The sequence below is a fragment of the Pogona vitticeps genome, chromosome 4, assembly GCF_051106095.1.
Source record: "Pogona vitticeps strain Pit_001003342236 chromosome 4, PviZW2.1, whole genome shotgun sequence".
Taxonomy (NCBI): Eukaryota; Metazoa; Chordata; class Lepidosauria; order Squamata; family Agamidae; genus Pogona; species Pogona vitticeps.
The window spans coordinates 155,717,303-155,820,476 of NC_135786.1; the positions used below are offsets into that span (position 1 = coordinate 155,717,303).

The following is a 103,174-nucleotide window of genomic DNA, read 5'->3' on the forward strand; positions in this document are numbered from 1 at the left end:
TGGAATTTTCTGTAGGCCTAAGGATGGATAGTGACCATCTGCCCCTTAATACCACCCTCGTACTTTCACAGTCTGCCCATTTGAGTGCAAAACTTCATCTTCAAGATAAATTTCTAAACTTCAAACAAAAGAGAATACAATGGACTGAGGAAACCCACAATAAGCTAGAAGGCCTCTTTGGCTCTGCTGAGGGGGAGTCCCTAAAAATTCAATCATAGGAGCCACAAACCACTGCCATAAATAACTATTCAATCCTAATCAATGCGATGAATACGGCCCTAACCTCCAAACAACTGATTCCGCAAACCTCATTAAAGATAAGCGGCCCCAAGTGGTTTGACAGGGAATGTTATGTAGTTAAAAAACAACTGAGAGAGGTATATAACAACTATAGAAAGGAAAACCTAAATACCTGCAGAATATTATGATATAAAAAAGAAATATAAACAATTAATAGCATTTAAAAAGAGACAAGCAATTCAAAAGGGGTGGAATGCATTAATAGAATGCACTTTAAATTAAAAAAAAAAATCCAAACTCTTCTGGGCTCTTGTCACTGATGCCTTGAACTCATCCTCGAACCACCTCAGTTGTAACATCTCAGCGGACATCTGGGAACGGCACTTCTCTACTCTATTCAGGGATATTAAAGAGTACTCAATAGATTTCTTTCCAACCATAAATTTAAATGACACTCCTCCATAGAGGCCGGTCACAGTGACTGAAACAAAAACCCTGATTAGAAGTATGAAATCAGGCAAGGCCCCCGGGGACAGATGCCATTCTCCCTGAAATGCTAAAGGCTAACATGGATTGGTGGGCACCTTTGTTGGCAAACCTGTTTGCCCATATCAATAACTCAGGTAAATTTCCCATTGCTTGGTCCAAAGCCATAATAATACCTATCTTTAAGGAAGGAGAAAGAGGAGACCCAATCAACTACAGACCAATCAGTCCACACTCTGTGTTGGATAAATTGTGCTCCAATCATTTAAATCAAAGACTACTTACTTGGATAGAGGAAGAAAATATCTTGGGGAAGGAACAGGCAGGATTTAGAAAGGGTAGATCAGCAATTGATCACTGTATGATTTTGAGCCATCTTGTGGAGAAATATATGTCCTCTCATGGTAATGGGCTCTATACTGCATTCATAGACTTAAAATCAGCTTTTGATTCTGTCCCAAGAGATATTCTATGGTCAAAATTATACAAATCCTCTATAGATAAGAGACCCCTATATCTTATTAAGTGCCTTTATCAGGGCACCACACTTTGTGTTAGATGTGGTACAGAAAGAAACCTGACACAACCTACTGTATTCAGGCTAATAAAGGGGTTCGACAGGGCTGTATAATAACCACCACATTATTTAACCTGCATTTAAATGATCTGCTTGGGTGGTGTCTTGGAACAGACTTCCGACACGGTTCTTCTGTCACTGTCAAAAATAGGCGTTAAATGGCTGATCCGTACATTTATGACCTACTGTAAGAACAACCAATTGGTTATAAATTTTGTTAAAACCAAAATTATGGTTTTTGCTCAGTCCGTAACACCAAGAGATTGGACAATTAGTGTTTCTTGCATTGAGCAAGTAAAACAGCTAAAATATTTAAGTATTTTCGCAAAGGCTTTCACGGCTGGGATCTAATGGTTGTTCTGGGTTTTTCGGGCTCTTTGGCCGTGTTCTGAAGGTTGTTCTTCCTGACGTTTCGCCTGTCTCTGTGGCCGGCATCTTCTGAAGAACAACCTTCAGAACACGGCCAAAGAGCCCGAAAAACCCAGAACAACTATTTAGGTATTATATTCCACCATAAACTTTCCAGGGCTGTCCATAGACGGTCCATAATCCAAGCAGCCCAGAACATGCAGAAAGCTATCTTGCATTTTTTCTTTGCTAAAGTGTGTGTGTGGGGGGGAATTTATACCAGCTGCTATCCAAGTCTTTAAGCTCAAGATTCTGCCCCAACTGTTATATGGTATACCAACTTGGATTCTAGGATTTCACACACAAATATAGAGAATGTTCTTTCAATTTTTCTAAGATCCATTTTGGGAATGCCAAGATGTGTCCCTGAAGCTGCCTTATGATTAGAGACTGGTCTAACATCACTAGAATATAGGTTCTTAGCTCTTTGCTTTTAGATATTGGAACAAGGTAATACATGCTGAGCCCTCCATGGGGTATCTCAACCTTATACAGAAAGATGCCCATAATAGCTCATGGCTTAAAGCTTTTCCAGCCAAACTGCATTAGGACTCTCTACGGACTTTCTTTATGCCCAGGAAACCAAGGCAGCCAACTCTATCCTAGAAAAACGGATTAGGGACATTGACTTTCAATATTCTATTCCAAAGGCTCATAAAACATGCTGCATCTTGCACCTTGGCCTAAACTATAATTTCTCCCAAAGTGCTAGGTATTTGGAGAATCTGATTATCCCAAAAATACAGGCACGTCTTATCAAGAACCTGATTTAACTGTCTCCAATCCGCAATTTTAGATGGGCGATATTCTGGCACCCCTTATGAAAAAAGATTGTGCCCTTGTAAGGATAGAGAAATTGAAACTTTGAAGCACGTCCTTTTTGAGTGTAATTTTTACAGAAATGAGCGTATAAAACTCATAATGAATGTCTTCCCATGTAGGACTCTGATTTGGCATACAAAATATTTATGAAGTGACACAAACAAAATAACCACCGAATCAGTGGCCAGATTCCTTCTCTCTGCCCAAAGAATACGAAAGACAGTCTTGATCTCTACCTAACCCCGTCATAAAAAAATGTATGGGTAATCTATTTTATAAATTTATACTGTTTTAGCTGTCTTGAAATGTTTTAATTGCTTCCATCTATTTTAAATATTACATATATTTTTCATATTGGGTCGGAGACTGCAAATAAAGATTGATTAGTTGATTGAATTACAGATGCTTTACACCAACAATATTTCACCAAAGGTTCCTGAGTGGACTTAACAGTCATGGAACAAAAGGGGGCCAGTCTTCTTAAATAGGAGTCTGAAAATCAGAATAAACATAGTTTTCATAAATGGAAAGAATAACTTGAGTCATCTCCATACATCATCTTGCATATAATTCCTCCTAATTATAACTGTAGCAATCCTGCATCATCTGGCAAGGCAGCAAAACAGGATCACCCAGACAAAGTAGAGGGTTTAGGATCTCCTAGAGTCACAAGTCTCCTAAGGTATACTTCACCCAAACTACTTAGAAGTAGACACACTAAAATTAGTCCAAAAGCCAAAAGAATTTCACTCAGCAAGATCTGCATCAATGCCAACATATAGCTTTCCTATATAAAACATTAGAAGTAGCTAAAGTCTCACGTTTTCCAACAAGTGAGAAATACTGTTGCTTAAATGTATCTGCAATGAATATTTGCTCTGTCATCTTTTGACATACTAGTAATAATGTTGGGCACAAGGTGTCTACAAATCCTGCATCAGTTTACTATAAATGATAACTGTATTAATGACTTTAAAGACAGGTTACTTACCTGTACCCATGGTTCTTCAAGTGGACCTCTGTGAATTCACACAACAGGGTTAACAGCGCCTGCGCTGGTCCTCCCAGAATCTTCTAGAACTTTTGGAAAAAGTAAAAAAGTTTAAGATTTCCCCTATAGCGCATGCTCCGCCCAACTCAGCCCTCAGTTCCATTTATCCGCCACCATAGCCTGAGTTTAGAGTAATACTTAGTCAGTGACGGACAGTGGGGAGCCTGGGCGGGATGTCTGAATTCACAGAGGTCCACTTGAAGAACCATGGTTACAGGTAAGTAATCCGTCTTTCTTCATCGTGGCCTCTGTGAATGCACACAAAAAGGGTGACTAGCAAGCTCACTTACCGGTAGGAGGGCCGTCACTGTAGAATGGATGTCAGCACTGCTCTTCCAAAGGTGGTCTCTTTCTTGGCCCTGAGGTCCAACCTGTAGTGTGTTATAAAGGTTGAACCAGGTGGCTGCTCTACAGATGTCTGGTATATCGACACCGCGCAGCAGGGCTGTATAAGTTGCAACAGCTCTGGTAGAGTGAGCCTTGAGGCCTTCACGAAGAGCTTTACCCTGTATTTCATAGGCAAGGGAGATAGCTGAAATCAGCCATCTGGAAAGAGTAAATGAGGAGGCCAGGGAGCCTTTGTGCTGTCCATAAAAACACAAGAATAACTTGGATCTGGAAACAGGGTAGATAATACAAGAGATTGATTGATGTGAAACTCGGAAACAACCTTGGGCAAAAAGGAAACATCCGGATACAACATATTGTGTGCATTCACAGAGGCCACGATGAAGAAAGATATATACATCCTTCTTTGAAAAAACTGGGTTTCTTGCTTCAGTTGTGGTGATACTCATATTCTCACAAAAATGATTAATGTATCACTGAATATACCAGTGATCTGGAGACCAACAAAATGCAATATTGGCCTTATGCAGGTAATGCACTCCTGTACTGGAGCTAAACCTAGATGCAAAGCTCTCCCCTCCCCCACACACAACATCTCCTCAATAAATTTTCATTTGAAGGGGATCTTTAAGAGGATTTGCTGGACATGGTCCTCACAACTGCGAACCTTGGTGAGGGCTTTCTGTCATGAACAGGTTTCTAAATACATCCACTCAGGTATAATTACAACTCCTTTATGAACTTTGTGCTTTGGTGTGTCTCTATAGAAGATCATGCGTGACATCCCCATTACACATTTAGTAGTTGCTGGCAGGTTCAGTGCTTTCATGGAGAGATGGTATCATCACATTTCTTTCCCATTAAAGCAGGGGAGAGATCTTGAGATGGTAGTCACTTGCTCCATTACTGTGCCCACTTGCTCCATTACTGTGCCCACTTTCCTGAAATTACATGGGCCACATAACTTCAGATGGTGTCATTTTGAGCATGAAAAAAGGCACAGAGAAAGGGTTAGGCCCCCAACTCAACTGCAGAGGAAGGGATCAAATCCTGCTCCCCATGATTATTATAAAAGGAGAGTATAAAGATTACATAATTAACTTCTCATTTTGCATGATCTCAGAGAACAGTGTAAGAGCCCACAAGAAGCCACCTACGTTGCATAGGCTGCAGCCTATTTAGGTAGCCTACTTTGTAGCCACTTCCCTATATTTAACAGGCCATCTCCTGGTATTAGAGCTTGCAAGAAAAAAAGAAGTTTCAACCTTCCTGTCTTCCAGTAATATCTACAGCAGGGGTTGTCAGGATACTGTAATTTTTATAGGTCTGAACCTGGATAAATGTGTTATTAATGAGCTGCCATTGCGACCAGATTTGTGTATGCTGAGTCACTGTGACTGCTGAGGAGATGATGCAATGTCTGAAGATGAGATGACATTCAGGTGCAGAAGATGATGTAATGTGTCTTCTGATTGGACTGAAGAAGCATTGTATATGTATATAAGTGAACAGTGTGTTCATAGATTTCTCTTCTCTCTCTATCACTTGCTGCTATCCTCTATGCCAGTTTGTTTAATGATTTCCTGCCATGCTGAAATGATGCCAGCCTGTATATACTTGTAAATATTGTAAATACACCTGTCTTGCTAAAGAAGAAGAACATGTAAGTGTCTTCAATTAACTCTGCATATTTTCCTGTCGCCAAATCCTGACAGGGGTCCCCAACCTCCGGTCTGCGGCCTGGTACTGGGCCGTGGCCTTGGCAGGATTGGGCCAAGGAGAGAGATCTCCCGTCCCCCCCGCCTGCATGCCCCCCACACACGGACACCCCACATGCACGCACACACACTCCACCCACACATGCCCCCCGTCTGCACGGACCCATGCCCCCCCGCCTGCACACTAAGCCAGTCCGCGATACAAAAAAGGTTAGGGACCACTGATCTACAGTGATTTTTTAACTTGGGGCAATTTGCTTCTAAAAGCTATGCGGTTTGCAGTTATGCAAGAGAGTTGTAGCCATTATATTGTAAGCCACCTTAGGTCTTGCAAAAGAGAAAATCAAGATATAAATTAAACAAACATTATCACAAGTCCTAATAGAAATATATTTACTCAGCATGACCAGAGAACAATCATTTGAGCCAGTTTTGAAGAAAGATGCAGTGAAAGTAAAACATAAATTTCATTTATTTAATGAAATTACAAAATATTACAAATTATAATTCTGGCACAACACTTTGTGAAGCAACAAGCAGAAGCAAGTTATGGGTTTTAACCATATTCATGTTAACAGTAAAAGTGCATAACTTTTTTCACAGTACAGTATACAATTGCAGGCTAATTACCCATTTACTTCCTTTTCTTCAGTTATTATTAAACCCATCTGGCCTGGATATGAGCATTAGAACGTTTAGCATTTATTAAAGAAGCAAAGGCTGGCAATATGACAAGACAATTCTATTCAACTGTACAGAAACACAGGGCATAATCCATTCACAGATGAACACAGCAAAGCCCTGATGATTTCAATAGGAGGGTTAAACATGTCTTTAAACAGATGCACAATAATTTATTCTTCTTGAGCTGTTCAGTTATTTGGCATCTAAAATACCTAGAATCCAAGGTTTCAATGGAATGTTAAGCAGCCTGAAAGATTTTCTACTACTGCACCAACTCTAATGGTGGGGATTCAATACAGCAAGTTCTCCTTTAAAAAAAAAGATTACACACAGAAGCAACAGAAACCTCTTCTGGTGTCATGTTTCACTGCCAGAGAGTATCAAACCACTTTCAACTAGCTGCTAACTGGAATTGGAAAGAAACTTAGAGGGTCAAGGTTAAGGTACTTCAATAAACCTCACCAAAGATCATCATTACATTATTATATATTTCTTCTAACTAGTTTTCTCATACACACCCCAATGCCAGATGACTCAGTTATTTCTGTTTAGAGTCCGCGTTTCCAGGCCCAGCATTTAGAAGCAACACCTGTACTCCTGTGCAACAGGCAAAAAATAAACCTTAAACATCAGGAATTAGAAACTGATTACAATCTGGAAGACTAGTCCCAGATTTGAACTACAGCTGGCTAAATCTGGCTCCACAAAGAATCCCCTCTTCCCAACTTTTTTCTCTCAATCCACTGCATTTTGGCAGCGGAGAGCCTGTCACTCTTAGAAACCATTTCCTCCACCTAACAAGCTGGCTTGTTGAGACTCTTGCCAGACAGTCATGTTAGGCACTTGGATAATGATGATGGATAGCAATAACTGTTTGTAAACAACCAGATGAACACTGAAATTCCATAAAATCTGTAACCAGTGGGAACCGGCCCACTCACAATCATTTAATTCCCTAACGCTACTGAGACGCTTTTCGTAAGCCCAAATTCTATGTTGTAACAAGACTGACGTGCTAGGGTTACAATTTCAGAACAGTATCAACAGTCTGGCACCACCAGAGGAGGAATGTAAGCACTTTCCTATGTTATATTTAATTATTTGAAGCACCTTATTTGCTTACTTCCATTTCTGCTTGGTAGAGAGCCTCCTGTCTTTCAACTCCACTGGCAGTCATAAACATGAACTCAACTTACAGAGAAAAAAAACAAGTATTCTAGCAATTTCATTCATATTGGTTTATCTGCAAATATAAAGGTGTACTTGGTCAATCGGGGGGGGGGGACATTTTCTAGTATCACAGCAAAGGATTCATTTTGCTGAAGATATACAACTATTAAAAGGATATTTCATTGTCTCCACCCGAAGAAATGTGGATCATACAGAAAAATAATGTCACTGATTTTTCAAATTTAACATTGTTCTTAATACAACACAGGGAAGACTTTGTAAAGCTTTCTGTGCACTCCTGTGTTTTAGGAATAGGAAAGATTAGCTAAAATATTGTGTCTGTCTAAATCCTGAAGTCCTGGTAAGAGAAAAATCAACATTAGTCTCCAAGGGAACTATTGTACGGGCAAATTCAAATATTCATTTTCGAACCTGATACAGTCCTCTCATGCAAGCAACCCTATCATATTGCAAGGAGAGGGTTGTTTAAAGGGAATTCTAGAATCAAAGCCACATACTGCACTCCAGTATACAACCACAAAAACAAAACAAAACAAGACTTTGGCCCAGTTCACGTATTATTCCAGAGGTAAAATACTTCATTTCTGGTTAGTTTTTTGGTTGTAACTAGATTTGTTGCAACCTTCAGAACTACCTCACACATTGTCAACACTGCAGAGCCATGTTCACATGATTCAGATCCCTCACAGGAAAAATAATGCCAGATTTATGTATGGACTGGGCTGTCAGTATTAGTTCTGAGCAGCACAGTTGTGTAGGAGAACTACATCACAGAATGCATGTTTGAACCAGCCCCTAAATTACATCACTAAATCAAACTTTTAACCACCATTAGTATTGGTCCAGAATTAGCAGCAAATAGGACTCTCTGAAGTTCTGCTCTTCCAACAAACTAATTTCTAAGGTAACACTCTGCTTATTACTTCAAATCACAGAAGAGAATAAAAACACTGCAGTCTTCTTCATTGACCCTTTTGCATAGGCTCTTTTTCTGGAGTTGCTCATTTGTTTCCTTCTTTCACCACCGAAGATCAGCACCTCTTTCCCCATATATAATATATTTAAATGAGGCATATAGGCCACAGGTACAGTTCCATTTAGCAGCAAAATGTCCAACTTGATAAAATAATTGAATTCAGGCTCATTCCACTTTAGTCCTTTTTTCCAGATTTCTCTTTTTGTACCATGCAACGGAGAACTATGCTGTTAAAACTTGTTAGAAAGTACAGGCCAATGAAGCGAAAAAGACCCATGCAAATAATCTGAAAGGCAAGAGAGAGAGAGAAAGTTGTCTTATTCAATGTACTTTAGCTAGCAATTATATAACAATATTTTCTTCCCTATGAAATTTTAGAGATTTGATTGGCCCCAAAGAGCCAGCAGGCAGCCTATTCACATATTGATGAAAAAGGACCATTTAATCAGCATTGGCTTAATTCACTGCAAAACACATTCCAATGGGCAGGAAAATATGTAGTTGCAGCACTGGCCAAAGTTGGTAACAGATCCTCCTTCCACATAAAAGTTTCCCTTTTGCCACATTTCATACAGTTGGAAGAGAATGTTTAATTCAAGCTAAATGTTAACAGTTGGTATTGCTGATATTTTAACTGATAACATTTTCAAGTCTCGTGCCATTTTTGAACAAAGTTTTGGAGCAGGTGGTGACTTCCCAGTTTCAGGGTTCTTGCATGAAATGGATTACAGTATTTGGATCCCTTTCAACCTGGTTTCAAGTCTGGTTATAGGATGAACACTTTTGGTTGCATGATAGATGGTCTACACTAGGAACTGGACAGGGCAATTGATTTTGATCCCTTGCTTAATACAGGGATTCAAATCAAACAACACCTGACAGATGGTTGTCTAATTTTTTCTTGAATGCCTCCAGCGTTGCAACTCACCACCTCCTGAGGTAACTGGTTCCACTGCCATACTACTCTAATAATTAGGAAGTTTTTCCTGATATTCAGCCGAAATCTGGCTTCTTGTAACTTGAACCCAATGTTACATGTCCTGCACTCTGGGATGTTCGTGAACAGATTCTGCCCCTCCTATGTATGAAAATCTTTCAATTATCTGAAGAATGCGATTGTATCTCTCCCTCAGTCTTTTGTTCGCTAGGCTAAACATGGCCAGTTATTGCAGTCTTTCTTCATAGAGCTTGGTTTCCAGCCCCCGATCATCCTTTTTACCCTCCTCTGAACTTGCTCCAGTTTGTCAGCATCCTTCCTGAAGTGTGGTGCCCAGAACTGGACACAGTACTCAAGATAAGGCCTTACCAGTGGGGAACTAGTACTACATGCGATTTGAAGTCTATACTTATAGGCAGCATATAATAACCTTCCCACTACAGTTTCACTGGCTACTGGTCAGGGGTGAGGGAGGGCTCCTCTAAGTTTTACTGTCCTCATGGCTGTGTTTGTAGGCAATGTGAGAGAGCACATTTTTGGGGCTCCTCCACACTGTGGGGTGCTTTCCCTCAGGAGACCAGGCTGGCAGCCTCCCTCTTGTCTTTCTGTCATTAGGTAAGGATGTTTCTTTTTAAACAGGCTTTTAGCAATTACATTGTGTGTCAAATGTAAACTCACCCCAAGATAGCAGTTACAAACTTTTAAGTGTGTCCTTAAAGATTGTTTTAGTGTTTGTATCATCAATTTTAATACTATCCTACGTTTAATCACGTTTAATTGTATAATTATTGCTCCTTTTAGCTTTATTTGTATTTTAATTACTCTGAGCCACCATGAGACCCTTTATGGGAAGCAGCTGGAACAGAAATAGACTGATAAATAATAAATACAGCATATGTCAATCTCCATAAATGAAATCTGTCATTATGACTCTACTATAGCCACTTATTGTACTACAAGCCACTGAGAAAGAAAGACTTTTGGATTTTACAGACCCAATAAGCCTGAATATTCAACACTAGAAAAGAAGAACAGATCAGTGAAGTAGTCAAGTGTGATTTTGTTTCTTACTCCTGCAAAGGCGTCAGCAATAGAAAAGGCTGGTGACATTCCACTGGTCAGAATTGCCAACAGGTGACCATCTACACCGATAGCACTGGAGAATTTTCCTTGCTGGGTGGAATGAAAAAAATTTAAGTAGGTTACCAAATAATTCCATCAACAGGATCAGTTTCAAAAAGATGCAGTGTAAGACTTCACTGCAGGCCACTACATCTATCAAAAACACTGCAAGCACAGAGGCTGAGCAATCTTAGATGGCTGAAGTACATTTACCCAATATTTTAGTCGATATAGTCAGTTCTATTATTCTAGAAGATATTAAAATACAGTCATGCCCTGCTTAACTATTACCCCGCATTACGATGAATCCGCTTCACAACGATGTTTTTGCGATCGCAATTGCAAAACGATAGACTAAATGGTTTTTTTTTCCGCTTTGCAAAGATCGGTTCCCTGCTTCGGGAACCAATTCTTCGCCTTACGATGATCAAAACAGCTGATTGTCAGGTTTTCAAAATGGCTGCCGGGTGCTCAAAATGGCTCCCCTGCTGTGCTCAGGGAAGAATTCCTCGCTATACAGGCACCAAAAATGGCTGCCGTATGGAGGATCTTTGCTGGACAGTGAGTTTTTAGCCCATTGGAATGCATTAACCGGGTTTTAATGTGTTTCAATGGGTTTTTTAATTTCGCTTTACGACGTTTTCGCTCTAGAGATTTTGCTGGAACAAATTAACGTCGTTAAGCGAGCCACCACTGTACTTCAAATGGTTTAAAATATTTAAAACTATTTAAACTATTTTCTCCTTGGATGTAATGAAACACTGAGAGTTCCCAGGTTAAGCATGTAAAGTTAAAAAGAAATAGTATACCCTGTTGTTTTGGGGTTTGTTTTGTAAAGCCATAAGCTTTGCTCACGCATAATCCAATATGGAGTTCAGGAATGATCCTGGACTTTCTATAAACTCTTAGCCAGCAACACAGTTAGGAACAGCTTTCATCATCTTTGGCTACTTTGTCAACCTCTTGTCACCTTCCCAAACTACTGGATTGCAATGTTACCTATAAGGAACTGCCTTCTTTCTTCAGGAAAATTGGATATGTTCTCCCTTACCCTCTTTTTAGACAAGTTGTTAATCCTCTTTAATTCCAGTAAATATTTTATTTGATTTTTTTCTGTTTTAACAACTTCTACCACCACCGCCTTTACATTCAGTTACAGTGTGTATTTAATCCTTTGGAGAAGGGAATGGAAAGTAACAAGGTAGAGAAATGTCCTTTTCAAATGCCCTTTTAGCAAATTGTTCCTGACAATCTTATTCTCTTCCCTTGCCACAATTTCAACAGCTGTTCTGGGGCCAAGTCAGAGTCACAGGCCCTATGGAATGCCTCTTCTTTGTGACCTCCCACAGAGAGTACTGTAGCAATTATAGGTCCTTCTGCAGCCTCGGGAACATGTTTATAGAGTCACATCTCTCCATCTGAGAGCAGACCTCCTCCCCAAACTTTGGAGAGTGGGGGGCCTGCAAAAAAATCATAATCCTTTGGATGCTCTCCATAGATGAAAGAATTGCAACTTAATCTGATTTTATAGTTTGATTTTTTTTTTTAAAAAAAAAATTCATTCCACTTAGGAAAAAAGCAAGATTTTTTTAAAATAGCCTAATGGATAGCAGAGGTATTTTTATTTTTACACTAATTTGAAATAAAATGTGCTGTACACATAAATAAGCCCTTTCCCCCCGATCCATTCTTTTGCCCCTAAAGAATTGCATATGTTCTTATTTATTCACTCTCTTCAGCCCAAGATTGACTCCTAAATGCACAATTTCCCAAATCTTTTAGTAAGTTTGTCATTTCTGTATTCTAGATTATAACATGCCCTCTACATTTCTGCTTATCATGCACTCCATGTGCTAAAAAGTGGGCATAGCATGCTAATTTGTACAAGTTACTATCCTCTATCTTTACTAATACAGTCTTTTACTAATGGGGAAATATGCATTGACAAAAGCAGATGGTATATAAAAATGAACTATAGCTGAAAGAAAAAGCAAACAAGAATAGTAAATAAAAATAATTAAAATCATTTCAAAGGGCTAGAACAAATGATGTCCAAAGCACTATAAAAAGCTAGCAAACAATTTGGGTACGATACGAGTAATTGAAAGCTGAAATTAATTCCAGAACTCTTGGTTCTGTGCTGTTCACTGTTCTAGATTTCTACAGTTGTTGCAGGCAGGGGCCTGTTTTTGCTGATACAAGTTACCACACATACTGATTCCAGTGTATACATTCAAAGCAAGGTTCTCTAGTAAAACAAAAAAGTAAGTTCTAGTATTTAGCGAGAAAAGGATGCATGTAATATATTTAATAATAATTTAACTAGTTTGGTAAGCCATTCATGCTCAATTTCCAATAAGAAAGACTTTTAATAGAAAGTTTTACTCACAGTGGCATCTTTAACAATAATTCTGGCAACATGGTCAGGCTGGCAGATTGATGATGCTTCTGAAATCATCTTAGTCTCTAAAAGCTTGTGTACAGACAAATAAGAACATGGAGATCAAGAAAAAAGTATGTTATTGTGCAGAACACCAAGCTTCAACTGCAGTTTGATGAACACTCAAAGAAACCAAAAGTGTATGACCATTGTTTAACTGAAATTTTTGCATAACAAAATATGTGTTCCAACAGTACACCAGAGTTGTTTTAAATGCTTAATAGGAATGATCTGGTGCTTATATTAAAACTATCACAGATTACTACAGTTTTAAAAGTTTTTACAATATCAATAAACGTGAAACTAAAATTAGTAAAAGCACTTTATAATTCCTCTTAATCACAGCCAGAATGATAATAAGTGCTTTAGAGGCACTTTTTTCCTGAGATTTAACTTGTACATCTCTGACCAACTGATTTTTCATTTTTCAAGCTATTTGGTTGTGCCTGTGCAGAATCTGAGCACATTTAATTACTGTGCTTCCCTGGGAATCCCTTATGTTCTAGGGCCCTCTGAATGGGGGAATCTTTAATGTCTAAAAATAACTGGGGCTGGGTGAGATCATAAGCTTCTACCTACCCACCTACCTATCTAATCTATCTATCATACCACACCACCCATCTGACTGCAAGACCACTCTCGGCAGTTTGCAACACAGTAAAACACTGACACTTAAAAAAACCCATAATAGTTATATAAAACTCTAAATCAGAATTACAATATACAATCACAAATAGTCAAATCAACATCTGCATAAACAACATCACTTTTAATTAGTGATGAAAGGCCACTGACTTGTGTGATGTAACTAGCTGCAACTGGATTTTGCCTCATATTTTGTTATATTTACTTTTTATAATTCTAAATAAATGTACTGCTTGTTTGCTTTAATTATCAGACTCTGCCTTGTTCTATCCCATGCTTTAACCCAGTTATAAACAAGGGAAAAATAAATATAAGGAGAGGTTACTTACCTGTAACTCTGGTTCTTCAAGTGGTCATCTGTGAATTCACACTAATGGGTTAAGTCTGCGCATGCGCAGAGGCCTCAGAATATTCTGGAGCAGAAAACTTGCTAGGACCGCCCCCGCCCGCAACCCATGTGATCCTAGCAGTTACCTCAGTTCCCCAATGACGCTGCTGCTCCAAGAGAGAGACAGACATGACAGACAGAGGGGATGATGGGCGGGAAGTGTGAATTTACAGATGACCACTGGAAGAACCAGAGTTACAGGTAAGTAACCTCTCTTCTTTATGGTCTCTGTGAATGCACACTAATGGGTGGCTGACAAGTTTATCTTTAAAGGTGGAGGGACGTCATGGCAAAGCTGAAGAGAGAACCGCATGTCCAAAACATGCACCCGCCTTGGCACACATGTCCAAACGATAATGGGATGCAAAGGTAGATTGAGTTGACCAGGTGGCAGCCCTACAGATATCCTGGACTGGAACATCTCTGAGAAAGGCCGTAGACATTGCCAGCCATCTGGTAGAATGCGCCTTGACAGGGCCTGGAAGAGGCTTTTTAGCTAATTGGTAGGTAAGACGAATAGTCTGCACGATCCATCTAGATATGGTCTGTGGAGAAACCTGCTGTCCTCTGTGAGGTGAATGAGGCGAGACAAACAAACGCTTGGACCTCCTAAAGGAAGCAGTCCTTTTAACATAGAAAGCTAGGGCACGTCGCACACCCAAAAGGTGAAGTGATCTCTCAATACTAATGGAAGGCTTAGTAAAAAGGTGGGCAGAATGATTGGCTGCCAAACATGAAAATCAGTCGATATCTTAGGAAGGAAGGAGATGTCTGCATATAGGGTAACCTTATCCGGGTGGAATTGTAGGAAGGGAGGATCAACACGGAGAGCTGCCAGCTCTGATGCCCTACAGGCAGAGGTGATTGCCACCAGGAACAGAACTTTAAATGACAACAAGTGCTCTGTGGCAGTAGCCAGTGGTTCAAATGATGGGAGAGACAAACGCCTTAGGACCATATGCAGCGACCACCGAGGTGTAGGAGACTGTCTTGGAGGATTAAGGTGGGCTACCCCACGGAGGAATCTTTTCAATGTAGGGTGCAAAACAATAAAGTAGCCTCAGAATCTTTGGGTTGGTGCGCCACAACTGCTGACAAGTAGACCTTCAGCATGGACAATGACAGGTGATGATCAAACAGGTAGGATAGAAAAAGTAATGCAGCTCTCAGGGTAGTCGGTGCCATCAGAAGATCATGCACTTTCGCAAATTTTTGAAAAGCCAGCCATTTATAAGTGTAGAGATGATTAGTAGACAAGAGAGAGAATATAGTGTCTATTGAGGTAAGATTCTCCAAGCCATCAGATGTAAGGATTGAAGGTCAGGATGGAAGATCCTCCCTCAATGTTGAGTGAGGAGGTTAGTGAGACACGGTAGCTGCATTGATTGGAATGACCTGGTGGTCAACATTGTGAACCATGGTTGCCTCGGCCAGTACAGGGCAATTAGGATCGCATTGGCGCTATCCTGTTTCATTTTCACAATGGTTTGTAAGATGAGTGGTATTGGAGGAAAGAGATAGATGAGGTGCGTACTCCAGGATACCATGGTCTTCGGCCTATTCCTGCTCTTGAAAAGTATCAGAAGCATTTCCTGTTTGACTCCGTTGCGAACGCGTCTATCACAGGTTGACCCCATCATCTGCAGATGCTGAGAAACACGTCGTGATCGAGAAACCACTCGTGCATCTGGAAAGTCTGTTTGATCAGATAATCTGCCCAGGCATTGTCCTGAGTGGAAATGTGTACAGCCGATGGAAAGATGTGGTGATCAAGGCACCAATCCCAAAACTGAACAGCCAGGAGTAATGGGGAGGAGAATACATACCCCCTTGTTTGTAGACATAATACAGTGCAGTAGTATTATCCGTGGTAACCTGGACCACCATGCCAGAAGTGACTGGTACGAAAGCATGGAATGCTTTCAAAATGGCCAACAATTCCAGGTTCTTGATGTGGAGAAGCCTTTCTATTGGTGACCATGTTGCATGCACCTGAAGGTCCCGACAGTGCGCACCCCAACCTACAGGACTGGCATTGGTTGTTACCCACGTCATCAACAAAAGTGGTGCAAAGGGGCACCCCATGAATAAATTGGCAGGAATGATCCACCACTGAAGCTGGTCAGTAACCTGTAGGCACAAGTTGGGTGCGTTGACAAGGGGATTGAACAAAGACAGGTACCATGCTTGTAGCAAGCACATCTTCAACCTCACATGCTGGATCACCGAGGTGGTGGTGGCCATGAGTCCGAGTAGTCATTGCACTTGATAAGCAGTCACATATGCCTGCGGATGAAAGCACTCGACAAGAGACCGTATTTTGAATGCATGCTCCCAAAAGAGGAAGGCTCTGGTGTGACGAGATTTGAGCACGGCGCCTATGTAATCTACCCTTTGCGAAGGTGTGAGCACTGAATTCTTGAAGCTGACCTTGAGGCCTAGATCTCTTAGCAGAAACAGAGTGATATTGACGTCTCTTATTGCTTGGTCTTTGGAATGAGCCACTATAGCTAATCGTTTATATATGGGAACACTGAGATCTGGCGAGTATGAAGATATGCTGCCACCAGGGCCATGCACTTTGTGAATACTCTTGGTGCTGTTGATAGTCCAAATGGTTAGGCGTTGAACTTGAAGGTGGCCCATCTGAGAGAGGAACAGAATTTTGCGGTGGTCGCATCTGATAGAGATGTGGAAGTATGCATTGGTCAGGTTGATGACTGATAACCAATCCCTATGTTGCAGCAATGGAAGGATGTGTTCCAAAGTCACCATATAAAAATGGCACTGAACGATGAAATAGATGAGGTCCCAAAGATCTAGAATGGGATGTAGAGAATTGTCTCTTTTCAGAACTAGGAAGTACCTGGAGAAGAATCCGGGGTCGGACGGATCTGGAGTGATGGGTGATATGGATGATTTTGATAGTAGAGTTTGAATTTCTTATTTGAGAGCAGTGGAGGAGTAAGTGAGAATGATTTGAGGAGGTGGGATAGATAGGAATTCTATTGCGTATCCATTTGTGATGATGAAGAGCACCCATGAATCTGTAGTTATATGTGTCCATGTAGGGAAAAAGGCTGCAAAATGGGTGAAAGGGGTGGTGGGTAGGTGGGAGGACAAGGGAATCAGAAAGTCAAAGACTCTGTTTGCTTTTCTTCTTAGGTCGCCTGTAGGATTGGCAGGGACGCTGACGCTGTCTATGTTGTCTGGATTGATATAAGGAAGACTGCTGTGGTACGTATCTTTGCTTCTCTGAAAATGGCTTGTATTGCTGGAAAGGGTACTGTCGTTGTCACTAGTATTTTCGGGGTTTATAATAGGGTTGGATATTGTAAGAGCATGCCATCTTTCTCATCTTTTGCAGGTTCTCAAGGATGTCATCCGTCTTGGTATCAAACAAGCCAGAACTGTCAAAAGGTAAGGCTTCAATTATCATTTAGGAATCTTCCGATATATTGGCGGACCAAAGCCAGGCGTGCCTTCGCATAGCTATAGCTGGCACTAGATGTTTTGAAGCAGCCTCAGTAATGTGCCGCACTGTAATTCTTTTTTGCTGGGCAAGAGCCATGGCCTCCTAATGGAAGGAAAGGCCCTGCGGTTTGAGCTCTGTGGGGGCTGCCTGGAGGGATGGAAGGCTTATCACAAAGATGTTTGTGATAAGCCCCCATAGCTGCCATGTAATTTGCAGCTAAGAAGGTGAAGGAAGCCAAAGAGTAGATTCTTTGTCCAATTATGTCTAATTTTCTGCCTTCCTTATTACTTGGAGTGGCAGTGGATCGATTGCACGGCGTCAATGACAACTGAGTTTGGTGGTGGATGTTTTGAGAGAAACTCGATATCGGTCCAATGAGTTTTGTAGAGATTCTCTACTCTACGTGAAATTTGCAGTACTGAAGAGGTTTTGGCCCCAAATTGTTTTATCAGCTTCAGTAATGAAGGTATGAAACCCATACGCAGTGGAGGTGTTTGATCTTCATCAATATCATGATAGACCTTGTCCAATTCTGATTGTGTGGGTTGTTGGATGTCAAGGTCCAGTGCCTTTGCTATTCGCTGGACCATGTTAGAGTATGAGGCAAAATCCTCAGCAGGTGATGGAGGATTTGCGTCACCAATAGCTGAATCCAGAGTTGCCAGGTTAGGAGGGGACTCCTGGAAGGAAGAAGAATTCGATGAGTCAGAGTCTGATGACTGTAAACAGGAAGTGTCAGAAGTGTCAGGGGAGTGTTCAACTCTTTGACGTTTAGCTAGTCAGTCATCTTTCAATGATATTAACGCTATGGAACTTCCTGATGGTCTTTTTTGATGTTTGGTACCATGCCCAGTACTGAGGGACAGCGTACCGCATAAGACCGGTCCTGAGAAGAAGTGGTGGGTCGGTTCCTAGGAGAAACCAGGACAGACGTGGTTCGATTTCTAGACATGGTTGGTACCGAATGCTTGCTGGTCTTCTGCTTCTTCAGTACTGGTAGCACTGACACAGAGCTATCATGTCTCTTACAATGTCCTGTACGGGTCGCTGGTACTGGAGTAGGAAAATTGTCTTCGTCTGATGATTTGGTATCGGATTGGTACCGGGATGAAGAAGACATGGATGAATCTGAAGGGTAGCAATATCCATAGTGCATCCAAGGGTTGTAATACTGTTCCATACCATGATGCCAGTACTGATGGTGATGGTGGTATGGCATGGTCGGTACTCCACAAAATGGAGGAGGCTCAAGAATCTTGACATGCTTGGGCTGATGTTTTCGAACCTTCAGCCCTGAATGTCACGGAGACTGATATATGACAGTATCGGAATGACCAGTATGGTGTGTCTTGGCCTTACTCTTCTTCACTGTAATTGGGTCAAGGATGGAAGGAGACCCAGAGCCACACACTGACCCAGAGCCAGCCAGCAATCTGGGGCTTGATTCAGCCGAACACTTCACTACCTATACCTCAGCCGAGGTATCCGCCTAGGATGGTGATCCAGTGAGCAGTGGGGAAGGAGGGTGTTTTGATACAGGTGGGATAGCGTCCATATCGGTGTCAAAATCAACTGTGGTGTGTTGTTGATCCGAAGACTGGTGTAACATAGGATGAGTTTCTTGCAGAGATTTTTTTTTGGATTTCTTAGACTTTGTACTAGTTGGTTTAGACTTAGGTTTAGACGAAGGTGTAGAATGAGTAGTGGAACCAGAGGACTTGGATTTAGAGACTTTAGATTTTGGAGATTGACTCGGAGATGCCAAGGCAGAAGTGGCTGGCAGTTGAGGGGTTTGTGGAGTGTCCATTTTGACTGGCGGACGAAAAGATTGATCCCAAAGGAAGGCATGCAGTCTTTGTTGCCTCAATTTAATCGCTTGTTTTGTGAAACTTTTACAATGAGGGCAGCCGGAAGGCTGATGAGCTTCACTAAGACAAAATAAACAAGCTTTGTGGCTGTCTGAAGTACAGTCAACCCTCGACAAACGGCCCTAGTTACAAACATTTTGATTTACAAACCGCTCTGATAGAAAAATATTTACTTGACTTGCAAACTTAGATTCGAGTTATGAACCAAAAAACAAAACAAAACACGCGGGAGGTGGGGAAAGCAAGAAATTTGTTAACCGTTGGCCAGTGAAGAGGGTGCCTGTCTGCCTTCTCGCTCTTCCCAACATTTTGAGAGTGGATTTGGAGACAGTCTTCAGACTGCCTGGTACTGCCTGGTACAGTGCTGTATGGACTGTATTTTTATTTTTTGGCTTTTTACAATTTTTTGATTTTAAAAGGTGTTCTTTGCTGCCCCTTTTCCCCTCAAAAGGTGCTTGTATTGGCTTGTCTTGATTAAAAAGGTGCTTTTCAAGGTGATCTGTTGTCTGAAAGGTGCTTGGTTTTTCCCAGAAGGTGCTTGTCTTGGCTGAAAAGGTGTTTTTCAAGGTGTTCTGTTGAAAAGATGTCTGTTCCCTCCTTCCCTCCCTCTGCCCCTAGTGGTAGGAACGGATTAACCAGCTTTGCATTAGTTCCTATGGGAACTAATGATTCAAGTTACAAACCGCCCCTCGACCTAAGAACCAAAAACAGCCGGAACCGATTAATTGGTTTTCAATGCATTGCTATGGGAAATGCTGACTTGACTTAAGAACTTTTCAGCTTACAAACTTCCTTCCAGAACGGATTAAGTTTGTAAGTCGAAGGTTGACTGTAGGGATCTTGTTAGTGCAAGAAATACACTTTTTGAAGGCCTCCTGGGGCCATAAAAGGTGGGAAAACGAAACAGGGAAGGGAGAAAAAAAGGGGGGCGAACGATTGGACTAATAATGATCCTCTTTTTAATAATAATAATAATAATAATAATAATAATAATAATAATAATAATAATAATAATAATAATAATAATAATAATAATAAAATAATAACAACAACAACAACAACAACAGTAATAACAGTAATAACAGTAACAACAACAACAACAACAACAACAACAACAACAACAACAACAACAACAACAACAATAAGGGATAATCAATAAGCAATACAAACTATTTGATGAAATAACTGATGATAGTGATCTTTCTATTTAGGATGAACCAATTATTCCGAGACAGAGAGCTCCTGAGAAGATACCTCAGCAGCGGAAAAAAAGGAACTGAGGTAACCGCTAGGATGGGTGGACCATGTGGGTTGCAGGCGGGGGCGGTCCTAGCAAGTTTTCTGCTCCAGAATATTTTGAGTCCTCTGTGCATGTGCAGACTTAACCCATTAGTGTGCATTCACAGAGACCACAAAGAAGAAGCTCATATTTTATTATGGTAGCAGAATTAGAATAAGAGACATTCAGAAAAAGGGACTGAACATTATCTACAGCTCTCAAGTCCTCACAGAAATGAGTTCTCAAAAAACTGACGATATGATCCATCACTGCAGATCTTCACATAAAAAAATGGGTGGAGATGGAATAAAAAGCAATTTCAGGCATTAGGGAGGGAGAAAAGGCTAACAGATTTCCACCCATTTAAATGCATATACAGTGGTGCCTCGCATAACGAGCGCACTGTTTAACGCCGAATCCGCATAGTGATCTATTTTTTGGGATAGCTAATGCGATCGCATTGCGATGTTTTAATAGCCTAAACATCGCATTGCGATGATCGGTGTTTTGCTTACCGATCTTCGCATTGCGATGTTTGCGGAACAGCTGATTGGCGGTTCCAAAATGGCCGCTGGTTGCCCAAAATGGCCACCGCAACCATTTTCACGCGATTTCCTCGCTTACCGAGGCAGCGAAAATGGCGGCGCTATGGAGGATCTTCGCATAGCAGTGAGATTTCGCCCCCATATGGGGTTCCCCCCCCCCGCATTGCAATGTTTCCGGATAGCGACGATTAATCCGGAACGGATTAACATCACTATGCGGGACACCACTGTAATGAACACAGGCTTTGAATGTTCATTGTAAGTGGAATGAACTTTTAGAAATTGTATCTTATTCTACACTTTTGAAACTTTAACTACTCTAACCATATGTGCAGCAAGGAGAGTGGACAAATATGCAACTGAGCAGAACATGATTACTCTGCCACTAATTCCAACACTTTAAATAGAGGCAAATTCAAAAACCTGCAGTTAACTGATTGACGAGGAAGCAAAATCAGCTATCCTTTGAACAGGATATTTACTGTTCAAAATAAGAAGCCAGCACTTCTAGTTCAACCACCACTCACTGTTCTATCAAGTAACCCATTTAAAAGCATAGCAATATACAAACAAAAGTTGTGCACTGGATTGAACACTGGGTTTCAATATAGGAGACTCACATATAGATTCCTAATCAGCCATGAAATTCTGAAAAACCATTAATTTTCACTGGAACTTATTCTACATGTGTCTATGAAGATACAGTACATCATTTCCAATTTGTCCTGAATCCATGAAAGAAATAAAGAGAAGAAATAAGTAATTTGGAGGAAAGAAACCTGTTCTCTGCACAGAACAGCTGATACAGAGAAAATAAAACACAAATTACCTTATGCCGAGTCTCCTCTTGAAAACCAGGTGTATCTGTATCTGGAGGATAGGCAACTGTTATGAAGATATTATAGGGCTTCACCTGTTTCAATGAGAAAATATTTAGTTCAAAGTGCAATATAGGGGGCTTTTCCATGTCTGATAGTCATACAGAAAACCGTTTAAAAAGGCATCTTAATGAGCTGCTAAAACAGATGTTTAGAGTTAACAATGACTGAAATCCTAGTGGTTCTAACAGGGTAGCCATTTTAGTCTGTTTCAGCATGTATAGCGTGTTTCCCTGAAATTAAGACAGGGTCTTATATTAATTTTTGCTCCAAAAAAGGCATTAGGGCTTATTTTCAGGGGATGTTTTATTTTTTTCATGTACAACAATCTACATTTTTTTAAATACAGTCATGTCACCTTCATCTGATTGCTGCACAATGGTCGAGGGCAGGCTTTCATTTAATTGGGGCTTATTTTTGGGGTAGGGCTTATATTACGAGTGTCTCGAAAAATCATACTACGGCTTATTTTCAGGTTAGGTCTTATTTTCAGGGAAACAGGGCATGGTCTGCAAGCCAACGGAGATGGCTGCATAGAAGATCAGCTCCGCTCAAAGCCCTGAGAAAATAAACAATTAAGCGTGAATGTTTATAAACTGAGAGTTAAAACATTCTAAGCTGCCTAGATATGGGGAAGACAAAAAAGAAGACATCAAAGGGAGTCCCTGTTGAAGGCGCAGTCTCCTCAGATGAAGACGGAAAGCCATCCAGCTCATCGGGTTCCGAGAGCGAATGCGAGGAAACTGGTAAGGCGAAGGGACGAGGGCGAGAAAAACCTAATAAAGATAAGGATGAGATGAGGCAGCTAATGAAACAATTAAGGAAAGACATACAAAGCGATATGAAGGGAGTAACTGCACCTCTAGAACAAACTTTAATGGAGGTCAAGGCAAATATCAGCAAAGTACAAGAAACAGCAGATGCGGCATTTGAACTGGCACAGAATTTACAAACAAAAAATGAACTATTGGAAAGGCAAGTGCAGCAATTAACAGACAAACTTACAGAGCAGGAGAATTGCGGGAGACGTTATAACATCCGTCTGAGACACTTTAAGGAAGCTGAGACAGGAGAGGAGGACTTAAAAGAAATTATCTTAAATTGGATTCAAGGACTTTGCCCAGACCTCGAGATCACTCCAAAGGATTTGGATATAGCTCATCGGGTCGGGAGAAGATCAAAGAACTGGAGAAGGGACATACTGGTGAGATTTGTATCGTTTACAATAAAGACAGATGTTTTCCGTGCTCTAAACAAATTGCAGGAGTTAACATACGAAGGGGAAAAAGTTCAACTTTTTCAAGACCTTGCTGGAGAGACAATATATAAACGTTAACAATGGAGGAGTTACACACAAGCTCTTTGGGAGAGGAAAATAATCTACAAATGGCTTTATCCGTTTGGACTATCAGTTATGATGGGAAATAAACGAAGAACAGCGACAAATATAGAGGAATTGCAACATCTTTTTCAAGATTTGAATGTTCCCTTTCCAGGAGAACAGACTAAAGATGAACAGAGAAATCAAGCAGATTACACAGAAAAAATGCAGCTGCGGTAGAAGAGAAAGGCGAAATAAGTCATACAGCTGCATGCCCAAGGTCATTAAATAGGAGCTTATCTGTTGAGGAAGATAAATAAGTTACTCCCAGAACTTAGTAAAAGAGCTGGAAGGATTTTTATATATATAGACTTCTAGCTATCAAAACTCATTTAAAAATATAAAACAAGCTAGTGTAATGTATCATTATAGTTCACGCTTATATGATGGTAAAATATTATAAAATGCTATTTAAGATAAATATGTATGATAGAAGGTACTTTAGAATTTTTAGATAAGAAGCATATAAATTTAAGAATGTTTAGAATATATGTTTAGAACACTTTAATGTATTGACAAGTAAGAGATACAACAGTTACAAACATAGATAAATTGTAATATGTTATAATAATATATGTATAGCTTAAAAGGGCCAGAGCGGGCATGGGGAAAGATCTGATCTTTTACAGGGAATGTTAAATTTTCTGGCTCCCTATAGTTCCACAGGGCACAGCTCAAACAAGAGCTGGGGACTTGTTCTCACTGACCATTGCTGGAACAGGGTGAGGGTGGGGGAGGTGGAAAAGGGTGGGAGGGAATTAGGCACAGTAAAATGGGTGACACTGAAAAGAAAATCAGAACGAATTAGACAATCTGGCTTAGTAAAACACGAATATAGACTGTATACCACAACATATAAAAAATTTATTAGACAACTATTGATAAAAATATATATTTGTAAAGAAAGCATATAGAATGTACCTCTATAATGATAGATAATCTTCAGATTTTATCTTATAATGTGAATGGACTTGGTTCACCAGTGAAAAGATATAGAGTCATTAAGACTATTCAAAAATTAGGAGTAGATGTGTTGTTGTTACAGGAGACTCATCAAAATAAGAACAAGAAAGGGATAATTAAGCACCCAATGATAGGTGAAGAATATATAGCAAATGGAATGAATAAGGCTAGAGAGGTGGCAATAATCTTTATGAAGAACTCAAAATTTGAAGTGACTGATTATATGGGAGATCCTGAAGGCAGATATGTTATAGTAAAAGGAAAATTGGAAGACAAATTATTAACTATTGGTTCTTATTATGCCCCCAATATAGGTCAAGCAAATTTTATGCAGAGCTTTTTAAGAAGGGTGAAAGAATTTGCCTGGGGAAAAATTATCCTAGGCGGAGACACAAATTGTATTTTAAACAAAATCGATACAACATCAAAAAATAGAAAGGTATCAAATGATGGTAATAAAATTAAGAAGCTATTACAGAGATCAGGTTTAATTGATGGCTGGAGGTATTTAAACCCTAAAGTGAGAGAATATACATATTTTTCTAAAAGATATTGTACTTATTCAAGAATTGATCACTTTCTTATATCAAAGACTTTGGCCCCAAATCTAGACAAAATACAGTTTGCCCCTGAAATAGCCTCTGATCATGCACCATTAAAACTTTCTTGGGTTAGTGAAGTAAGGAGTAAATCTAGAATTTGGAGATTGAGCCCTAATGTGTGTTTAAATATAGAAATCATTGGAAAAATAAAGAAAGAAATTAAAAAAATTTATGAAATAAATGATACTGCAGAAATAAAATCAGCATTGCTATGGGATGCCCTAAAAGCCTACCTAAGAGGAATTTTTATTATGGAAACCTCTAGAATAAAGAAAGAATGAAATAAGCTCCAAGAACAATTAGAAAGTAAAATAAAAAAATTAACAGAACAACATAAACAATTAGGAACCAAGAATATACTTAATGAATTAACAAAAACTAGAGCAGAGTTAGAAGCATTGGATACTGCAAAGGTTCATATAGCTATGAACTACTTAAAGAGAGAATATTATGAACATGGAAATAAAAACACTAAACTGCTATCACATGCAGTTAAAAAGAGGGCAGCAAAAAGAACAATTGTTTCGTTAAAAACGAAGGAAGGAATAATGGTAAATTCGCACCAACAAATACTCTCTACATTCATGGAATATTATAAAGATTTATATAAATCAGAAGTAACACCGGACATAAATACTAAAAAATTTATACAAACATTACCAATAAACCAAATTTTAGAGGAACATAAAGACTATTTAAATAGCCCAATAACAAAAACGGAGATAAATTCAGTTATCAAAAAACTTAAGAAACGAAAAGCACCAGGCTGTGATGGATTCACAGCTGATTTCTATAAAGTATGGGAAGAAGATGTCATAGAACATCTTCTAAAGCTATTTAACTCAATTTTGGGAGGTGACAAAATACCAGAGTCATGGCATATGGCCAGAATAATAACTATATTGAAACCAGAAAAAGACCCAATGTTTCCTTTATCTTACAGACCTATAACACTGCAAAATCAAGATCAAAAATTTTTTTCAACAATATTGGCACAAAGATTAAGTAGTTTTGTAACTAAATATGTTCATACAGACCAATATGGGTTTATGCCAAGAAGACAATTGTGTGATGCTATCCGGAGAGTATTGAATATTATATACACAGCCAATAAAGAAAAAAAGAAGATGGCAGTACTCTCACTGGATGCTCTTAAGGCCTTTGACCGGGTGGAATGGAAATTCATGTTTGATTTGTTGGAAAAAATGAATATGGGTAAAAACTTTATTAAAGTTTTAAAGGAATTATATATAGGAGCAGGTGCTACGGTACTTATTAACAGATTGGAATCTGAAAAATTTACATTAATTAGGGGAACCAGACAAGGCAATCCCTTGTCTCCAATCCTATTTGCATTAATAATAGAACCTCTTGCGACAAAAATAAGAGAAAGTGAAAACATTAGAGGACTGTCCACAAAAAATAGACAACACAAAATAAACTTATATGCAGATGATATGCTTCTTTTTTTGGAGGACCCATTAAAAAGAATAGAACATTTAAAAGAAATATTAGAGGAGTATAGTCAATATACAGGTTTAAAAGTTAATTTCCAAAAATCTAAATTATTATGTTTAAATATCCCTATTAGGGAACAAAATGAAATTAGAGATGCATCTCATTTAGAGTTAAGTTATTCAAGTTTTAAATATTTAGGAATATGGGTAACAAAAAATCTTAATCAATTAATCTACAGAAATTATAAAAATCTATTTAAATTTGCAAAAGAAAAAATGACAAAATGGGTCAGTTTGAACTTATCAATGCTGGGGAGAATTGCTCTGATTAAATCTTATATATTACCAAAATTTCAATTTCTATTCCAAAATATCCAATTACAGCCAGATACAAAAAAAGTAAAACTATGGCAAGGAAAGCTAGAAAATTTTATTGCAGGAAAGGGAAAGAAGATAAGATTTATAAATAGCGTCAAATATAGTCAGGGTCAAAAGGGGGGATTAGGAATACCACAGCTCCTAAAATACTATGAAGCTTTGCAAATAAACCAAATTATTAAATTTATACAAATTGACAAGACTTGTAAAAATTCAGACTGGGTTAAAATGGAAAGTGAAATGAAAATGGACATAGTAAACAAATATATTTATACTACAAAAACAATTGGAAAAGGAGAACAAATACAGAACCCATTAATTTCTGAAACATTAAGGATATGGAGAAAACATAGTAAAACATTGGCCCCCCCAGTATCCCCTTTATGTCCCCTCATGGATTAGAAAAATATGCACAATTTAAGGAATGGAAGCAAATTGGAATATATAGAATTAATGACTCGTTCAAGTCAGGGGAACCATTCACTATCAGACAAATAGAGGAGGAAACAAAGCAAATAAAAAGCAATTGGCTACAAATAAAACAAATAAGAAGTTTCGCTACTCACTTACAACAAAAAACTGACCTTCTAAGAACATTAACCGAATTCGAACAATATTGTATACAAAAAGATAAAAAGAAAAAGAAAAGATTAACCTCACTAATATATAAAAGTATTATTGAAAAAGAATATGGAAAAGGTGGAGGATCTAAAACAGTGTGGGAAACAAATTTAAATATTAATATACCTGAAGAAACTTGGACAGGAATCTGGAAAAAATATCCATATAAATCTATTTCAGCAAGTGCAAAAGAAACGGTTCTAAAGGTAGTGCACTGATGGCATCTATGCCCTACAAAACTACACAGAATTAATAAAGATATATCTGATAAATGTTGGAGGAACTGCGGACAAAAGGGAACTCTGGAACATATGTGGATCTCTTGCCCCAAAATAGAAACTTTTTGGCTGGAGGTAATTAAATGGATAGAAACACTGACTAATCAAAAAATAGAGATTAATGAAACATTATTGTTATTTTCATTATTCACGGGGGGAAATGAGAAACTACAATATAAAGAATTAATTGCAAATCTCATAGGCACCGCAAGATCTGAAATAGCTAAAAATTGGAAAAAAGCCCAAGATCTCTCACTGCAAGCATTCACAAGTAAAATATGGCATACATTGTTGATGGAAAAAATGACGGATAAAGTTAAGAGTACATAGAGGCGAAATAAGCCATAGCAAATTCACGGAAAACTGGAAGCCATTATTAAAATATGCCGATAAAATGGAGACATGTGGTTTGAAAAGAGACTTAGATTGTTGGTCAATTTTTTAAAAAAGGTGATGGGTAAAGGTATATATATGTGATTTGGAGAAAAGTGGGGAATAGTTTTGTATTTAATATTTGTAAAATGTTCGATTGTCTTTTCATTCTTTAGAAATAAATAAATATCTCTTTTTTTAAAAAAGGTCTTATTTTCAGGGAAACAGGGTAGGTAGACTGAAAGTTCACACCAGTATAAACTGGTTAGTATTTAAGGTGCTACAACTATTTTTTAAATTTATTCTATAAACCTTATTGGTGTTCATGTAAGGTTTGTTTAATTTCCAGTGGCTAGTTGTGCCTAACTGACAATGTTATGAGGTGTATCTGGGAATCAATTAAGGGCAAGAGCAGACACACAACTGATGTGCACCCAGCACTTTATCATTTAGCCACAACCATCCATGGCAAGTCATACAAATCTTGCACAAACACCAATAGGATTCACAGATGTTTCCACCAACTGGGATAAGAATACATATGGCATATGCATAGTCTTTTTGTGCCATAAGAGTAATTCCTTGTGGAATACAGTACTTCTTATCGCAATAAGTAGAACAGCTTGGTTCCTGAATGACAACAGAGCAGAATGTTGCTTACACCTTCTTGTTTGCCTTTATGCAACATGCCACATTGTTAAATCACACAGGTAACCACTATTTTATTAACCTATAACCTATATTAACACAGCAGAAACAACTCATGTCATAAATTCAACAATGATGTCTTGACTTCATTTACAGAATGGCAATGTCTATGGTCATATCATTAAAAGCAGAAGTAACCTTTAAAAGGTACCAATGTCATATTGATAGATTGAGATTAAAAATTGCCATTAAACACATGGAGTAGAGAAGCTACAATTAAATAGGCGAGTGCTGGGAAACAAGCTGTTAGGTTTGATAAAGTTGGCATGGGTGAAGGGTGGAGTGGGATCAGAGGATGGTTTGCGGGAATTAAGTAAGAATTTCTAACTCCCAAGATGGATGGTTTCAGTGGTCAGCAACAGCTGAAGTGTTTTTCTTTCTCAATTAGGTCTGGTCATCAGAATTCCCAATAATCAACCAGTTGTACATGAATAATCATAAATGCTTCCAGTCCCATTATATGCCTCATATAGTGCAGTAGGTGCTTAACTACCCATTTTTTTTCACGTGTCTCAGCTATTATTTTGTACAATTAGATCCCAAGGCTTAAAAAAAAAGAAATAAAAATCCTATAAGCCTGAAGCAAGCCTATGTCTGAAACTCATATTTCATCCATGGAATTAGCAGGATCTCAATATATGCTATAAGAAGATACTCAAATAAGTTCTTTCAGGATAAGTAATTCACTAATTTCTAATTAGCTATTATAAACTGAAGAAGTTACACGACAGAAATATCACAGAATGAAGACCATTCTATGAAAACATGATACATGCAGATAAGAAGTAGGTAAACATACCTCCATTTGCAAAGCTTCTGCTAACCCTCGAAGAGCAAACTTGGTTGCAGAATAAGCTGTATAACCAAACAATCCAACTTGCCCAGCCTGGGATGACACAAAGACAATCCTTCCCAATCGGCGTTCCTTCATGGTAGTAATTACTGCCCGAGTTGGGTAAACACTGCCCAGGTAGTTGACAGCCATCAATTGCTGTTGGTAAACATACAAGTCAGTGTCAAATTTTGTATGTGTTTATAAATGTCTCAATAACTCATATATATATTTATACAGGTGTGGTATTAAGCTACAACTTCACATTAAAAGCTCAGGGGATATTAAGTGACATCACAATATAGCACAACATCTCCTATAAAAATGGGAACTTGCCTAATGTTACAAATGTTTACATATTGCAAAAAGCTGGGCAGTGCCCATCAGCATGCTACAGTACACCCACTTAAGTAGCTTTTTGGGTGGTGTGGTCTTTTGTGTTATGCTCATGAGGGTTCGTCTTTTGTCTCCATTTTTTTTCTCAAATAAATCAGGAGATTTACGTAATTTTGAAACAGGGGAAAGGTTTACTGGTATATTCAACAGAAAACCGGTATCTATGAAATTGTCCCATAACTTCTTGCCTGCCACCAATGGGTCCAACATGGGTTTCCAAGCTTCATTCAGGAATGGGTTAGTCTCAGTGGTGTTCCACGGACCTGGCCAATCTACCGATGCATCTGGCTTCAGCGTCTCTCTTTCCAGTAGGGGAATGGCCTCGTCATCTCTGGGTTCAGTCCACCCGACATCTCCTGCCGGTGTGAAGGTCACCCAGGGTCCTCCCGTTAGTCAACCCTCCAGATCTCAGTCATCTTCCATGTCAAACATTCTCTCCGTTCTCTTTCTACCCTTTCCTTCTCTTCTCTCAATCTCCTCCGCCACTCTCGGGCCTCGGCTTCACCCCAATAGGAGGGTCTTGGGGGAATTTTCCTAACATAATTTTATAACAGTAGGTAACTGTAGGAGACACAAGATGTACCACCTCTGAAGTAGGTTTTATATATACTGTACTGGAAATAAATGTCTCACTTCTCTCATTCTAGTGCAATTTGTCAGATGAAGTTGGACAAATATTTCCAGACATTTTTAGACAAACAAATTTAGGACTACGCACCTCAAATCTACCTGCGTCAAGGTCTTCAAATTTTGCATTTACTGACGTTCCAGCACAGTTTACAAGCATGTCAACTGGACCCAACTTCTCTTGAGCCTTGAAAAAAAAGGGCCATTAATTAAATGTAGTGAAGAACTGGGGTCTAAAATATATCAGTATTTTCAGCAGAATGTTTCTGGAGTAAGACCATAACATACAAAACAAGGAAGTGTATACATTTCCTTACTTGTTTTAGGACTTTCTCTACATATGTACAGTCTTTGGAGACATCAACAGAAACAGTGTGCACAACCTATGTCAGAAGGGGAAAAAGATAAGATGTTACCATCGCATTAATTTTTGGATTAGTGACTATCACTTAAGCTGTTGCAGATAAAATGACTGCAGGAAAGACTGGGGCACCGTGGCTCTACTGTGTCTGTTGCAACCTCTTTCTGCCCTTAGTTTTACTTGAGAGAAGAATACAGAGTTATTATTTTATATCTTAAACTCTGGGTGGATTTGACCTAAATGTAAAAAAATGTGTTTTTTTAACTATTTAAATTTAAGAAATCATTGATTTTTATCCACCTTGCTTAGAATCTTGGAAGACTTCTTTACTTTAGTATCACTATGTATATAGCAAGAAAGTATAGGAAAGGGTCAGGGGAAGCAAAACGCCTCAGGCAAGCTTACAAGTAGCACTTGGGTCACAACTAGCTCTCAGCTGCCACTTGCAAGTCTAGAGCTTCTGGCAGGCCAGAATCTAGCTTTCCATCTACCAGATTAGGCCTATTGCCTGAAGATATCTATCGATACTCTATGTACCTACTAACGGATGACTGTGGAACTAAGTATCTTCTCTATCCAAGTGGGAAGAGGGATGGAAACCTCAATTATGCGTTTTTTTGCTATTATTTTTCTCAGCCTATCAAACTGGAATTAATGTGAACAGAGTCACATCCCAACTCCACTGTTTTTACACCAGTTAGACAATGGCATATTTTTGTTCTCTTTTGCTCTAATTTGCTTCAGTGCAGGATCTACTCATATGGCCTACAGTACCATGCTGATGTGCACTCATCTATGCACTTTACAGGTATGTGTCATTTGATGATGTTTTCTTATGGGTGTGTTTCTGCTGGTTGGTCTACTTACTTCACACTTGACTGCTGCTCCTATTTAGTTTTCTTGAGATGTCAGCAATTCCATTGTGTTAAAGTGAAAACCTTTTTTAAAAATTAGAGTATGAACTTTGAGAATGGTCAGCAGGTAAAAACAAGCAGGGAAGAGAGGCTACAGCTTTAGCTACTCTGACCTTTTTAAATATATATAATTATTTTTCCATCATAGAACAATAATGAAAACTAAAAAAAACTTTAAAAATAGAAAGCTTTGAAATGAAAACCTTATGGTTTGAGAATGGGAAAAGCATTTAATGTTATCAATTTTGCATCATAGCACAAAAGTGGGTAAATGCATTTGAAAGCATTGAAAATGTGAAGGTCTGAGAATGGTGGGTAGGTAAAACAAAGAGGAAAGTATTGGCATCCAGAGGAAGATATTTGTTGTTGTATGTACTGAATTGCACTAAGTTCTTCTAGTATCACCTTTCCACTCACATTCAGAATTGCTTGGTAAGTTCTTACTCTCAACACTGATTACCATCTCCTTTTGCCTATTTTCTCCAGCCTCTCCATGTCCACTTTAGGTAAAGGTAAAGGTTCCCCTTGACATTTAGTTCAGTCTTGTCCGACTCTAGGACATGGTGCTCATCCCGTCTCCAAGCCGTAGAGCCAGCGTTTGTCCGTAAACAGTTTCCGTAATCACGTGACCAGCACGACTAGACATGGAACGCCGTTACCTTCCCACCGTGGCAGTACCTATTTATCTACTCATATTTGCATGCTTTTGAAAGACATATGTCATTTGTTACAAAAAGAAACAAAACTGGTAGAGTAATCTTACCTGTTTATCATTAACAGAGAACTTTTCAATTTCTTGCTTGGCCTTCATCAGCCGGTTCTAGAATTGAGCAAGCACAATTTGAGACTTTCTGCTAAATGATCTGAAATAATTTTAAAAATTAAACTTAATCAAATATTACCTAACATCCAGGTGCTTTATAACTCAAGGTACAACCATCCCATTAAGTTATCAATTTTGTTGTTGTTTAGTCGTTTAGTCATGTCCGACTCTTCATGACCCCATGGACCAGAGCACGCCAGGCCCTCCTGTCTTCCACTGCCTCCCGGAGTTGGGTCAAATTCATATTGGTAGCCTCCATGACACCGTCCAACCATCTCATCCTCTGTTGTCCCCTTCTCCTCTTGCCTTCACACTTTCCTAACATCAGGGTCTTTTCCAGGGAGTTTTCTCTTCTCATGAGATGGCCAAAGTATTGCAGCCTCAGCTTCAGGATCTGTCCTTCCAGTGAGCACTCAGGCTTGATTTCCTTTAGAATGGATAGGTTTGTTTCCCTTGCAGTCCAGGGGACTCTCTGGTTATCAATATAACAGCATAAAATAGCTGTTCTGGAACCAAACCAAAGGCCTATGCAGCCCAGAATTCAATTCCCACAATGGCCAACGTGATGCCTAAGGGAAGCCTAGACACAACACCTGACTAAAAAAAGCTCCCTCCCACTTGTGTTCCTCAGCAATCGGTACTGCAAGACAATAGGTTGTCTGATGCTGGAGGTAATACATAGTCATCATGACTTGTAGACATTGAACACTTTATCCCACCAAGTCTATACATATAAAATAAATTGGCTTCAAACGCCTTATAAACCACATGTTTATTCATAGTGTGAATGATTGTGTTCAGTGTGGCTGACTTTTAAGTAAGTCTAAATAGGACTGCAGCCTTCTTTCTAAGTCTACCACTTTTTGAGATCACCAACAGATGATACCGCAATATAATCAGAGGTCTTGTGCACAAAAAAGATCAAGGTCCCTAAAAGTAGATATGCAGGAAGTAGGCAAATAAGACCATTAAACAGAACATATGTGTTGCAGTCAACTGTTTACAGCACCTGTCCCCTATCGCCTAGTGTTAATTGGAAATCTGTCCATTTCTACTCAAGGGAATGGTTCCATAAACAAATGTAACACCACACATACAGCCTTGCAAACAAAATGCTCAAAATTCCTTCTGGTGGGCATTTCTATTCTATAGAAAAATGATGCTTTATTTTACATTTCTACTAATATTTGTTTCTTGTTTTCTTTTACCGATTTAGATACAGTTGTAAGTTTTTTCAAATTTGATTGGATAGAAAAGATGGAATATTAATTCTCAAATAAAATATATCAGCAATTCCCAAATACAAAATCTCAATCCAAATTTCAGTTATTAAAATATCTCCATTTACTTACCCACAAGAATCAATGGCTGAAATCCTATAGCTTAACATAGTAAGTCACACTACAGTAGATCCACTGAATTATTGGGGATTTGGCAAGTCAACTCCTCTATAAATTCCATTGATTCAAATGGCCCTACTAAAGTTGCAACTAGAATAGGCCCATTTAAATCAATGGAACTTACAGAGGAGTTGATTAATCAAATCCCACAGATTCAGTGGGCTTATTCTACTGCAATTTATTACATTAAGCAACAGTATTTCTATGTGTAGTTTGAGTGGAGGGTTTAGATGAACATTGTTTCCAACTTTGGGTCCCGAGATGTTCTTGGTCTATAACTCAGCAATCCTGACCAGGACAGCTAGTGGTGAAGGCTTGTGGGAGTTTTAGTCCAAAAATGTCTGTGGACCCAAAGCTGGAAACCACTGGTTTAGAAGATGATTTGCCTATAAGGGAATTGCTACCTGTCCTAACTTTAAGCTGATGGCAAAGCTGAAATACCAGTCTTGTCCTGAAGCTTTAGCTCATTTCCCCTCATGGGTTGACAATCTGTATTTTGCACTATTATAAAGAATTCACAGTGCAGATTGAAGATGGCCTTGAATGTATGAAAACATTAAAACAGGTATGCAAGTGTGTCACACTAAAAAAGGAAAGTGTGGGTCACAAAGAGTCGGACACGACTTAACTAAACAAACAAAGCACATATAGAGACACTCGAACAAAAAACAGTACATGCATTTTCCTATAGGGAATCTGACCAAATTTCCATTTCAGGCACTGTGTTATATTAAAAAAACACTGATTGATTGAGTGAGTGATAGATATACCACCCATCTGGCTACCAAGGCCACTAGAACAGTTTACATACAACGAAAAATAAGAACAATAACCAACAAAGAGATTTTTATCAACAATTCTACATATGAATTGTCCCTGCATTTGCTCGCTCCATCCCCAGCCAGCTGGCCCACTCACATGCTATCACATACCACTGGGTTCTTCCTTCTCCAGCAGCCGCCCAGTCCAGGCAGCATCTCAGGCTACCCTGCCCCACCTCCTCTGGCAGCCAACCACTCCAAGGCAGGACGGGGCTTCCCCCTGCATAGCTGTTCAATGGTCAGCTGCCGGAGGAGGTGGGGCAGAGCAGCTGGAGCTCCTGCTCAGACTGGACAACTGCTGGAGGAGGAAGACTACGGCAGCGTGTGATAAGTGAATTGGCCAGCTGGCCATGGTACCTGTGGTGCCACACAAGACACTTCATATTAAGTTGGATGACTTAAGTTGTACCCATCTCTACCAACAATATTAAATTAAAATAAAATTGACATCAAAATAACGTAAAAGAAAAAACAGGTACTAAACATTATGAATTAGAAACATTATAAACTTAGAAATACAGTACAAAAGTCGTAACATCAAGATGGCAGAATCACTAACTTAGAGGAGTTGGTAATTACTCTGCATTCTGTTGTTGGAATATTCTGGAAGGTGTGTCTGAATAACCAAGTTTTCAACAATCTCTTAAAGGTAACCAGTGAAGCAGGAAGTGACTATTGGGCAGGAGTTGATTCCAAATGTGTGGTGCAACTGCCAAGAAGGCTCAATTTCTGGTTGTCTCCTTCAGGCCTCTCTTGGGGTCAGTATTCTCAACCGCCCTGCCTAGGATGTATGAGTAGGGAGGGCAGAACCCATTGGAAGGAGGCATTCTGCCAGCTAGCAAGGGAATTTGATGAGTCAACCAGATACCTAGAAGTGGTGGTGTTAATTTCTACCTTGGCACAATAGGTAATATCATTGGTAAGCAAGGAAATGAATGTTTTTGCTCTCAGTGGGTGAAACATCTCTTAAAGCAAAGAAAAATATTTATAGACGCAAAGACACTGCCAAAATATGAACTTCTTTATTCTGGGGAAAAAAGAGGTGCATATCCAATGGACTGAAACTAAAGAATTTCACTACCTAAGCAGTATCGCCTTAGCTATAATTATTATTCTGCATTTCTCATTAACAATTTAATGGCTTCATAGTTGAGAAACATGCTAGAAATTTACCTCATTTCTTGCAATTATTGTTATAAAAGCGCCTTGTTTGAAGCATTCAATAGCGATGCTTTTTCCAATGCCACTGGAGCCACCCGTCACCTTTTAAGAAAAGAAAACAGCACATGAGCATATAAATCTACAAAGCAAACTATACTGTCATTTATAAACCTATTAATGGAATGGTAAAACACAGAATTAGCTACCAAAATCTAAACCTGCCAACAGTAATATAACTGTTATGCAGATACTGACATGAAGATACTGCCACAATCACATAAATGGCTGCAAGTTGTCTCCATGGTCCACATAATTTATCGTGAGCACCATAACAAAGCAAGAATCTCACAGATGGGGAAAAGGAAAAATGGCATTTTGCAGACTTTAACTATCCTCTTGGCTCTAGTATATTATGGCAAAATTATTGTGCAAAAAAATTTGAGTGCTACTGCAGTCACCTTTATGCAAAGGCAGCACAACATCAAACAGGATTAAATTCTGCTTACTCAACACACCTGTGTTACTATGGGCACAGCTAAGATGGATATAAAATGTATGTCCTTGTTATCCAACTCTCTCTATATATTTAAGCATCTCAAGAAGTTGCTACAGGACGAATTTTCATTTCTAAAATCCCACATTCTTCTCCCAATAAGAATTCCAATGAAATACTGTATCAACAGCAACACCAATTGTCAAGTAGACCAATTAGAAAAAGTAGAGTATTCTTGTGGACAACACACTCAAGCTCTTCTCCTGGGAAAGAAACCATGCTTTTTATTAGCTTCCAACTCTCAGAATACAGTAGCCATGATCTTAATTTCAAAGGTAGTGCATGTAAGCTTTACTTATCTTTACACATTGGTTTGATGAAACTCACACATGGATCATGCTGTACAACAGGGGTGGGCAATTAATTTCTATGGGGGGACCACCTGAAAATCTGAACTGTGTTTGGGGACCGAACCAACTTTACTTAAAAATAAAATGAAACAGTGCGGTTATGATTGTTTTTATTTTAAACTTGTTAATCTTCACAAATACTAAAGAGGTTTCTTGCAGTATGCTAAAGATAAGCAACCCTGAGTGCTCACTGGAAGGACAGATCCTGAAGCTGAGGCCCCGATACTTTGGCCATCTCATGAGAAGAGAAGACTCCTTGGAAAAGACCTTGATGTCAGGAAAGTGTGAAGGCAAGAGGAGAAGGGGATGACAGAGGATGAGATGGTTAGACAGCGTTTGCGAAGCAACCAACATGAATTTGACACAACTCCGGGAGGCAGTGGAAGATAGGAGGGCCTGGCGTGCTCTGGTCCATGGGGTCACGAAGAGTCAGACACGACTAAACGAATGAAAGATAAGCAACTGATCAACTTTAGACAAAAAGCTATAAATGGTTTTGATGTTCAAAACTGTCCGTGGGCTGTACAGGAGCATCTCACAGGCCTGTATATGGCCCTCAGGCTGCACTTTGCCCAGGTCTGCTGTACAAAGACGCTTCATCCACATTGTTACTTTGATATGAGCTTAGTCTGAAAATAGCAAGCATGCTAATTCGACTGATACACGTAATTTTTAAAGAGAAACGTGTCAAGAACTAAAGATTATTTTTTAAAATTCAATTTAATTTGAATTTTTCATTTTTTAAGTTAAATGTAAATTTCATTTAAGTTCATTTATCTACAGTTTCACTTATATTGGAAGTACTTAAAATTAATATTTTAGAGAAATTTGAATGCAACACACAAATAACTCTACTTTTGTGTAACTGAACCAGTGGCGCTATGAGCTTCTTTGAGCACAAAATGATAACACACACATTGGCTAAAATCCTATTGCACAAAGTGCCACAGTTAAGAAATCTCCATAGGTATTACCTGTTGCACACCAAGTCACACAACTTTGTAAACAGGTACTGTCCAGAGATTTCTTAACATGGCAATTTTCCTCTATTTATGCCACTTACAAAACTGCATGACATGAGTTCAGTCACTGATTTAAAAACTCTTTTTCCAAGGCCGAAAAGGGGTAGGCCGGACAACAGTATTTTACTTTCTGTCAAGCTTATAAAAGTGACAGAAAAGGCTGTGTTCTCTCTATTATAACATATTAGGATATAAAACCAAATAGGCTGCATAGAAATGTCCGCTTTGTTAAAAGAATACTTATGTCCATTGGTATGAGCAACCATTGCTGGAGGAAAGTTGCTTAGGCTCATACAGATGGCTTAGATTTTCCATCCCACTACAGACACCGTCTGAAGAGTTATTAAACATGACATACTGGTTTTAAATCCCCTCCACTTTGGAAGCTATTTGCTATAATTTGAATGTGTACATATGTATGATGGTGCTTCTTTCAAAGAAGGAAGCCTAAAGCTATTCTTATGGAGACAATGCTATCATTCTTTGTATCCTAGATTTAGTCTTCAAGCAAGTCATTTTCTTGATTTTTTTTCCACGCACATAGGAGAGTAAAGTAGTTAATGAATTCTGCAATTGCTGCCTCATCTCAAAGCAAATATATTACTTTAATGGAAGATGTGTAGGCTTATATAATGAAAGGTTTCAAAGCATATTCCTTTCTCATAATTTTAAAAGCTCTTTAGCTGAAAGCCCAGTGAACTTTAATTATTCTAGCAACCAGTTTGCAAGCATTCTTGTTTTGGAGATATGATAAACATGATTAAAGAAGTATATATGTTACAATGGCAGAAACCTGATTATCAACAACTATTTTTAAAGCTACGTAGGTATTACTCAAGAGCACTGTAAACAGTAAGACAGACTATACCGAGATAGCATTTAAACTTTTTAAATATAGATATTAAACAGCATTTAAACAACGCTGTTTAATATCTTTATGAGGCCGCTGGGTGGGTCACTACTAATGTCACTACCCTGTTTCCCCAAAAATAAGATCCAGTATGATTTTTCAGGATGCTCGTAATATAAGCCCTATCCCAAAAATAAGCCCTAGTTAAGTGAAACCCTGCCCTCCACCACTGTGCAGCAACCAGAAGATGACATGACTGTATTTGAATAAATGTAGATTGTTGTACATGAAAAAAAAAATCAAACATCCCCTGAAAATAAGCCCCAATGCCTTTTTTGGAGCAAAAATTAATATACTGTAAGACCTGTCTTATTTTCAGGGAACCATGGTAGTCTGCAAAACGAAGGGACACCGCTGTTTGTTTTGATTAAAAATGAGTGTAAAACCAGCCACCAGATTTTTTTGTAAACTTTTAAAATTCTTATATGCATATTTCAATCTGACCCTAAAAGTACAGCATCCCAAACTTATACATGATCACATGTAACATTGGAAGAATTAATGGAAGCTTGGAAGACACCTGAAACAATTTCCTGACATGTGAAACATATGAAGCAAAGACCTTACTATTCAGTCTCAGCAAAAATTGAAACACTTTAAAAAGAACTCACACAATCCTAAAATGGCAACATTTAAGGCCTGAGGAATGGCTCATTTTATATCACTGCCCCCTCACAACTTATGCAAGCCATCCTGCCTCTAAGAAGACTGTTAATGGATGCAACTTTTTAATTCTTACAGTTTGTTGCACTGAAACACTCTATAACAGGGGTCCCCAACCCTGGTCCGTGGCCCAGTGCCAGTCCATGGGCTTGCCGTAACTGGGTCGTGGAGACTGATCTCTGCACCCACGCACGCGCAATAAGCATGTTGCGCTCACACAACATGTCAAGTTCATGCACACACACTGGGAACACAGGGGAGCCCCGAACCCCCGCACACAGAGCCCACACACCCCAACCAGTCCGCGGTCCCAAAAAGGTTGGGGATCATTGCTTTATAAGATATGGCATACAAATATTTGAAAGAAATAATACTCTGTATTGGTTGTTGTGGGTTTTTCAGGCTCTTTGGCTGTGTTCTGAAGGTTGATCTTCCTCAACAGAGCATGGACAGAGTTCCTACTCCAGGCCTCTGAAGATGCCAGCCACAGAGACTGGTGAAACATCAGGAAGCACAACCTTCAGAACATGGCCAAAGAACCCGAAAAACCCACAACAACCAACAGATCCCAGCCGTGAAAGCCTTCAAGAATATTCTGTATTATTTAAATTGTATTTATAGCACAGTATATCCTAATGGAGGGGATGCAGTAATATGCGAACATTTGTCCAAAAGTTGTAGGAATACAAAGTGATGTAGCAATTCTAGCATAGTATTTGACAAATATAGTAAAATATTAAAGGACACAATGTACAACACAAGCCCCAAATAACAGAACTATCTGCATACCAAAAGTCTCTCCTCAAGTGTGGACATTAGCTGGCCTTAGGAATGCCCACCAACATCTTCAATGTGCAATCAACCACCTTTTCAATACCAGATTTCACTATTCCCATGTGAATTCAGTAGTTCCACACACATTTTATCTTCTGTTGATAAAATAAAAGACATAAAAACAATAGCAGTCAAAGACAGAACATGCTCAAAGCCTTTCAAGAGTTACAAAATGTTAACATCAGTTGTGTCATGTAACACATACAGAAAAAGAGATTTGTAACATGGAGGGACTTGGTCATGACTAACTTGTAGTGTCCTTGACTCAAATGGCACATATACATACATAGGCATCCTTCAGTCTTGAGAGACTTTTGTAACGTGCTCTGTATGGAGGACTTGGAACGTCTAGTGTTTCGACGCTGTATGCAAAGCTGGAGCGTCCTCTCCAGGGCATGAAGCCTGGGTAAAATAATATGGAGGATAGGCTGTTACCCAAGCAGCAAATCCCCCTTCTCCATGTCACTGAAACAGTCCAATGGAGAGGCAATAGCCAATACAACTGGTTCCAGTGACGTCGCAGAAATTGACAGAGTGACACGAACTGCCTCTGGGACTCCGGCTCCGGATTTTGCCTCGAGGTTGACTCCTGAACCCTTTCCCATCAGTGGATATAGTCACAATGCAGTTGAGGTTTGAAATCCAAGTTTTCCTTCTCCTAGATGGACTGCCTCCCAAGGCTGATGAGTCCCACCTACTGGGCCTTCTCCCTCACGGCATGGACGATGGTGGTGCCTCAGTGGGGATTTGAAGATGGAATTTTCCTTCTCCTAGATGGGCTGCCTCCCAAGGCTGACGAGCCCCACCTACCCGGCCTGCTCTCTCACGGCATGGACGACGATGGCGGTGCCTCAGTGGGGAGTTGAAGGCAGAGTTTTTTACTTCTGCCGAGCAGGAGGAGGGAGAGGCGGGACATCTCCGGATCGCCACCGGGTGCGGGAAGCTGGTCCACTCCCCACCCATCCCTGGAGTGGGTCTACTCATGAGTAAGGGCCATAGAAGGAGCGTGTCTACTTATTAGTAAGGGCCCCCTCTGCCATTGCTGGCATCGCCGCTGCGGCTGTTCTATGGGTGCCAGTGCTTTGGAAGCCCTGGAAGTCTCCGCAGAGGCAGCTGGAGCCCTGGCCAGGTGGCGGCAGCCAGGCCCTGCAGCAGTGGTTGGAGTCCGGGAGGCCTCCTGACAGCAGCGGTCGTGGTAGTGGAGGTAAGGTGCTGCTTTTTCCTTTTAAAAAAGTTGTTCTGGATGGGTTTTGGAGAGTAGCTTTGGGTTGGAGGGGGTTACGTTTCTGTGCTTTGTTTTGTTTTTTGGTGGGTTTTTTGCAGTCCTAGCATAGGACTTGCTCCAATGTTTATTTTTGGATTTGTTTGGTTTTTGTTTTTGTTTTTTTGCAGTCCCAGTGTGGGACTTGCCCTGTTTATTTTCTTTCTTTTTTGGGGTTATTTTTTTCTTCAGCCAGAACAGATTAAATGGTTTTCAATGCATTCCTATGGGAAATGGTGCTTTGACTTACGAGCGTTTTGACTTACGGCCACCGTTCCAATACGGATTAAGTTCGCAAGTCAAGTCTTATGACTTTAACTTCTTCATACAAACATTATGCGCCAGCTATTTTCCTTCTTTCTTTTTCTTACATTTGCTTTTTGGGGGGCATTTTATTTTTTCTATTTTGCTGTCTTCCTTTATCGTTGCATATGCAAATTTCGCTAACCTATTGTATAGGAAGGTCATTTGTTGTTGTTGTTTAGTCTTTCAGTCATGTCCAACTCTTCATGACCCCATGGACCAGAGCACACCAGGCCCTCCTGTCTTCCACTGCCTCCCGGAGTTGGGTCAAATTCATGTTGGTCGCTTCGATGACGCTGTCCAACCATCTCATACTCTGTAGTCCCCTTCTCCTCTTGTCTTCACACTTTCCTAACATCAGCGTCTTTTCCAGGCAGTCTTCTCTTCTCATGAGATGGCCAAAGTATTGGGGCCTCAGCTTCAGGATCTGTCCTTCCAGTGAGCACTCAAGTTTGAGTGCTCAAAGGAAGGTCTACAGACTTTCAAAAGAGATGAGAGGGAAGCTTCAATGGCAGAAAAATGCACTATGTGTAGCGCTTTTCCACTCTGAATTAAAAAATAGACGAATAAATTACACACAGATTGGAAGGAACAAAAGAAAGAAAACTGCACTGCAAAAGTCTGGAGGAACATAAACTCCAGACAAGACAATTACAGACAAGAACAGAATACAGGTGGAATCAGGACAGACTCATGGGCAGATCAAAGTTTACTCGAGTCTATTTAAGGTGATTTAAAGAGCAGTGTGTGGTCACCTGCACTGAATCAATCTTGGTTCAATTGAGGCTGCCCCATGAGGTTGGGAACAATGTTAGAAAGAGTACATGAGATGAACTGATACAATAGTACACCGAGACAACTGTCAGATTTTTAGGCAATGTACTGTAGCGGCACCCTGAATTAGGTATGTGGTTGTGGAACCAGAGGTTGGCAGTTTGATTCCCCATTGTGGCCTTGGCCAAGCTACACAGTTCTAGGATGCCCTCAGAAGAAGGAAATGGTAAACCATTTTTGAGTACTCTCTACCTAGAAAAGCCTGGGTCACCCTAATGAAGAACTGTCCTGATAGTACACAATTATTATTAAGTATCCTTATCACTTCATCATTATCCATGACCTTTGTCTTTAAATATAGCTATTCTAGCATCTATATTTTCAGTATAAAGAAATGTGCTTATAGGAATGTATGTGCAAATGTCACAGAAGTATGATGCATTAAGTTTTAATTGCAAGAGAACAATGACAAATAGAATAGTTTTTTGATGATTCATATTTGCTTCATTCTAAACAATATAAAGAATTAGTCAGAAATCCAGACAAAGATGACAGCATTTCTTATGGATTACCGGTAGATATTCTTGTAACACTCACCAATTGGTTCTATCATATTTCCAGTGGCATGCATAAAACCCTATTTCTTCTATTAAATGCTACTAATTCAACTGTGCATTAATACAGTTAAGTTCAAATATTCAGAACACCAGTTTTTCAGTAAGACCAACTCTTAATGATAACCTCACCTTTATAATTTTCAACGCAGGACTACAAATCAAAGGATACCTGCCAGGTCGTTGCCTAAATTTTTCTTGAATGCCTCCAGTGTTGAACCACTCACCACCTCTCAAGTTAATTGGTTCCATTGCCATATTGCTCTAACAATTATTCAACTGAAATCTGGCTTCCTGTAACTTGAGCCCTGATTATGCACACAAATTTTCTGCAGGACCAACATTCTTTATCTTTGAACAACTTTACTTTTTTCAAAAAAATAAGGAAGAACAAGAACAAGCTCTTGTGACAATTTGTGACTCTGCATCTCTATAGAAACCTTAGAAAAGACTTTCCTAACCCAGATGTGTTGAGCTATAATTCCCATCCTGCGCAGTCAAATGCATATGAAGGCCACCTTGCTGAGAAACGGTATTGTGGAATTTGAGTTGCTGTCACAAACGTTCCTCTCTCCCACAAAAGCCCACCACTCATAAGTGCAAGAAAATGTGTAGATTTATCTAAGGCTGCAAAGAGAAAAATCCTTGCCCACACAGAGGAGAAATTCTAGTTTGTTTCCATCACACCTCTTTGTGCTAATAACTGTGTTGGGTGTTGCCAGTATTATGTCCATGTAGGATGATCCAGTGATTTCAGGGACAATTTTATTCCACCACAATTTGTTTCAGTGGAAGAATGTTTATTAAATATGACAAAGAAAACAATAATTAAAGAACTGAAGAGGAGGCCATGAACTGAGTTGTGATGCCTTTCAAGACAAAGATGTGTTATTTCCATATAAATGCTATATGCATTCCAAGCCCTTTTTAATGTCTTGTCTAAATATTATTTAATAAATTGAAGTATTATTTGCTCTTACTCAATTGCCTTAAAAATAAATAACAATCTACATTATATTACTTAACTCCTAATCTATATTTATAACTCATCTGCAAGTATTTTGCATATTCAGTTACTAGTCTAACAAAATAATACTGACACTGACTGTCTCAGTTTTCTTCCTCTGCTGTGCTTTATTAGGAGTCAGAGAACAGAAAGGTCCATCCCAGTATTCTCAGTTACTACTTACCCTGTTTCCCTGAAAATAAGACCTAACCTGAAAATAAGCCCTAGTATGATTTTTCAGGATGCTCGTAATATAAGCCCTACCCAAAAAATAAGCCCTAATTAAGTGAAAGCCCACCCTCCACCACTGTACAGCAACCAGACGATGACATGACTTTATTTGAATAAATGTAGATTGTTGTGCATGTAAAAAAAAAAATCAAACATCCCCTGAAAATAAGCCCTACTGCTTTTTTTGGAGCAAAAATTAATATAAGACCTGTCTTATTTTCGGGGAAACGTGGTATTACTCTCAGCAGTTATCAGTTGAGTCTATTTCCCTTAAACTGTCCATACATTGAGCATTGGCCTACAACAGTACTCATCAATCCCCAACAGCATGGGTACTGTTAGAGAGGATGGGGGTTATAGTCTAAAAACATCCAGGAAAGAACCAATGTGTTTACTACAGTCCTAGTCTCTCAACAGTGAGACAATGCATTTAGAGAGCTACAATTAAATACACATATTATTCTAAACATGCTGAAGGAATGCACAGGCTAAGGAGCATGACCTCCACCCACTCTCAAGACCAAGAGATAAACAAACAAGGCACTGTATGCAAGGCTCCAAGCAATGGCAATTAAAACATAAAACCCTCATAGATTCTTGAATGCACACCATGTGCTTTTAAAATTATAGGTGACAAATAAGCACACTGCCACTACGTGTTACGTATGAGAATGAATGAATGAGGCAAAAGGAAGGCAGATGTTTGAATCTGACATCTCGGCTGTCTTCTCCCTCGCAGAAACCCTATCATCCCTTCAAAGTGGAAGATGCTGCCCCAGAGCACTTCTGTTGCTTTAGGCTAAACATAGTCCACCTCTCTCACGCCCTTTATAATTCCTCGTCAAGCAAAACAAGCCAGAAGCCATTTCTGAAGGGAATTTACACTCTCAGCAACGCTACCTTTGCCAGCGCAGTTAGAGACAGAGAAAATAAATGGATAGAAAACAGGGGCTCTGAGGAAGGAGAAGCCTGACATTTCCCAGCCAGTTTACACCCATCAACCAACCAACCAACCAACCGACAAGCCCAACGGTAGATTCTCACCACGACGTGAGCGCCGGACAACGACAGCGGTTTGGGGCCGGTCAGCGGCGCCACCAGGCAGAGGAGCAGCAGGAAGGCCACCAGGAGGGCCACCCCCGTGGCCACCACCAGCAGAACGACCCCCGTCATCTCTGTCAATGGGAGCCGAAAGAAAGCCCGGGGGAAGAAGTGGAGCGCCCGCTCCTTCCCTCAGCTTCGGCTGGACTAACCGCACGGACTGCCCACGTCAATCAGTCAGGCCAAAAAAAAGAGAGGTAAAATAGCTCCAGGGCCCGAGGAAGCGAAAGAAGGACGGCGGAGGCGGGGAAACAACCGGCTCTGTTCTGCCATTGGTGAGCCAGGGCGAAAGCGCTATCGGATTGGCTGCGTTTCTTTGGAGGGAGAAAAATAGGAACGGGCAGAAATGACGTCTTCGCGTGGCGATTGGTCCGGGTTTTTTTTTTTTTTTTGAGGCTTGATACCGGGAGGGGGGAAGGGGGCAAGGAGGGCCATTCTAACGCTTGGGCTGCGTGGTTTAAGAGAGGGGCGGAAGGGGGCGCGCGTTGTGGCTGTGGTTGGCTTAGTTTCCCGCCAGTTTCGCTGGAGGGAGTGATGGTGAAGCGAAAATGGCTAGTTTTCCGGAGGATGTGCAAGTCATGTCCTGTATTTGCCTTAAAAAAAATAAAAATAAAAATGAAGGCTTTTTTTTACGGGATTGAATGGATTTTTGCCCCTTTAAGGATGGTCGCCTAAGGTAGTAGTCCAGGCAACAAAACCCTACGAGTTGAACTCGGGGCCAAATGAAATGCCAACGCTTCGGGGCTTGGCTTGGGGTAGAAGACTATGCTTTGTCACCAATATCCTCTGCAAGAACAGCAGTGATGTTTATCAGGCAAAATCAAAAGAAAGAAACAAAAAATTTCCTCGGAGGAATGTTTATAACAGAACCCTAATTTAGTGGATGTAGATTAAAAGACCCCTGCTTTTTGGGAGGAAAGCAATGACAAACCTAGACAGCATCTTAAAAAGCAGAGTCATCACCTTTTCAACAAAGATCTGCATGGTCAAAGCTATGGTTTTTCCAGTAGTAATGTATGGAAGTGAGAGCTGGACCATAAAGAAGGCTCACCACTGAAGAATTGATGCTTCTGAATTGTGGTGCTGGACGAGACTCTTGAGAGCCCCTGGACTGCAAGAAGAACAACCCTTTCCATTCTGTGAAGGAAATCAACCCTGAGTACTCACTGGAAGGACAGATCCTGAAGCTGAGGCTCCTATACTTTAGCCATCTCATGAGAAGACTCCCCGGAAAAGACCCTGATGTTAGGAAAGTGTGAAATCAAGAGAAGGGGACAGCAGAGGATGAGATGGTTGGACAATGTCATCAAAGCTACCAACATGAATTTGACCCAACTCCGAGAGGCAGTGGAAGACAGAAGGGCCTGGTGTGCTCTGGTCCATGGAGTCACGAAGTCAGACACGACTAAACAACAAGAAGATGAACTTAAGACTCCTATAGCCAATGAATACTGTACTATTTGCAAAACTGGTATTTCATCCAACATTTCATTCTGTCTGTCTGATGAAGTGTATGTGTCCACAAAAGCTCATATTAAAATATAATAGTTCTTCAGATGCCACATATTTTCGTCTTTTTTGAAAATATATCGTGTTTTCTTTTGGTTGTTTTTTTGGTGTGGATTTTGCCTGATATGCTTGCACGGACTAATATGGCTACGTCTTCCAAAAATGATGCTGTGAGTTTGTTAGTGGGATTAACTTTACAGGTGTAGTTGTCATTCTGAGGGGGATGACACTTGCTAAAATTCATACAAGTTGGTTCTGGAAGAGAAGGTTGCATTATTATAATTGACTGTTCAATTTTTGAAAGATAAAGACAATGTTTTTTATTAATGTTGTAATATTTCTGTGTCTTGAAATAAATTTGTGGACATACTGGACAACAATGTGTGTGGTGCAGTGTGGTATGACATGTCGTGACTCCATGCCTAGAAGGTCCTTTACCATGAGACAGAATTCTGCTTTGTAGGGGTAAGGGCCTCACTTTACCCCAGCACAATAGTTTTTACCTTACTGTCTCTACGTAGGATATAAAGCTGACAGGACTGTGTAGAGACATAATACTATTTTCTCCCTTGTTTACAAGAGAATGGCAGAATCTAGCAAAATATTATCCCTCAACCTTTTCTACTAATGGTGCTGCTGCCATTGTATCAGTCCTGCTGCTTCTCATCATCCTCCCCCACAAAAGTCACCTTCTTCAGGTGAGTGGACTGGTTTGCATTATAAGTAGGCTCAGAAATGAGGTGAAGTGACTGACATGACTGTGGTACAGTGGTACAGCTCCCTTTTGCAAAGCAGAAGTGACAAGGAGTGGGATTCTGAGTGCTATCAACGATATATCATAAATCTCAAAAAACTCTTCAGGAAATATGCAACTCAAGTAAACTGAGTTTTGTTTAACATATAATAATAGTGCAATTAAAGATATTGCAGAAGATATTGCAGAAAGATCAGACAACTGGGCGTCAAAATCAAGGAGAGGTGTTCCTAACAAACAGGTGGCGCCCACCATGTTCTACAGATACTGTAGCGATTTATTGTGTGTAATGTGGTTTCGTTGTTGAAGTTAGGATGTGAATTACTTTAATATACACAAAATGCTGTATCACTATTCTGCTGTATACCCAAGTATTTTATGTTGTTGTTTAGTCGTAAAGTCGTGTCTGACTCTTCGTGACCCCATGGAACAGAGCACGCCAGGCCCTCCTGTCTTCCACTGCCTCCCGGAGTTTGGTCAAATTCATGTTGGTAGCTTCAATGACACTGTCCAACCATCTGTCGTCCTCTTCTCCTTTTGCCCTCAAACTTTCCCAGCATCAGGGTCTTTTCCAAGGAGTCTTCTCTTCTCATGAGATGGCCAAAGTATAGGAGCCTCAGCTTCAGAATCTGTCCTTCCAGTGAGCACTCAGGGTTGATTTCCTTCAGAATAGATAGGTTTGTTCTCTTTGCAGTCCAGGGGACTCTCAAGAGTCTCCTCCAGCACCACAATTCAAAAGCATCAATTCTCTGGTGGCCAGCCTTTTTTATGGTCCAGCTCTCACTTCCATAGATCACTACTGGAAAAACCATAACTTTGACTATGCAGATCTTTGTCGGCAAGGTGATGTCTCTGCTTTTTAAGATGCTGTCAAGGTTTGTCATCGTTCTCCTCCCAAGAAGCAGGCGTCTTTTAATTTGCAAAACTGGTATTTCATCCAACATTTCATTCTGTCTGATGAAGTGGATGTGTCCACAAAAGCTCATATTAAAATACTGTATAATAGTTCTTCAGGTGCCATATATTTTTGTCTTTTAAAAAAATATATTGTGTTTTCTTTTGGGTGGGTTTTTTTTTTTTTTTTTGGATTTTACCTGATATGCTTGCACAGACTAACATGACTACCTCTTCCAAAAATGATGCTGTGAGTTTGTTAGTGGGATTAACTTTACAGGTGTTGTCATTCTGAGGGGGATGACGCCTGCAAAAATTCATACAAGTTGGTTCTGGAAGTGAAGGTTGCATTATTATAATTGACTGTTCAATTTCTGAAACATAAAGACAGGTGAGTGGACTGGTTTGCGTTATAAGTAGGCTCAGAAATGAGGTGAAGTGACTGACATGACTGTGGTACAGTGGTACAGCACCCCTTTGCAAATGAGAAGTGACAAGGAATGGGATCTGAGTGCCATCAAAAACCCTTAGTTCCTCTACCTCCTCAGTCATGGTCTGTTACCATGAGCCTTGACCACAATAACTTAGTTTCATGATTAGAGGTATTTAAGAACTTCAGTTTATTATATTACTAGCAAATGTTCCTGGCTTTAGCCAGGTGAAAATCCATCACTTCCACCCTCCATCTTCCCCCATCCAATTATTTATTTAACAATACTCTCTGTTGATATCTCCTCCTTGGTACTCATTCAGCCCATTGCAGGGTTAGAACACCAATGCTAGGACTCACCAATTCTCTGCCACTTCAATGGGTCTGCTGTAGTTGTCATTTACTATTGGCTTCCAATTGCACCCTCACCACAGATTCATTTCACTGAATGAAAAAATATGTTCTGTATAGTTAACGGTTATAGTTATAGAATAAAGAGAATGAACTATTCCAAAACATAATACTTTGGTTTGAGAGATATTTTGAGATAAGAGGACTATAGTTTTCCAGAATCCCCCAGATAATTTATTTGAACTATAAATTCCAGAATTCCACATGTATCATGAGCAGTCAAGATGCAATCTGATAAATTATTTAAGTAAATTATTGCTCTAGATTAAGTAAATCAGTGCTATCCATGTAACTGACCATTTTCTTTTGGTAAGAGAAGAATTGCAACAATCCCCGGGCCTGCTGGAGAAGTCTAGCTATGAGCAATACATCTCTGTAAGCTGTCACTAGTGTCTATATCAAATTCATATTCCTTCGTCCTACTGTTTTGGAGATTTTTTGAGGTAAAAGGACAACTCCCAAAATCAATGCAGGACATTTATCTGGATTCCAGCTTCCAAAATTCACCAGGCAGCATGACCAGTAAAGATTTGATCTATCCACTTAGTTAGGAAATCATATCTGTGCAGAAGTTCATGTTGTTTCCTGTGACTGTTTTTGGTTTGCTAAATTGGTTACAAATCCCAAAATCTTCCAACCTGCATGACCAGTTGAGATATAACCTAGCAATTTGTTTAAATTGGCATTTGTGTTACCTGTGCCAAATCTTGGTTTCGGTGCAGCAAGTTTTGGCTTTCCAGTAGAAAGGAGGCAATCTAGGATTTATCCTGCTTCTGTATGATACTTTGAGTTTTAAAACATCCATATTGTTTGTTATATGCCTTGTTCTCATGTGAAAGCACATATTCATACAGAGACAAGTGTGCATAATTATGGCTTTGGAAGATCCTTAAAACAGCCAAAACTAATTTTGAGAGAAAATTCTTAAGCAAAATTAATGTTTTAACGATATATCATAAATCTCCAAAAACTCTTTAGAAAATATGCAACTCAAGTAAACTGAGTTTTATTTAACATATAATAATAGTGCAATTAAAGTTGATTTATTGCTTTCAGCCGCTGGTTCAGAAGATATTGCAGAGAGATCAGACAACTGGGCGTCAAAATCAAGGAGAGGTGTTCCTAACAAACAGGTGGCACCCACCATGTTCTACAGGTACTGTAGCGATTTATTGTGTGTAATGTGGTTTTGTTGTAATTGTTGAAGTTAGGATGTGAATTCCTTTAATATACACAAAATACTGTATCACTATTCTGCTGTATACCTAAGTATTTTGTTGTTTAGTCGTAAAGTCGTGTCCGACTCTTCGTGACCCCATGGAACAGAGCACGCCAGGCCTTCCTGTCTTCCATTGCCTCCCAGAGTTGGGTCAAATTCATGTTGGTCGCTTCGATGACACTGTCCAACCATATCATCCTCTGTCATCCCCTTCTCCTCTTGCCCTCACACTTTCCCAACATCAGGGTCTTTTCCAGGGAGTCTTCTCTTCTCATGAGATGGCCAAAGTATAGGAGCCTCAGCTTCAGAATCTGTCCTTCCAGTGAGCACTCAGGGTTGATTTCCTTCAAAACAGATAGCTTTGTTCTCTTTGTAATCCGGGGGACTCTCAAGAGTCTCCTCCAGCACCGTAATTCAAAAGCATCAATTCTCTGGCGGTCAGCCTTCTTTATGGTCCAGCTCTCAGTTCCATACATCACTACTGGAAAAACCATAGCTTTGACTATGCAGACCTTTGTCAGCAAGGTGATGTCTCAGCTTTTTAAGATGCTGTCTAGGTTTCTCATTGCTTTCCTCCCCAGAAGTAGGCGTCTTTTAATTCTGTGGCTGCTGTCACCATCTGCAGTGATCATGGAGCCCAAAAAGGTAAAACCTGTCACTGCCTCCATATCTTCCCCTTCTATTTGCCAGGAGGTGATGGGACCAGGGGCCATGATCTTAATTTTTTTGATGTTGAGCTTCAGACCATTTTTGGCTTTCTCCTCTTTCATCCTCATTAAGAGGTCCTTTAATTCCTCCTCACTTTCTGCCATCAGACTGGTATCATCTGCATATCTGAGGTTGTTGATATTTCTTCTGGCAATCTTATTCTTGGCTTGGGATTCCTCCAGTCCAGCCTTTCGCATGATGTATTCTGCCTATAAGTTGAATAAGCAGGGAGACACTATACAGCCTTGTCATATTCCTTTTCCAATTTTGAACCAATCAGTTGTCCCATATCCAATTCTAACTGTTGCTTCCGGTCCCGCATATAGATTTCTGAGGACGCAGATAAGGTGGTCAGGCACTCCCATTTCTTTAAGAACTTGCCATAGTTTGCTGTGGTCCACACAGTCAAAGACTTTTGCGTAGTCAATGAAGCAGAAGTAGATGTTTTTCTGGAGCTCTCTGGCTTTCTCCATGATCTAGCACGTTAGCAATTTGGTTTCTAGTTCCTCTGCCCCTTCGAAATCCAGCTTGTACTTCTGGGACTTCTCGGTCCACATACTGCTGAAGTCTACCTTATACGACTTGAAGCATAACCTCACTAGCGTGTGAAATGAGTGCAATTGTGCGGCAGTTGGAGCATTCTTTGGCACTGCCCTTCTTTGAGATTGAGATGTAGATTGATCTTTTCCAGTCCTCTGGCCACTGCTGAGTTTTCCAAACTTGCTGGCATATTGAGTGTAGCACCTTAACAGAATCATCTTTTAAGATCGTAAATAGTTTGACTGGAATTCCATCACCTCCACTGGCCTTGTTGTTAGCCATGCTTTTTAAGGCCCACTTGACTTTGCTCTCCAGGATGTCTAGCTCAAAGTCAGCAACCACACTATCTGGGTTGTCCGGGACATCCAGATCTTTCTGGTATAATTCCTCTGGTATGTATTCTTGCCAGGTCTTCTTGATATCTTCTGCTTCTGTAAGGTCCCTACCATTTTGTCCTTTATCATGTCCATCTTTGCACAAAATTTTCCTTTAATATCTCCAATTTTCTTGAACAGATCTCTGGTTTTTCCCTTTCTATTCTTTTCCTCTATATCTTTGCACTGTTCAATTAAGAAGGCCCTCTTGTCTCTCCTTGCTATTCTTTGGAAGTCAGCATTCAATTTTCTGTAACTTTCCCCATCTCCCTTGCATTTTGCTTCCCTTCTCTTCTCTGCTCTTTGTAAGGCCTCGTTGGACAGCCACTTTGCTTTCTTGCATTTCCTTTTCTTTGGGATGGTTTTTGTTGCTGCCTCCTGTACAATGTTACAAACCTCCATCCATAGTTCTTCAGGCACTCCATCCACTAAATCTGGTTCCTTAAATCTGTTCTTCACTTCCACTGTGTATTCATAAGAGATTTGGTTTAGATTATACCTGACTAACCCAGTGGTTTTTCCTACTTTCTTCAGTTTTAGCTTGAATTTTGCTATAAGAAGCTGATGATCAGAGTCACAATCAGCTCCAGGTCTTGTTTTTTGCTGACTGTATCAAGCTTCTCCATCTTTGCCTGCAGAGAATATAATAAATTTGATTTTGGTATTGCCCATCTGGTGATGTCCATGCGTAGAATTGCCTCTTGTGTTGTTGGAAAAGAGTGTTTGTGATGACCAGCTTGTTCACTTGACAAAACTCTATTAACCTTTGCCCTGCTTTATTTTGAACTCCAAGGCCAAACTTTCCTGTTGTTCCTTTTATCTCTTGACTCCCTACTTTAGCATTCCAATCCCCTATAATGAGAAGAACATCTTTTTTTGGTGTCAGTTCTAGAAAGTCTTGTAAGTCTTCATAGAATTGGTCAATTTCAGCCTCTTCAGCATCGGTGATTGGTGCATAAACTTGGATTACTGTGCTGTTGAAAGGTCTGCCTTGGATTCATATTGAAATCATTCTCTCATTTTTGAGATTGTATCCCAGTACAGCTTTTCCCACTCTTTTGTTGACTATGAGGGCTACTCCATTTCTTCTACAGGCTTCTTTCCCACAATAGTAGATATGGTAATCGTCTGAATTGAATTCGTTCATTCCCATTCATTTTAGTTCACTGACACCCAGGATGTCAATGTTTATTCTTGCCATTTCCTGTTTGACCACATCCAGCTTACCAATATTCATAGATCTTACATTCCAGGATCCTGTGCAGTATTTTTCTTTGCAGCATCGGACTTTCCTTTCACTTCTACGCATATCCGCAGATGAGCGTCCTTTCAGCTTTGGCCCAACCACTTCATTAGCTCTGGAGCTACTTGTACTTGTCCTCCGCTCTTCCTCAATAGCATGTTGGACGCCTTCCAACCTGAGGGGCTCATCTTCCAGCATCATATCTTTTAGCCTTTTGTTTCTGTCCATGGAGTTTTCTTGGCAAAGATACTGGAGTGGCTTGCCAGTTCCTTCTCCAGGTGGATCACGTTTAGTCAGAACTCTCTAGTATGACCTGCCCATCTTGGGTGTCCCAGCATGGCATAGCCCGTAGCTTCTCTGAATTACTCAAGCCCCTTTGCCACAACAAGGCAGCAAATAATTTTATAAATACTGTCAAAAAGTGTGTGTGTCTGTGTTTGTTAAGATCCCAGAAACGTGTAATTTAACATGGACATTAGAGAGGTTGCAACTTAAGTAACAGACTTGTTACGTTTCCACTGTTCTTGTGGACTATGGGATGATGTGAACTGTAGAGTTCTCACCAAAATAGTCAGATATTTGGAACAGCATTCCCCCCAAACATTATATTTTGCACAGATGTTAGTGCAAAAATGTTAATATCAAAGTCAAATTCTCTTTTAAGTAACTGGGTGGGTTATAGCTCAATCGGATATTTGCCTGGGGCATTCCGGGAGCTACAGACATCATTAGCTGCCTAGAGTGGTCTTTTAGACCAGATGGGCGGGGTATAAATAAATAAATAAATAAATAAATAAATAAATAAATAAATAAATAAATAAATAAATAAATAAATAAAATAAAAATTAGGCACAACATTTCCTCCTGTTTATTTCACAACAGAACAATCCAGATAGGGTGTAAGTTGACTGGATATGCTACTTCTGAAATTGGCCCCCTCTTGCTTTGATAGTTTCCTAAAGCAGTAAAAGATTCAAAAATAAAATTTTACATAAATACTTCTCAGGTCCCAAGACAACTAACTGGCTGTCTTCTGTCTCAGCAGGCTATAATAATTGGGGAATTCTAAGAATTGTACCCCTCAGCAATCAGATGTATGAAATACTTTGGCTTCTGCAGGTTGTGGATGTATCAATGAAAGCATTTAATCAACTATGGTGATGTCCATCCATGCATGAATTAGTCGTATTATGCCTCCATGACTTACTCCCAGTTAATTAAGTATAGGACTACAGCCTATAAGACTTTAAGATTGTAATCCTTCCATATAAAACATCTCCAATAAAAGAAAGGTAGGGGAGTGCTTTATGCAAACCAAATTTGTTGCCATGAAAATTATTCTTTATCCTTTTTTCAGTACGGTATTTTGTTCAGATAATTGACGTAAACATCTATTTAATATCAACATCATTCTTTCATATATTCCTCCACAACATAAATATAAATGAATTAGATTCTGGAGATTGCAGCAATTAATGAAACACTTTTTTCATAGTAACTTGCATATGGGAGGGTTGCATAAATCACATTAATTTGTCCTCTCATCTGCAATTTAACTTTAAAACAATTCTTATGGAAGTACAATTTAATTAAAAGCACAATACATGCTTCTTTTATCTCTTGTTTTAAAGCAATGTTCCCAACCTGGGGGGTCACAGGTTCCCTTATATCAGCAATCCCTCGAGCCACACGGTGCTGTTGATGAACGCCAGGTAGTACAAAATAAGACTGCCCTCATCCATGATGTAATTCTGGATGAGGGTGCTGACCTGGCGTGCATTACTGAGACCTGGGAGGAGAGGAGAGTAGTGTCCCCCTCTCCCAGCTGTGTCCGCCTGGGTACTTGGTCCAGCACCAATGTCACTCAGAGGGTCGGGGAGGGGGAGTGGCTATAGGAGTTCTATCTCCTTGACCAGGCTTCCTATCCCTTTAAGAGGAGGTCTTGAGGGCCTGTATTGTGTGTTGGGCTTACGAGACAGATTGGGGATTCTGTTGGTGTACTGCCCACCCTGCTGTGTACCAACAGTTTCCCTGCCTGAGCTGACAGAGGTAGTCTTGGACCTGGTGTTGAGGACTGCCAGGCTGTTGGTGCTGGGGACCTCAATATCCATGCCAAGGATATTGGCATGCTCAGGACCTCATGGCTGCCATGACAACCATGGGGCTGTCTCAATGTGTCATCGGCCCGACGCATGAGAAGGGCCATACCTTGGACCTGGTTTTCTCAACGGGACTGGAAGATGGTGGTTTGGATGTGGAGGGGCTGGTTGTGACCCCATTGTCATGGTCAGACCACTTCCTGGTCAAGTTTAGTCTATTAGCTTCTTCTCCCCTCTGCAAGGGTGGGGGATCTATTAAGATGATCCACCCTCAGAGACTAATGGATCTAGATGGATTCCTCAATGCTCTGGGGGATTATCCGTCTGATATGGTCGGCGCTCTTGTCGAAGCTCAGGTCACCGTTTGGAATAGGGAGATGACCCTGGCGGTTGATATGATTGCGCCTAAGCGCCCTCTCCCTGCACGCAGAGCCCAGACAGCTCCCTGGTATACTTCTGAACTGCGGGCGATGAAGCGAGAGGGGAGACGGCTGGAGCGCAGGTGGAGAAAATCCTGCTGGGAATCCGATCGAACACGACTTAGAGCCCATTATCAGGCCTATTTCGTGGCAATACGGCTGGCGAAACGGCAACATTTCTCCAGCCGCATTGCTTCCTCAGAATGTCGTCCAGCAGAGCTGTTTCGGATGGTCCGGGATCTTCTTCAACCGGGAAATCCAGTGGAGGTCCCGGACTGCTCATCAGCTCGCTGTGATGAGTTTGCCATCCATTTTGAGGGAAAAATCGCTCAGATTTGCAGTGGGTTGGATTCCACAGTTACTGCAGAATCAGAGGATGTGTCCAGTGTGCCGTGCTTAGGTCAAGTATTAATGGATGAGTTTCAATTGTTGACACCTGAGGATGTGGACAGGGTGCTTGGATCTGTCTGTTCTACCACCACTCCGCTCAACCCTTGCCCATCCTGGCTAATTGGAAGATCAGCCAGGGGGGTTCGCACCTGGGTCCAGGAGGCCTTGAACGCCTCTTTGAGAGAGGCAGTGGTCCCTACCACCTTTAAAGAGGCGGTAATTCGACCACTCCTTTAAAAGCCTAACCTAGACCCAAGGCTGGTGGTTAACTACCGACCAGCAGCAAACCTCCCTTATATGGCAAAGTGTTGGAGCGGATTGTGGCTGGGCAACTCCAGGCGCTGCTGGATGAAACAGATTTTGGGATGCATTTCAGTCGGGTTTCAGGCCAGGTTTTGGCACGGAGACTGCCTTGGTCGCCCTGTACGATGACCTTTGCTGGGAGAGAGACAGGGGGAGTGTGACCCTGCTGATACTCCTGGACCTCTCCATGGCTTTCGACACCATCAACCCTGGTGTCCTTCTGGATAGGCTGGCTGGGTTGGGAGTTGGGGGCACCGCTTTACGGTGGTTCCACTCCTTCCTGGCTGACCCGTGTCCAGGGGGTGGTGCTGGGGGACAGTTGCTCTGCCCCATGGCGTTTATGTCATGGGGTTCCTCAGGGCTCGATACTGTCCCCCATGCTGTTTAACATCTACATGAAACCGCTGGGAGAGTTCATCAGGAGGTTTGGGCTGAAGAGTCAGCAATATGCTGATGACACTCAGCTCTACCTCTCGTTTTCCACCAATCCAGGTGAGGCAGTTTCTGTGCTGAACTCATGTCTAGACCTGATAATGGACTGGATGGTGGACAGGCTGGAGGGCCATTTCCCTGCCCTGAATGGGGTTACACTCCCCCTAAGGGACAGGGTCCACAGCTTGGGGGTGCTCCTGGACCCCAGTCTAACACTGGAAGCCCAGGTGGATTCGGTGGCCAGAGGCGCCTTTCTTCAGCTGTGGAAATTATACCAGCTATGGCCCTACCTGGACAAGCGGAGTCTCATGACAGTTACACACGCACTGGTAACATCCCGCATAGATTACTGCAATGCGCTGTATGTGGGGCTGCCTTTCAAGATGGTCTGGCGACTGCAACTGGTCCAGAATCGAGCTGCGCGGCTGGTGAGTGGTGCAGCTGCTAGAGAACATACTCAGCCGATTCTGTTCAAGCTCCATTGTCTACCAGTTGCTGCCCGGGCCCAATTCAAAGTGCTTGTTTTGACATATAAAGCCCTAAACAGCTTGGGCCCTGGATACCTGAAGGACCGCCTCCTTCCATATGAACCTACCCGGCAGTTAAGATCTAGCTAGGGGGCCCTTTTGAAAGAGCCGTCCCTTAAGGAGGTAAGAGGGATGGCTTGTAGACAAAGGGCCTTTTCGGCAGCTGCCCCCAGACTATGGAATGCCCTCCCGACTGAAATTCGTCTGGCGCCGACGCTGATGACATTTTGGCGCCAGGTCAAAACCTTCGTTTTCCAGAAGGCTTTTTAATTGAAATAATATTAGCTGTGGGTCTGATGGCAATTTTAATATATATTTTAATTGTATTTGTGGGCGGCATATAAATTAAATAAATAAAATAAATATATGTTGTAGCATTCGTTAAATAATTTCTTCCTTGACCTTTCAAAGCTAGCATTAATCTGTACGTGTGTACTACAAACAGGCCCTCTGGGGAAGAAAGAAGTCTCTACTTTCTGAGAAGTTATGGCTTTACCCCTATTAAAAATGCCTTTGTATGTAAACATGGGGGCGGGGGCGCAGGTTGTTTGGCTATTATATAAGGGGGTTGCCATTCCAAAAAGATTGGGAACCACTGTCTTAAAGAGAAGTTATGGTTGTATGACAGCAAAATACGAGGCAACTCCAGTAGGTTCATAATGGAAATGTACCTTCCTGGCTATTGGCCAGTCCTTTTATACACAACTGAAAAAATAACTGAAAGGGGGCAAGAATGTGCCTAAGAGGAAGAACTGTACATGCAGACAGAAGAAAGCAGGTTGATAATAAAGTAGATGTCTGTAAAACAACCAAAAAATGAAATAGAATTGAAGGAGAAATTTAAATTCTGAATGGTTGGGGCATTTAGAAAAACACTGTAATGTGATAATATTGGCAATAGTGATACCCAGTGTGATGTAGTGGATAGAGTGATGGACTAAGGAGGCCTGGGTTCAAATCCCCACTCAGTCATGGAAACTCACTAGGTAAATGGAATTGGTAAAAACCCTCCTTGAGTATCTCCCTTCCTTTGAAAGCCCTATTATATAAAAGAGGCAGTATACTCATTTCTAATGGTGATAGAATCCCAAAATAGTGATTTCAAACACTTACAGCAAATGCTGGCTATGGAATCTAGGAGGAATAATTTTGCAAGAAGTGTGAGATATAAATACGTATTGGAAAAGTCTTCCAACAAAGCTGAAGAACACGCTGTGACTAAATATTACACATTGTGTTCCCTTCCTGGTATGAAGTGTGACTTAACAGATAGCTTATTTGAAGTGCGACTTCTCAGACTACTTTTAAAAAACTAACTTGGCTAAAAAATTTCTCTATATGTAAATAAAGTAAACCTATGTATTTTTCAAAGTGCCAATAAAAATCCAGTTCCTTGATACTGTATTTTATAGAATTTCACACTTTCAGAACATTTTAACCTGCTACTGTAAACCAAGACCATCATCAAGGTTGAACAGTTTGCAACCCCAAATAACTTCTCATTGATCTCGAAGGACATAAGACCTACTACTGGCTTCCTCTTAGCTAAGGTCATCTTCACTGCTTCATTTGTTTCTGCTAGGGCTTATTTTTGGAGAAAAACCTTCTTAATTCAGAAGACATATCACAGAGGTCATGGGGCCACAACAGCTGCAAGAAAAAGATTAAAAGCAGTGAATAGCTAGAATGCTTCGCCATCATTTCAACATTATCAGCTCTTATTTTCAGAATATTTTGAGTGCTGGCAATTAGCTTTAATAAGTTTGAATGGTACAAACACAGGCTGTGTCAAGAGAACTCCAATAGGAAATAAACATTAAGATGTAATAAGTAACAGGTGTCCACACATACATCTAAACTAGTGTACTTACATTGCATCTTATGGTTCACTTTAATTGTAATGTGTTTCAGGAGCCAAGCTTGTTTGAAGTGAAAAGTAGGGCAAAATTTTAATAAAGAGAGACCACGACGAAGAATGCTTTAATATTAAAGCTAGCTTTTTAGTCATAATATCGTATCCTTCACTATCAAATTCAACTAACACTATCTTGCATTATACAAGACAGGAAGGTTTGAGATACAGCACTTTACTTGGGTACTACCAGGATGAATGTTGCTAAAAGTGGTGAACACTGTGGAGCCATCACAAATTGTTTTTCAATAAAATGGAATTGGAACCCAAGATTTATATTTTTTTTATTTTGGATTTTATGTCATTACAGAACAACTTTGATTGGTGACCTACAGTTGCCATGATATAAGTGCTAAATGTTTAAGAGTACACATACTAAAACAGTTAACATAAAAGAATATGTTGCAATCAATATGTTGCAATCAATCCATTGCTGTTTTCAATGGTGTATATTTCTGAAAGCAGATATAAAGCAATAGGAACCAGATGAAAAATGTAAGAAATTAGGTGGCAAATATGCTGTGTATGCATAACACATAAATCAGACACAACAGAGTTCATTCTTAATGCTCTTTGAAAATGTCTGTGGCACAAATGAAAATGAAGCACTTTAAAAAAAGCAGTAAAGTGCAGTCCCAAGAATGTATTCTGGAAAAAAACCCTTTCACCTTCTCCTAAAAGATCCTTTAAATTGTCATTTTCAGCAGAATATTCTTCATGTGTAAAAATTACAGGAAACAAATGATGATAATGTATACTTGATGTCTCAAGAGAAAAAAATCTAGAAACATAAGCGAGTATTGCAACAGTTTTACTTCATTCAAAGACAAAGTTTCAATCAGTCTTGTAATTCTGTGAAGTACTATATAAAATATACACATAAAAAGAAAACCAAAGCCTGTGAGCAGGTGACTACACTACTACATTTGGAAATTTGCAACACAGAAAAGCATTTGCACTGTACAGTTCTTTAACAGTGAAGCAATGCATTACACTAGTATTTCAGCAATGACTTGTCTATAAACTGGGACAAACGTACAAGGCACAAATTCAGTGCTCTCAGTAGCCACATCATGCTCAGCCACTATTTAGTGTGATAAAAACAAGCTGCTATGAGTCTTTGGCTTGTATACTCCTGCCACCTCCCCACCTGCAGAGCCAAAAGGAGTCTTTCATTAACGACACTAACTTGTCAGCCAAACCCTAAGTTCTGGATAATATTCATTATGGTTTGTTTATATTTAAAGCAGTTTTATAACTGACGGCTTGAAGCTGACTTATTTCTGCAAACTATTTCACATCAACCATAACATATTTGTATGGTATGATGAGTTGTGATTAATGTAAACAGGAAGCAAGAATTTCCGACCTATTCCATGTAGCATCAGGACAGGAGAAATGCACAAGTATGAAGTTTGCAATACTATTCCGCTCCCGTCCCCCTGCCCACACTAAACTAAGGCTTAGTATGATGTCCAAAACCTGTCCACTGCAGTATTGTTACACTCAGGCACTTCTCTAAGATGTGTAATTCTTAGTAAAGGCCTTTAGGGGAAAAACACTTTCCAAACCATTGACATATTTAGTTATTTTATTACTCAGGTAGATAGTGAATAAGATCAACTTCTCTTGGCACCTCTGAGATATTCATTAGGCTGAATGATACTTAGTCTCAAATTTCCTCTGAAAATAAGGTAAAGTGCAATATTACCTTCCCTTCCCTTAACAAATGGCTTGCTAAAATTCTTTGCTGGCTTACCCATGGATTCTCAACAGAATATATTCCCTGCCTCATACTCCTAAGGGAGTAAAGATGAATGAAGACCAGAGAGAAACATTGTCCACAATATTTACATTCTATATCTAGTCTCTGGTAGATTGCACAGTGACAGGTACCTACTAGTGAGTTATTAAAACAATGCTTGTTGCTTTTAAGGCAATGTCTAAATATTATATAAGAGAAAACAAACTAATTTAACATTGTACTCAGCGTACAGCCTGTATCTAACTACAATCCTTTCCTCTCACTTCCTTCTCCTAATTTAGGTGGGGTTTAATAGCACTGCATAATTCTAGATGAATTTGAGGCAAATTGACTGATACTGGAAATATCTGACAAGCAACCCAAGCTTCTGCCTCGCTTTGCTTTTTCAGCTTTTCTCTTCTAGGCCTACAGGAATTCATAAATATTTGTAAATTAGGACTAATGTGTGTTACCTAAAATCTAGACTCAAAACCCTGCAATTATACCTGAAAGATGGCTGCATATTTTCCTTCTTTGCCATAGGATCCTGGTATCATGCTTTCAGAAGACATTTACTAGGTTTTTTTGGAAAGTGATATACAAAAGCTGAAAGGTCCTTGCAAATGACTGTTCAGTTCATATGGGAATACAGGAAGGAACAATTCATTTATTGGCAATAAAGAGGCAGGAAATTTAAAGAACCAAAGCTGAAGGTCACAAATGTCTTTTAATTAGCCTTCCTGTCCAAAGTCTTCTGTAAATTTCTTTAGTTTTTCCAGATCTTGTTCATTCACGGTGGGTTTTGTGCTGGTTAATGACCTCAGCATATCAGCCTGTCACATGAGAGAGAGAGAAAGGTTAAGAGTTACATACTTCTCTGTATTATGTATTACTAATAGTTTGACCAAGACAGGTTCTGATCCACAATGTTACATTTGATTTATATAAAAGGAAAAATATTAGGGAGAAGGCACTAAGGTATGGAAAAACCAATAACCTAAACATTCCTGTGCCTGTTTTGTCCATTGTTCAGATAGTTGCTTCAGATAATGATTTCACTGAATAAGAACTTTTTTTGTTAAAGAGTGGAAACTGTATAATGAACAAGAGGTAGAGAGAAAGTAAAACAGTTCTCATAATGGAGGAATATTAGAAGTGATGTCTTTTAAGAGATCCGTATTGGAAGTACTTTTTAACTTGTTCACAAATGACTTGAATTTAAGAGTGACTAATAAAGTGGCCAAATTTTAAATGAGACCAAATCAATAGTCACCATGATGAAATCCTACATACCCAGATTGGAGCAAACAGACATACACTCCACACTTGGAAAGACAAATACTCACCCTCTGTCACTCAGATATTAGATAATTTTACTACTTAATCTATACATAAACATATTAACATATGAATGTCAACTTCAGATTATCTCTCCCCCCCCCAACATTCAGTCGTCTCAGAGCTTAGAAGTAATGCATATGTCACAAACAACCTGCAGCATTAAGGAATTGCAGCAACACCACTATAAAAACAGGCTATAATGTTTGGTGCTATTCAGCTTTTAAAAAATGGTGAATAAATGCAGACATGATAGTGGTGTATATCAAATTAGGTATGTTGTGCATAAAGGACACAGGACAGTCTTTGCTTATTCTCTTACAATATTAGAATCCAGGTTCATCCATGGAAAATATAATGGGAGATTAAGGGCAGACAAATAGAAGTCCATCTTCCCACAGTACACATTTAAATTATGAGATACCATAAGATGTCATGATAGTTGCCAACCTCAATAGTTTTTAAAAGGGGCCAAACAGTTCTTTGGTCTGATCCAGTATGTCTACCTGTGCTGTTGGGCAATTAAAATAATGACACAAGGGACCATGAAATTTAAGATGCCGTCATGCCTACTTTGAATTACAGATATATAATGTGAAATGCACTCTTACACAAGTCTTTAGGCAATTACTATCTAACAACCTCATTCTAATCCTATGCATGTTTACTCAGATGCCTGTCTCACTCTATTAAATATGGCCTCAAACAGTTTTACCAGATTGTACTGTAAGCAAGGCTCAAAGTAATAGACACACAAAGCAATGAGCTTTGAGCCTTTGCAATAATTTGGATCCTTTCTGGGCCTTAGCAAGTGATGCAGAAACAAACAGTATTACAGTATAGATAACCTTGCGTACTGGCAGTGGGTTAATACACATCTCTGTGCTCATGTACCAAGAATCTCAGTACATCAAGATAATGGGTTGGATCCAGACTACGTCAATCACACTAAACTCCTACTGAAAGAGTGGGACAAGTTAAATCATAAATGACTGTACTCCCTTAAAAAACCAATGGCACTGTGTGGTTAGCATAGTCTGAATCCTAGCTACAAAACTAGAACATAGGACCGAGGGTCTGTAACAGCAGGAGCTAAATCACAAATGCATGTTACAGTTAGAACTGTAATGAAATTGTAAATCAGTCAAAAACTAACAGATCTGATATCAGGCCACACACAAAACCAGGGATGAACAACTAAGACATTGCTACAGTTAGTACAAGTAGTGAAGGCTTCTGGGAGTTAGTACAAGAACATTTGGGGACCTAAAATTGGGAAACACTATTTTCTATGTCAGTGTTTCCCAATTTTAAGTCCCCAAATGTTCTTGTATTAACTCCCAGAAGCCTTCACTACTAGCTGTGCTGGACAGGATTTCTGGGAGTTGGAGTCTAAGAACAACAGGGGAGCTAAGGTTGGGAACCACTACTCTAGGGCTAATGAAAGCTTTTAACAAAAAAGAACTGCAAGACCATACATGCCAATCCCTGGTGTGTCTTTTCCCCTCCCCCCAATGCCTTTTAAAAGTATGTGAGATTCAGGTGTGTATTGACTTCAAATAACTATTATATGCAATTATCAAATGAATGGGAGGTATTTATGAAAAGATGAGCTCACCCCACCTCAAAAACAAACTGCTGGGAGGCTAGGAGGCTTAACCCCTGCCCTGACAACCTACATATTATGTATCTGTAAGCCCTGTTATTAAACCAATGATGTATGGGAATATGACTTCTGAAAATGAATATAATTCTCATTCAACCACTCCCCTTTTTGATACAAATGTATGATTATTGGCCATGACAGACAACAAGGTACGGAAGTCTTAACACTCAGGCAAAACCAAAAGAAAAAGAGAAAAAATTAAAAGAATATAAGCAAGAACTTTTCATCCACTGTAGAAGTTTTAAAACTTCCATGATTTAATGCTTGCAATAAGGTAAAGGTTTCCCTTGACATTTAGTCCAGTTGTGTCCAACTCTAGGGGACGGTGCTCATCTCCATTTCCAAGCCATAAAACCAGTGTTTGTAGACAGTCTCTGTAGTCACGTGGCCAGCGCGACTAGACATGGAACGCCGTTACCTTCCCACCGTGGTGGTAGCTATTTATCTACTCACATTTTTACATGCTTTCGAACTGCTAGGTTGGCAGGAGGTGGGACAAACGACGGGAGCTCACTCCGTTGCATGGATTCGATCTTACGACTGCTGGTCTTCTGACCTTGCAGCACAGAGGCTTCTGCAGTTTAACCCGCAGCGCCACCACATCTCTACCATTGCTTGCAATAGATTAGTACAAATGAACAAGGCATGGAGATATAGAAAACTAGTCTCTTCACTGAAGAATGCTTTTTCATAACTTTTCTACAATAATCAGTTGGAATATCCAGAGAACCCAGATGGACAAGAAGTGCAAGGAGACAGAAGGAGGAAGTTACACCATCCTTTATGTCTACAATTCACTGAGAAACATTCAAATCGAAAGCAGTTTTTGTCCTAACTACAAGAGCCTAAATGCAGGCAAAGAAACAGGGAAAAAAGTAAGGAAAACAATCAGGTAAGCATAGGCTGGATAGATATAGGTATATAATTTATGTAAATCCTATTTCAGGCTATCAATTGAAGGTCAACACATTTTGGTAAGATTTTTGTTTACATTTCAGATTAAAAGCACTTCAGGTATCTGAAGAGCCACCAAAGCACTCAGAAGTTAAGTACAGTGGTGCCTCGCTAGACAGTTACCCCGCATGACAGTTTTTTCGCTAGACATTGACTTTTTACGATCGCTATAGCGATTCTCAAAACAGTGATTCCTATGGGGGAATTTCGCTGGACAATGTTTGGTCCCTGCTTCGCAAACTGATTTTCGCTAGACAACGATTTTGACAGCTCCCTCTGCGTTCACAAAATGGGTGTTTTCAGGACCTAAGCTTCGCAAGACAGCTATTTAAACAGCTGATCGGTGGTTCGCAAAGCGGCTTTCCTATGGCTGATCTTCACTAGACAATGACGATTCTTCCCCACTGGAATGCATTAAACAGGTTTCAATGCATTCCAATAGGGAAATGCTTTTCGCTAGATAATGATTTCGCTAAACAGCGATTTCAGTGGAACGGATTATCATTGTCTAGCGAGGCACCACTGCATCATTAGATTCAGCTGAATTTACTCCCAAATTAAGTATGCACATTATTGAAACAATGTTTTAGAAAGGTTTAGTCTTTAAGGTGTCATGGTATTCTTGGAGCCATAAGCAAGAGCCTCCTTGAGAAGATAGTAGGAATACAGTGGTGCCTCGCTTAACAATTGCCTCGTTTAACGATGTATTCGATTAGCGATGAGGTTTTCGGAGCGATTTTGCACTCCGTTTAGCGATGTTTCCTATGGGGAAATTTCGCATGGCGATGTTCGGGACCTCTTCTCGCTTAGCGATCACAGTTTAGGTCCCCCTGTTTCGCTTAGCAATGTTCCATTTTCGCTATTTTCAAAGTGTCTTAAAATGTTCAAAAACTGTTTTAAATGCTTGGGATCGTTAGTGCACCTTGTAAAACCTTTGCAGAATTAATTTGGCTTTGTTCTGACTCTTTGTTAAATTTTTGGTGAATTCCCCCCCCCTTTGGAATGCATTGAACTGTAGGTTTGACAGCTGTCAGACCTACAGCTGTCAAACCTATTCAATGCATTCCAATGGGGGAAAAATTCACCAAAAATTAAGGAGGAGTAAGAACAAAGCCAAATTAATTCTGCAAAGGTTTTACAAGGTGCACTGATTCCAAGCATTTAAAACAGGTTTCAAACATTTTAAGACACTTTAAAAATAGCGAAAACGGATCTGTCAAAACCATTGAAATGCATTGAATAGGCTTTAATGCATTCCAATGGGGGAAACATTGTTTCGCTTAGCGATGTTTCCTATGGCGATTTTCGCTTAAGGACGGTAATCCGTTCCCATTGGAAAAGATTATCCAGTTTTCAATGTATTCCTATGGGAAATGGTGTTTCGCTTAGCGATGTTTTCCCATAGCGATGTTTTTTTGGGAACCAATTAGCATTGTTAAGCGAGGCACCACTGTACTGGTATTTCACCAGCAATTAGGCAAGTCTCCCACATTCTAAATAGACTCTCATATTTCTTCACAATGTCAGATTACAGTCAGGTTCAACAGGGTCTTTTTTCCACACTGATTCTGAGAAGTCCGTTCTACTGGCTTTGGTTTCAATAGTTAGTAGGAACAGTGAGAATTTCACTCAACCGTTTATGCATGTCAGTAACTAGATGATGAACTGTTTATCTATGTCCAAAAGTAAATCAGATATTGAGAGGGCAGAGGCAAATCTTCTGGAAAGATTTCAGAAAACTGCTTCTCTGAGTCAAAAGAGTCTTTTCTAAATTCTGTTGAGCCGCTTTCTCTGATAAGTGCTGGTGTGTGTCAATGGGTTAATGAATAATAAGTAGCCGGCTGTGGAATGAGGGCCCTGCAGTCAAAATCTCCACTGTGTCTTCTGGGAGAGGATCCAGATAAGGTTACCCCAAGTGTGTGGGGTAAGGGGCTTCAATGTACTGCAACTTGTGTGTTATTTAGCAGGCTGCATAGTTCCAGAATGTCTCCAAAAGCCGGAACTGGTAAATCATTTGTGAATATTTGGAAAACTCTTAATTTCTCCTTGGATGGAGCCTGCAGGAGGAGGTTGTTGAGAACAGAATAGACACCCCCCAAGCAGAGCTAAGCTACAACATAAATCATGCAATTCAAGCGTATCTCATGGGGCTGAAAATACTGAGGTCCAAAGGTCTGAAATAATGGCATCCTAAGTTGTAGTCTTCCCATGATTAGGATATTTGGAAGGATCATCAATATGTAATGAGCAACAACGTGAATATTTCCAGTCTGTCATTTCACCAATTACTTCAGATATGCAGGGGTTATCTTATGCTGGCTAGACAGCTCAGTGAGTTGGGTACCTGGCTATGGAGCTAGAGGCCAAAAGTTTGGTTCTACATTGTGCCTCCAGGGACAAGAACCAGCTGATGTAACCTAAGGCAAACTGCACAGTCCCCAGGCCACTGCCAGATGAAGGAAATGGTAAGATTATATTTACTGAAAGTAAGCCGCCTTCTCTGATAAGTGCTGGACTGCTTTATCCAAGAAATTCATCTGAATCAACTGCATCTACTGTGTACAAGCTCAGACACCAACATGAAGCTCTCTTCCACACCCTGATATACCTGGCCCTCTTCTCTTTTAAGGACTCAGAAGCCACTTTCTGAACCATTGGCACCGTGTGGCAACAGAAAAGGGAAAGGAAGAAAGCACTGGTGATAAAAAGAGAACTTCTGCCAGGATATAATAGGAAAAGAGAAAAAACAAGATAGAAAGGTATTTTTTTTAAATAGTAGTAAAAGATGAAAGGAGTATGAGAATGCTCACAGAGAAGGCTCAGCTCTGGGCAAAGGCAGGAATGCACTGGGTTAGTCAAAGGTCAAGAATAGATTAGGGATCCTTCAGTCTCGAGAGCCTATGGTAACGTGCTCTGAATAGAGGACTTGGAACAGCGTCTAGTGTGGCTGAGAAGGCCAATTCGAGAGTGACAATCCCTTCCACACTGAAGACAAATACAATCTGTCCCCTGTCCAGCTCCCTGATTATGCTGGTTTCGGGACTGCCTCTTTGCCTGGGCCTGCTAGACTAGGGTCTCTTCAAAATGGGAGAGGCCATGATGCACCACCTGCCTCCAGGCTGAATGCTCAGATTTCAAGGTTTCCCATCTGTTTAGGTCCATTCCTAAGACCTTCAGATCCCACTTGCAGATATCCTTGTATCGAAGCTGTGGTCTCCCTCTGGGGCGATGTCCCTGCACTAAGTCTCCATACAGGAGATCTTTTGGAATCCGACCAAAATTCCAGCTCGTTCTAGGACTAGTCTATTTGGAACTTTGTCCTGCCATGTGATACCAAAAATGCGCTGGAGACAGCACACATGGAATGTGTTCAGCTGCTATGCACAAAGGATCCAGGACTCACTGCAGTACAGGAGTGTACTCAGGACACAGGCTCTATAGACCTGGATCTTGGTATATGCCCTCAGCTTCTTATTAAGCCATACTCTCTTTGTGAGTCTAGAGAACATGGTAGCTGCTTTGCCAATGTTTACCTTGACATCTAGGGAGAGTGTCAGAGATTGTTGAGCCAAGGTATACAAAGTCATGAACAACCTCCAATTCTTTGTGGAGATAGTAATAGAGAGAAGTGAGTCCACGCCCTGGCCCATGACTTATGTTTTCTTCAGGCTGATTGTTAATCCAAAATCTTGGGAGGCCTTGCTAAAACAATTCAAGGAGGTCTTGAATTGGAGGTCTTCAGCAGAATGGGCAACAGCTGCATCATCAGCGAAGAGGAAGTACCACATGCATTTCAGCTGGACTTGGGTTTTCACTCTCAATCTAGAGAGATTAAAGAGTTTTCCATCTGATCTAGTCCGGAGATAGACACCTTCTGTTGTAGTTCCAAAGGCGTGCTTCAGCATGACAGCAAAACAGATCTCAAACAGTGTCGGCACGAGGACACAGCCCTGTTTCACTCTGCTTCAGATGTCAAAGGGATCTGATGCTGAGCCATCAAAAACTAAAGTGCCCTTCGTTTCCTCATGAAAGGACCTGATGATGTTAAGGAGTCGAGGTGGACACCCATTCTTGGGGAGTATTTTAAAAAGGCTGTCCCTGCTAATCAAATCCAAGGCCTCTGTGAGATCTATGAAGGCCACAAAGAGTGGCTGTTGTTGCTCCCTGCATTTTTCCTGCAACTGTCTGAGGGAGAATAATTTCTGCTAAAGTTGGTTCGCTGTCCAACTCTTCCAAGACAGGCAGGCACTCAATGTTATTTAATGCCTCTTCGGTTACTGCACTCTCTCTGGAATATAGCTCAGAGTAGTGTTGCACCCAGCTTTCCATCTGCTGTGCTCGGTCCTGGATGATCACGCCTGTAGCAAACTTCAAAGGAGCAGATTTCTTCTATATTGGACCTAAAGCCTGCTTAATACCGTCATACATTCCCTTGATGTTACCTGTGTCCGCTGCTATCTGTATCTGAGAACAGAGCTGAAGCCAATAATCATTAGAACATCTCCTGGCAGCCTGTTGGACTTTGATATTAGCAACTCGAAAAGCCTGCAAGTTGTACTCACTACAACAGGCTTTGTATGCTGCTAGAGCTCTCCTCTTTTCCTTGATGGCTGGCATCAACTTCTCTGAATGGGCTTTGAACCAGTCTGCCATCTTTTTGGTCTTCTTGCCAAATGTCGACAAGGAGGTGTTATAAACAGCGTTCTTGAAATGTTCCCATCGTTCAGGTGCATTTGCATCAGCTGGGCCTGGAAGGGTTTCCTCAAACGCTTAGGCAAATTCCTCCACTTTTCTTTGATCACGAGTCTTGCTTATGTCAATATGTGGTCTTACTTCCTTTTTCGTGTGATACAATGTCTTTAGTTGCAGTTTTACTCTACTACACACCAGGGAGTGATCAATATCAGAATCAGCACCCTGATAACTATGTGTGATCGTAATACTAGAAAGGCTAGAGCGTCTAGTGAGGATCAAATCAAGCTGATGCCAATGCTTCAATCTTGGCTGTCTCCAGGAAACTCTGTGTTGAAGCTTCATATTAAAGAACGTGTTGCTGACACAAAGGCCATAGTAACAGCAAAACTCCAGCAAGTGTTGGTCATTTTTGCTCATCTTCCCAATGCCAAAATGGCCTAGACAAGTGGGCCAAGAATAATAGACCAGAATAATAGTCATGCAACCCCTACCTTCTTGAACAGTAACCTTTTCAGTAACTTCTTTGCACAACCCAGCTGAACAATAACATTACTGTAAACTATAAAAAAGCTAAACCCTTCTGTTCGTGTGTGAAACTCCTATCTCAAAGGATATAGGAATAAAGGGGTATGTGTAACTGACATTTTTACTAACAAATTGCTTGTAGGGTAATACGTTCAAATGCTGTGCAGCCAATTCTACAGATACTTACTGTATTTGCAATTAATGACTTCAGTAAGGCTGACTTCTAAATGAAAAGCTTAGAGAGTTGGAGTCTTGGAGAACCAAACAACTGTAAACTGAAAGGGACTTTGATCTCATGCCATTTTCTATGCCAATTTACATAGCAAATTAGTTTGAGAGTGCTTTCAGAATAGTTAATTTTATAGGATGGAATGTGTTTAAAGTATGAGGGGACTGGGCACATCCAGCCTTCAGGTATGCTTAAGGTGGATTTTCATTTCTTAGTTACAAGTTTAATTTTAATTCAAGTGGTATACTTTAATATTGATGTGGAAGGGGCTTAATTAAAGCACAAAATACAAATATAAACATGATTGAAAGGAGCAGTACCTAAGTTGATTCTGGATTCTACCTTTTCAACCAATGAGATGTACCCAAGATGAAAGTCGTATCTAACTAAAGTACATGTAATAACATTCTCTGCTTTTACGATAATATAAATTATCTACCAATCAGCAGTTCAAAACTAATGCAAGTAGTCTCATTTTCATTTCCAGTAAATATACTGAAATTTGCTGTTTTGCAAAACTATATCTGATCTTTCAAAATTTTAATTTCAAAGTGAACAGCAAATATTTAATTTAATATTTAATTTAGTATTGACATTATTAAAACAGTATTTTAATTAATATTTAATCATTATATATAAATTATAGATAACTTAAACGAACTGAGAAAAAGTGTTAATAACATACAAGTATTTTATGAAAGGCAACGAGGCAATAAAACAGTAACATGGGGCAATGGGAGACTGCATGTCTTGCATACAGAAAGTCTCAGCTTCAATCCCTGCCGTCCCAAGGGTCAGACTGGAGTCGTACTGTCTGAAGTTCTGGATAGCAACTCCCGGTCAAAACAAATAACACTGACTCCTATATTGTTTCAGATCCTTCTGACAGCATTAATGTGCCTTGCAACACTCTCTCCGTGGGGCTGCCCTTGAAGGTGGTTTGGAAACTGCAACAGGTGCAGAACGCTGCTACCATGTTAGTCTCTGGAACATCTCTTCATGAACATATAACCCCTACCCTGGCTTGTCTGCTTTGGCCACCTGTTTGCTTCCGGGCCAAGTTCAAAGTGCTTATATGAACTAGACTGAAGTAAAGAGAATCATAACAAAACAAACACAAACCATGCAAACAACAGGCTCCAGTAGCTTATCTCCTGGCACATCCATCCATGTCATTTCAATGGCGTTAGGATCTCCTGGAGAACATGGGGTGAAGAGCTCTACTAAAACATTTGGGTCAGATAGTGATGGTCCATTCACCTTTCAAAGAAAAGAAATGTCTACATTAAAGGTATGAAAACATTCAGCAGAATTATAGAAATACTTGTTGGATGAATACAAGTATTAGTTTAGGCATTTAGATGTCACTGCTTTTGTTCTGTTTTTTTCCCAAGCTGCTTCTGTAATTTGGCTTTAATAATCCAGTTTCTAAAATTATTCTCTTTTAATTTGTCTTTTTTCTTTAAAATAAATATAAAATAATCTCCATAATATCTATATTTATGTAGTGTGGGTTGGATGGCCTCCACGGAAAGGGAATGGTAAAATACTTCTGAGTATTCTCTGCCTGCAAAACCCTGAAAAAGGGTCACCATAAGTCAGATTTCCTTGACGGCACACTATCATTATCATTATTATTATTATGATTGCTGATACTAAATCCACCCATGGCTCCTCCTCCCACTACTGGTTTATCTAAGGTAATACCAGTTTCACCATGCAGGGCTGGTTTTAGCTCTGTTGTTAAGTTCCTCAAAATTGCTGACTCCAGTGTTGCTGCCAGGCCAGTTCAGGTGGTAAGCACATCTGGAGAGCAGTAACAAGGTAACTTCAATATCTTTCTCAAACCAGATTCAGCTTTTAGCAGCTCAGGTAGATAATACTGGAGAAGAAACTATGACTGGAGATTCTGGCCTTTCTCAGACCTTTCTCCCCAGGATCTTGATAACTCATTTTAAAAAGCTAAAGTATTTTGTCAAGTAATTAAAAAGCAGCCTCTTGCTAACGTGGTAACTTCCATATAACAGGCCCTGAGTAACAATGACAAGTACAAAAACTGCTGGTTGTCTGGAATCCTACCCATGAAGGATTTCTGGCAGAATCTCTTCAATAGCCATAAACATGAACCATCCTTGGATTATGCAATTTCCCCTTCAAACATGCTGCAAACAGCAGATAAAATGTCAACAGTGCAGCCTTTAAAAATAAGTAAACATGCTCCTAAGCAACAGAAAAATATATCCCACTAGCAATTCCCAATTAAAGCTTGTGGACAGACATGGTTATTCCTTTGTTCCATGAACCTGAAGGGAAGTCCATTCACAGTGACACACTTCTCGATTTCAATTATAGACTGAATTCAAAGAAACTCAACAAATGCTCTGAAGAATAGCCATAAGAAATCCAGACTCTCACTTCTCCTTCCTTGCCACGGTGAGAGGAGCCAGAGTCTGATAAGTGAAATCATCCTACAGCCTCCTTTGAATCTGAAATTAAGGAAAGTAGAGAGAATGATCCCTGCTAACACCACCTCCCCCCCCCCACTGAAGCTAAAGCCCATATTTGCCAGAGAAAGTTTTTAGCTATCTTCTCCTGCTTAAAATTGGAGAAAAAAATGTTGCAGAGGGGTGTAGGCTTCTCTGTTCCTGTAAGTTGCAAGCTCTTACAGGAGAGACAATAAAGTACAGAAAAACAGCAGCCTTGTGCATCTCAGCCTGTCTCTCAGTTCAGACCTTGTACCTGCTTACAGTATTTCTGCATCTGACAGATTGCTCTTTAAGCACAGAGGCCATTTTTAATCTTTCCCCAACTTTGGCTCTGAGCTACTGGAAGGCAGTGGCATCTCTTCTGTTCCAGCCTACATTCAAGCCTGGAGCTATGACAGGGGAGTAAGAAATTACCCCCACATCTTGTGGCTGCATTATAAAACTGCTGAATGAGGTTAAGAAGAAGATTCTACCCTCATGGGAGCACACTTCTGGTGATAAGTTTCTCAGTAACCCCTGGTGAGTATATTGAAACAGAAACAATGAGAGAAAGAGATACTCACTTTTTTAAAATGTGTGGCAGATTGGACTTTCCTAACTGGCTGCATTAAGGCATCTCGTACAATTATACTGATATCAGCACCTGAGTAGCCATCAGTTCGCTTTCCAAGTTCTCGATAATCTGATTCATTCAAGGTGTTTTTAGTAGTCCCAAGGTGAAGCTTAAACATTGCAGCTCTCGCATGATCTTCAGGTAAGGGAATGTAAATTCGCTTCTCAAACCTTGGTGGAAAAAACACGTTTCATTTTACCCTCCAACAAAATTGGAGTACACATTCTTAAATGGTTACAACATTTGACACACTAGCATAAATGCAACATTTTAGTGAGACTGCTTAGTTTATCTACTAACAGAAGTAAAACATGTTATCAACAGCCACAGCAAAACAGCAATAAAATAATTGCTTATCTAATTAAATTTAAAAAATGGATTGCTTTGAATTTAATATTCCTGGCTTTATGACCTGAAAATTGGGAATGAACATTCCTCTTAGACATGCTGGCTATGATGTTTAGATGGTCTTTAAACCAGTTTTTCTTTTCTACTTTTAACAGGGAAATATAGCTTAATTCTTGCTATCTGACCAGGAGAGAAGGGAGAAGCAAGTGAGTCCAATGTTTGTTCTCAATTTCATAAGCCATGATTTATTAAACTAGAATTGTTACATTAAAAGTGGTCTGTTGTGTGAAAGTCTAAGAAGTGATTCTTAGTTACTGTTGGGATTTGGGAATAAAAATGATGCAAGAGAGTAGTCATGGATTTTATTTATTTATTTATTTAATTTCTATGACGCCCACTCTACCCAGAGGTCTCTGGGCAGCTCACAACAATCTTGCAATTATTTTTACTATCAAGGCTGGCAAACGTTTTATTAACAAAACACAGCATTTAGTAGCCCAATTTGCAGAATTATGTAGTTGCAGCATGTAGCTTAAGTCATTACAGATTAACGGAAATATTTTATGCCTGAAGACTGCAGAAAGCTATCTACTTATTCCTGTTAATATATATGAGCACCAGGATCCAATAGAACAGCTGAGAGGCGGGTGTAGGGGCTGTTCTATCGGATCCTGGTGCTGTTTCCTCCTAAGGGGTGTGTGTGAGCAGAGCGCCGAACAGCTGAGAGGCGGCAACCAGCTGAGAGGCGGGCAGAGGGGGGCATTTTATTAATATTAAACCCTGAGAGGGTTGTCACCTCTCAGCTGTTTGGCGCTGTGCTCACACACACCCCTTAGGAGGAAACAGCACCAGGATCCAATAGAACAGCCGGACTCAAACATCCAGGGAGAAGCCCCATGCGCGCCAAAGAGGCAGATGAATGCGGCACAGGTGGGCGGCATTCCGGGCCATTCATACAGATACTCCTTGTTCTCCAGGGCAACCTGGTAAGTGACTTTTTCGCCCATAGGAACGCATTAATTAAATTTCAATGCATTACTATGGGAAACCGTGCCTCGCAAGATGAAATTTTTTGCAAGATGACATGTCTTGCGAGTCACTGAAAAACTCGCAAAACACTTTCGTCTTGCGAGTTTTTCATTGCATGAGGCATTAATCTTGTGAGGCATCACTGTACTGAATTTATATGTTGTTATACATTACCTTCGTCTGATGGCAGAATCGAGAACCCAAGGTATGTTTGTAGCTCCCAGAACCAAAATGCCTTCATTGTCTGTTCCAACTCCTAATTAGAAAGAGGTAAATCTAGTAAGTAACCATTAAACAATACACAACATGGAGAAGGTAAAATTTTGAGTGCAGTATTTTCTTGTATCTCCACAGATTATCATAGGTAGGAGTGAACATGCCAGCTACTATATAGGTATAGGTTCCCCTTGACATTTAGTCCAGTCATGTCCAACTCTAGGGCGTGATGCTCATCCCTGTTTTCAAGCTATAGAGCCAGTGTTTATCCGAAGATAGTCTCCGTGGTCACATGGCCAGCATGACTAGACACGGAACGCCATTACCTTCCCACCGAGGTGGTACCTATTTATCTACTTGCATTTTTACATGCTTTTGAACTGCTAGGTTGCCAGGAGATGGAACAAGCGATGGGAGCTCATTCTGTCATGTGCATTCAATCTTACAATTGCTGGTCTTCTGACCTTGCAGCACAGAGGCTTCTGCGGTTTAACCCGCAGTGCCACCATGTCCCAATCAACTACAGTGGTGCCTCGCAAGACAATTGTAATTCGTTCTGCGAGAATCGCTGTCTTGTGAAAAAATCGTCTTGTGAGGTTCCCTATGGGAACCTCGCAAGACAAATAAAATTGATTCATCTTGTGAGGCATCGGTCTCGGAAAAAAAGTCTTGCAAAGCATGGTCATAGAAGAAACTATCTTGCGAAGCACCATAGCGATTACAAAAACCAATCGTCTTGTGGGTTTTTCATCCTGTGAGGCAATCGTCTTGCAAGGCACCACTGTATTATATACTGTTATATAAACAGAATGTTTTATTATTTAACTAATATCTGGAATCCAATATTCTCACCCTGCATTTGGACCAAAAACTCTGTTTTAATCCGTCGAGCTGCTTCACTTTCATTTTCACTTCTGGAACCACACAAAGAATCTATTTCATCTATAAAGATAATCGAAGGCTTATTTTCTCTGGCAAGCTGGAAGAGATTCTTCACTAGTCTGTGGAAAAAATTAAGCTGCATTACAAGAGGAAAGAATGCACAATGATATGACACTGTATCACAGCAAGATTCAATGAAGGTCACTGCTATTTATTTTCCATGTAGGATCAGACCTTAGTTTTGATTCACTTCACATATGAGATGAGTTGCCACTCCTGGGCAAGTACTGCATGAGTTTTGACAAATTAGCGAGCAACACTAGTATCTTATGCATCTTGTATCTGAATTCCCATCCTGTCATACTATAATTAGAATTTAATGAATCTTTACAATATAGTTACATAATGGAAATGCAACACTGTCTGTAGATACTTAATAATGAGACAGAGCAGGTGGTATACTATAAATCCATAAATAAATTATATGATATCCAGAACTTGAACCCAGACCACACATAAATAGCACAAGAACTGCACTACATTTCCCTAGCTACACTCTGACATGGCTGTCCTGAGAAACTATGACAAAGAATGATAGCAGCTGAGAAGCTTACAAACTAGTACTTCTGATTTGGTAACATCAAAATAACACTTGTTACAGAATCAAACTCTCCTACTCCTGACACAGATCTCTTTCCAAAACAGATTAAGACCTTAATTTCCATACCAATCCTTTCTACAGATTTTCCAGTCTTGTGCCCTCCCCTTTAGCCTGCCTCTCCAAACTGAACAGTTTTTTTCCCAAGTAAGATGCAATAAGCTATCTGTTAAGGGCTTGATGAGTAGCCATATAAATCTGTGGCAACCAATATTAGATTAAGGTTTATGTTCCAAAGTAGCACTTTGGAGCTTCCACCTTCCAAAATGTTAATACTCACTTTTCACTCTCTCCCAACCATTTAGATACAAGATCAGAAGAAGATACAGAGAAGAATGTAGAATTGTTAGCTTCTGTTGCAACAGCTTTTGCCAAATAGGATTTCCCAGTTCCTGGAGGTCCAAAAAGAAGGATCCCTCTCCAGGGGGTTCTTTTACCTAAAAATAAAGATTCCCCCCCTTAAATACAGGAAAGGTACTTCTGGAATTGGTTACTTAGCTTGGTACTAAATACCATTCAAAGAATGTACAGAAACTTCAAATATGACCTGAATGGTGGAGGGACATTAGGGGCATACATTACCATCTACAAGCTAAATACTACATCAGGAGCAATCACTCCTGGACAACAACATTCTGACCAGTGTTATCCATGTTCTGTTAACATCCAAACTAGACAGCTACAACAGGGGCTCAGAAAATTATTTGAAAACTACAGTGGGTCCAAAATGCAGCTATAGTTACTGTTGATAGGAACTAGCTATATGTAAAACCTTGCCAGTTAAACAACTCATTGCCACCAGCCTCTTTTTGACAGAAACTTATGTGCTGGTCTCAACTCTTAAAACTCTACAGCGTGGAACCAGCATAGGCATTTGAACGTCTATCTACTGTACTCTGATATGACCCTGTCCTGATGAAAACATATTTCTCTATTTGCATGCTCCAGGTGTCTCTGAAATGAGGCAGGAGATGATAGAGGGCAGGGCCTTTTGCTTGTTAGTTCCTTTTCTGCAGAATGTTTTACCTAGAAATGTTTTCCTGGTGCTAGTCCTTTTGTGTGTTTTCAGTGGTATAGGAAGATATTTATTTCTTTAAGTTTTTACACTGTGGATTTACTTGTATATGGTACTGCTGTTGTTTTATTCAATCTTGCTACCTTTTCCTAATTTGGGATCATTTCTATGTTAATTGTTTTATGTCTTCTCATATCAGCTTACACAGTTAAACAATTTCTTATGAAATTAACTGCTTTTGTAAGAACAAGTAGAATTACATGGTGAAATTTCCAGCTATATTTTTGATTTTATTTATTAGATCACTACATTTTGGTCCTGCCCTCTTAGGAGCTCAATACAGCATATAATGGTTCTTCCAAATCCATTTTATCCTCACCAATCATGTTAGCTAAGTTAGGCTGTGAGTCGCTATGAATATAGGCATCCTCATAATTGTTATCAGTAGTAGTTTGTTATCAGTAGTAGTTGTAACATTAGTAGTAGAGCAGTGGCAATAGTAATCATTAATTGCCTTTTTATCAAGGTCCTATAAAATGATGTGTAATAGAATGCATTTAAAACACCAGTGAACATTATTATTAACAATCTAAACATAAACAATGAGTCTTTTTGTGCGTTTGGCACAAAACGTCAAATATCCCATAAATCCACCAACATGCAAGATTTGTAATTTCTAGCATTAAATGAGGATTTGGGCAATTAGTTCAATCTCAAGCCTAATATCAAATACTTTATAAATATATAGAAAAGGAATGTAAAACTACATTTATGTGCCAATTTGATTTAAGCAGGGACTATTTTTGCTAACACATGAAGATTTTTAAAAGCAAAAGACAAGTATTTATTTATTTATTTATTTAGTTCCATTTTTACCCTGCCCATCTAGATTCGGGAATCTACTCTGGGCGGCTAAGTAAGATTCATGACTGCCAGATAATTTATAATCAATTAGTTTTACCTGTGAAAAGATGAGGAAATTTAATGGGTAATATTACTGCTTCTTTAAGAGCTTCTTTTGCTCCTTCGAGGCCAGCAACGTCATTCCACTTGACATTTGGTCGCTCCATGACAATGGCACCTGTGACACAAAACACTATCATTTAGAAAAGTCTACTTCCTTCTAACGTTTTAAAAAAGAACATTTAAAACATCACCACTGAAATAATTTCTAATCCAATGTTCAATTCAGGCATACAGTGGTGCCTCGCTTTACGATTGCCCCGCATTACGATGAATCTGCTTTACGATGATCTTTTGTGACTGTTTTGCGATCACAAAACAATGGTCTAAATGGGGGAATTTCACTTTGCGATGATTGGTTCCCTGCTTCACGAACCGATTCTTCGCAAAACGACGATTTTCCAACAGCTGATTGGCTGTGTCAAAATGGCCACCGGGTAAATAAAATGCCTCCCCACTGTGTTTGGGGACGGATTCCTTGCTATACAGGCAGCGAAAATGGCCACTGTATGGAGGATCTTCGCTGGACGGTGAGTTTTAAGCCCACTGAAACGCATTGAAAGGTTTTCAATGTGTTTCAATGGGCTTTTTTTTCGCTTTATGATGTTTTCACTTAACAGCGATTTTCCTGGAACGGATTATCGCCATTAAGCGAGGCACCACTGTAGTAATTTCAGAGAACAATTTGGACAATGAACTGGGAAAGACAGCTGTTGTAAAGTTAATGCTTACAGAAGTGATTTCTTCATAAGCTCTAATTTTTGCAAAATCAGTTTATATATTTGAACTAGCAGATCTCAAATACAGCAAAAAGCATTGTTCTGTATATGTATTTATTTTAATTGTTGAATGTGGGTACTGATGGAGTTGGACCACCGCAAGAAAGACAAGGGAAGAGAACATTTTGAAATGACATTTGTTTTTGAGAGAGATACAAGTGTTAGAACCTTCCCTGTGTATTGCTTCACTGGTAGAACTCTGCTCTATCCCAACCTCCCATCGTGGTATCTCAGGACTGCCTCGCTAAAACAAACATTTACTGGTATTTTATGGTGATGGTGGTACAATGGGCAAAATTCTGTTGCATAACTATGTGCAGACTATTCAAGGTTGTGCCCATGGTAGGTAAGATAGCCCAGAGGCAGGAGTGGTATTCACAAAGCTCCTCTGCTGGTGCACTGTGCAACTGGTTATGCCTGGGACTTGTTACCAATTGCATAACTAAACTGCACAGTTCTTTGTTACCAGTCCGGTACATTGACACAACTTTACATGATGCTGGTGTGAAAATGACTTTGCCCAGCAAGTGGGAGTGGCCCTAAAATAAAGGAATATAGCAAATTCACAGCAGTCACCCATAGGTTATACACCATATTGTAGTAGCAATGTAGTAGCAACCGGTGGGATGCTAGACAACAAAGATAATAAGAACATTGAGGTGTTTCCCATTAGATGGGAACATCCACAACCCATTATACCCATTAGTAGGCTATTAGAGACAGATGAACCATTTTGCAAAACTGCCTGAGCAAGGGCTATTGTGCATGCAGGTTTTACTATCCGTTGCAGACCAAATGCATGATGGACAGCCAGCAACAGACCTACCACTGCCTGCATGATTGCCCTCCCACAGTAACTAAAGGCTTCTGTTGTTTTTAAAAATCTTGATCTGGTAACTTGTTTGAAATGCTTTGTTCAAGACATAGGAGCTTGATGTAAAGCTACCTTGGAGTTGATTCTGAAGCTTCTTTTTCTCAGGATCATCCGATTCTCCTTCCCCATCGCTATCATTCCTAATATGGGTATAAATAAGAATACATAACCAAAACAGAGCTCAGTTCCTCTAGTCATGTAAACAATGATGTATTTGTAACAAAAGACTCACTTATAAAAACAGATATCAAGAAATACTGGAATTTCAAGTATCTACTTTAAATCAAGATTTATGGAAAAACAATGTTTTTATAAGTGGAGTGGGATTTCACATACATCCTTCTTAAGCACTTCATTAACTGGATGCTAGCCTGTGGTAATTTTTCATTAATCTCATCAAGAAACACTGATATAATAAAAACATTCCATGGAGTAGCACTGTGGCCTGTGAGAGATACAACACACACACTAGCACATGACACAACCCTTGTCCCCTCCAGTCTTAGACTGTGGGGAAGCAGAGTCTTCCATGGTCCCATCTAAAATTGCCCCTTTGAAATTATGTCTTTGATCACAGCCCACAAAGTTGATGCTGAAGTTTAACTGATTAGAACTTAAGCTTGATGGCATGAATGGACAGCCCACAAGATTTGTTTTTACCTGCAACTCCTTCCAGTCCTAGACAGAATGACTAACTGTGAGGAGTTATAGGTATAATAGTCAAAAGACAGCTGCCTATGTTTGTTCTCAGAGACCCTTCCTACCTAGTATGAGGTTTGGGTTCTCCTGCCTTTAACAAAGAATAAAAGCAATGAATGAAATGGTATGTACTACATTTATTTAATCGTGGTACACTGGATGCAGACTAAGTTATATTTAGAACTACAGTACACTTAAACCCTATTGATTGTAATTATTCTAAATATGATTAAACCTGGGTCCAGAATAGTGGCCAAAAGTTTGGAAAAAGGACATCACAACAGTGGCAAATTGCTGCAAATTAAAGTTCTCAGCAATTCTTCATGTGATTCCTTTATGCTTTGACTCTTACGTTCACAACTCTTTTTATGTCTTGGACTGGTGTGTTAGGTGGGTTCACGTATGGATGCAGAATCCAAGAAGGGACACTAAAAAGCACTACAGTGGTGCCTCGACCTACGACCACAATCGGTTCCAGAAGATGGATGCAACTCGAAATGGACGCAAGTTGAAGCACCATTTCCAATAGGAATGCACTGAAATGCAATTAATCCGTTCCGTCCGAAGGGAAAAAAAATCACTAAAAATAAAATAAAATATATAACTGCAAGACTCATTGGAAACACAATTAATCCCTCCCAGCCGAAGGAGGGGAAAATCAATCAAGTGTGCAAGACCCATTGGAAATGCACAGAAAACAAACAGAGCAGATCAGAAATGCACAGAGAACAAAGGGGGCAGGTCAGAAATGCAAAGAAAACAAAGGAAAAAGCAAGGGAAGCATGCAGGACCCATCAGAAATGGGGAAAAAAACGAAAAAGCAACCAAACCCGTTAGGACCCATCGGAAATGGGGGGGAGCCAAAAAAACAAACAAACCCCCAAGACCCATCGGAAATGAGGACCCCCAAAAAAGCAACCCCCAAAGACCCATCGGAAATGGGGGGGAGCAAAAACAACAACAAATGAATCCTTTAAAACCCAACGGAAATGGGAAAAACACTCCAAAAAGTAACAACCCCCCCCCCAAACCCATCAGAAATGGGGGAAAAAACCAACCAACAAACAACACCCCCAAGACCCATCACAGCACAGAAACATAACCACCCCAGCTCAAAACCACACTGCAAAAACACCTAGAACAGTTTTTAAAAAGCAGAAAACAGCACCTTACCTTACAAGGCAGTCCGAAGCCTCTCTGCAAACACACACACACACTCACTCAGAAGAAGAAGCGAGGCAGTCCCAAGCCTTCTCCAACACATACTCTCTAACTGCTGGGGCGAAAGAGCTACAAAGAAGCAGCCTTGTCGCCACCTACCGTTAGTCATTTGAATTTCCCACCTTTCCCACCTGCCTTTTTCTGTTTGTAACTGGAAGCTCTGGTCGCAAGTAGAAGCAAAATTTTGTGGCCGGAGCTGATCGTAACTCGAAGTGGTCGTAAGTAGGGATGTTCGTAAATTGAGACACCTCTGTAATTAAAGACCCTTGCCTGGATTTTAACTTATGTGCAAAGTTATGAAACTTGTGTACAATGAAGACTCTCATGAGGACTTGCACTGGAAACTCTAATTCACCCAATACCTTTGTACAGGAAAATTATGAAAAATGATAATACAGCAGTTGTAATTGTCAAACATATCACAATCTTGGATCAATTTATACAACCAATATATAACTAACTCCTATAAAGCTGTAATACACAAAAATATTCATGGCTTGGAAAATTGTATTTTTTTTCATTCAATGTTCCACCATCACTAAAAGCACTAAGTAGATAAGCAAGCATATAAACACTGAAATCACTGAAGTTAACATACCCCTTTTCATCAGCTGAACCAGATTCTTTCACTGGTTTGAGAGGAGCTTTTTCTTTCTTCTTCAGATACTCCTTCAGCTTTTCCGCTCTGTCCAGATACTCAGTACACTTTGCTCTGATGCTTTGCTTTGCTTTATCACCTTGTGCTTCATCTGAGAATGACAAAGTATTCTGTTTCCCAGTACAAAGCAAAGTCATTTTTAAATCTTAACCTCTCCCATAAAAAATACCATTATAATGAAAAATGTCTATAATGTTGTGACAGAGTACATCACTTGCTGTTTCATTTGTAAGTCAGTTAAAGAAGATGGAACATTTTCCTTGGTGTTGGTAACAAAGCAGGTTAAGATTACACTCTCAAGAATTTATGTACAATAATATGATTATGATGGATTTCAAACTTCAGCGAACTCTTCTTCAGATAAAATGAAACTGATCTCAAGTGAGGCAGATTGAAAAGTTTTATACCACTGGTTTCAAACCTTGGATCCCCAAATGTTTTTAGACTAGAACTCCCAGAAACCTTCACCATTAGCTGTGCTGACCAGGATTTCTGGGAGTTGTAGTCCAAAAAAAAAAATCTGTGGAACCACAATTTGGAACCACTGGTCTATACAAATATACAAAGGAGTAGCATTGTTTAAAAAAAGAGACAAATCTGGTTTAGGGGAAGTAGTGTCCTCCAGATGTTTAGATAACAACTTCAATCAGGAATTGTCAGGTGTTATCTGAGCTAAAAGTCTAAAATATCTGGAGGGCACCAGATTACATACTCCAACTGAAATGTCACCTAAAAACCACTGGGTACTGAAGTAACTTTAAGATGAAATCTGTAAAAAAAAACCTATGGGAAATAGGCTCTCCAAATGTTTTTGGTCTACAATTCACATTAGTGTAGTTATCCACAAATATCTAGAGGGACAGCTGCCCATACATTTTGTAAAAGATTCACTTTCCAGGAAGCGTGCATGTGGGAGTGTGACTAAACAGAGAAATCTAAAAGATTTCCTGGGAAACACAGCATCAGACCATTTCCTAACTTCTGATGGAGATTCCCCCTCTCTGTCAAGGGGATGGGGAGGGTTTAGGTAACTTATAGTATTTAGTGCAGCAGCGTACAACATATTGTTATGATTTAAACTGTCATTTGTTATATGATATGGTGTTACCTGCCCAGAGTAGTCTGTATGACTAGATGGGCGGGCTATAAATGTAATAAACAAATCTTGTGGACTACTCTATAGCCACTTCATGTCCACCCACCACCACTGTGAAATTTTATGTTGTTAACCAGTGCCGTAATGATCCATGCTGCCATTACTGTTGATCAATGCCATTTTCATACACAAATTGAGGATGATCACTTCTCCTTCCCCCAATGGCCCTAAGTGACACAGGGATATTGCTCCTGTTGAAACTTCCAGAGGATCTTCTAGCAGCAGGAAGCAGAGATCAGCCAAAGTACATTTGAAAAGCCACTTCTGCAACCAGTTTCAGAGGGCTCTGTGATTCCTGCCTTCCAGGTACTACGGCTTATGACTACAGTCCCTGACAGTGCATATTTTTCAGTTTTAATACAAAAGGAATATATTGACATGAAACTATTCACTGTTGTGGAGGTGAAGATGGGGAGGGAAACCACTATAAATAAAAATGACTATTTACAGAAAAGAGAAATAATACAGTAACATTCAAATAAATAAAATGAAATATCCTCATACATCTTGAACATGATCACTGGGATGCTGTGCAGATGTGAGTGTGCACATTTTCGTACACATGTAGAACCTCCAGCTCACACTGAACTAGACTCTTGGATCCAAAAAGGCTAAGTATGCTTTATCTGACCAGTTCCAGTAAACAGATTAGTGGCAACAAATGTCAACCTTTTAAAACTGTTCCTACTCTTTCTTCTCCTCTACTCTCACCCCTTCCACTACTGTATTTTACTGCTTAAGTTTAGCATATGTCACGCTTGCACCCCTTCTTCCCTGTTCTTAAGACTTTATAAACACTTCAGAACCTTTAACCCCCAAGCTTTCCTCAGCCATTTGTCCTACTGACGGTCAACATGCTTCTCATCTACTGTGTTCTCTACAACAGACCTTGATCTGTTTGCTTCAGCTGCACATCTTGAGCATTTATACCTGCATTTCAATATACAAAATCCAGAAATGTAGCACCTTTGAAGGGGGACTGTTAATATTTTGTGGACTCAAGGTAACAGCTTTCTCTAAGCCCTGAAAAAGGTATAGATCTGAAAGAAAACTCTTATTTAGACAACAAATAAAATAATTATCTTTGATTAGGTCAGGAACTTATGACCCACTCAATGTGGCCTACAACTCATCCTTCACCACTGGCTAGGGCTCAAATTCTTGTTCACTAAAACCCTGAGAGCCACAAGTTGACTCAAAGCATTGCAAGTCCCCTATTCCTGTCTTAGGTAGGTAAATGACTTACAAAAGAAATTATCTCTCTCCTGATTTGCTGCCACCAGCAATACACACTGGTAGTCTTGAAACCCAACCGTACAGTTCCAAAGCAATTAACATAGTCACTTATAATTTTAAAATATTGCTTTTAATTTCCCAATGTTAAAAGCTAATCTAAAAACAAAGAACCACCACCACCAGAACAAAAAACCAGCAAAAACCTCCAGTCAAATATTTAACATAATAATTCTTACATTTGACAACATGGAGAAAATACTGTACAGCATGCTGATACAAGTGGAGAGCTTCCTCAAAGTTCCCTGCTTTATCTTCTTGTGCTGCCTTACTAGCAAGGTCTATTGCTTTCTGTAAATAAGAAATATGATTAAGGTTAAAACTATTAGGCAAATGGTTTCAAGCAAGAATTCCAATATAGGAATACAGTAAAAAAACAAAACTATATTATACACTAAAACATTATCTTGCTTTTGAAACAAGCAGGTTTTACACCAGAGTAGGTCACTTCAAAAATATGAGGTCCTTTTGCCCTTCTTTAAACCAGGAAGGGTCCTATATCCCATCTGACACCCATACCTCATTGAAAATGCTATCCGAAAACTTGGGTGAATATAAACTGTACCCTCAAACAGGGTGGATAACATTAATGATTTCTTTAAAAATTGATTTAAATCACATTTTTTTAAAAAATGATTTTTTAATTTAAATTTAAATCACAATTTAAATAAAATGATTTTTTCCATTTAAATCATTAAAAAACCAACTAAACTGATTTAATTCAAATCAAATCCACCCTGCCCCCCAACTCATCTGGGATTAGTAATCTGTCATGCACAAGACAAAACAACCTGCCACCCTAGAAGAAAAACTATGAAATGCCCAATTATTTATTTTCTGTTTTCCCACCCATAATATTGTACTTGTTGATTATGGGGGTGGAAAAAACTGACTAGTGCCCCTCCTGCCATTCTGCCTAACTGACCAAGCACAGAATTCACATGAACTCAGCCCATTTACTTAATACTTGATGGACATGTTAGAATGATTATACTGTCTTCTAGGATGAAAGTCTGATGTGGGCAATCTAAGCAAAGGAGTGAATCATTTTCCAGATTTGCCAGCAACTGAAGGTCTGCATATGTGGTGGCGCTGCAGGTTAAACTGCAGAGCCTCTGGGCTGCAAGGTCAAAACATCAGCAGTTCGAATGCACGCGACTGAGTGAGCTCCTGTCGTTTGTCCCAGCTCCTGCCAACCTAGCAGTTTGAAAGCATGTAAATGCAAAAAATCGGTTCCCGAAGCAGGGAACCGATCGTCATAAAGCGGAAAAAAACCCCATTTGAATCATCGTTTTGTGATCACTATAGTGATCGCAAAAATGTCATTGTCAAGTGATTTCTTCGTCTACCGGGGTAATCGTCAAGCGAGGCACCACTGTAGATAAATAGGTACCACCACAGTGGGAAGGTAATGTCATTCTGTGTCTAGTTGTGCTGGCCATGTGACCACGGAAACTGTCTATGGACAAACGCTGGCTCCACAGCTTGGAAACGGGGATGAGCACCGCCCCCTAGAGTCGGACACGACTGGACAGTTGTCAAGGCGAACCTTTACCTTTGCCTAAGGGCGGCATTCCTTACAACTAAAGAAGAGGGCATAGACATTTGCACATTTATTATTTATCTATAACATATAGATAAAAACTTTGTATGATTATATTTACACATTTGGAAAGCTTTTACTGTGGCATATGTACACATCTTTTTGTATCTCTATTTCTCTTATATGTCTTTTTCAGGTTGCTTTGGTTTTTTTCTCTTATATTTGCAAGCATAAATCAACTTGATTGTATCATGTGACTTCTCCCCACACCACTGATGCACTAACTGTAATTTTGCTTTGAATTTTTCAGTTTCGTTGCTCTATACCAAGAAAACCCTGGAAATGGTTGTCAGAAATCAGAATTGGCTTGAGCCGCGTAATTATTATGCATATATTATCAAAAATTCCTAATATTTATTTATTTATTCTACTTATACCCCGCCTATCTGGTCATTTTGACCACTCTAGGCGGCTATATTAACAGACTTTAATATTAACAGACTTTATATAGTTATCATTTGCATGAACTAAAGAACATTGCAACAGACCCTGCCCACGAGCTCATGATGTGTTTCTAACTTAATCACACAAAACCTACACTACAACATAATCACATAGAAACTACAACAAAGAGTTTTAAAAATGTGTATCTATAGATATAGGCACAGAGAAACAAGAATAAATGTAGGGATAGGGTATGGATACAGACAACCCCACAAGAAGTTACAGTCTTGCTGGGAATGCACAAAGATTTTCCTAAGATTATTCCACAGCACTAACCAAAGTATGTCAATTGAGATTTGAAGAGAAATGACCAAAACGTCTCTGTGCTACTGACCTTCCAACACCTGGAAGTATAACAGTGAGTAAATACAAAAAGAGGAACAACAAGGTCAAAAAAATACCTGTACCCTGCTTCCCCGAAAATCTGGCACAGTGGTTAAACTGCTGTACTGCAGCCAAAACTGTGCTCATGATCCAGGGTTCAATCCCAGGTAGCTGGCTCAAGGTTGACTCAGCCTTCTATCCTTCCACGTTCAGTAAAATGAGTACCCAGCTCACTGGGGGGCGGGGATGTGTAGCCTACATAATTAACTTCTAAACCACCCAGAGAGTGCTTGAAGCCCTATGGGGCGGTATATAAGCAGCACGCTTTGCTTTTGCTTTTAGTATGATTTTTCAGGATGCTAGTAATATAAGTCCTACCCCCAAAATAAGCCCTAAAGTGAAACCCCATCCTCCACCATTATGCAGCAACCAGAAGATGACATGACTTTATTTGAATAAATGCTGATTGTTGTACATGAAAAAAACATCCCCTGAAAATAAGCCCTAATGCGTTTTGTGGAGCAAAATTTAATATAAGACCCTGTCTTATTTTCAGGGAAACATGGTACAGTGGTGCCTCGCTTGATGACATTAATTCATTCCAGCAAAATCGCTGTAGAGCGAAAGCGTCGTAAAACGAAATAAAAAAGTCAATTGAAATGCATTGAAAACCATTCAATGTGTTCCAATGGGCTGAAAACTCACTGTCCAGCGAAGATCCTCCATAGGGGCAGCCATTTTTCATGCCTGTGCAGCGAGGAATCCATCCCTAAGCACAGCGGGGGGCCATTTTCTTCAGCTGGTGGCCATTTTGAAACCCGGCGATCAGCTCTTTTTAATCGTCGTAAAGCGAAAATCGGTTCCCGAAGCAGGGAACCGATCATTGCAAAGCAGAAAAACCCCATTCAAACCATCATTTTGCAATCACAAAAGCGATTGCAAAAATCTCACATGAAGCAGATTCGTCGTTAAACGGGGTAATTGTAAAGCGGGGCACGACTGTATATAAGTTATTTTCAAGGAGTACTGAAAACTTAGAAATATGCCATCATATATTAAGGCATGGATTATATAAATCTGTTGTTGCTTCTGATAAAATGGTGGATTTGTCCTGCAGATCCAACTCAGGGCTCTAGAGTTGTTTTTAAGTTCATACATTTCAGATGTAGACAGAAGCAGATCCAAACACCAAAATTATCTTGGTGCAGAGAGCAACTGTGAGTAATAAAGCACATGCTTTGCATGCATAATGCCCGAGTTTCAACCTTAATATTTCTGAATAGGACAGAAAAGACTCTCACTAGAAACTGGAGAACCACTACTAGTGAATGCTGATAATACCAAGCTAGAATCAATGCAGTAATTAAAGCATTGGAAGATTACTGTGTTCTTATGTCCCAAGACACACAGGTTGAAGCTGCTGTATCCACAGAACATTTTGATCTCTTCATAGCTTCTCCTCCACAATTATGGCAGCAGAAATCTTACAATCTATTCTAAATTGACATTTATTACTCTGGCAAAATGCTAGGTGAATGAATATAGGACACTGTTAACAAAATTCTCCTTCCACACTTTTCATCCTTAATGCTGTACCATCTGACCACACACTCCCCACTTTACCATGCACAGACCATTCCATGTGGCTACATTCTTGCATTCTGTATCACTACCACCATCAACAACATTTCCACCTTTTATCCATTGCACTTAATTTTTAAAAAAGGATTCATAAAATCATATTCTGAATCATGTAATCCAGCCAAATGTTCTATGTTTAAAGGTGGCATGATGACTATGAATTACCTCAGGCTGAAAAATGGATAATTTTTGACTGAGTGTGATTTGTTCAGCCTATCTGATAAATATAATCAAGCTGGGGAATGTAGGGTCAAAAGATTATTCTCCTTTAAAAGGAATCACTCATAAAATTTGATCCCAAAGTATGTAAAACAGTTCATACTAATTCACTTTGGAGGTTCACACAATTAAAGTGAATCAGAAGTATCTTTACAATACTGGAAATTAAGGGCCCAATAAATTTTCTGAAAACACAAAACAATATAGCTTTGCTCATGCCAGGTAAACCTGGAACTGATTTGGAATCTAGAGAAACTGATAAAAGCTCCAAGTTAGAGAAAAGGAATTAAAATATTTAAAATAAAACATAATTAAAATACACCAATTGACATTATAACACATGCCACTGAAAACCATAGTGAAGCCATGGTGCAGTGCCAAACAGATAAGAAAATCTGCCAGCATGAAATATTCCCAGGAGGTTCACAGACCAGGAAGGCCAGTCTTCCTCTTTAATTTACCAATTAATTACTTGCCCAAGTATCTCTCCCCAGTGCCATCTGCCAAACCCACCAGATTCTCCCAGGCTTTGCTTCTCTGGGTATCCACTCCAAAGGAGGTTGCACCTTCTATGCAGCAGCACCAACACTGTGGAGCTAGCTGCCCATGGAGCTACGCCTGGCCCTCTTCCTGTTAACATGTAGAAGGCAACTTAAAACACTGCTTTTCAGAAAAGCTTTCCACGCTGGCCCCATTTGATTTTATGGCTGCTGCCTTGCTATCACATAAAGAATTTACCTTTAGTGCCATCTTGTTAAAGTTTTTAACCTTATTGTCTATTTATAGTTTATTAGCATATGTTCCTATTTACTGTTGTAAATCACCCAGAAGAGTGCATTGTACTAATAGGGCAGTATATAAATAAAAATAAAATAAATGATTTACTCTAATAAGCTGACATTTTGAGGAATGCTGCCACTGAAAGTCTTTCCAAACTTGGGACACTCCTGACCTGCTGGATTACAACTCACATCACCCCCTTCAGGCAGCAGGTTCACAGGGCACAAAGGCCACAGTTTTCCTCTGTCATTTACTCCAACCAACTGACATTTAGAGGAAGGGTGCAGCTCTGCTCATAAACCTCAAAGCCTTCTGGGAGGATCCTGATTTGCCAGATTGCAAGTCTGATCACCACCCTGCCGCCAGTAGTGGGTGGGAGCTGACGTCCAATACATCTGGAGCAGCAGATATTTAGCCCTAAACGGGTCGAGGCCTCAGTACATGATAGAACACCTGCTTCCAAGAGGGACTTCCTATCCTACTCATGCATCCCATGTTGGGCAACTGAGGATGCCGAAGAAGAAAACAAATAACTGGGCTCTTTCTGTGCTTGTTCCCTTGCTCTGAAATGAACTGTCGCTTGAAATTCACCTAACCCCTTCTATGAAGATCTCTAAGAAATCTTTGAAAATTCTTCTATTTCGGCCGGTTTTCGAAACTGTACCATTTTAACAGCCCACAGAGATTATACATTTAACATCTCTAGCCACCGCCTGAATTTAAATTAATTTTAATTTTTTGAATCATGTTTGTTTATATGTCCATATTGTTAACTCCTGTAGACCTCCCAGAGGTCAGATGGGCGTTTTAGAAGAGTAATAAAGAATGAATGAATTAATATAAAATGTAAAAAAATAGTCCACTGACAACAATCCACGAAATTAACCACCTGTTGTAGGGAACGCCCTGACCGCCTCTAATGACGACTTTCCTAACTCCCTCTACGCCCCGTCCTTCAGCGTTTCAAGCAAGGCCTCTTCCTCGTTCTCAATCCCAAAAACCAAAGTGCCCGGCTGAAAGGGCTCACCTGCAGGTTGGATGTGGCCGCCATGACGGGCGGGGCTGGCAGGGAAGGGGCGAAGACCGAAAACAGAGGACCAAGGAAGCGGAAAGAGGACCCCGCGGAGAACCTCCCTCACGGAAGAGCCTTCCTTTCCGCGGCAGGAAATGAAAACCTAAATGGCTTTAATATTTAAAACAAACAAAAAAAAGGTTTCGGCCTTCGGTTGGTTACTTCCGTAACGCAGCCCCACAGCCGGCCGAGACAAAACTGAAAGGAACCTTCCGCTTCCGCTTGGCTCTGATGACGTCACGCAGCGCGCCCAGCCGTGCCAATAAGGGGCCGAAAGGAAGGGCGGCAGAAATGAAGCGACGGCGCGGAAAGGAGGCGCGGGCGTTTGTTTTATCTGTACGCATGCGTAACAGCCTCTGTGGTCTTTCTCCCTTGTGTCTTAAGCATTCACGTGTAGGCTTCCTCTCAGGGCGGTGTCATGTCTGTGTTTGTTGCGCTTGTCGGATTCTCACTTCAGCTCCTAGCAAAGCATGCAGCTGAAAATACCGTTGCTATCAAGACGGATGGGTTAATTTACAGCTGGGGGAGAATATTTAATTGGCGAGTTTCCCTTACCAGCGTTATCGTTAGCGTCTGAGGGAAGCGGACAGGAAGACCTGTTCACGTTCATAGTTGAGCTGAATGGCGGGGCATGTAAAACGAAATACTGTACTGTACTTCTTCACACAAATATGTCAGGATGAAATTCGCTTCCACAGTGTGTAATGGATAGCTAAAAAAATCTGGACAGCTGTTGTGGCTCCTAGTCAACCTCCAGTATCCCAGGGCAGTATATCCTGAAATCGGAGAAAGCAACCGGGAAGATGGTAGTTTTTTAAAAAAAATCATTTTTCATTGTGTCAGGGAAGATCATAGGGAAGGGGATTTGGAACAAGGCACCTGGGTAAATGGTAGTTTTTGAAGGAGTAGTCATGTTAGTCTGTGCAAGCATAGCAGACAAAAAGGAAAGAGTGAGTGAGAGAGTCGAAAGCGTTGTGGCACTTTAAAAACTAATGTTTTTAAAGTGTCACAACAGAGCACAGAGTTGCTGTCCTCTGAAGATGCCAGCCACAGAGACTGGCGAAACATTAGGAAGAACAACCTTCAGAACACAGCCAAAGAGCCCGAAAAACCCACAACAACCATTAGATCTCGGCCGTGAAAGCCTTCGCGAATACAACTAATGTATTTTAATATGAGCTTTTGTGGATCAAGGCCACTTCCTTAGAACTAAGAGTGAGACTACATGATGTCATATTTATGCATAGCCCTATGACCAGGGAAGATGCTATTATTCCTAGGATTGTGCTTTTTAACATTCCATAGGTATTTGGTTGGGTACTATGAGAAAAGCATGTTGGACTAAATGAGTTTTTTAAAAATACTTTTTTTATTATAAGCTAAAACTTAAAGTACATAAACCAAAATACAAATCAATTGTGTTTCCCACCACCCTAGTCAGAACCTCTTCCAGTAGTTGTTTTCTTCTATTGTCTTTATTTTTCTTCCTTTATTGTCCTCCAGAAAATTCCTGATTTGGAACTTTCCCCTTTCCTTTTGTTAGCACATATTCAATAAATCTGCCCCAAATATCATAAAAATACTTTTATCTCTCTTAACCTTTAAGTTATGAATTAATTTATCATTTATAGTAATATTTTATTATACCATTCTTCCATTTGAAATTCAAGTTTTGATTTCCAATTCCTGGCTATTATTAATCTGACTGCTGTTAATAATTTGGTTATCAACTCTCTAGTCATCATATCATATTCCACATTTACAAATATTGATAACAAAGCTCAGGATTAAGTTCTGTATCCCTTTCACATATGTCAGTTAATTCCTTAAAGATTAATTTCCAAAAACATTGTGCTTTTTCACATTCCCACCACATATGAAAGTATGTACCAATTTCCTTCTCACATTTCCAACAGATATTCAGATAATTAGAATTAATTTTATTCAATTTTATTAGTGTCAAATACCATCTTAAACTTAGTTTTTAAAAAATTCTTTTACCTACTGTCACCAACATAAATCGTAAAAACCTCATTTTCCATATCTTCATTCTTCACCATTTATTCTTTTTCCTAAATCTTGTTACCACGATAGCTTCAATCCTTCATTCTCGATCTCTTCTTCTAAATCTAGAAGTCTATAAATTTTACTTACTACATCCTTCATTTGATCTTTCAGTCTCATTTTATCCAGCCAATCATTTAATCTCACTTTATTTTTTAAAAAAATAATTCTAAATAGACTTAGAATTGGCAGGGAAATTCACTATTTCAGTCACTAATCTTAATGGAGAGTTAGATGAACATAATTCTATTTTTTTATTATTCTGAACAGATGTTTTTCAATATCAGCCTGTAATTCTGATGATTCCATTTTCCATCAATTTAACCTTTCGGGGTTATATATAATTTCCACAGTAAACCTAAATTGATTAGCCATATAATAATTTTTAATATTTGGTATATCTATACCTCCTTTTATTATTGTCTTATACCACTACCTTTTATTTATTCTGGCTTTCTTCCCTTCATTACAATATCTATTAATCAGTCCTTGCCAAAGATCTGTAATTGTAAATGAGGTTTTGATGACTCCTCATGGCTGCTTTTATGTTTTATAAAAACATTCTGGATGGCTGTTTCTTGGTCCAAAGACGGTAAAAATAAAACTGTATGCTTATTGTTAGCCTCAAAATGAAAGTGCATTCATGTTGAGCTCAGTGAAACTTAAGAGTGCCCACGCATGGTAATACTATAGTGCCGCAATCTATGTACAATGTATTCTTGAAGGCCTTCATGGCCGGGATCCCATGGTTGTTGTGGGTTTTTTGGGCTGTTTGGCTGTGTTCTTAATCTATATACACTTCAATTGAAGAAAGTGCTACTAAATAGTATGAGACTTACAAATAAACTTACTCGCTTTGTTTCAGAGCAAGGCTTCCTAAACATGCATTTACTTATGGATAAGCAGATAATAGACCCCAGTTGTCAGAAGTGTAGATGTTCCTCTCGAAACAAACTTCTGGTGGTTAATAGGCCATATTCAAAAGTATATCAGACAAGAAACGAAACAACAAAAAATAAGACAAAAACATAGCACCCTAAAGAGTAACCGCTATACTTTAACATAGGCTTTTGTGCATCAGATCCACTTCAATTAAGAATATAAGAATGAGTATATAGCAATCATTTACAGTATACATGACCCAGTGACCTGGTAGGGATACAGAGATCAAAGTGACAATGGTTGATTAGTATAGTAGACACAAGTTGCAAATTGTGTGAGTCACTGTGGCATTTTACACATTGACTCACAATTTGCATCTCATGTCTACTATACTAACCAACCATTGTCACTGTTTGCCAACAAACTTGAACAGTCTCATGAAGTTGAAATGCAGTCTTTCAATTAGCTTGGACTCAAGTATTTAGGACTTTACAAGTCAAAAGCTATAGTTTAAAACTGCCAGTGGAGCTGTTTTAACAGGAGTCATGTGACAACTCCTCCTCCACACACACACATAGTAGGCTCCAGTTAACAATCTGGCTGTGACATTTTGGATCCACTGAAGTTTCCGAATGCTTTCCAAAGGGAACCTCATGTAGATTGCATTACAGTAATCCAAATGGGATGTAACTGAGGCATGTGGCACCATGGCCAGGTCAGACATATGACAGTACAGCTGGTACATGAGGACTACAAGTGTACTCCTGGCCACTGTTGAGACCTGAACAGCCAAGCTCAGGAATGAACATGAGCACAATCAAATTGCAAACCTGTGTTTTAAGGGGGAGCGCAACCTTCTCCAGCACAGCTTGAAATTCTATTCCCTGATGTGTCTTTCAGCTGATTAGGAACATCACTGTCTTGTTTGTGTTAAGGTTCAGTTTATCCATGTAACAATTCATCCTCATCCAGTTCATTACTGACACCACATACTGATTTAGAATCAAAATAACTTCCTTAGAATTAAGTGAAAAGGAGAGATAGAGTTGGGTGTCATTGACATATTGATGACTCTGATCCAAGACAATCTTTCCCAATAGTTTCATATATATATTAAATAGCATTGGAGACCAAACAGAACCCTGAAGGGTGCCACAGGTCAATGGCCAGGGAGCTGAACAAGAGTCTTCCAGCACCACTTTTTGAGTTCCTCCCTCTGGCAGGCTTTATAAGCCAAGGAGGACAAGGGTTCATGTCATATAATGGCTCTCACTTCTCCAAGGATCCTGTCCACATGCCCAGGCGACAAGAACTAAAACTTATGCAACTAAAACTGTAGAGTCACTCATCTTCAACTTATGAAGATGAGTGACTCTACAGGGTCATTGGCACTCATACCTGAAGATTACCTTTCAACATATGACTGCTATTAGTTGAAGTCTACTCAACAAGTTTTATGGCCAGTTCTGTCTTCATGGTAGCTTAGGACAGTAACAATTAGAATATGAGCCGTTCAGTTACGAGCTCCAAAGCTATGGATCTTTCTCTTTTAAGATGTGAGCCTCGCAACTGATTGCAATTGCTCACAACAAAAAAGGGGGTCAACCAATGTGGCCACCCACTTAAATATGCCCTGCTCAGCCCATGCCCCTCATCTGTTCTTGGGTGAGCCTTGTGTGGCATCCGGGAGGCTGGCAAAGGCGACGCCTCCTGGGGGATCCCTTCCGGCTCCCTCCTAGCATTAGCATTATGGTTAACAAAGGGTTGTTTGTTGTTGTTTTTAAGGAGGAAAGAATTGTATGAATGTGGGCACTATGGTGGGCAACTACAAGCCAAGAGTGTTAGCAATAGGGCAGTTTGCAGATTTCTAGATCCTGTAGGAATTCTTGGCAAGTATTGAAACACCTTGTCCAAAGGTTTTAGTTGTTCGTAAGTCAGTTGACTGCAATGATAGTGAATACTGTACTTGAATTTAGTAGGTTGTTATTATAACTGAAGACAGCAATGAAATTTGACACCACACAAGCTGCCCCTTGTGAAATAACAGATATGTTGCTGTCACACCATACTAGGGAAGGAAAGGAGTCAGACATGTCCAAGTACAGATCAGCAAAATCCTAGTAAATAGATGTCAGATGCGATGAATTGTTCTGCTGTTCCTTTACCTCAGCATAATTGCTTCATTAATCATAAGGAATGTCTCACGGTCATTTCAGTTGCTTCACCACACTTCCTGTTTGGCTTTATACAGCTGTAAATTGTACCATTTGGTGTACTGGAAGTAGTACAGGACTCAAGCAAGGCACTGCCACTGGTCATAACTGACAGAGATGTTTCTCTGTGAAAAAAGCCACTCCTTCTGTTCCATCGTTCTCCTTTGAGCTCAAAGCAAGTTGTGTTAGGTAATTCCAAAAATCCTCTGCATTGGAGCAAAAGATGTATCCCAGCTGTGTCCTGCACGCTTATGCAGTATGCAGCCACAGCAAGGGGCAAGCCTTAGTGTGCCTGTGGCTGGTGTTATGATCAGAGGTGGGGAATGTTTGTTATTATTCTTTTGGCCTACAACTTGCAGATTCCAATAACCACTGGCCCTGCCAGCCGTTCAATTCTGGGAGTTATAATTTAATTTTAAAAAATGTTTCTCATCTCCAGTTATGATGCTGCTATATATGCCCTGATATCATTGATCTGACATACATAGCGGTATATTAGCAGTATCATTTTTGAAAGGGTGGGGTAAAAAAATTTCATTGTTGTGTTAGCGTAGGAGCTAATTAGATGGACCATAGAAACATTTTTGTAGGAATCAATTGTCTCATGTTTACATCATGTGATTTTCATAATCAGTAACATGTGTTCCCACTTAAAGTATTTCCTCTTATACAGTCATTCTCTCAGTTGAGATGTTATCACATGGAATATGTTTCTTCCTTTCCTGCTCTTTTCTCAGAGCTTAGCTACAGTCATTTTCTAAGTTGCTATTACTGCCTTCTCTGGGATGCTCCTGAGACTGACTACATGAGGTGTTTAACTTGCTGTTTGGAGCATTGCAGGCATAGGCTGGTGTGCTCTTAAAGGTGGCAGCCAATTGACACCTTCGTTAGAGTGCACTAGCCCACCCCCAGAGCATTCCTACCCGCACCTTTCTGGTCCCTGTCAAGGAGCTTCTACTTTTCTGGTGCAAGTAGGACCACTCTAGTTTGGATTGGTTCCAGTGCATGTGATGGTTGGAACTGATCCAAAGCAAGCCATGTAGTCAACTTCTAAGTTGATTGTGAGCTATCTTTAACACAATCAATGCACAGGCATGTTATGTAAGCACTGTAATGATTAATACAGGTTTCATGCTGTAAATCTCAGTTTAGGGACTATTTAGATGACACATTTATCACATCATTAGAAACAGCTTTGTTGAGAGGAAAATTTGTTCTTACATGAAATATCTAAATCCTCATTTGGCAGATGAGCCTTCTTTTCTTTTCTGATTAGTTAGCTGGGAGGTAGCATGGCTTCAACTGCATTTCCGATATTCCTGGAACATAGCTATGAAACAGCCATGTGGCTGGAGGGTAACACGGTGAGAGCAGGAAATACATATTTGCCTTAACTATCACTGCTGATGCACAATCATTGGAACACAGGACAATTTAACACCCATCAGTACATTCGAATTCTCGGAGTCGTAGAACACCCCATCATTCAAACCTATGTCCTTTTTAAAAAAAAGTATCTTAGTGCAAGATTGTTAGTAAAAAGCGACTGTGTTGTTGGTGAACAAACCATCTCAGAACACCAAAAAAATAGGGCCATGCACAAGAAAATATTGAGAGAATACATGCAGCTGGTCTCCAGAAATTACGCAAAGCTTGTCTGTGCTTGATGAAGTGAGCCAAAACATTTTAATGGAACTTGCACATCTCCCACAGATACCATTGTCTGGCAAATAGTTGTGTAAATATCTATCTGCAGTTGCTGGCACCTAGTGATAAAGAACAGTCCCAATGGAGGTAGCCTTAGCCAACTTTTACATACCTGTGTCAGCTATTTCAATCTGCTGTTGAAATAAAAAAATGAAAATTCATCCAAGGAAATCCTTACATGTAACTTTCATGTGGTCCTTCCTACAGTGTGATTTATTTGTGTGAACGATGATACATTTATTTATTTAATATTACACATTTTACTCTCTCTCTCTCTCTTTTCAGTACAGTTAAATAAACTATAGTGTTCAGAATAAAGTAGCAGATTTAAAAGAATTTAAAAGAATTTAAAACACATCAGAGAGAAGTCCAGCACCACCCCATCAGAAGCCCATTCCTCAACAGCCAATCCATCGTCAAAAGCCTGTTTGAACAACCATTAACCACCATCAGGATTTGAGGGTCCCTGGGCAAAACTAGAAGTTCTGTACTATGGTTGTGCAAACAAAGTAAAAAGGACAGTCCTGTTCAGAGGTGCTCTCTTTCCAGACCTTGGGGCAGCTGCAAATGCCATCCCTTGTTGGTGTTCTGTGCCGTCAAGTCGCCTCCAGCTTATGTGACCCTCTCTAATATGTCCTGTCTTCAGTAGCCCTGCTCACCTCTTGGAGACTCAAGCCTGTGGCTTCCTTTTGGGAATCAGTCCATTTCATATTTGGTCATCTTCTTATCCTGCTGGCTTCCAACTTTCCCAGCATTATTTTCTTCCCCAGAGAATCCTGCTTTCTCATGATGCGCCCAAAGTAGGACAGCCCACGTTTCAACATTTTTTCTTCCAGAGATATTTTTTGCTTTGATTTACTCTAGGATCCACTTGTTTATTTTTTTTCTGGCAGTCCAGGGTATCTGCAAAGCTCTCCTCCAGCACTGCATTTGAAACAAATCAATGTTTTTCATGTGCTTTCTTTAATGTTCACATTTGATGATCCTTTACTACTGTAGTTTGCAAAAGTTCTGTTGTGATTTTAGTGGCATAATGGTGCCATCCTGTGCCTAAAAGCAGCATAACAGCTGTTGTCTGCCTTGTGTATTACGATCTTCAAATGTTGCGAAACCATTTCTTTAGTTGACTACTAAATCTTTTGTCAGCTGATGCTGTGTGTGCCTTGTCTTAACACACACTGTATTTTTTCTAGGAAGTTCCTTTTCACCAGCTGTTTGTACAGACCCACCTTCTCATTTGTGCAACTGGTTTACACAATCTATTAGGATGGATGGGATTAGATCTGTAGAAATGAAAATGGTCATTCTCAGGTGATGCATGTTATTCGGTTCCTCAGGGTTCCCTTTAAGCAACTCTCTCTTAAGTACTTGTTAAATGTCTGAGCAGCAGCTGAGTAAAGCTGAATTGCAGTTTGTCTGTAAAATGTTTCTTTATGAATTTGCTGTGCCACATGATCTTCAGCAGTGCTGCTTCAGGGTTGGTTTATTTGTTTTAGGGGGATGGGACGTATTGATGTCATATGTGATATAAGCCTTTGATGAATATTCAGAGGCTGAAAGCCTCCAAGACCCTTCCCCATGCTAGCTCTTGTACTTGTGACATACAGTGGTGCCTCGCTTAATGATGTTAATTGGTTCCCCAAAAAACATCGCTATGGGAAAACATCGCTAAGCGAAACACCATTTCCCATAGGAATGCATTGAAAACAGGTTAATCCGTTCCAATGGGAACGGATTACCGTCCTTAAGTGAAAATCGCCATAGGAAACATCGCTAAGTGATACAATGTTTCCCCCATTGGAATGATTGAAGCCTATTCAATGCATTTCAATGGTTTTGTGATGTCCGTTTTCGCTATTTTTAAAGTGTCTTAAAATGTTCAAAAACTGTTTTAAATGCTTGGGATCATTAGTGCACCTTCTAAAACCTTTGCAGACTTAATTTGGCTTTGTTCTGACTCTTCGTTAAATTTTGGTGAATTTTTTCTCCCCCATTGGAATGCATTGAACTGTCAAGAATACACAGAGGAATTATATCAGAAAGATTTGGATACACCGGACAGCCCAGATAGTGTGGTTGCTGAGCTCGAGCCAGACATCCTGGAGAGCGAAGTCAAGTGGGCCTTAGAAAGCATGGCTAACAACAATCTTAAAAGATGACACTGTTAAGGTGCTACACTCAGTATACCAGCAAGTTTGGAAAACTCAGCAGTGGCCAGAGGATTGGAAAAGATCAGTGTACATCTAGCACTAACTTTTTGGCTTTCCAGTAGTACATGCTATCAGTAATGCACTGTTTCAACACAATATTTCAAATGAATCATTTTTTCCCTCTGAGCTTTCCTCAGCTTTCACATCCATACATAGTAATTGGGAATGCCATGGTACAAATTATCTTGGTTTGAGCGTTCAGCAGCATGTCCTTATACCTGAGGTGCCCTTCCAATTCTTAGTCTTCTGATTTCTTGGCCACAGTGTCCAGTTAGACTGATTTGAATTAAGATAGTAAAATGTTTAACAATTTTAATTTTTTTCTTTGTCAACATTAAAGTTATGCTATTCTTCTCACAATTTTTATACTCCCACCTTCCTCAACAGTTGTTTCAAGCTATTGGTCCTTTCTGCCAGTAACATGGTATCATCTTCATATCTAAAATCACTAATTCTCCCAACAATTTTTACTTATCCTTCATCTGAACCTAATCCAGCTTTTCATATGACAAGTTCTCTGTGTAGATGAAATCATGGGCACTGCAGCCCACAGGCTGACATGTACATTTCACTCACCTAGAATAGGACCAATAGCAGAGGCCTCTAAGGCCTGTTTTTCCTGTTATTAATGTAGAGAAAAAAGGAAGCTGCTCTTGTGCTTCCTGGGAGGCCGAGGTCTTCATAGGAGGTATAGTCTCACTGTCCATTAAGCTCTATAGAGGTATAGTCCCAAAGAACTGTGCCTCCAAGAGCTATCCAGGCCTCCCAGGAAGTATCAAGATGTGCTTTAAACCTCTGAATGGGACCAGGTATTTTTCATTGAAGTTACTAATGAATTACAGGCACTACTCATCTCACCTAGAAAGTACAATATCCCTCCGAAAATTAACTGTTATTTATAGCTAGAATTTCTTCCAAATTCTCCCCTATAAAGTAATTTCTATCCATTCATATTGCACAATGACTTCATGAAGTGTTACAATAACCCTATGGGTGGGGTAAAAGCCAAATAAATAAACAAACAAACAAACAAACAAACAAACAAATAAATAGCCGCACCTGCGTGCACCTAAAGAACTGTGATTCCGAATGGGTATAGGACTCCTATACTTGTACAGCTCTTGTCTAGCAGGCCGAGGCAAAGAGGCAGTCCCAAAACGAGCAAAACCAGGGAGCTGGACAAGGGTCAGATTGGATTTGTCTTCAGTGCGGAAGGGATTGTCACTCTCGAATTGGCCTTCTAAGACACACCAGACGCTGTTCCAAGACCCCCGTACAGAGCACGACACCATAGTCTCTCGAGACTGAAGGATGCTTACAGGAATAGGACTCCATGTACTGGCCTCTCATTTGCAGGCAGGAGTAACAGTAATGCCTAGTAATGACTGTCCACATAATATAAAAACATGGTAAATGTTCCTTTGGGGACTATAATCCCAGATTATAGTCTCCCAGCCAGCATGGCCACAGAATTTTTGAGAGTTGTACTAAGAGAGAGAGAGAGAGAGAGAGAGAGAGATGTTTCTAAGCTTTGGTGCACACGATGGGTCTGCTATGAAATAAATTTGGTACAAGGTGGAAGAGAAAGGATTCTTCTACATTTCTGAATTGAATGAAAGCTGAAAAAACAATAACTGATAACTCTTTTCACTGGAATGTGGGTGAGGCTCATTCATGTTTTTGCTTGCTTCTTCCCTTGGAGGTTGGCAACACGGTTGCAAATACCAAATACAACATGCTGCCTTGTCAGTAAAGGAACACACCCTGCATTTCCACATATAATATCTGTTTAATCACATATGATTTCTTCTGTCGTTTTCCAAATATGAATTAACTAATGAATTAGTGGCTTGGTACTTGCCTGGCTCCGTGCCTTCTTGGAGGACCGTCCCCAGAGAGTACAGCTTGGGGAGAGTGTCTCGGCCCCGTGGAGTCCCAATTGTGGGGTCCCACAGGGGTCGATTATCTCCCCAATGCTGTTTAACATCTATATGAGACCGCTGGGAGGGGTCATC

The 103,174-nt window shown here is 40.0% G+C and overlaps 2 protein-coding genes and 1 long non-coding RNA gene across 4 annotated transcripts; 1 reads left to right on the forward strand and 2 right to left on the reverse strand.

Moving 5' to 3' along the window:
- Positions 1 to 6,104: 6,104 nt before the first annotated feature.
- KDSR (3-ketodihydrosphingosine reductase) lies at positions 6,105 to 46,019 on the reverse strand. Of its 2 annotated transcripts, XM_020786667.3 has the most exons (11): positions 45,739 to 45,877; positions 40,461 to 40,600; positions 36,186 to 36,275; positions 32,732 to 32,788; positions 31,011 to 31,076; positions 30,785 to 30,880; positions 29,638 to 29,829; positions 22,030 to 22,113; positions 12,950 to 13,033; positions 10,510 to 10,611; positions 6,105 to 8,787 (listed from the first exon to the last, which is right to left on the reverse strand). In XM_020786667.3, exons 2-11 carry the CDS (start codon positions 40,485 to 40,487, stop codon positions 8,677 to 8,679), a joined length of 909 nt encoding a protein of 302 aa, XP_020642326.2. In that variant the 5' UTR covers positions 40,488 to 40,600; positions 45,739 to 45,877; the 3' UTR covers positions 6,105 to 8,676. The 2 variants fall into 2 exon arrangements, with proteins under 2 accessions (XP_020642326.2, XP_020642325.3); XM_020786666.3 differs by lacking the exon at positions 40,461 to 40,600 and having other exon boundaries at positions 45,739 to 46,019.
- LOC144589194 (uncharacterized) lies at positions 45,934 to 54,722 on the forward strand. The gene is made up of 2 exons (XR_013545158.1): positions 45,934 to 46,070; positions 50,850 to 54,722. It is a non-coding gene; the product is annotated as an uncharacterized LOC144589194 (long non-coding RNA).
- Positions 54,723 to 60,754: 6,032 nt separating this feature from the next.
- Positions 60,755 to 92,317, reverse strand: VPS4B (vacuolar protein sorting 4 homolog B). The gene is made up of 11 exons (XM_020786665.3): positions 92,039 to 92,317; positions 86,180 to 86,291; positions 83,492 to 83,642; positions 81,046 to 81,113; positions 79,319 to 79,438; positions 77,623 to 77,779; positions 76,655 to 76,803; positions 75,761 to 75,842; positions 74,160 to 74,379; positions 72,233 to 72,370; positions 60,755 to 62,536 (listed from the first exon to the last, which is right to left on the reverse strand). The coding sequence occupies exons 1-11, from the start codon at positions 92,060 to 92,062 to the stop codon at positions 62,435 to 62,437; spliced, it is 1,323 nt and encodes a 440-aa protein (XP_020642324.1). The 5' UTR covers positions 92,063 to 92,317; the 3' UTR covers positions 60,755 to 62,434.
- Between the last annotated feature and the right edge of the window lie 10,857 nt (positions 92,318 to 103,174).

Coding starts and splice junctions, on each gene's coding strand:
- KDSR (XM_020786666.3), bottom strand. CDS start 45,867: ATGACGGGGGTCGTTCTGCTGGTGGTGGCCACGGGGGTGGCCCTCCTG. Junction 31,077..32,731: donor TCTCTGTTAATGATAAACAG/GTAAGATTACTC, acceptor CTTCTGACATAG/GTTGTGCACACTGTTTCTGT. Junction 13,034..22,029: donor AAGAGGAGACTCGGCATAAG/GTAATTTGTGTT, acceptor TCTGTACACAAG/CTTTTAGAGACTAAGATGAT.
- VPS4B (XM_020786665.3), bottom strand. CDS start 92,062: ATGGCGGCCACATCCAACCTGCAG. Junction 83,643..86,179: donor TTTTCTCCATGTTGTCAAAT/GTAAGAATTATT, acceptor TGTCATTCTCAG/ATGAAGCACAAGGTGATAAA. Junction 76,804..77,622: donor TGGTTGGGAGAGAGTGAAAA/GTGAGTATTAAC, acceptor TTTTTTCCACAG/ACTAGTGAAGAATCTCTTCC.